General features: G+C 46.6%; 2 protein-coding genes across 9 annotated transcripts; one reads left to right on the top strand and one right to left on the bottom strand.

Moving 5' to 3' along the window:
- Positions 1-3905: 3905 nt before the first annotated feature.
- On the bottom strand, positions 3906-92725 carry SMIM35 (small integral membrane protein 35). Of its 4 annotated transcripts, XM_054525171.1 has the most exons (9): positions 92672-92725; positions 91858-91946; positions 82829-82938; positions 81880-81962; positions 81370-81430; positions 80414-80543; positions 5873-5989; positions 4885-4918; positions 3906-4077 (listed from the first exon to the last, which is right to left on the bottom strand). In XM_054525171.1, exons 6-9 carry the CDS (start codon positions 80418-80420, stop codon positions 3990-3992), a joined length of 246 nt encoding a protein of 81 aa, XP_054381146.1. In that variant the 5' UTR covers positions 80421-80543; positions 81370-81430; positions 81880-81962; positions 82829-82938; positions 91858-91946; positions 92672-92725; the 3' UTR covers positions 3906-3989. The 4 variants fall into 4 exon arrangements, 1 of the variants encoding a protein (XP_054381146.1); XR_008511425.1 differs by lacking the exons at positions 3906-4077; positions 4885-4918; positions 5873-5989; positions 92672-92725 and adding an exon at positions 78908-79775 and having other exon boundaries at positions 91858-91983; XR_008511427.2 differs by lacking the exons at positions 3906-4077; positions 4885-4918; positions 5873-5989; positions 92672-92725 and adding an exon at positions 78987-79556 and having other exon boundaries at positions 91858-91983.
- TMPRSS4 (transmembrane serine protease 4) lies at positions 92508-112060 on the top strand. Of its 5 annotated transcripts, none has more exons than XM_054525170.2 (12): positions 92508-92598; positions 96594-96746; positions 98186-98315; positions 101296-101382; positions 102363-102403; positions 105332-105491; positions 106861-107027; positions 108417-108515; positions 108725-108867; positions 110898-111047; positions 111296-111382; positions 111495-111629. In XM_054525170.2, exons 1-11 carry the CDS (start codon positions 92517-92519, stop codon positions 111332-111334), a joined length of 1251 nt encoding a protein of 416 aa, XP_054381145.1. In that variant the 5' UTR covers positions 92508-92516; the 3' UTR covers positions 111335-111382; positions 111495-111629. The 5 variants fall into 5 exon arrangements, with proteins under 5 accessions (XP_054381145.1, XP_054381144.1, XP_054381141.1 ...); XM_054525169.2 differs by lacking the exon at positions 92508-92598 and adding an exon at positions 92812-93588 and having other exon boundaries at positions 101248-101382; XM_054525166.2 differs by lacking the exon at positions 92508-92598 and adding an exon at positions 92812-93068 and having other exon boundaries at positions 101248-101382.
- Positions 112061-125100: the final 13040 nt, after the last annotated feature.

The following is a 125100-nucleotide window of genomic DNA, read 5'->3' on the forward strand; positions in this document are numbered from 1 at the left end:
CTTGGAAAAATAGTCCAATCTTTTGATTTCCAGATGCTGAAACAGATGTCCAGAGAGGTGGAGTAAGTAGTCCATGACCACACAGCACATCAGGGCAGGGTCAGAACCAGACCTTATACTGCATTCAGTTCTCATCCTTATGCCCTGATGTCAGCTACATCCGTGAGGGTGCAGACTCTGCTCAGCTCTGGTGCAGCCCAGTAGCCAGCTGTGGAACTTGGGTAAAGCATGCTGCTTTTCTGACCCAAGTGCCCCCATATGTAAAACGGGACCAAGAATAATCCCTGTGTCTCAAGCTTGACATAAGGCTCAAAACGCAGTACCATGCAAGAAAAGGCTTTGTGTTCTGTGGACTGTGGACTGTGCAAACAGTCTCTGCTCCTCCTTTTGATCACTAAGCAGTTTTTAAAAAGATAATAATGATCCTCCCATCTGCTCCTACTTTGAGTTTCTCAGACTCTTGAAGCAGAGACAGGGGCATCATAGACACTGGCCTCCTGGCTCCTGGCACCTGGCCACCTCCAATGCCACTGGCATGGGACGAGATCATTAAGACTTCACGGAGAACTTAGAGGAGAGAAAAGCTCCCTCTTCGCCTCCCAGCCTAGTCATGATTTTGATCAATTTTCTGGGACAAAGCAGCCTTCTGTGGCTACATTGGGTGTCTCTTCTCTACTCGGCAAGTAGTTACTGACCTCCAGCACGCTCCAGTTTTAGGAGTTACTGAAGACCTATGGGACATAACTTTGTTGGCAGAGGGCTCAGCCTGGTTGAGGAACAGCACAAATGGAGGAAATGTGGCCACCTGCAATTCAGATCAAAATGGGTGGTATCAAGTCTCGAGCCCTGAGCAAAGTCACAGCAAAGATGGACTTGAGCCATCTCACAGAGACTAGATATGGCCGGGAGGGGAGGGGCTGCGGGGACAAGAGGGCACCCAGGCTGGAGAATAGCCCCAGAGAAGGCACCAAAGGGTGGCAGGGGAACCGGGACCAGCCAGCCCTTGGGCCCCCAGCCCCCGTGACTCCCTCTGGGCTCTTAGGGCCAGTGGAAAGAAGAACCGTAAAAAGGTAGCGGGAAGGTGTTGGGAGAGGCCCTGGCACAGCCATGGTCTGGGTCCCAGCCAGTGCCTGGCTCAGCCAAACCTGTGGCTAGGTTTCCAGGCATCTGCTCCTGAATTGTTTCTAAACAAGCTGGAATCTGCCCTTTAAAGCCCTCAACAGAAACATGCAGAGTCCAGGGGTAAGGCCCAGGCCCCAAGGGTGAAGAAAGCTGTGCTCGCCAGTAGCCTGCGGAAGTAAGGAAAAGAGGGGGAGGCTGAGGGGACAGAGGGTGCGTCAGAGGGCCCTAAAAGAGGAAGTCACCCAGTATCAGTTCTGCTCCCGAGGATGGGAAATACCCTCCATGCTCCCAGCCCCGGGCAGCTGTCCCCGTCTCCTCACTTGAAGCCACAGACCTGGGGCCAGGGCCACCTGGGTCCTGGGTCCCATCCTCCCTTTCAAGATTCCCCAAGGCTACTGAGTTCTGAGCACTTCCAGGGGCCTAGGGTGGCCAGGCATGGACTGCAGACCCAGGATCCCTGCTAGGCAGGGTGCAGGTACAGAGTTTTATTGGGGCCGGGCCAGGTGCAGCAGCTCACACCTATAATCTCAGCACTTTGGGAGGCCGAGGCGGGTGGATCTCTTGAGGTTAGGAGTTCGGGACCAGCCTGGCCAACATAGTGAAATCCCATCTGTACTAAAAATATAAAAGTTAGTCGGGCATGATGGCGCACACCTGTAACCCCAGCTACTTGGGAGGCTGAGGCAGGAGGATCCTTTGAACCTGGGAGACGGAGGTTGCAGTGAGCCAAGATCCCGCCACTGCACTCCAGCCTGGGCAACAGGGCAAGACTCCATCTCAAAAAAAGAAAGAAAGAAAGTTTTACTGGGGCCCAAACCTCAGGGGTTAGGAAAGAGGCCCCAGTCCTCAGAACTGGAATCCAAGGAAGAAAGCCGAAGACAACCCATCTCCCCTCCCTGCTATTCCAAGAGGCCTTCAAGGAAGGGAGGGGTCTCAGAATCTTTAAGGGGCCTTCCTGACTCCCACTTACTCAGGGGCAGAAGACTCAGTTGAAGACCTCCAAATCCAGAGACTTGGTAATTAAGTCAAAGCCTGCCTGTGCTGGGAGAATGGCCTCCAGACCCTGGCAGAAAATGGGGTAAGGGCTGGTGAGGCTCCCCACCTTCCTTCCTCTACAATCTGCTAGAACCCAAAACGAGAAATGAGGCTTCCGGAAAGGGAGCATAGGAAGAGAAATCACACAGCTTCCCTCCTCCCACTTGCTGCACTGGGCTCCTGCATCTGTTGCTGGGCTGCTAGCAGAGGGGCTGGCAGCGGGCTGTTCTAACTGCAGGTTTCAGCAGTGACAGGCTCCCTTCTCTTGCCCTACTCCATCCACAGGAGACCCGAGGACTCTGCCTCTCTAGTTTGAACAAGTCTGCACTAAGCACCTTCTAAGCTGACGTCCTGTGCACACTCCGCCTCCAGTCCAGCAGGGCACAGACCGGAGAAAGGAGTGATGACTCACAAGGGGAACTGCCCTGCTGTCCACCAAACTACGGTGGATTCCTGGTTTCCCTGGTGCATTATCTGGTTTGTTCAGCCTCGCCTGGGTTCCTCTTCACACTCCCACCATTTCTGGCCCACTTTTGCCACAGGACAGGCTTTGCACAAGAAATGCAGAACACTGTAAGGTAGCACTCACCCACTCCCCCGTGCCCATCCCATCACAGGAGCCTAGGCGACAAGAACATGTTTCTAGACTGTTCTCAGCACTGCACATCAAAATTGGGAGTTGGCCATGTTTGGGAGGCACTGAGCCTTGAGCAGTAAGAGAACAGGCCCAGATTGGGGATGGGGCAGGGGGAGGGTTGAAAGTGCTGGAACCAAGTACAGAGCGGGGCAGGGCAGAGTCGAGGCCCAGCTCAGGCTTCAGGGAAGTTGGCCTCAGGTGGGAATGTTAAAACCATGTCTGGAATCATCTCTATATAACTTTGCCTGTTCAAGCCGTTACTGGCTTTCCGGCACCTGGTCAACACTACAAGGGGAGGTAACTGGAGATACCACATAAAGAAGCTCCCCACTGGTGTCTGGAGGCCTCGCCCACACTGGACTGCACTGGGCAGGGCTCGTTCTCCAGGACATCTGTGACTCCTCCTACAGGCTCAGGGGCTTCCCGGGATCCAGCTTCCTCCTGAGGAATGGTGGCCTCTTTTAGTTCTGAGAGAAAGCCACTGCTGCCCAGCCAGACTCCATCCCCAGAGGCCTGACTCCCCAGGACTCCCATACCATAGGCTGGTGGCGCATCCAGAGGAGACCCCCTCATTCTTCACAATGAGGGGCCAGGCCAGGCCTTGAAGATCCAAGGGGATGAGGGCAGTCCAGGGGAGCCTGGGAGGGGTAAGAACTGCCCGAGGGAGAAATGGTTTGGATGGGAAAAAGCAACTGAGATGTGGGGAAGGGATGGGCTTGAAGACAGGCAAGGGAAGGTGTGGCCAAAGGGTTGGCGGGCCATGAAGCAGGGGAGGCTCCTGGGCTCAGAAAGCTCAGAACTGAAGTGCTAGAGTGATGCTTCTTGGAGATACTGGCCATCTGGAAATTTCATCTTAGAGCAAGAGCTGAGATAAAAAGCTGTGCTCTAGAAGCTTCCACCTTGAATAGAAACAGAACCTTCCCAGGAATGAAAGGCTGGGCATGGATTGGGTGGACAGGAGGAAACAGGGCAGGCCCAGTGTCAGAAGTGGGTGGGTGAAAACGTGACCCAAGCCTGAGATCGGCACCAGAAGACAGGGTATGAACCAGATAATCTCTTTGGGTTCCAAGTGGTCCTTGGTGCGAAGCTTGGGTGACTGGACCCTCTTAGGACCTTACTTGGACATCAGGCTCACTCAGCAGCTCTCCCAACTCCAATTCACCTCCCCAGGGCTTCACAAGTTGCTGTCTCTGCGTCAGACTAGCCCGTTGGAGCCACCATCTGTGCTGCTGATGTGACCACTGATGGTGAAGGGTGGACCCATCTCCAGATCCTTCAGGTTCCTGAAAAAGATGATCCAATCAGGCTACTGGAACTGATAACCTAGCCTCTCCCTGCGTCCGCATCTCCCTTGACTCCAGGGCACCAACTCACTGACTTGTCTTCTAGAAAAGGAAGTGGGCCACTTACCATAATCATCTCTCAGGGCCAAAGGAGGTACAGCTCTGCCTGTGGCAAGTAGATGAGATGACCAACGCCAAGAGGACTTCTGGCTCGCACTCCCTGAATCCCTGATTTTCTGATATGCTCTTCTTTTTGATACCATCTTGTGCATGAGATTACATTATTTGTAATCAGACCTGTCTCCAGCAGAGACATGAAATGCTTGAAGACAGAGACTATGCCCAGTCATCTTTGTACTCTTTGAAACTAATACCGCAGTAGTGGTGGTTATGATAGCATCTTTCTGAATAAATGATAATGAAGGAAAGAAGGAAGGAAGGGAGGAAGGAAGGAAGGAAGGAAAGGAAAGGAAAGGAAGGAAGAAAGGAAGGCAAGCTCTGCCTGCTTGGCGGAGAGATGGATGGATGGATGGATGGATGGATGGATAGATGGATAGATGTTCCCTGCCTAAGGGTGAGTGTTAAGGAGATCATTGTCATCAGGGTTTCACATAGTCCTGTCTGTGTTCAAGTTTTAATTCATGGGACTTTTCTAAATGGATTCTCTTGCCCTTCTTTTATTTTCTTAGGGGCATGAACAGAAGACAGGAAAGGGAACCAGTCAGTTCTTACTCTATCTTTGATTCTTTTTCCATTATATCTACCCCCAGCCCCCACCTCACCCAGCTATTCCCTGAATTTACTCACCGAATTTGATACAAGTTGAAGACAAAATTAGGCCCTAGGAAGACAATCCAAAAAGAGAGGGTTTAGCACCTCCAGGGGAAGCAGTCCATCACCCTTCTAAGAACGTCTGGTGCTCCCTTACCCCTGTCTGAAGGAGGAGGGTGGCTGCGCTGGACCTCAGGATGGTGTGGGAGCATCCCAGCCTCCTTCAGGGCCCCCCATTAAGGGTCCTGATTATCCTGGGATGAAGGCAGTCCTAGTCTGGACCCCAAAAGAACCAGACCTGGGCTTGAATTCAGACTCCACCTCATTCTAACTCCACGACTTTAGCCTCATGTCCCCATCTATTAAAATGAAGGCTATAATAATGTCTTCCTCATGTGGAATTTTAAAGAAAATCATATTAGACAAAAGTGCATTGGCACATAGTAGGTGCTCAACAAATATCCATGGACTCTGTTAAAGTTAACTGCAGATCTAAGAAATAGTTTCTACCCCTTGGCATTCCAGCACACCCTTCCAGTTTTCCCAGAGTCCAGTGAAAAGTGCAGCTATGTCTCAGAGTTGAGAACACCACAGTGAATTCCGGGAGACTCCCAGTGAAGCTGATACCTCCACAAGCTTAGGAGGGGGCCCCAAGACCCACAGGCAGGGGCAGAGACACACAAGGAGCCTGTTGGAGCTTGGCCTGTCTAGCCCATTGATCTTGGTCTTGGGGGCCCACACAGACCCCCTGGCATGGACTCCTATGGGCTCTGAGGGAGGAGGAAGCTGGCTGCTTGCTGGGGTGGGAGGAGCCCCCATTCCCTCGATAAAAGTACCATTGCCCCACCTCACCACCTCAACTGCTCAGCCACCCACTCAAGTCTTCAACCACTGCAACCACCACAGGAAATATTTTTGCATCCCACGATGCTGAAGAGTTTGCAGCCCTGCCAGGCATTGCCAACTGCTATGGGAGAGGAGGAGCTGGGCAGAACTGGGGCGACAGGGCCCAGTGCACACTCACCCTCCCAGCAGTACCCGCGCTGGTACCACTTGGCCAGGCTGTAGCCGAGGATGGACACGAGCAGCAGCAACAGCCCCACACCAAGGATCAGGCCCAAGGTGCTGATGGAGTCCTCACCTGCAGAGACATGCAGCTGTGCACCCTCCCACAGCCCCCTGCACCGACCCACCTGCACCATGTTCCAAAGTTCTCCTCCCTTCCCACTGCCTACCAACATAACTGTCCCCTGGGAGCCTTGCTCTGAGCCCAGTGATTCAGCCCAGCTATACTAAGATGAAAATGTCTAACACCTGAATTTTTAGAGTGAGCCTATCTGGTATTTGGAGCTTGTTCATCCAAAGGAATAGTCCTCTGATAGTAGAGATTGTTTGAGGTCTTTTTGAAGCCACAGGCATATTCTACCTGGAAAAAGCTCTGCCTGTGTTGGGGAGAGCCTGGGAGGTCCAGCCTCAGCATGAGCCAGGTGGTCAGGGGCCACCTGGAGGGTCCAAGAACACAGACCGGGGAGCCTCAGTCCCCCCACCCCTTTGCAAAGCCCATGCACCCAGTGGCAGCAGGGTGTTAACCCTTGGGCTCTGTTTGCTGCCTGTACTTACCACTTCTTCCCTTTTTGTGGTATGAGCTCTTAGCTAAATTTATATTTTATTTGTAAAGCCAAACCAAGAAAGAGAGAGAGAGAGGTTGGAAACCTGCAGGGCGATGAGATAGGCCACGGTAGAAGCAGAAAGGACAACCAGGTTCTGAGGAAGAGGCTGACGGGGGGCCACCCTAGGGACAACCTACCTCTGCTGGGGCAGGGAATCAGGAAGACTGGCCCCACTCCTGCCCGATAAGGTGCCAGGAGTGTGGAAGAATGGAATGATTCCCCATTTGGCGTCCTGAGGCTCCAGGGATATTGCCAAGAGGCCAGGAGGTGCAGTGGTTGAGCTCAGACTTTAGATGCAGGCTAGCATCTGAAGCCTAGATCCACTATTTGCAGACTGTGAGACCCTGACACACACAAGTCCCTTTACCTTGCTGAACTTCAACTGCTCTGATGGAAAATAAGACTAATATTAAATACACATAGATTTGTTGTGACAACTAAAAGAGATACCATATGTAGAGAGCACTTAGGAGAGGATCTGACATATACTAAATGCTCAATAGATGTAAATTATATCATTATTGTTGTTGTTGTCATTAGTATTATTGAATGGTGCAACTGTATTTTTTAAGTATTTAACAATTCTCCCATTAAAAATGGTATGCCCATGCTACGCCCCTTGGTCCTTCCTCTCACTAGCAGCCAGGTTATTCTCTACTCAGTGAAGAGAATGTGACAGCCAAATGCAGAGGGAAGGGGTCGCTCCTTTCAGTTTTAAGTTACAAAAACCCAGGCCCTTAGAGAAAGGGAAAGAATTCACAGCATAGACAAGAAGTGAGCCAGAACAAGAATTACCCTCCTCATCATACTAGGAAAAAATCTCCAGCCCAGAGAGATGAAAGGAATAAAGAAAAAGGCCAGGTTACAAAGATGCCGATGGGTCCCAGAGAGAGCAACCTTGTTCCCTGCTCCAAAGTCGAGCCCCGGGAAGGCAATAGAATTCCCAGATGGACTTGTGGGATCCAAGAGTTGGGCTGAGCTCCAAGACAGCAAGAGCCCAGATAAGAATAGTTGCATATGGGTGCCTTGCCAAATGGAGCCTCACACAACCTTGAAGAGTTGCTGTCATGGCATGAGAGTAACCAAATGATTCCTGTATCCACAAGAGAGGCAGGGAAGTCATAGAGAGCCCCTCCAGTGAAGGGAGACAGGCAATAAACAAAATAAAGAAATTAATTATATAGCATATTACAGGGTGGTAAATGCTAGAGAAAAAAATTAAGCAGAAAGAAAGCATTGTGAAGGGAGAGAGCAGTTTTAAATAAAGTGGTCAAGGAAGGTCTTATGACAAATGTGACAATTGAAGAGGAAAGACCTAAAAGAGGTGTATTAGTTTATTCTCACACTACTAATAAAAACGTACCTGAGACTGGGTAATTTATAAAGGAAAGAGGTTTAATTGACTCACAGTTCAGCATGGCTGGGGAGGCCTCAGGAAACTTACAGTCAGGGTGGAAGGGGAAGCAAACATGTCCTTCTTCACATGACGGCAGGAAGGAGAAGAGTGCCAAGCAAAAGCAGGGAAAGTCCCTTATTAAACCACCAAATCTCATGAGAACTCACTCACTATCAGGAGAACAGCATGAGGGTACCCACCCCCACGATTAAATTACCTCCCACAAGGTCCCTCCCACAACACATGGGGATTATAGGAACTACAATTCAAGATGAGATCTGGGTGAAGACACAGCCAAACCATATCAGGAGGTGAGAGAAGAAACAAGCCTTAGAGGTATCCAGAGTGAAAATGTCTAGGCAGAGGGAGCAGTAGGCACAAATGAGGCAGGAGCATGCCTAGCAGGTTCCAGAAGCATCCAGGAGCCCAGGGTCATGAGCAGGAAGGCAGCAGGAGAGGAGGTACCAGGAGCCAAATAATGTAGTGCTCTGAAGACAATGAGGGGAGCTTAGCTTTTCCTCTGAGTGAGATGGGGAGTCACTTGAGGACTTGGAGAAGAGAAAGGACATGACCCAATGTTTTAAAAGGATGTCTCTGGCTGGCTACTGTGTTAAGAATTGACGAAGCAGGGAATGATGCTAGAGAAGGGGGACCAGTCAGGAGGCTACTGCAATATCCAAGCAAGAGGCAGTAATTGGAGGAAAGGATTGCAAGGAACTAAGAAGCCAAGGTCAAAGAAGATCATCTCTGTGGATGACAGAGAGAGGGACAGTGACCCAGGGGCTCAAATCTTCAAGAACTAAGGGTTAGTGACTCACAGGTGGACGGACAGATGACAACACAGCGTCATAGTGATACTGGTGGTGTTTGTGGAAGCTGGGGTTTGAAGGGTTTCACCAAAGAAAAGTCTGTCCAAAAGTAGGAAATACCAGTAGGAAAGCACCAGCAGGGAAATCACAGGCCTTCCAGAGACCCCAAGGTGAGGGAAGGAGATGCTATGTCTCCGTTGTTACTTTTTTGTCTCCTCTACACAGTGCCTTCTGACTTAGGCAGCTTGCAGAAACAATTACTCTATTTTACCTCTTGATCTTTCTGGGATGCTCCTTTACCTAATATTCTTTAGTCTTCTTTTTAATACTTTTAAATTTTTATTATAAAATATTTCATGCATACAAGAAGTACATAAAATAGCATGAAGAACAGCCATGTGCCTACTAGTAATTTTTCAAAGAATTCTAAAATGCTGCCATTCTTACTTATAAAGTAGCTCAATTTCAGAGTAGTCCTCTCCTATCTCTCCCTCCAGGTAAATACCCTCCCAAATTTGGTGTTTATCTCTCCTATACACCTTTTTTATACCATTGCTTCATATTTTTAACAAATTCTATATATCTATGTAGATATAGAGATATATAGCATCGTTTTACATGCTTTCAAACTTTATGAAAATTATATTAGGACCACTTCCACTTCTGGCCATGGTGGAATAATAGGGACCAGGTTTACTCTCCTACTTTAATAACTAGAAAACCAACAAACCATCAAAAACAATGGGCAAAGGTAGTACAGAATAGTGATCCCTGAAGGAAGGAAGTAAAATGAAGAGCTCTCTAGGATTGCCTGGTTTATTGCCTGGGTGAGTTCCCCGAGTTCCAGCACAGGAGGAAAAACCCAGAAAGAGCCCAGCAGTCAAATTGAGGAGTCAGAATTTAAGTTCAGGGAAGCCCAGGAAGCTAGAATTTACGGACAAAATACCAGAGAGAAGGGAGCTGGACAGAGACAAGGACTCTCAGAGATCTGCAAAGGGGTCCCCCAAAGTCTTTGGCTGTGGCTTGCCTCTTAAGTTTGCTTATAGTGTCTTTTTTGAGCAGAATTTTAACTAATATTTTAATCAAATTTATCTATTTGTGCTTTTTAAAAATCTTATTTAAGACATCCATCTCTACTCCAAGACATACTCCTTAATTCTTTTCTAAAAGTTTTAGTGTTTTGTTTTTTACAGTTTAGGACTTTAATCAACCTGGAATTCATTTTTGTATACATTATCTCCATAATTTTTATATGGAAATAATTTTCCATCCTTTTCCCCTTCATTGCTGCTGCTTTCATATATCAAGTTATACAGATGTGCCTGCTTCTTTTTCTGGGCTTTCAACTGTCTTCTATTGGTCTACGTGTCTGTCACTGGACATTAGACATGTAATGACAAACCCTGCTACATTATCTTAATTATTATGGCCTCATAATAAATCTTGGCTGGGCATGGTGTCTCACGCCTGTAATCCCAGCACTTTGGGAGGCCAAGGTTGTCAGATCAGCTGAGGTCAGGAATTCAAGACGACCAGCCTGGTCAACATGGCGAAACCCTGTCTCTACTAAAAATACAAAAATTAGCCAGATGTGGTAATGGGCAAATGTAATCCCAGTTACTTGGGAGGCTAAGGCAGGAGAATCACTTGAACTCAGGCAGCAGAGGTTGCAGTGAGCCAAGATCGCACTAGTGCACTCCAGCCTGGGCGAGAAAGCAAGACTCCATCATAAATAACTAACTAAATAAATACATAAATAAATCTTGATAGCTGGTAAAATAAACGTTCCACTCTATCCTCCCTCATAAGCATGTTAGTTATTCTGAGTACTTTGCTCTTTCTTGTGAATTTGGGAATTCGTTTTTCAAGGTCAGTGAAAATCTCTATTAGAATTTGATTGAGGTAACAGTAAATGTATAGGTTTATTTGGATAAAACTTACATATTTGAGATACTGAACCTTCAAACTTACAAGTATGGCAAATGTTTTCATTTATTTTGGGTCATTTTTATAGACTATCATATGTTTTATAATTTGTCCCTTAAAAGTTTGGTACTCTTCTTGCTAGATTTATTCCTCAGTACTTTATAATGTTGTTGTAAGTGTGAACGGGAGCTTGTTTTGTGTACATTGGTTTTCCATGTAATAGTGTTGCTGAATTCTCTTATTCTAATCATTTTCTTCTGGTTTCCCTTGGATATGTAGACTATTATATTGTCCACAAATAAAGGCCGTTTGCTTTCTTACTTTCTGTTCTTATATGTCTCAATTTATTTTTCTTGTCTAATTGTATTGGTTAGAACTTCCAGTACAATGTACCTTGATATATGTATTTGATGCTCTAAATTTACCCCTAAACCTCACTTTAGCTTCATTTTATGAGACTTGATATGTAATATTTTTACCTTTGTCTGATCTAAATGTCTTGTAATTTCCACTGGGATATCTTCTTTAACCCTTGAGGTATTTGGCAGTGCCTTTTTAGTTTCCAAATTCACAGGGTAAGTTTTGTTTTTTTTTTTTACTATTTATTAAGATGGCCATGAGTTATAGAATTATGGCTGGTATAAGAAAAGAGTAACAGTTAATTTAATTTTAATACTAGCTCAATGTTTTCATCTAACTCATGAAGTCAAAGTAAAGCTTTTAGAAGCTTACTCTGTAGGAGGTAAAACATCGGAAATTATTGTGAATGTTACTGAAAATTCAGTTTAAAAGTTTGACATTAACAATAAAATTGTTTTTTCTTTTTACTTACTTTTGTCACCCTAAACTTCAGTCTTAGATATTTTTTTCTGGACCTGTCTTCTAGCTGACTAATTCTTTCTTCAACTGTGTCTAATTGGCTATTAATCATCCTTAGTGTTTTAATTTGTCACGGTGTTTTTCATTTCCATAATTTTAACTTAATTCTTTTTATAATTTCCAATTATTTATTAAATTTTTCCATTATATCTAATTTTATATCATCTGCTATACATCTTTCCTATAGTTTTTATTCATTATTCTAGGGTTTATAAAATGTACCTTTAACTTATCACAGTCACATATAAAAGGGAAAATAAAGATATACCATATAAAAACTAATCAAAGGAAAGCTGAAGTGGCTCTATTGATATCAGACAAAAACGATTTTAAAACAAGAAATATTACCAAGGATAAAGAAGGACATTTCATAATGATAAGAAGGACAATTCATCAAGAGGACATTTCATTATATAGCTTTAAAATATAAAAAGAAAAAATGAATAGAACTGAAAGACAAACTTTAAAAATTCATAATTATTATTAGAGAATTCAACTCTTCTCTCTCAGCAATTGATAGAACAGGAAATCAGGTAAGGATAAAGAGGACACAAACAACACTGCCAGCTAACTTGACCTTCTAGACATTTACAGAACACTACATCCAACATCTGTGGAATACACATTGTTCTCAAGTATATATGGAGCATTCATCAAGACAGATCATATGCTAAACCATAAAACAATAAGTTTTTTTTTTTTTTTTGGAGATGGAGATGGAGTCTTACTCTGTCGCCAGGCTGGAGTGCAGTGGCACAATCTTGGCTCACGACAACCTCCACCTCCCTGGTTCAAGTGAGGTTCAAGTGATTCTCCTGCCTCAGCCTCCCAAGTAGCTGGGACTACAGGTGCCTGCCACCATGCCCAGATAATTTTTGTAATTTTAGTAGAGACGGGGTTTCACCATGTTGGCCAGGATGGTCTTGATCTCTTGACCTCATGATCCACCTGCCTTGGCCTCCCAAAGTGCTGGGATTACAGGCGTGAGCCACTGTGCCTGGCTCAACAATAAGTCTTAGTAAGTAAATCTCAATAAATTTTTAAAAGTTAAAATAGTATACAATATGTTCCCTGACCACAGAATTATATTGGAAAATAAAAACAAAAAGATATCTGGAAAACATCCCAATATTTGGAAATTAAACAACACACTTCTAAAAACATCCTGGGTAAAAGAGATATCACAAGGGAAATTAGAAAATACTTAGATCTGAATGATATTGAAAACACAACATATCAAAAATGTAAGTTGAGGAGACAGTCCAAGGCAGCTAAAGTTCACAAGACAGAGGAAAGAGCTGCATTGGGTAAAGAATCCAGCGATGTGCAGAGGGACCCCCTCAAGTATTCAATAAGTAATGAGTGCCTGTGTGTAAAGGAGCTACCAGAGGCCAGAGAATCATCCGAAAGCATTGGTGGGAAACAGTGTCTAGCATTCAAATAGGGCTAGAAGCAGTGCCTATTCCCATAAACCAGACTAGAAAAACTCGTAATTCACAAGGTATTGGATAGGGAACTCAGGAAGTTCTTGCCTTAGTGGTGAAGATGATTAGCCTTAGACTGTTCAGCCTAAGGCTAATTATTTCCACCACTCTGGGTCTTGGTTTTATGATTTGTCTACTGCTCTGAACCCATCTAACAAATCATAAAACCAAGACCCAAAAAGGTCAAACTGCTTCCAACTAACTTTACTGCTTTCCAGTATATTTATAGGCAAACAAAAATATCTAGGACTCAGCAAAGTAAAATTCACAATATCCTCATTCAGTCAAATATTACCAGGAACTCAGAGAGGCAGAGCAAAATGACCCATAATGAACAGAACAATCAACAGAGCACAGGCCTTGGAATCCTGCAGCCTGAGTCTGAATCCTATTCACTCATCAGTCTGAGGCCTTCAGCAAGTTATTTAACCACCAACAGCCTCAATTTCATGTGTGTGTGAAAAAGAGGGAGAGGGAGAAAGAGAGATTCAATAAGTCTCAAAGTATAAAAGACCCCAATTTTTTAAGACCCAAATTATTTCCAGGGATGAAAACTACAACATCTGAGATGAAAATTACATTGAAGGGAATTAACAGCAGACTAGGCATTACAGAAGAAAAAAGTAGTGCACTTGAAGGCATAGCAATAGGAACTATCCAAGATGAGACATAGAGGGGAAAAAAAAGTAATAAAACAAATGAAAAAGCTGGGCATGGTGGCTCACGCCTGTAATCCCAGCACTTTGGGAGGCCAAGGTGGATGGATCACTTGAGGTCAGGAGTTCCAGACCAGCCTGGCCAAAATGGTGAAACACCATCTCTACCAAAAATATAAAAAAATTAGCCAGGTGTGCTGGCGTGTGCCTGTAATAAGCAACTGGGGAGGCTGAGGAAGGAGAATGCTTGAACCTGGGTGGTGCAGGTTGCACTGCACTTCAGCCTGGGTGATAGAATGAGATGCTGTCTCCAAAAAAAAAAAAAAAAAAAAAAAAAAAAGATAAAGAAAAAATATTAGTGAGGTGCAGGACAACTTCACACCACATAATACATGTGTAATTAGATTCCCTGAAGGAGAAAACGAGGGAAAACAGAAAAAAAAAATTTGATGAGATATGGCCAACAATTTTCCAATTTTGAAAAACCTGTCAAGTTATTTGTTCAAACAAGACATTTCTTTTCCTATGAGGAATTCTGGTGCCCATGGTTGATATTGTAACTCTTTTCTTATTACATCAAGGAAGGCCTAAACTATCCTTAGGAAGAAATAGACTACATTTCCTTTCAACCGACCCTCCATAAGAATCATTCTTTTTAACTAAACCGTATGTATATGTTGGAAAATATACAGGTCAAGGGTACAGTGTCTGGTAAGGTCCTGAGCTACATGTTCACTGTATTGCTTATAACGGGTGAGGCCAGTTTCGTTTTGTTTTGTTTTGTTTTGTTTTTGGCAGAGTCTCGCTCTGTTATCCAGGCTGGAGTGCAGTGGTGTGATCTCGGCTCACTGCAACCTCAACCTCCCAGGTTTAAGCAATTCTCCTGTGTCAGCCTCCCAAGTAGCTGGGATTACAGGTGCCTGCCACCATGCCTGGCTAATTTTTGTATTTTTGGTAGAGGTGGGGTTTCACCATGTTGACCAGGCTGGTGTCGAACTCCTGACCTCAGGTGATCTGCCCACCTCGGCCTCTCAAAGTGCTGGGATTACAGGCATGAGCCACCGCGCCCAGCCTCAACTTTTATTTTAGATTCAGGGAGTAGATGTACAGGTTTGTTAAATGAGTATATTGAATGATGCTGAGGTTTGGGATACAAATGATCCCACTACCCAGGTAGTGAGCATTACTATTACCAATAGTTCTTCAACTCTTGCTCCTCTCCCTCTCTCCCCCATCTAGTGGTCCCCAGTGTCTATTTTTCCCTGTCCATATGTACCCAGTGTTAGGCTTTCACTTGTAAGGGAAAACATGGTAGTTGGTTTTCTGTTCTGGTGTTAATCTGCGTAGGATATTTTCCAATGATTAGTGATGTTGAGCATTTTTTCGTGTTTGTTGGCCACTTGTATGTCTTCTTTCGAGAAGTGTCTGTTCGTGTCCTTTGCCCACTTTTTAATGACCTCTAGCTTCATCAATCTTGCCGCAAAGGAGAAGATTTTGTTCTTTCTTATGGCTGTGTAGTATCTCATGGTGTATATGTACCACATTTTCTCCATCCACTCCACTGTTGATGGGCACCTAGGTTGATTCTAAGTCTTTGCTGTTGTGAATAGTGCTGCAATGAACATATGAGTGCATGTGACTTTTTGGTAGAACTGCTTATTTTCTTTTGGGTATATACCCGGTAATAAGATTGTGGAATCAAATTGTAGTTCTGTTTTGAGTTCCTTGAAAAATCTCCAAACTGCTTTCCACAGTGACTGAACTTTACATTTCACACTTACATTTTAATTTACATTTCGACCAACAGTGTATAAACATTCCCTTTCCTCTGCAGCCTTGCCAACATCTGTTATTTTTTGACTTCTTAATAGTAGCTTTTCTTGCTGGCATGAGATGGTATCTCATTGTGGTTTTGATTTGCATTTTTCCAATGATTAGTGATGTTGAGCATTTTTTCATGTTTGTTGGCCACTTGCATGTCTTCTTTCGAGAAGTGTCTGTTCGTGTCCTTTGCCCACTTTTTAATGGGGTTATTTGGTCTTTGCTTGTCAAATTGCCCAAGTTCCTTATAGATTCTAGATATTAGACCCTTGTTGGATGCATAGTTTGTGAATATTTTCTCCCATTCTATAGGCTGTCTGTTTGTTCTGTTGATAGTTTCTTTCGATGTGCAGAAGCCCTTTAGTTTAATTAGGTCTCATTTGTCAGTTTTTTATTTTTGTCATAACTGCTTTTGGGAACTTACTCATAAATTCTTTACCAAGGCCAATGTCCAGAATGGTATTTTCTAGCTTTTCTTCTAGGATTTTTACAGTTTTAGGTCTTACATTTAAGTCTTTAATTCATCTTGAGTTAACTTTTTTATATGGTGAAAGTTAGGGGTCCAGTTTCAATCTTCTACATAGGGTTAGCCAGCTATCCCAGCACCATTTTTTGAATAGACTCCTTTCCCCATTCTTATTATTGTAGCCTTTGTCAAAGATCCAGTGGTTGTAGGTGTGCAGTTTTATATCTGGGTTCTCTATTCTGTTCCATTGGTCTGATGTGTCTCGTTGTATCAGTACCATGCTGTTTTGGTTACTGTAGCCTTGTAGTATAGTTCGAAGTTGGGTAATGTGATGCCTGTGGTAAAGCCAAATATTTTAGAACTAAACATAGAAAATGAATAAGTTGGGGATGAGGGAGTATTTCCTCAATAGAAATGGAGAAGCCTGAACCTTTTTCTCTCCTGGGCAATGCCTATACTGAGGTGGGCCAATCTTCAGGCACAGCCAGAGTTTTTCTCAGAAATAGGTCTAGGATATCTCTACTATATGAATAATTAAAGATGATTTCTTTGTGATTAATATATTCCAAACAGATGTGTTATCTTGGGGTTCCCACTAGAACATCTGGCTTTAGAAAAATCACTCTTGGTGATCTTGCCAGAATTTCTTGCTTGATTAATTAATATAGTCTAATTACTGGCCAAAATAATTGGGACATCAGATGGGCACATGAATCCTTACCTAGGATTTTACAGAGGGAAATAATGTATCTACCAACTCTGCATTCATTAAGATGCAGGTCTTAGGCTGGGTGTGGTGGCTCATGCCTGTAATGAGCCAAAGTGCTGGTGGCCTCAGCACTTTGGGAGACTGAGGCAGGAGAATTGCTTAAGCCCAGGAATTTGAGACCAGCGTGAGCAACATAGTGAGACCCTGTTTCTTTTTCAAAAAAATAAAAATATAAAATGCAGGTCTTATATAAGTCTCAGTAGCCAAGAATCTATGGTAAACTGATATTCCTCTTCACAAAATCCAAATTTAAGAAAAGGTCAATAAAACCTTTGCCCCACAGATGTTGCTACAGGTGAAAATTCTCAGATGTTTCTCCAACAGGCTGTCAGCTATGTGAATTTTTTAAAAATCCACCACCACTTTTTTTTTTGCTTGGTAGTTTTTAGTTTTTTAGACTACATTATTATTGCCCATCATTTTGCAGTTAAGGAAACTGTAATTAGAGCTCCTAATAGTTAAGTAATCACTCAATTCACAGAGCTGTATATGCCAAAGCCACAGTGAGAACTCAGTTCTTTCTGGCACCAAAACCCATGTCCTTTCCATTATTCTTTATTGCTTAAAATTACTTGTTCTGTAAAACAATTAGACAGAAATAAACAAATTTTAAAAGGCATCTCCAGAACTATGCTATAACTTTTAGAGCAGCCTATGTGGAGCTTCTTTATGTTAGCAGTTACATAACCATATCAACTGATTCCTGAAGATGCCCCTCATCCAATCCACCCATTGCCATCAGCCTACGTAAGTACTCACACTTCCAACACCTGTGGCAGGGAGGCACACATCCACATTATCCAAAAGCAGTTTCAGACCGCAAAGGTGCTTGAGAGAATGAGGTTCTTCAAAACGGAGTCCTGTTTTGTGTCACTCACAGTAGTATTTGGCCTAGGGGGAGCCATTTCTCCCAGCCTCCACTGTTACCATTAAGATGCAAGTGTTGCATGTGGATCCATAACCATGTAGTCAAAGGCTCATAAAGAGTCAATATAATTGTGATTTTCTATTAGTCCTGATCCCAGAAAGCAGCATGGGGCTCTAGGGCAAGAGATGCATTCAAGATGACCCTTTACATCCCCTTTTCCTCCCTGCTTCACTGTCTCTCTGGAGTCATGCCAATTGGGCCAAGTTTACTGATGGGCAGGATCAACATATATTCAGAGGTCGTAAGTATGGCCCTTCTATTCCACTGCCTCCTTCCATATGACTGGAGCAGTAGGGAGCCAGTGTAGATACCATCGTCTCCCTGCATTTACACACAGGCATGCTCATTATGACAGTTTCCTGCTCCTGCGGACCAAAGTGTGGTGACACCCAGGATTTGGTGTTGGGCTAAGGAGGAGAAAAACATGCCCTAAGCCTCTTTTAGCCTTGGTCATTGCTCCAGTCAAGTTTACAAGACAGGCCTGTGGGGACTTGGGATATGAGTCCCATGATATGTTATTTTTTCTTTGATATTTATCTCCTGTTTCTTTATGTGTCTCTCCCTTAGAGATTTTGTGCAGTTGATGACAGGATTCCAGTATTCCTGGGTCTGGTCAAAATACTATCTTAATTCTATAAAAACCCCTTTTTAAAAAATTACAAATTGATTTTACAAATAAAACTATGCTTATTCATATATAAAATGTTGACATGGGAAACTTGGGTTTTCAGTTTGTAAAGAAGAAAATTGGCATAAAATTTACTTAGAATGATGAGGAAGAAAGAGGAGAAGGTGGAGAGGAAAAAAAGTCTAAAAACAAAGTAAGGTCAAGGGGTAAATTAGGACGTTGGGGAAGAAGACGGAAGAAGAGAAACTGAGGAGCAAAAGGAGGAGGAGGAAGAGAAAAAACAAGGAGGAACAAGAGGAGAAGTAGAAGCAGAAGAGGAGAAGAAAGAGGAGGAGGAAGAAGAAGAAAAAAGGTGGGGGAGAAGAAGGAGGAGGGGAAGGAGGACAGGAGGAGGAGGAAGGGAAAAATAAGAGGAAGAGGAGGAGGAGAAATTCGTGGCTATGTTGTTTAGGGTAAAAATAGTAATTTCACTTTTTGAAAATAGAATCAAGATACAGGAGAATAGTCTGTCATCAATGTCAGACAAACAGAATGTCTGGACTGAGTCACTCAAATAAAGGACATAGCAACCACACGCGTGAAGTATAGCATAAATAAATAAAACCAAATGCAAAAGAGGGACAAAGAATCTGACCTACAATAAAATGTTACTCAAGAGGCCAGGGCGGTGGCTTACACCTATAATCCCAGCACTTTGGGAGGCCGAGGCAGGCGGATTACTTGAGGTCAGGAATTCAAGACCAGCCTGGCCAATGAAACGCCGTCTCTACAAAAATACAAAAAGTAGCTAGGCATGGTGGCACACACATGTAGCCCCAGCTACTCAGGAGACTGAGGTGGGAGGTTAGCTTAATACTCAAGACCAAGATATAGTTTAGTTAAAGTGTTGTTCCAGTTAAGCTATTGTTTCTCAGTTTCAAATCCACTCTCTCTATTTGGCTTTGTGATGTTACAATGAGGACTCTGCAAAAGTTTCTTCTTGCCAGCTGGGGGAAGTTCTGCCAATAGGAGGCAATAGAGAGAGGCTACAAGGCTGGAGGATGAAGAGGGGACTTACCCCCTGTCTGCTTCTTATTGTCATATCACTGTCAGCATCACCCAGTGTTTCTTTTTCACCCCAGCAGTTTCTTCTAGTATCAGTTGGGTCTAGTTTGCAGTTTTTCCAAATTCATGGAACCAGTCTCGTTACACCCTACCTTCTGCCCCAGAAACACCAGCACCAGACTGCCAAAGCCCCCTTTCCCAGAGGTCTGAGGTCCTCCCCTAGCCTCTATGTTTTGATACTTCCAAATTCTTCCCTTTGTTTCCCCAGTCTTAATGCTAGCATCTGCCTCCTGCATTGCTATCTCCACATCACCAAGTGTTCTCTATCTGTCTTTTCAGTTACCTAGTTAACAGTTCTCTAGAATAAATTCTCTCTGGTAAAATGATTGTTGTGGCTTATGTTTCCTAACTGGACCCTGGTTATCCATGCAGAAATATAAAAATGTCTTGGGGAATGGGCAGGGGGATATAACTTTTTTTTTTTTTTTGAGACTGTATCTCACTCTATCACACAGGCTGGAGTGCAGTGGCATGATCTTGGCTCACTGCAACCTCTGTCTCCCAGATTCAGGTGATTCTCCCATCTCAGCCTCCTGAGTAGCTGAGATTACAGGCATGCATCACCTCACCCAGCTAATTTTTGTATTTTTAGTAGAGATGGGGTTTCGCCATGTTGGCCAGGCTGGTCTTGAACCCCTGACCTCAAGTGATCCACCCGCCTCAGCTCCCCAAAGTGTTGGGATTACAGGCGTGAGCCACCGCGCCTGACTTGCAACATAATTTATGTTGGGCACAGGCTTCTTCACAGAAACGTAATGCTGGGAGACAATGGAGCACAATCTACAAGGTTCTAAGAGAAAAAAAAGTAAATCGAAAAATATTTCAACAACCCAAGATGTTCAACTATAAAGATAAAAGACTGACATTTTCAAATATAAAAGAACTTAAAGAATAGAACATTTTCATGTTCTTCCTGGGCCCAGCCGCCATTGGTGGTGGAGTGGCACCATGGTGGTCCTGAGCAGTGTGAAGCGGGGTCCATGGAGAAGGGCTGCTCAGCACAAGATGCCTGATCCCAAAGGTGTCCATGAAGATGGGAAGCCTGGTGTGGGGAGTCAGGGCTGAGCAGGAAGAGGAGGCATAGGGAATGAGGTAGTCTAACCTGGAGCATCAGAGCCAAAGCAGGGTGAGGAAGGTTCTAGGTGGAGAATAGCCTGGTATGTGGAGTCAGAGCCTGAATGGGATGAGGAGGGCATCCATGGCAGTGTTGGGGGTTATGGCCCAGCAAGTGGAGTCAGAGCCCAATAGGGCAAAAAGAAAGGCCATGATGGAGCAGCCCAGCATAAGGTATCAGAGCCCAAGTAGAAGAAGACAGGCATTAGTGCTAGAGTGGACGTGGCAGCAGAGATTGGATATTGATTGATACTGATCAATCAATATCAGTATCAATGTTGATTTTATACAAAGGATTAATTAAGTAAGTATGTTACAACTAATGGAAGCCAGACTTCACACTGTTGGAAAAAAGAGTTACAAATACAAAAAGAGAGACACCTAGAATAAATCTTGTTGTGTTAGATTGGAATTGAAGTTATTGGTGTGAACTACAGTTTAATACACATATAAATAGACATAGAAATGGACATAGACCTGTATGGATGTATGTAGCTTTGTCCACTAAGAGGGCTTGAGGCAGCAATGTCCCTATATCAACAGACACATCTACCACTAAGATCTTGGCTTCTAAATGCCATTTTCCACTCAAAGGAACCAGGGTCCCTTGGAGAAATGGCTGATTTCAGTACCAGCAGGGAAAGTGAAAGATGAATTTGAATCATCTTTCTGTGCCAAAGCAACAACAGCAACAATCAGGAAGGTCCTAAACAACAATAGGGGCATGTCAAATGACATATAAGCTAGCTTCTATTGGACAAAGCAATGGCTGTTAGGTTTTGAAGGGAAGGCAAGAGTATCAAAATTTGATTTGATATTTGAGTATCAAAATAAGTGATGGTGGGAACAATCCACTGAATAAAATAGAAACCATGAGTCCAAAAGACATTAATTAATTAATTAATTAAAAGTTTACTGCACAATGGCATACTTAGTTTCAAATTCCTCTCCACAAATTACTTATTAATTACAAAGAGAAAAAATAATAACTTTACAGATGGGAAGCTTGGCAAACACCACCCTAATCAAGTGACCAGAGTGAGCTTCATCAGTAATGAGACAAACGGAAATGGCATACCACCTGAGGGGAGGCGAGGAGAAGAACCCAGCATTGGCCAGGCACGGTGGCCCATGCCAGTAATCCTAGTGCTTTGGGAGGCTGAGACAGGAGGATCACTTGAGGCCGGGAGTCCGAGACCAGCCTGGGCAACATGGTGAAACCCTGTCTCTAACAAAAAAATACAAAAAAAAAAAAATTAGCTGGGTGTGGTGGTGCGTGCCTGTGGTCCCAGCTACTTGGGAGGCTGAGGTGGGAGGATGGTTTGAGCCCAGGAGGCAGAGATTGCAGTGAGCCAAGATCACACCACTGTACTCCAGCCTGAGTATAAAGATCATTCAAGAGAAGATTGAGAAAATGCTCCAGACTGAAGCAGAATAAAAAGACGTGACAACTAAATGCAACTTGTGATTCTGAACTGGATCCTTTTGCTGTAAAAGCCACTATCAGGGCAACTGACAAAACTTGAGTAATGTGAGAATTAGATGGGAGTAGTGTATTGTTATTAATTTTCTGATTTTGATCACTGTGTCATAGTTATGTAGGGAAATGTCTGTAGGAAATACATTCTAGAGTAATATGAATAATTATATATGAAAAAGCAAAGTTTAAGTGGATATAGTAAAATTCTTTTAAAAGACTATATATTTCATGATATGCATTTTAATGTATATATACACCTTATTTTTCTGGACAGATGCAGAAGAAAAGTAATGTGATGATCTGGGAGAGGAACTGGGTGGTGGTAGGAAAGAGCTTTTGTTTTTCATTTTATATCTTCCTGCATAGTTTATTTTTTTACCAGGTACATGTATTACTCTAACAAAAACAAATACAGGAGGCCGGGCATGGTGGCTCACACTTGTAATCCCAGCCTTTGAGAGGCCGAGATGTGGGGATCACTTGCGGTCAGGAGGTTGAGACCAGCCTGGCCAACATGGTGAAACCCCGTCTCTACCAAAAAATACAAAAATTATCCAGGCGTGGTGGCAGGCACCTGTAGTCCCACCTACTCAGGAGGCTGAGGCACGAGAATCACTTGAACTCAGGAGGCGGAGGTTGCAGTGAGCCGAGATCATGCCACTGCACTTCAGCCTGGGCAACAGAATGAGGCTCTGTCTCAAAACAAAAAACAACAGCAAAAAAAGGAGTTTTCTGGAGAGTGAGATTATGTGTCATTTCTGTTTTTCTTATTTTTTTACATTCAAAAAACTAATACATAATAATGTTAGACATTTGCATGCACACGCATTGAAATTTTTATTTTTCTCTCTACAGTAAAGGCAAAAAGTGAATAAGGATCAGCTCTCATCAATTAAGTCAGGCTTTGAACAATTTTGGTAGTAGAAAGTCTTTACCTGGTGTTTTATTTAATTTAGGCTTTTTAATTTAAAGATCTGTATGAGGGATTGTTCTTGATTACCAATTAACAAGGATTCTAGAACACATAGACAGACTTCAAAGCAGTTTTGTCAGGACCATGTAGCTGAGAAAAGCCTCTTGTATATTAATTTAGGTCCATGTTTCGACGACTTTTTTCTCACCAAAACCTTACCCTGTGGAATACTTTTTAAAATCTACCCTTCCGTTTTGGTCAAAGTCCTTTGACAAGCATCAGACTTAGAGCCTTTGAACACAATCAGTTTAAATAGAATTTAAATTCGATAAATTCCTGTGTATTTTTTTTCCTATTTCTTTACAAACTGCCTTCTCTGTATAGTCAAGGGGCTTTTTCTGTTGTTATTGTTGTTGCTTTGGCTTCCAGAAAATGTCCCTGTAAAATCAAGAAAGTTTAGGGCAAAGCCTGCACTTACTCAAACATGGAATGGTGAACACAGATTTTGGGTTTCGGTGATCTCCTGATACCGAAAGAAAAGTGCCTCCCTCCCTCGGGGGCACTTCAAGATGACAGTTTCAAAAGGCACCTCAGGTGAAAGTGTAAATGAAATTTCAAAAGACTATCAGTCAGCAAGAAATCATTTATAGACTTCTACAATCCTTTGGCAATATAGAACAAAAGTTAAGTGTTTGGGTGCTTGTGCCAAACAGACGTGAACTTGAATCTCAGTTTTACCAGTTACTTACAATGTGTCCATGAGCAAGATACTTAATTTCTCCAAAACCCAGTTCATTTATCTATGAAATGGAAATAATAAAAGTACCCTAACACCTGGAATCACCATAGATTTATTTAAAATAGGCCAGGCGCGGTGGCTCACTCCTGTAATCCCAACACTTTGGGAGGCCGAGGCGGGCAGATCACTTGAGGTCAGGAGTTCAAGACCAGCCTGGCCAACATGGTGAAACCCCATCTCTACTAAAAATACAAAAATTAGCCCAGGCGTGATGACAAGCACCTGTAATCCCAGCTATTCAGGAGGCTGGGGTAGGAGAATCGCTTGAAACCAGTAGGTGGAGGTTGCAGTGATCTGAGATCGTGCCATTGCACTCCAGGCTAGGCGACAACAGCGAGACTCCATCTCAAAAAAAAAAAAAAAAAAAAGAAAGAAAAAAGAAATAAAATAAAATAATAAATGTCTACTACAAATAAAGCACTTAATAAATATTAGTTGTTGATTACTTTTTTAAAAAAATTGTCACTGTCTCAATTTATATTCCCAAACTCACCATTCCAATTATGGGTTACAATAGGCTTAGGGAGCTGAGCCCAGTGGCTCATGCCTGTAATCCCAGCACTTTGGGAGGCCGAGGCAGGCAGATTGCTTGAGCTCAGGAGTTCGAGACCAGCCTGGGCAACATGGCAAGACCCCCATCTCTACAAAAAATACAAAAATTAGCTGGGCGTGGTGGTTCACACCTGTAGTCCCAGCTATTTGGAGAATCGCCTGGGAGGCAGAGGTTGCAGTGAGCTAAGATTGTGCCACTGCACTCCAGCATGGGTGACAGAGGGAGATCCTGTCTCAAAACAAACAAACAAACAGGCTCAGTGTCCACAATGTGAAGGGTGAAAGTAGGAGGGAAATGGCTACTTTCTATATGCACCAAGCTATTCACCCAAGGAATGACAAGGGGGATGAGGAGCCAACCACCTTATTATAATACCAGCCCAGGATGGAACTCTCAGGGAAGCTCCCCTAGGAATATGTGTCCATTAGACTTGCCAGTTAGTAAGTCCAAATTGCGATTATGAATACAAGTGGTGAGGAGTTTCCTTCTGAACTTTTTTTTTTTTTTTTTGAGAAAGAGTTTCACTCTGTCACCCAGGCTGGAGTGCAGTGGCACAATCTCAGCTCACTGCAACCTCCAACTCCTGGGTTCAAGCAATTCTGGTGCCTCCGCCTCCTGAGTAGCTGGGACCACAGGCACCTGCCATCGCACACAGCTAATTTTTGTATTTTTAGTAGAGACAGAGTTTCACCATGTTGACCAGGCTGTTTTTGAACTCCTGACCACAAGTGATCCACCCGCCTCAGCCTCCCGAAGTGTCCGTCTGAAATTTAAACAACTTTTCCACCAGTTCCACATTAGCTCTAAGTAGAGCCCCAGGACTTTCTCCCTGCCCACCTCCCATGCCAGCCCTTGAATTCTGTGCCCCAAAGAGTATTAATTTCCACACTCAACAAGGATTTATGGAGTTCTTACTATGTGCCAGGCCCTGTACTAGACACTGGGCATAGAGTGGTCAAGGCACATAGGAGCCCTGCCTTCATGGAGCTCATGTTCTATGAGGAGGTATGTCCAACAGATCAGCACCCTAATAATCAGTTGCTCAAAAACTTATGTTCTATGAAAAAGTACAGGGGGTCTAGGTGCCATCAGAACAGAGGGACCTGCGCGGGTGGGGCATGCCTGCCCCCTACCAGTCTCTAGGGCCTGGCCAGGCTCTCCCCAAGCAGTCTGCCCTCCTCAGGGGTGGAGGAGTCTCTGGGCCCCAGGAGGATTCCCTCCTGGAGACTCACACAGTGCTCCCTGCTCATATGTTGTCACAGCCCAGAAATGACTGAAACCAGGCATTCTCCTGGACCTCAGCGTCGGGGAGCCTCCAGACAGGTGCTAAGTGTGGAGCCGTGGGGTGGTTAGTGCTTTATGCCAGCACTTCTGGAACTTCTGGATGGATATAGGGACTATCATTAGTATCCTAATATGTGGTGGGTTTTTGTTTGTTTGTTTGTTTGTTAGACAGAGTCACGTCTCGCTCTGTTGCCCAGGCTGGAGTGCAGTGGCATAGTCTTGGCTCACTACAACCTCCACCTCCTGGGCTCCCGCGATTCTTCTGTCTCAGCCTCCCAAGTTGCTGGGATTACAGGCACCTGCCACCACGCCTGGCTAATTTTTGTATTTTAGTAGAGATGGGGTTTCACCATGTTGGCCTGGCTGGTCTCAAATTCCTGACCTCAACTGATCCACCCGCCTCGGCCTCCCAAAGTGCTGGGATTACAGGCATGAGCCACCATGGTGGGCCAATACGTGGTGATTTTTAAAAAACCATAAAATTGATTCACAGTCCACTGACCCTTACAGATCTAGATATACCCTTACCAGAGAGAGAACTCTGATGAGGAAATGCTGGTAAATTACCATTTTTCTAATTGCTGGTGAGTCTGACACTTGGTGAGTTTTCAGCCAGTTTGTTAAACTTTTAATTAAGTTTTGTTTATAATAAAAATATAAATGGATTTGAAAGTTTCTATTTTTTTAAGTTACCCTTGTTTTTCAAAGGTATTTTCTAAACACATATTTAATGGACTATTTAACTGAATTTAAGGAATTCACACATGACAGCTGACAGGTCTTCATGCAGACTGATTGGTAACGTGCTGCCAGCACAGGGCTGGGTGATGCATACACCCTAAGCTGGGGGTGCCTGGGGAGAAGGGTGCTCCTTGGAGTGCGCCTCCAGCTGCAGGGCAGTGAGGTGCCACTTGTGTGAGCCATCAGGGAAGCAGCTGGCCATGGAGGCAGAGGGTAGCAGGAGCATCACGGGGCCTTTCCATCTGGGCTGGTTCTCTGCGATGGTGGTGTCATGCTCGCCTCTGCTCCTTTTTTGTTTGTTTGTTTGTTTGTTTTGCAATTGCAAGATTTAATAGAGTGAAAACAGAGCTCCCATACAAAGGGAGGGGACCCAAAGAGGGTAGCCATTGCCTGCTCGAATGCTTGGGTTTATATCCCGATCATTGTCCCTCCCGCTGTGTTCTCAGGCAATAGAGGATTGGCTATTTCTTTACCTCCTGTTTTTGCCTAATTAGCATTTTAGTGAGCTCTCCTTACTGGTTGGATGTGAGCTAAGTTGCAAGCCCCATGTGTAAAGGTGGATGTGGTCACCTTCCCAGCTAGGCTTAGGGATTCTTAGTTGGCCTTGGAAATCCAGCTAGTCCTGTCCCTCAGTTCCCCCTCTCAACAGGAAAACCCAAGTGCTGTTGGGGAGGTTGGCTGATGACCACTCTAACTGCTTCCTGCTGAATTGGGGCGTAGTAGGGCTTGTGCAGTTGAGATTTCCTCAGGAGGGTGCCTTCGATGTCATTAACATCAGAGCATGGGCTAGCAGGCCGATCCAGGGGTCCATGAACTGCATCTGGGTCTCCATTTGAAGAACCATTTGTAGCTTTATAGCTTTGATACTGGAAGAGACAAACTTAACAAGGACGTAAAAGATACAGGGTCCAACGAGGAGTAACAATATTATAGCTGCTAGAGGTCCTAAGAAGGGGAGAATCCAAGGCATCCATTGGCTGAGGGGACCCCAGAGTCTGGTGTTTTGAAGCTCCTATGGCCTACGTTGTATTCAATCTCGAATTTTTTTAACTTTCTCAGTGACGATTCCGGATTGATTAACATAATAACAGCATTTTTCCCCTAAAAATAAACAAGTTCCCCCTCTTTTGGCGGTTAGCAAGTTTAAAGCTCTTCAGTTTTGAAGGCCTACTGCTGCTAAGGAGTTAAGTTGATCTTGCAAGGTGACCAGGGAGTCGGCGACCCGTTCCATGTCACCATTTAGTTCTTGAGATGGTTTGTAGTAGAACTGAGTAGAGGTTGTAATACCGTCAATGCCAGTACCTAGTCCGCCTAGTACTCCTGCTCCAATAACAAAAGGAAGAATGGGTACTCTTTTGTTGTCGCCTCCGCTCCTTTCGTCTAGAAAGAAGCTGCTGACCCTGACAGCACACCTAGGCACACTGAGTGGCTGCATTGGTGCTGTTACTTTTTTAAAGCTTTCTGTCCAGACTTCAACTCTGGTTTCTTTTCAGAGTTGTGGAGGACTGATGACTTCCTCAACACCCTTGCCGTGGGGCTGAGGGTGATGGTTATGTCCATTTCTTATGTATTAAAAGGCCTCAGTGATTCAAATATTTTCCCACTGCTCAGACCTGTAGGGCAGCTTCTAACATGCTTTTTTCAAGGGGAGAGGAGCAGTGACAAGTCATGTGTCAGAAATGGATTTGAGAATGCTCTGAATGACCCCTGGAGGCCGAGGGGGCAGGCTTTGGGCATGAACTGAACTCCAGACCCCTCTTTGTGTTGGTCAGTGTCGTCCTGCTTATAAACTATAAGACACGTTTTCTTTTGTGTTTGTTTTCATTTTTGTTCTTTTGCAACACTCACACCTTTGACAGTCTTTGGGAAAGAATAATACCCACGTAAAGAATTTGTCACATCCAGTGTAGCACTGTTCTTTAATAATGGCATAACAATTCCAGGAAGTTTTTCTCTTTTATATTTAAAATGTTACTTTTCTATATGATGTGCAAACAAGTTTGCCATAACTTTTCTTAAACTTTTTAGTGCCATTTCTAGTATATTCCTGTAAATGTCAGTTACTGGAAACGAGTCCAGTGTAAGTAGTTTTAGCTTGTTTATTGCAATGTTGGCCTCAACACAACAGAATAAAAATGGTAGAAAGCACTCCGATGTTTCTGGTAATCATGGACCCTTCTCCTGGGGCATTTGTTTTATTTTCATAACAGAAAGCAAACAAACAAACAAAAAAAACAGGGGACCTGAACTACTCTGAGAGGTGAGGAAAGCCTTTCCTGAATCTGACATTTAAGCAAGACCTGAAAGATGATAGGAACCAGAAAAGAAAACAATAATAACATTTTAGGCAAAGCAAACAACATGTGCAAAAGGCTCAACACAGGGTAGAGCGTGACACTTACACAATAAAAATTTGAAAGATTCATGTGTGGCTGGAGTACATGCAAGGATGCAAGGTGTGGAGTGAGGAGAGGGGGTGGAGCAGAGAGTGGAGCACAGACAGAAAGGGGCATGAGAAGAAGCAGGAGAGATAAACAGGGTCTTATCATCCATTTTAGGGATTTGGGGCTTTATAATAAGAAAAATGGAAGACCACTCAAGTATTGAAGCAGTATAACGTCATGACCAAATGTGCCCTTTCTAAAACAACTCTGGCTGCCGTGTGTAGAATAAATTAGAGCAGAGCAGAAATGAAGGGAGGAAGACCAACTGGGAGGCAAGAGAAGGTGGTGACTTAACCTTGAGGAATTACTGTCTCTGCCATGGAATACGTGGAATAAGTACCAAATACCCAGTTATCTCAACAAGTAGCTTTGGTGGGAGACATATAACATTAAGGCTTATATTCAGTTAATTAGGAAACTGGATCAGACCAACACAGAATTTTATTGCCCTGGCCCAGGAGTTCTGTAATGGCCTCTTTAAGGCTGTACAAGAATAGAGGAGCTAGTGGCCTGGCATGGTGGCTCACTCCTGTAATCCCAGAACTTTGGAAGGCTGAGGTGGGTAGATCATTTGAGCCCAGGAGTTCAAGACCAGCCTGGGAAACGTGGCAAAACTCCATCTCTACAAAATATACAAAAATTAGCCGGGTGTGGTGGTGCACACATGTCGCCCCAGCTACTCGGGAGGCTGAGGCGGGAGGATTACTCGAGCAGGGTCAAAGATGCAGTGAGCTATGATCACACCACTGCACTCCAGCCTCGGTGACAGAGTGAGACCCTGTCTCAAAATAATAATAATAATGGCAGAAAACTTATCAAATTTATTGAGAAACAATAACCTGGCCAGGCGTAGTGGCTCACATCTGTAATCCCAGCAATTTGGGAGGCCAAGGCGGGACTCAAAAAAGGAGTTTGAGACCAGCCTGGCCAACACGGTGAAACCCCATCTCTACTAAAAATACAAAAATTAGCCTGGTGTGGTGGCACATGCCTGTAGTCCCAGCTACTAGGGAGGCTGAGGTGGTAGGATCGCTTGAACCAGGGAGATGGAGGTTGCAGTGAGCTGAGATTGCACCACTGTACTCCCGCCTGGGTAACAAAGCAAGACCTTGTCTCAAAAAAAAAAAAAAAAAAAAAAATCAGCCGGGATTACATGGTGCACACCTGTAATCCCAGCTACTTGGAAAGCTGAGGCATGAGAATCGCCTAAACCCAGGAGGCAGAGTTTGCAGTGAGCCGAGATCATGCCACTGCACTCCAGCCTGGGCAATAGGGCAAGACTCTGTCTTAGAAAAAAATAAGTAAATAAACTCCACATCCAGAAGCTAAATGATCTCCAAGTAAGAAAAACTAAAAGAGATTTGCAAACAGACACTTAATAGTAAAAAATGCTGAAAGTAAAAGACAAGGAGAATACCTTGAAAGCAGCAAGAGAAAAACAATGCATTGGGAACTAGCCAGGGAAATAGTCAAGAAAAAGAAATAGAACTTATCCAGACTGGAAAGGAAGAAATGAAAATATCTCTATTCACAGATAACACAGTCTTATATATGGAAAATCCTCCTCCTTGAAGTCTGGGTATTTGATAAAACATTTTTTTTTTTAAAAAAAGAAAATCTTAAGGAATCCACAGACAAATGTATAAACAGAATGTGGTATATCCATATAACAGAATGTTCAGTCATATAAAGAAATGAAGTACTGATACATGCTACTTGAATGAACCTCAAAAACATTATGCTAAGTGAAAAAAGCCAGTCACAGAGGTCCACATATTATATGAGTCTATTTATATGAACTATCCAGAAAATCTATAGAGGAAAATCTATAGAGAAAGAAAGTAGAGGCTGGGCGCAGTGGCTCACACCTGTAATTCCAGCACTTTGGGAGGCCGAGGCCGGCTGATCATGAGGTCAGGAGTTCAAGACCATCCTGGCTAACACGGTGAAAGCCTGTCTCTACTAAAAATACAAAAAATTAGCCGGGCGTGGTGGCGGGCGCCTGTAGTCCCAGCTACTCGGGAGGCTGAGGCAGGAGAATCGCTTGAACCCGGGAGGCAGACTGAGCCAAGATCGCACCACTGCATTCCAGCCTGGGCGACAGAGTGCGACTCTGTCTCAAAAAAAAAAAGGAAAAGAAAAAGAAAGTAGATTATGGGGGGCCAGGGGAGGTAGGGAGAAAAGGAGGGGGTTATCTTAGCTAAAGGGTATGGGTTTTTTTTAGGTGATGAAAATGTTCTAAAATTGACTGTAATGGTGGCTGCAGATATGCATGAATATATTAAAAACATTAAATTATATACTTCTAATGGGTGAATTGCATGTTACGTGAATTATATCTAAACAAAGCTGTTAAAAAAGCGATAAAATGCCAACCTATATTTATCTCTGTCTAAATGATTCCCTGGAGAGAAGGAGTTCCTAAACCCTTAAACTTGAAGAAGTGCATTGAAATGCATTTTCTCTAATCCAGGTTTCCTGCAGATATGTAACACTCAAAACCCATGCAAAAAGCAGAGGTATCAAGATCCTTACACTTAGGTAAGAATCTACCTTAATTGTACTTATCTATCCATCTACTCACATTCCAGAAACCAAATCTTAGTCACTGAGAAGTCTGGCAGAATTGAAAAAAAAAAAAAAATGCAGCCATGAGAACATGCCAAGCAGCATGAAGGTAATGGTGGCATTATGCACCTTAGTATTTACCAAGCCATTTGGACGAACTGACCTAAAGCCAGGAGATCTTGCAAATGGTCATCCCACCGCCCATCTAAATCATGATTTCTCTCCAGATGCCCCTCCAACTCCCATTTAAAGTTCCTTCTAGGACGGGCGCAGTGATTCATGCCTGTAATCCCAACATTTTGGGAAGCTGAGGGCGGGCGGATCACTTGAGGTCAGTGAAACCCCGTCTCTACTAAAAATACAAAAATTAGCCAGGCGTGGTGGCGGGCACCTGTAATTCCAGCTACTCTGGAGGCTGAGGCAGAAGAGTTGCTTGAACCCATGAGGCAGAGGTTGCAGTGAGCCAAGATTGCATCACTGTACTTTAGCCTGGGCAAGAGTGAGACTCCATCTCCAAAAAAAAAAAAAAAAAAAAAAAAGTTCATTCTACCAAAAAAAAAAAATCCTAGTTTGATCACTTAGAAGAAACCTCCAGCAGGTGATTGGACCTCTCTAGCTTTTAGATCATACTGACAAGGAACTTTAAAACAAAACAAAACAAAACAAAAAATGAACAAGCAAGCAGCACAACCCCCTGCAAGATTAGCAACACATCAAACAAAATCAGAAGGAAGTTCTAAAACTCAAAACCTAAGTACAACAGACCCTAGTGGGAGGCCCTAGCCTTTACTATTAGGATCAACGGTGGAGGCAAATGTGGAGATGATATTGCCCAAGGTCCAGGTTTGGCAAGAAAAATGGAACATTTTCATCTCCATCTGCTTCTAGGCCCCCTCACCCTCAATACATCGGGTTTTATGCAGCCTACACTTTTCTCCAGCTGGAATCAAGAATTCCTCCTTCGTTGCTCATTTGTTACTCATCAATTCCACGTTTAAAGATCAGTTCAAGTTGCAGAAGAATAGATATCACATAATTCTAGTTACGGTATACACACATGCACACACACACACACACACGAGAGAGAGAGAGAAAGGCTCTCACCAAGTTGTGGTTCTCCCTATGATTAAGGCAAGTCAGGGCAGGTGTAAAGCAGGTGATGATAGGGTTTATGAAGAACTAGGGGAGTAGGGTAGGGAGTAGAAGTAAAAAGAGCCTTTCAAGTTTTGCCTTAGTATTAGCTTGAACCATATAAAATTGTCATTTTTAAAGGTCAAAAACAGGTATCATCAATTTCACATGATTTTCATCTTCTGCAATAGAAATATTCGTGTGATGAAGAATATTGCTGAAGAAAACAAACCAATCACATAACAACAATAAAAAATCAAGTATCTCCTGTTTGAAACTAGACCCACTGGTTTGTTTACTGCTCTCTAAACTTTACCCTCACTCTCTCTCTGATAATGTACAGCTCTGAATCTTTCAACCCAGTATAACGAATGAACAGACAGCAGATTTCAGGCAGATCTTTTTAACTCTTGACCATCGGGATATTTGCTTTAGCAGTGTGTGATGATGGAAAGAGACTTGGAGCCAGGCCATCTGGAAGCTAAAATATCATTACTCTGGGCAAGATTGAGTTTTAATCCTCTCTTATGTTGAAATGGGGATTAAAATATTAACTTCACAAGGTTAATGTGAAGATTAAGTGAGACATGTATGTGAAAGGAGAGTTATATGGTTCCTGACACATGGTAGATATTCAATAAGTTATTTTCCTTCACTTAGAGTGAAATTTTATAGAACAGCATAAGAGAGTTGGCAGCTCATCATTAATTTATCAGTAGCCTTTGTCCTCCTCTGGACAGAGACCAGTTAGGCACCAAGTTACGTGAGCCCATAGAGATCTCCACCTACTGATGACCAAAAGTCTGCCTTTGATCTCTAATGCAACAATGAGGTGGACAGAAACAGCCCCTGACAGATCACAATTTCCTATGACATAAAACAAGGCTCAGAGTCAGGCCCCTTTCTCTTTAAGTGATGATGCCACATTGGTCTGATACCACATTAGATTAGATGGATGTGTGATCTCCTTCCAAGCACACAGGAAGATTGGCATCAACCTTTGCACCGATGATAGGGTTTATGAAGAACCAGGAAGCCTCAAAAAACTGTAAGTCCTGGTGCCTGTATGTCAGAAATGCAGTCCTAACATCAGGTAGTTTCCTGCCTGCTCAGCCCTCAACCTCAACAGACCCCTGGATATCAAGAACCTTGCCTTAAGTCTGAGCCAAGTTGTCCCTCCAATTAAGGCAAGTCAGGGCAGGTGTAGAGCAGCTGTTCCCAAATTCTTCAGAGTTCCCTACGGATCTTTCAAAGAATGGAGTACCTGGGACCCACTCCAGACCTATCCAAGGAAACTCTCCAGAGGTGGGCCCAGGAATCTGTAATTTTCAATAAGCTCCCCAGGGGATTCTTTCACAGCCAGACTGACACCATTTGAGTCTGGAGGACAGAGGAACAGGTCCATCAAAGTCTATTCATATGAGAGTCGGTATAGGGAGTTTCCCAAAGTAATTAGTTCTGGTTATCTCACATTGAGGAGGAAGAAAGTGAGAGTCATACTGAATATACTTAAGTTTAGAGAGAAGGATGTTTAGATTTGAAAATGTATTGTTTTGAGTAAAGGAGTTTAAGATAAATAAACATTTTAAATTTCTTTGTAGAAGCCAGTCCCAAGAATATTTAGTTTTATTACTTCCCTAAGCAAGATAAAGTCAAGGAATAGAAGTGAGCTTCCCTTCTATTGACTGAGTTTTAGGAGTAAACCGGCTGCTGAGAGTCGGCCACCACCCCAAAGCGGTGACTTTGGGAGAAATGACACACACTTTGTCCTTGTGTCAGTGTCCCACATGTTGTGTGCATCTGCGAGGGTCTAAGGGGGTTAGCATATTGTGACATGTTTACACGTGGTCTGTGATGTGGATTTATTGGTGATCTCATCTGTTTTTAACTAAATTAACCAATTAACAAGGATTCTAGAATACATACACTTGTTGTGTGTCTGAAAACAGAGAGAAAGGGAGAGAGATGGAGACAGAGAAAATATCCAAAGAATGAGCCCTGGCCCCAGTCGGGGCTTTGAAGGTTGGCATTCTGGGGCATTCTTGACAGATGACAAGAGGACCTTCATAAGATTAGCACTTGGCTTTTCAGCGAAAACATATAGGTCACAGAGAGTGATGCGCAAAGAAAAAGAACTGTCAACCAAAAGTCCTACGTTTAGCAAAGCTATCTTTCAAAAATGAAGGCAAACTAAAGACTTTCCCAGATAAACAAATGCTGATGGAATTTGTTGCTAGCAGACCCACCTTACAAGAAATACCAAAGGATGCCCATCAGGCTAAAAGCAAATGATCTCATGTTAATTTGAATACATACACACAAAAAAACAAAGGCAACTAGTAACAATTTTTTTAATGTATAAGTGCATATTTCTATCCTCATAACTGATTTAAAAAGCAATCATACAAAATTATATATATATATAAAATACATAATGTAATGTTAGGCCTATAACATATAGAAATGTAATATTTTTGTTAATAATAGCACTAAGGGGTGGATGGGAGCAAAGTAGTATAAGCAAAGGACATGACTGTAGTTGATAAAGTAATAATTATAACAGTATATTGTTGAGTTTGTAACATTAATAGATGTGACATATGTATAACAAAAATATATTTCATAATATAATAATATACAATGTATACCATACATAACAATAATACACAAAAGAGAAGAGACTAGAGCTACATAGGAATACTATTTCTATACATCACTGGTATTAAGCTATCTGAAGTGACCTCTGGTAAGCTAAGATGTACATGGTAAATCCTAGAGTAACCACTTAAAAATAGTGAAAAAATCATTAAAACATTAAGCATCAAAATACATGAAGCAAAAACTGGCAGAAATGAAGGGAGAAATAGAAAACTCAACAATAATAAGTGAAAGCTTCAAAATTCCACTTTTAATATTGGATAGAATAACTCAATAGAAGATCAAGGAAATAGAAGATTTGAACAACACTACATACCAACTACACCTAAGAGACATCTGTAAAACACTCCACTCAACAACAAAATATGCATTCAAGTGTACATAAAACATCCCCTGGATAGACCATATGCCAAGCCATAAAACAAACCTCAATAAAATTTAAAGAATAAAAATAATACAAAGTATATTCCCTGACCACAATGAAATAAAATTAGAAATCAATAGCAAAATAAATGTGAATAATTCTACAAACACGTGGAAATTAGACAACACACTCCTAAGTACGACCTATAACCAATGGATCAAGGAATAAATCAAAAGGGGAATTTAAAAAACTTGGAGATGAATGAAAATAAAGACCCGGTACACCAAAACTTGTGGGGCGCAATGATCAGAGAAAAATTTATATTTGTAAATGCCTACTTTAGGAATGAAGGAAGATCTCACATCAATGGCCTAATCTTCCAGCTAATCTTCTAAGACGCTAGAAAAAGAAAGACAGGCCGGGTGCAGTGGCTCATGCCTGTAATCTCAGCACTTTGGGAGGCCGAACTGGGTGGATCACTTGAGGTTGGGAGTTCGAGACCAGCCTGGCCAACATGGTGAAACGCTGTCTCTACTAAAAATACAAAAATTAGCTGAGCATGGTGGCAGATGCCTGTAATCCTAGCTACTCGGGACGCTGAAGCAGGAGAATAGCTTGAACCTGGGAGGCGGAGGTTGCAGTGAGCCAAGATCGCGCCACTGCACTCCAGCCTGGGCAACAGAGTGAGACTCTGTCACAAATGAAAAAAAAAAAAAGAGAGAGAGAGAGAGAAAGAAAGACAAACTCAACTAGAGCAAGCAGAAGAAAGGAAATAATAAAGCTTAGAGTGGAAACTAATAAAATGGAAAATAAACAATAGAGAACATTAACAAACAAAAAATTGGCATAAGATCAACAAAACTGACAAACCTTTAGCTAAGTTAACCAAGAAAAAAAAAGACTCAAATTACTAGAATCAGAAATGAAAGAGGGGACATTGTTGTCAACGTTACAGAAACAAAAATAATAATAAAGAAATACAATGAACAGTTGTACACCAACAAAATAGATAACTTAGATGAAATAGACAGATTCCTAGAAACACACAAACCACCAAAACTGACTCAAGAAGAAACAGATGATCTGAATAAGTATAACAAATAAAGAGACTGAACTAGCAATAAAAAATAATACCCACAAGAAAAACCCAAGCCTAATTAGCTTTCCCACTGATTCTGCCAAACATTTAAAGAAGAATTAATATCAGTTATTCACAAACTCTTCCAAAAAATAGAAGAGGCTAAACACTTCCCAACTCATTTTATAAGGCAAATATTACCCTGATGTCAAAACCAGACAAGGACATCACAAGAAAAGAAAACCGGAGAAAAAATATCTCTTATGAATATGGACGCAAAAATCCTCAACAATTGGGAATGATTGTATGTGGAAAAAGAATAAAGAATCCTCAACAAAATACTAGCAAACCAATTCCAGCAGTATCTAAAAATAAGTATACATCATAACCAAGCTGGATTTCTCCCTCTAGCACAAGATTAGTTAAGCATCTGAAAATCAATTCTTGTAACACATCATACCAGTAGAATTTTTAAAATCACATGATGATCTCAATAGATGCAGAAGAAGCATTTGACAAAATCAAACACTCTTTCATGATAAAAACACTCAACAAACTAGGAACAGAAGAGAACTTCCTCAACCTGACAAAGAGCCTTTATGAGAAACCCACAGCAATCATACTAAATGGTAAAAGGCAGATGTTTTCTTCCTAGGATCAGTAACACAACAAAGATGTCTGGTCTCACCACTTCTGTTCAACATTGTACTGGAGGTTCTAGCCAGGGAAATAGTCAAGAAAAAGAAATAGAACTTATCCAGACTGGAAAGGAAGAAATGAAAATATCTCTATTCACAGATAACACAGTCTTATATATGGAAAATCCTCCTCCTTGAAGTCTGGGTATTTGATAAAACATTTTTTTTTAAAAAAAAAGAAAATCTTAAGGAATCCACAGACAAATGTATAAACAGAATGTGGTATATCCATATAACAGAATGTTCAGTCATATAAAGAAATGAAGTACTGATACATGCTACTTGAATGAACCTCAAAAACATTATGCTAAGTGAAAAAAGCCAGTCACAGAGGTCCACATATTATATGAGTCTATTTATATGAACTATCCAGAAAATCTATAGAGGAAAATCTATAGAGAAAGAAAGTAGAGGCTGGGCGCAGTGGCTCACACCTGTAATTCCAGCACTTTGGGAGGCCGAGGCCGGCTGATCATGAGGTCAGGAGTTCAAGACCATCCTGGCTAACACGGTGAAAGCCTGTCTCTACTAAAAATACAAAAAATTAGCCGGGCGTGGTGGCGGGCGCCTGTAGTCCCAGCTACTCGGGAGGCTGAGGCAGGAGAATCGCTTGAACCCGGGAGGCAGACTGAGCCAAGATCGCACCACTGCATTCCAGCCTGGGCGACAGAGTGCGACTCTGTCTCAAAAAAAAAAAGGAAAAGAAAAAGAAAGTAGATTATGGGGGGCCAGGGGAGGTAGGGAGAAAAGGAGGGGGTTATCTTAGCTAAAGGGTATGGGTTTTTTTTAGGTGATGAAAATGTTCTAAAATTGACTGTAATGGTGGCTGCAGATATGCATGAATATATTAAAAACATTAAATTATATACTTCTAATGGGTGAATTGCATGTTACGTGAATTATATCTAAACAAAGCTGTTAAAAAAGCGATAAAATGCCAACCTATATTTATCTCTGTCTAAATGATTCCCTGGAGAGAAGGAGTTCCTAAACCCTTAAACTTGAAGAAGTGCATTGAAATGCATTTTCTCTAATCCAGGTTTCCTGCAGATATGTAACACTCAAAACCCATGCAAAAAGCAGAGGTATCAAGATCCTTACACTTAGGTAAGAATCTACCTTAATTGTACTTATCTATCCATCTACTCACATTCCAGAAACCAAATCTTAGTCACTGAGAAGTCTGGCAGAATTGAAAAAAAAAAAAAATGCAGCCATGAGAACATGCCAAGCAGCATGAAGGTAATGGTGGCATTATGCACCTTAGTATTTACCAAGCCATTTGGACGAACTGACCTAAAGCCAGGAGATCTTGCAAATGGTCATCCCACCGCCCATCTAAATCATGATTTCTCTCCAGATGCCCCTCCAACTCCCATTTAAAGTTCCTTCTAGGACGGGCGCAGTGATTCATGCCTGTAATCCCAACATTTTGGGAGGCTGAGGGCGGGCGGATCACTTGAGGTCAGTGAAACCCCGTCTCTACTAAAAATACAAAAATTAGCCAGGCGTGGTGGCGGGCACCTGTAATTCCAGCTACTCTGGAGGCTGAGGCAGAAGAGTTGCTTGAACCCATGAGGCAGAGGTTGCAGTGAGCCAAGATTGCATCACTGTACTTTAGCCTGGGCAAGAGTGAGACTCCATCTCCAAAAAAAAAAAAAAAAAAAAAAAAGTTCATTCTACCAAAAAAAAAAAAAAAAAAAAATCCTAGTTTGATCACTTAGAAGAAACCTCCAGCAGGTGATTGGACCTCTCTAGCTTTTAGATCATACTGACAAGGAACTTTAAAACAAAACAAAACAAAACAAAAAATGAACAAGCAAGCAGCACAACCCCCTGCAAGATTAGCAACACATCAAACAAAATCAGAAGGAAGTTCTAAAACTCAAAACCTAAGTACAACAGACCCTAGTGGGAGGCCCTAGCCTTTACTATTAGGATCAACGGTGGAGGCAAATGTGGAGATGATATTGCCCAAGGTCCAGGTTTGGCAAGAAAAACGGAACATTTTCATCTCCATCTGCTTCTAGGCCCCCTCACCCTCAATACATCGGGTTTTATGCAGCCTACACTTTTCTCCAGCTGGAATCAAGAATTCCTCCTTCGTTGCTCATTTGTTACTCATCAATTCCACGTTTAAAGATCAGTTCAAGTTGCAGAAGAATAGATATCACATAATTCTAGTTACGGTATACACACATGCACACACACACACACACACGAGAGAGAGAGAGAAAGGCTCTCACCAAGTTGTGGTTCTCCCTATGATTAAGGCAAGTCAGGGCAGGTGTAAAGCAGGTGATGATAGGGTTTATGAAGAACTAGGGGAGTAGGGTAGGGAGTAGAAGTAAAAAGAGCCTTTCAAGTTTTGCCTTAGTATTAGCTTGAACCATATAAAATTGTCATTTTTAAAGGTCAAAAACAGGTATCATCAATTTCACATGATTTTCATCTTCTGCAATAGAAATATTCGTGTGATGAAGAATATTGCTGAAGAAAACAAACCAATCACATAACAACAATAAAAAATCAAGTATCTCCTGTTTGAAACTAGACCCACTGGTTTGTTTACTGCTCTCTAAACTTTACCCTCACTCTCTCTCTGATAATGTACAGCTCTGAATCTTTCAACCCAGTATAACGAATGAACAGACAGCAGATTTCAGGCAGATCTTTTTAACTCTTGACCATCGGGATATTTGCTTTAGCAGTGTGTGATGATGGAAAGAGACTTGGAGCCAGGCCATCTGGAAGCTAAAATATCATTACTCTGGGCAAGATTGAGTTTTAATCCTCTCTTATGTTGAAATGGGGATTAAAATATTAACTTCACAAGGTTAATGTGAAGATTAAGTGAGACATGTATGTGAAAGGAGAGTTATATGGTTCCTGACACATGGTAGATATTCAATAAGTTATTTTCCTTCACTTAGAGTGAAATTTTATAGAACAGCATAAGAGAGTTGGCAGCTCATCATTAATTTATCAGTAGCCTTTGTCCTCCTCTGGACAGAGACCAGTTAGGCACCAAGTTACGTGAGCCCATAGAGATCTCCACCTACTGATGACCAAAAGTCTGCCTTTGATCTCTAATGCAACAATGAGGTGGACAGAAACAGCCCCTGACAGATCACAATTTCCTATGACATAAAACAAGGCTCAGAGTCAAGCCCCTTTCTCTTTAAGTGATGATGCCACATTGGTCTGATACCACATTAGATTAGATGGATGTGTGATCTCCTTCCAAGCACACAGGAAGATTGGCATCAACCTTTGCACCGATGATAGGGTTTATGAAGAACCAGGAAGCCTCAAAAAACTGTAAGTCCTGGTGCCTGTATGTCAGAAATGCAGTCCTAACATCAGGTAGTTTCCTGCCTGCTCAGCCCTCAACCTCAACAGACTCCTGGATATCAAGAACCTTGCCTTAAGTCTGAGCCAAGTTGTCCCTCCAATTAAGGCAAGTCAGGGCAGGTGTAGAGCAGCTGTTCCCAAATTCTTCAGAGTTCCCTACGGATCTTTCAAAGAATGGAGTACCTGGGACCCACTCCAGACCTATCCAAGGAAACTCTCCAGAGGTGGGCCCAGGAATCTGTAATTTTCAATAAGCTCCCCAGGGGATTCTTTCACAGCCAGACTGACACCATTTGAGTCTGGAGGACAGAGGAACAGGTCCATCAAAGTCTATTCATATGAGAGTCGGTATAGGGAGTTTCCCAAAGTAATTAGTTCTGGTTATCTCACATTGAGGAGGAAGAAAGTGAGAGTCATACTGAATATACTTAAGTTTAGAGAGAAGGATGTTTAGATTTGAAAATGTATTGTTTTGAGTAAAGGAGTTTAAGATAAATAAACATTTTAAATTTCTTTGTAGAAGCCAGTCCCAAGAATACTTAGTTTTATTACTTCCCTAAGCAAGATAAAGTCAAGGAATAGAAGTGAGCTTCCCTTCTATTGACTGAGTTTTAGGAGTAAACCGGCTGCTGAGAGTCGGCCACCACCCCAAAGCGGTGACTTTGGGAGAAATGACACACACTTTGTCCTTGTGTCAGTGTCCCACATGTTGTGTGCATCTGCGAGGGTCTAAGGGGGTTAGCATATTGTGACATGTTTACACGTGGTCTGTGATGTGGATTTATTGGTGATCTCATCTGTCTTTAACTAAATTAACCAATTAACAAGGATTCTAGAATACATACACTTGTTGTGTGTCTGAAAACAGAGAGAAAGGGAGAGAGATGGAGACAGAGAAAATATCCAAAGAATGAGCCCTGGCCCCAGTCGGGGCTTTGGAGGTTGGCATTCTGGGGCATTCTTGACAGACGACACCCTGAAGCTCAGCTCTTCTGCCCTGGTTCTTCCTCAACAGAGTCTTGGTGGTGGCTCAGGACAGCCAAGATGTCATCTAGGAGCAGGCATGGGCAATACACCCACAGCCAGCCACAGCCATCTCAGAGGATCCCAGACCTTAGACTGTCCTGTCCAGAGACTGAGGGCTGGGAGAGATGGAGAAGACAGTGCTTGTGTTTGAAGGATTTAGTGGATGGAGAAGCCCCATGGACAGAGAAGCAAATAAGTTATTTCAGCAGCCAAAATGAGACTTTGAGTATAAGCTATGGCCACTCACCTTTGGGTGAGTCAAGGAAAAGCTCCCTTTACAGCAGTCTAAGCAAATGCCTTCTGTGGGCTGGGGATCTCTGTGACCCTCCACATTTGTTCCAGGGTACTGGCTTGAGTGCCTAAGCTTTGCTAGGCAAGGTCTGTGTCTTGGGAAGAAGGACACAGCTGCAGAGAGCAGCCCACAGCGTTTCAAGGGGCTTGTTGACAGTCTCTTAGGAGGTGTCTCTGGGGCTCAGATGGAACCTCGCCAAGGCCTCTCTCTGCATGCCTCCCCATCACTGCCCCCAGTGTGGGGGCACATCCATTGGTAAAATGGGAGGTGATCATATTGGTACCCAGGAGCCATTTATTGTTTTAATAGCTATGCATTTATTTTCACATTTTTAAGAAGAGACATAACTAGCATATCAAATCTTGATTTTGTGGATTTTATTTCTTAGGACAAGGTTAAAGGAAGTAATTAATTTAAAAAAGTGAGTCAGATTTAAGAAAAATATTAGGCCGGGCACGGTGGCTCACACTTGTAATCCCAGCACTTTGGGAAGCTGAGGCGGTCGGATCACCTGAGGTCAGGAGTTTGAGTCCAGCCTGGCCAATATGGCGAAACCCAGTCTCTACTAAAAATACAAAAAAAAATTAGCTGGGCTTGCTGGCGTGCTCCTGTAGTTCCAGCTACTCGGGAGGCTGAGACACGAGAATCACTTGAACCCAGGCAGCGGAAGTTGTAGCGAGCCGAGATTGCGCCACTGCACTCCAGCCTGGATGACAGAGCGAGACTCCATCTCAATAAGAAAGAAAGAAAGAGAGAGAGAGAGAGAGAAGGAAGGAAGGAAGGAAAGAAGGAAAGAAGGAAAGAAGGAAAGAAAGAAAGAAAGAAAGAAAGAAGAAAGAAAGAAAGAAAGAAAGAAAGAAAGAAAGAAAGAAAGAAAGAAAGAAAGAAAGAAAGAAAGAAAGAAAGAAAAAGATTAAGTAAATAATGGTACAGCTGGCTCAGGAATGACACAAAAGTCATAAAGTACGGGGAAAAAAAAACAACAGAAAACAAAAAACAAAAAACACGGCTCTAGATTAAACACATGAGTAATAGCCAAACAGCAGGCCATCCCGGAAGAGATGCAGGTGCTTTCTAGAAAGGACATGACCTAAAGGAGTGAAGTGTCACAGGTCCTGGGCCAGGATGGGGAAGGGGAAAACCTGCCCTTCAGCTTTCCTTCCTCCTGCAGCCTCATGCCTATGGCCCAGGCTGAAGAGCTGCAAAAAAAAAAAAAAAAAAAAAAAAAAGAGCAAGTGAAAACGATGATGATTTTGCCAATAATCATAATGTACTACTTTTGCAACCAAAAATATATTTTTTTAAGTAAGAGCGCTATTTCACTAAACTTCCCAGGGACGTTGCCAGCGTGAGCTTTAGCAGCAACATTGGGTGTGGGCAGGGGTCAGGGCTCTTTCCCAGGCCTCCACAGGGTAGCCACTGCCCTGGCACCAGGGACCACAGGAGACAATGCCACACAGAGCCAGAGAGGGGCAATGGCCCCTGCCAAGAGTGGCCGGGAGACTGGTCCAAACATTGAATTTGAGACACTGGCTGGGGACCCCAGAACCGTCTGTGAGTGATTTGAAGGGAAGCTGCAGTTCTCGCATGTTTGTTCCACCCTTAATTTTTTTTTTTTTTTGAGACAGAGCCTTGTTCTGTCACCGAGGCTGGAGTGCAGTGGCGAGATCTCTGCTCACTGCAACCTCCACCTCCCGGGTTCAAGCAATTCTCCTGCCTCAGCCTCCTGAGTAGCTGGGATTACAGGCACACACCACCACGCCTGGCTAATTTTTGTATTTTTGGTAGAGACGGGGTTTTGCCATGTTGGCCAGGCTGGTCTCGAACTCCTGACCTCAGGTGATCCACCCACCTCGGCCTCCCAAAGTGCTGGAATTACAAGCATGAGCCACCGCGCCTGGCCCATCCTTAATGTTTTTAATTTAATTTTTGCATGTGTGCTTTACAATGGTCATATATGTTTGAGTATAAATACAAATATACTTTATAAATACATAAATATCAGAGTGCATGCACAAAATTGTTTATTGATGGGAGGCATGATCTAAAGAGTCTGGCAAGGGTAAGTCCACGTTCCTCACTAACTACTCCTGCCTTGGATTGCTGTCAATGTGTCCACTGAGCAAACTGTGCCTCCCACACTAGATGCTGAGGGAGGATAGTCAGGGAGGTGTTGTGGAGACCTGTGCCACTGAGTTCAAACCACCTCATGCTGTAGTGGAGTCACTGGGGCCTAGAAGGTACCAAGGGGCCCAGGATCCTTGTGGGGAGCGGATATAGAGAGGCTCTTTGAAGTCTCTCAGTACTGGAATGAGCACAGGGCTTGCCTTCAGAGGAGCATGTGCTGGAGCCCCAGCCCTGGGACACACCAGTTGCACAATCTCAGGTGAGCCACTCTGACCTTCCAGGTTGTCTTCCATAAAATGAAGAGGCTGGTGAGTGATGTATACCTCGTGCTATTGCTGTGAGAGTCACATGAAGTAATGGAAGAGGAAAAGGGCTTTGGGGAATCATAGAACATCTTCCTTCACCCAGGCAGCATCCCAGGCACAGGTTGCCCCACAGGCCTCCTGGGCTCCTAGGTCTGCAAAGACGGGGGTGCCAGCTGGGGGAACCTAGGCCAAGGCCCCTGCCCAGACAAAGCCAGGCCTCTGCTCAAGTGGGCCAGAGTCATACACAGCCCAGGTGAGCTGGGCACTAGCACCCAGCCACTGACACCAACCATCAGCTGCCCCTGCCATCTGCAGACCCAAGGCAGCTTTGGCTCTCCGTTTATTCCCACCAGACCTTGGGCAAGAAGGTGGGGAGCAGAAACAACTGACACATACAAAGTGGCGGTCACCCATCCTGAGCACCCCCGCGGTCCTCCTGCCTCAAAGCCTCCATTTCACTCACTCTTCTAGCCCCAACCCTTGCTTCCTCACCGTAAGTGCCAGCCAATGCATGCATGTTGCACAAAATAGGATAAATCAGGGTGGCTTTGACTGGTTGCAAGTTCAGAGGCTTTGGGGTTTTGTAGATCTGCCCGAAGCATTGAAACACCTAAATACTTGGATGATTCCTCTCTCCTTTGTCACCTCTGCCACAGGGATGCATCTTGAATCCCAGACCCAGGACTTCCAAACCTTTGAGCATCCTTTGTAGAAAATGGCTCCAGTGACCTCCCCCAATCCATCCCCACCCCATCTGCAAAAGAGCTTCTCTGGGGGCAGGGAAGATGCTTTGATTCATTCCATTCTCCTACTTCTGATTCTCATCCTTTAGTAAAGCAGGAGAGACAGAAGGGATTGCTCTGGGCTTTTGTGAAGATGTGTGAGGGAGGTAGAGGCAGGCTCATGTTTGCCTGTATGCAGAGCCAAGAAAGGACCAGTGGATATCAGAGGCATTGTCTTTTATTCTAACTGGTGGCACAAGAAGCAGAGAAACTATCCTATCCAGTTTTGTACAGATGATGCTATGCCTTGTACTGTTCTCTGTGGATTTACAACAAAGGCTGACATCCTGAAACAGATGGGAGTTTCTCACACTCAGGCACACAGCTTGCTCACCCACCCCTGGGTCTCCCACAGGCCAGCTCACTGCCTGGCACACAGGAGCCATTCGTGGATGCTGAAGTGAGCCACGAGGACAAGGCCACGCCTGATTCGGCACTATCCTAGCACAGTCTAATGCAGGTGGATGCTCAGTTCTCTTTATTTGATTAAAGGCTACTGAAATTAGTGGCCACCTCTCTCCTCCCCATGCCCTGGATGAGACCCTCAAATTGAACACCCAGCAGATCTTGCAAATCAGAGCTGAGTCTCAGCAATCCATTGCACTGGTGATAGCCTGAAATTGAGGTTAAACCCAGGTGAGAGTTCTCCCAACAGCCCAAGAAGGGGGTAAGGGTGAGAACTCTCACTACAGTGCAGATAGTGTAACAAGGGCTGCCAGCTCCACCCCACCTGTGCACACTCTTACCATCAAAACACACCACAGGAAGGGGAGAATAACAAAGCCAGCCATGTCATCTGTGGTTTCACCTCTATGGTGACTCATTTTCCTGCGCTGGTGCCCCAGCAGGGCAATCTTAGTTTAGGTTGATACTAATACTAATACTAATACTAATACTAATACTAATACTAATACTAATACTAATACTAATACTCTTGGGTTGATTGTGAACAAGAGACATGGGTGACGCAGGGAGAGTGCTAGGTGTGAGGTCCCACCTGCCAGGTGTCTGAATCATGAACCTTCTGCAGAGGGAACAGTACTGCCTGCCTCCCTAGAACATGGTGCCGATGACATGAGAGGCATGAAAGTGCCTGGCAAAGAGCGGGAACTCTTCCACACTGTGCATTGTTTAAAGCGGGAATAAGAGTTGCTGGCCAGATTCAAAGGCAGCTCTTGAAACAATGCGGGTAGCAGGTGCTCTTTGCATAAACGCTATAGAAAAGGTCATCCCCACCCAAGTCCCCCAACAGCTGTGCAACTCTGCCTCCCTTTCCCCAGAGGAAACCTCAGACTCCGGTTTCCCGTGTCCGGCCTTCTATGGCTGCTCAGGACTCCAGGGGACAAAAGAAGGGCGAGAGGCAGGGGTGAGAGGGAAGTGGTTTGCTGCGAGCAGGGAGCTGCTGAGGGTGGGCTGGGGCCCTGCAGGGAAGCAGGGAGATTGTGGAAGATATGTCTCCCACGCAGAGGAGGATTTACCTGGAGGCCAATAAGCTAAGCCTCAAGGCGCTCACTTGTACGGACCCTTCCAAGCCCCTCTTCCTAAGTTTGTATTTATAATTTTGTATTCTTCATCTAAGAAAGCCTCAAAACTATGTAAGCTTCAGGCCCCCACAGAACCTGAGTCTGCTCTGGCTCCCACATAGAATGCTTCTCTCCTCTGAGATAAGCTCCTAGCTCTTCCCTAAGGTGATCGCCTAGGCCCCCTACCTTCCAGCCACATCCCACGACCCCCACCTGGGCATTTCCCTGTCCAGCCAACTTAGGCATTGGCTTATAACGTGCCCCTGCCTGCCTCTCCCAGAACCTCTCAGCCTGGGGCACTCCTGCTCACCCTCTGAGACCCACAGCAAATACTTCCAACAATAGGAAGCCTTCCCCCAGGTCCCAGACAGAATCAACACTTCATCCTGGGCACTGCCACCACGCTCACCATGTCCCTCTGTCATAGCACAAATACCCCGCAGGGGACTGCAGTGTTGAAGGTCCACCTCCCAGCCCAGGCTGTGGTTCCTCCAGGGTCCAGGCAGGCTTATCTGATTCTGTGTCTCCAAAGCCTACTAGCGCACAGCCGGGTCCGGTGGCTCACACCCGGAATCCCAGCACTTAGGGAGGCCATGACGGGTGCATTACCTGAGGTCAGGAGTTCAAGACCAGCCTGGCCAACATGGCGAAACCCCCATCTCAACTAAAAATACAAAATTTAGCCAGGCGTGTTGGCAGGGCGCCTGTAATCCCAGCTACTCGGGAGGCTGAGGCCAGAGAATCGCTTGAACCCAGGAGGCACAGGTTGCAGTGAGCCGAGATCATGCCATTGCACTCCAGCCTGGGTGACAGAGCAAGACTCTCTAAACACACACACACACACACACACACACACACACACACACACACACACACAAAGCTTACTAGCTCAGGGCTCCCAGGTACAGGGCAAATGTTCCTTGAATAAATGAATTAATTGATGGCCTCAGCCAGGGACAATGGCGGAATGATTGAAAAGGTCGGACTTCAGTCCTGGAGTCCCACCTGCGTGGCTCCCATGCTCCGGCCACCCTTCCTTAGAGTCCTTATTCAACTCCTCCAAGCAGCAGTCCTGAGAAACCATTCCTGCAACCTGAGCGCCCTCTGGTGGTTGAAATGGTGCCTTCCCCCAAGAACTAGAGGCAACAGGTGGGGCTTTCCTTGGACATGCAGCATAGCTCTTTAATTCCCTAAAGCAATGTGTTTACAAGGCTCTTATTCACTTGGAGGCTCAAGTCCTACAATTTCTGTTATTCTTTAGCCTGGAAGGAGCTTTGAGAACTCATCTCATTCAAGGTCCCAAAGACCTCCACCCCAGCCCCTGTTCCTCTGACAGTGATGTGGTCTCCACATCTGCCTACGAGGTCTCAGAGAGGAAAAAGAGGAGTTGGACAAAGACACAATCGCAAACACTGTAACCTCAAATGTTAAAATCCTGAAAGATCATAATCTCTAAAGTCTAAACCTCTAACATCTAAAATCCCAAAAATCACAATCACAGGACAGTTTTTTGTTGTTTTTTTCCTTCCTTTTTCACTATTTTAAATTTTCAGCATTATTTTTTACAATTCCCTATGCTAGGTATTTCATCTTTGCATCATTTGCAAGACTGGAGGTATAAGTTATACAGACTTTTAGAGAGTTCTAGTTTGTTTTATGTAGGGTTTGGGGGGTTTTTGGTTTTTTTGTTTGTTTTGTTTGTTCTTTTTGTTTGTTTGCTTGTTTGTTTTCAAATTTGGCTCCCTGAAGGTGCATTATCACAATGTCAACTCTGTATGGACGCATTGTGTATGTACAGAAAAACATTGAAATTTTCTCATTAGATAAAGAGATGTCCTTTCTGTACATCTGCCTTTGTGAAGTTACATTTTCTTGGAATCTCAGCTCCATGCAGCTTGGAATGCAGCTCCATGCATAGACAGCTGCATTTTTGGTGATGATCCATTGAAGTTTTTGATCAAACTCATCCAAAGACTTTGGTTGCTCATCCTGTTGTTTCAGATGACCAGTTATAAAGCTGGGTGCACACAAGTACCAACCGTGGTGACATGCATTTACGTCTTGCCCTTTTTGACCTATTTCTTTATGAACATGGTTCATCTGCTCATAACTCTTATACCCATGCAAGCGTCATTACCTGAGTGTTTATGCTTGCAAAAATATATATGCTCTCACTGCCTATTTTGTTGTGTAATGTACACTATAAAGTGTCCTGTTGTGTTTTTATATGTTTCCAATATAAATCCCCTTTTAAATGTAAATAAATGTGTTTTAATGAATGTTTTTATTATTTTTTCCAGAATTATATTTTCAGGATTTTTTTTTTTTTTTTTTTTTTGAGACAGAGCTTTTTTCTGTCACCCAGGCTGGAGTGCAGTGGCGCGATCTCTGCTCACTACAACCTCCACCTCCCGGGTTCAAGTGATTCTCCTACCTCAGGCTCCTGAGAAGCTGGGATTACAGGCACGCACCACCATGCCTGGTTAATTTTTGTATTTTTTGGTAGAGGCAGGATTTCACCAAGTTGATCGGGCTGGACTCAAATTCCTGACCTCAAGTGATACACTTGCCTCAGCCTCCCAAAGTGCTGGGATTACAGGTGTGAGCCACTGGGCCTGGCCTATTTTTTGGGATTTTGAACTTTCAGGATTTCAACAATCAGGATTGTGTCTTTTGGAATTATGATCAGCTCCAAAAAGGGAAGGCCGTCCCTGCCTCCTATGTCTCTGGTATGACATTCCTGTTTGTGGCTGCCAAGGCCAGTTTGGCAGCCTCTGAGTGGATCCCTCAAATTCCAGGGCCTCCAAGTTACGCTGGTTTTCTGCCAGGGCCAGGATGAACTATAGAGACCCCACCTTGCAGGAAGTCATGTGCTATTCCTGGTTTCCTAAGGACCCCACCAGCTGCTCCATTTCAACAGCCTTATTCACTCTATGCCACACCTGCCACCACCACCCTGGCCTTGCCACCTCCAACCAAGACACGCTTTGTTTGTGCTTTTTTGGCCTCTGCAGTGCTGAATTCATACCTGAATGTGACGTCTTTTGGTGGGGCATGTCTTCTGCTGTTGTCCCCCACTCCTTGTTAAATATGTCTAGTCATTTCCCTTAGTTTCCCCTGGCTCTTGAAGGACTCTGAGTCAGAGACTCTACTCTATGCAATTCATTCTCATCCTCCTCTTCACACCAGCTCACGTCTGCCTACAAAACACCACCTAATAGCTGCTTCTTCTAGGAAGTCCTCCTTGGTTATTGATTCGATAATCACATACTATTGTTTTCCTACATAGGCCAGGCATCTGGAAATGGGAGAAAGAACTGCAGACCTCTGGTGGAGAGAAAGAGGAGCTGAGATAGCACACAGTGACGGGTAATCTGTGCTACAAGAGGTAAACGTGGGGGCTTGGAGAGCACTGGGGGAGAGCCCAAAACCCAGATTTGAGGTTGATGCCAAGGAAGCATCCCTGGACTATGTGAGGTCTGTGATGAATTGTGAAGGATGGTCAGTAGTCAGTTGCCAAGCAGAGGAGGTGGTGAAGGAAGAAGAGGCTCTAGGCTGAAGGTGGAGAGGCAGGAGAGATCATGGTTCTCTGAAGGTTCCATGTGGCCAGGTAGTGGCCGATGATCAAGTGGTGGACGGGGCAGATCATGGAGGTCTTGCCGCTCGTCAAGGAGAGGCGGGATTCTATTGGCGCCTGAGAGGCTCACTTCGGCCAGGGTTGGGACGTGCTGGCAGTAGCAAGCCCAGGCTAAGGCAGCCCTCCAGGCAGCCAGAAGGGTCATCCTGGGGAGATGGTGGGAGCCTGACCCAGGGCAAGAGACAGGGGAGAGGTGGATAGGACATCGGGAAGGGAGGGTCAGCAGAACTGGGGATCAATTGGAGGTAGTAAGTTAGGGAGAGAGGGGAGGCCTGGTGACTCCTGGGTGTTGATTAGGCAACAGGGTGGATGGCAATGCCACTGATCAAAATGGTGACATGCAGGAAGGCAGTTCCATCGTCCTGTTGAGCTCAAGGTACCTGCCAGACCCCATGAGGAGATGTCCACGGGGCAATGGAGATCTCAGTTTAGAGCTCAGGAGGGTCTTCTGGACCAGAAAGCTGAATTTAGGAGATATCAGAACCCAGGTGATAGGTGCAACAGCAGAAGGGGATGAAATCCCCAGGAGGAGAATAAAAGCAAGAAAAAGAGAGGGCCACAGAGGAACCCCTCAGGAACACCGACATACAAAGTGGAGATGACAGAGAAGGTCCAGACAGAGAAGGACAATCACAAAGGCTCCAGGAAGACAGGCCAGTTCTGCAGAGAAGGCATGTGATGTCATTGAACACCATTTGCAGAAGTAACAACGGAGGTCATCAGTGGCCTCTGCAAACACAGTTCCAGTGAAATGAAGGGAGCAGAGGCCAGACCACCGAGGGGTGCAGAGTGGACAGAGGTGAAAGGAGGTGGTGAAGAAAGGAGAAAAATAGCCAGGCCACACATTTCCATGAGAACTGGAGATGACAAGGTTGGCCGCTCGCTCCCCAAGCTGAGTGGTGAGGGGAAGGAAGGAGGTCTGGCCATGGAACTAGAGCAGCCAGTAGCCTCAAGGGAGAGCGGTGCATTGGAAGAAGGGAGATGTGGGCATAGCTACCTGCTGGAGAAAGGGCAGCACTGAAGGCGCAGAAGGAACTGCCAACTGGTGCTCTCTCTTAAGAAGGAGGAATAGAGTTCGGAAGACTTTTTAAGGGATAGAGACAAACCTTCCTGGAAACTGAAGTGCACTCAGGAAGGGTTTGGGTGTAGCTATGTGTATGGGAGTGGGAAGGATAAGGAGAGGCAAGACATGAGGCATTCCTGTCTGAGGACCTCTGCTTCCTCTATGCAGTAGGAGGTCAGAGCGTCTGATGAGAGCATTGGGGGAGGGGAGGCATGATGGGGACCTTGAAGAGGACACTGAAACATGAACAGAGCCACTGTGGGGAGAGAACTGACCGTGGGCACCTAGGTGACACACTGCTGGGGGTGGGAGACTCCGCTGGGCGCTGGAGGCAGTGCTGTTGCTGTGGTCACCCCTCTGTGGCTGAAGGACTTTTCAGCACCCAGGTGCAGGGGTGGCGTGGGTGGATGGCTGGCCTGCCCCAGGGCTGCAGTGTTTGCTGGCCAGGTGTGGGAGAAGAACAAGGATGAAGGTATTATGTTTGCAAGTTAGTGGTATGTTGAGGGGATTCGCCTCAGGGGCTGAAAGCAAAGCCAGGAACGAGCTGATGAAGTGAGAGAAATCGGAGGGGTCGGGAGCTGGGATTCTTTATGAGGCAGACAGCAGGCAGAATGCAGGCACAAGGATGGGACGGCTGGAAGGATGGCAGCGCAGGACTGGAGGATGACTGGCTGGAGACTGAGCTTGATGAGGCCAAGAGGCAATTTTTGTGGAATGAAACACAAACAGACATTATTGTTCAAAGTAAACGATGACATTCATCTCCAGTTCATCCAAGCCTATAATTTGATACCTGGCTGCAGGGCAGGGTAACTGCAGGCAGGGGATTAAACTCTGTTGACCCTGTGACCTAGTTGACACAGGGTCATACTGACAGCTAATTAGTTGTCCTGCCTAATTAGAGCAAGTTTGGTAATTGTTTTAAAAATTTGTCTCAGGTCCCCATGGCCTGGGGGCTGGTCGCCCTGTTGTGGGACTGTTCTGCTGGGCCAGGAGAGCAGGGTCCCTGAAGCGGAGCATGCATTGGCTGCCACGCACCTCTCAGGACTTCCCTGCAGCCCCCACGGTAATTGGCTGTCTCCTCTTCCTGGGCTCACCCCTCCTTGCACTGAGCTGTCTCTCCTCCTATCCCAGTCTCAGTTTCAGTATTCACCCCAGGGCCAGGAGTGTGGGGAAGGGGATAGAGCTGCACATGGACCCAAGGCGGGAGGGGTGCAGGCCTGGGCAGGTGGGCAGCTTTGGACGAGGGACCAGCAAGCAGCTGCAGCCTGGGCACAGGAAGAAATGACGGGGCGAAGAATGGGGTGCGAAACCACAGGGTGAGAGGCACGTGCCAGGGACCAGGCTTGGAGTAGAAGCGCAACCAGAAATCCAGTTGTAAGCACAAGAGAAAAATCAGACCCTCAGGGAACTCAGGGCAGGTGCCTCTCTATCAAAGGAGGGGCAGTGCAGACTGGGAACCAAAAACCCAGGGCACCCATCTGGGTCCACCCAGGACCCGAGGGCTGCAGCGCAAAGCACATCCTGCCTCCAGGCCAAACTGCTCTGGGAGGTGACCAAGAGCCCAGCTCGGGGGGGCCTGGGGAAGGAATGGGGTGGGAGCTGTCCTGCAGAACAGGAAGCCGCAGCTTCAGAGCCTCTCCCCACCTTCCTATCCCTAAAGCAGCAAGTGCTTCTGAGGCTTTGCTGGTAACTACAGAGGAGCAGGAGAGAGGTCAAAAAGGACAAGAGGGGCAAGCGACAAATGCATCAGAAACGTCCCCTGAGCGCGGTGGCAGAGCTGGGGGAGGCCTCCCACCAGGCCAGGGTCTTGTCCAGAGACAGGGGCCTTCCCAGTTCCTCCACACTTGGGTTTGTCCCAGGCTGGCATCTGCACACAGCCTCAGTGTGAGTCACCAGGCACTGCTGGCACCTACCTCAACATTAGGGTCTGCAGAAGCCAGAGTGTGTGATTGAGAACATCTTCAAGCCCCCAGCCATCCTGTAGAGGAGTTATAACCTGGGGGGCGTGGGACTTCCTATTCACAGTAAATATCCCATGACACTGCTGTGATGTGAGAAGTCTCTAGAAGAGGCGAGGTCACGTGAAGAATGCTGTCACCTGTGATGCCCAGGCATGGGGGCAGGGGCAGTTCTCAGTCTGGGAGGGGGAGTGGTGCCCCTCACTCCTCACACAGGTGCTGAGAAGAGGGAAGAGGACCCAGGGTGGAGGCCACAGCCCTGCAGGGGTCTGGGCTCTGCCACTCACCGAGGGCTCACCTCTTACTTGGAACACGAGCAGCCTCATAGACACATCTCAGAGTGCAGAATGTGTGAAAGGTCTCTGCCAATTGTGAAGCATGACACACAAGTTGGCTGCTGTTGTTAAAAACCCAAGAGCACGCAACACACAACAAGGCCTCTGGGGCCCAGGAAAGCAACTAACTGATAGGCCTTGGGGTGCCCTGGGGTCCATCAGGGTCCTTCAGTCTCGGCAGGTCTTCCCACGTAGCTCTACCTCCATTCGTTTGCCGCCTCACCTGGAAAAGCAGCCTGGAATCCCAGAGCCCTGCCTCACTCTAAGCCCAGATGAAACCCCAAACTGCTATTACAAACCCCCATATCTGAGACACAGGGTGACGTGCTCAATCCTACTGGATAAACTTGTCTAGAATTCCGGCTCCCACGCTGGCCTAGGGATCAGAGGCCTCCCACTCCCTCCGTGACAGGGAAGATAAGTACCAAAGCAAGCTAGGAACCTACAGGCAGGGAATGATTAGCATTTTATCTCATAGCCTTGAGCCCGGGAGCGAGTGGAGGCTGCACTGCCCTGGCAGACACACCTGCAGACCCACGTGTGAGGGCCCAGGAGGAGAGAAGTCTGAGTGGGGTGCCAGGAGGCAGCCAGGGCTGTGCCCAAGCCCAGTCCCCTTATCACAGTTCCCGTGCTCTAGGGGTTCCCTCAAGCCATATCTACTCACATGCCTCTCCTCCAGGTCCCCCACACATGTGGCCTGCCTAGAGTCTCTGCCCAGAGCCCAGACCACTCCCCATCCCACCACCTCTCAGGTGAACGGGGATGGGGTAGGAGGCTGAGGTTTTTCTCCCCTGACAAGAGCCTCAGCCCCGCTTCCCATGCTGTGAGTGTGAGCACCCACTCCCACCTCCCCGCACACCTCTTGCAATTATAATAGCTCTTGGTGCTAATGAAAGTGCTGGGAAATACAAAATCAGGTGTATTGGCATTGGAAGGCATGAGTCAGGGTTTTGCTGCAGTGTGTTTCGATTCAGCCCTTTCTTCTCAGGCCGGCAGCGAGGGCAGGACAGGGGCCAGGCAGACCTGGGAAGCCTTAGTGGTGGAAACCCAGGGACGGCTGCCATGCTCACCTGGGAGACTGTCCTTGGCAGCCTTTCCCTTCTAGGCTTAGCATCCTGTGTTCCTCTGGGCCCCCCGGGGGTCTGGGAGAGCAACTGCAAATGGCTGTCTGGGACCTCCTTCTACAGAGTCCAGGGCATCCCTCTGGCTGTTCCCCTCCCCACCCCTTCCTCTAATTCCCTGCCAGGTCCAGGTTCCCTGGAATGCTGGTTCTAATCTGGCTTCCAAGTCTCTCTTAGCCAGCCAGACATGGGTCCTCCCATCACCCCTCCCACATGGCTGCCCTCATCCTTTGGATCCCCAGGCAGACACCCACCCTGGCCCCCTTTTAATTTTCCTTTTTTGATCTATAAGTAAGAGAGGGACAGAGAAAGCACTTCCACGCTGCCCCTCTCCAGCCCTCTGGCCTCACATCGCAGTGTCCTGGTTGCAGGTTGAGGAACTCCAGTGGGAGGCGTCCAGGCCAGCAGAGGATCCCAGAGGCACCGCTTCTGCTGAGTCACCCATTCTAGCATATGGTCGTGGCCCTGCTTGTTCCAAAACGGGACACTTTGCACTGCCACTCATGACAGACACATGACACCCACAGTGGGAGTGACTGAGAGGCTATAGACAGGCCAAGGCGCAAGCCCAGCATCATTTTCAACCCTGCCTCCTCCAAGAAGGGAGGTGGTTAAGACTCCAAGCTTCAGCTGCAGAGAGACCCAGCTTCAAACCCCAGATCTGAGAGTGTTTCCCTGTAGGTGAAATGGAGAAAATAATGCCCACCTCACAAGATTGAAAAGATTGGATGATCAATTCACAGAAGGCATTTAGCAAGTGCTCCCTCAATAAGTGGCATTTCTAGCTACTTTTATGCCAATGTATTACATTTTTTAAGTAGTAAATTATTTCAGGGACTGGAGTGGCAGGTCCCCAGCTGGAGCTACCTTCTTCTTGGCATTAGTGCTCCAGGGAAGCAGAATCAGTAACTAGGTTACCAGATGAACACAGTCAGATCAAAGGAAGTGGGAGGGGTGGGGGATACTTCACCTGAGCCCTGGGAAAACCTCACAGATCCCGCTGGCCTCCACAGAGGCAACCTCCGTTAAGCAGAACCTGCTCATGTTCCCCACAGCCCTTCCTGCGACCTGGGCTACTGGACACTGATTAGCTTGGATCTACGGGGCCCATTTCCTCTGCACCCAGGACCCCTCTTTGGTGACTCTTTCGCTAGATATGTGGGTGTCACTGACTAAGCCAGCATCAAGCCTCTGTCCCCATTATGAGCTGACTTCACAAAACCAACCCTCCCTGCTCAAGGGATTCGCACTTTTGCAGCCCACAGCAAAAGCATTGGCGTGTAAGTAACAATGCCACTCGCCACATGGGGCAGAACCCCACCAACTGCCTCGGTCCAAGCTTATTACAACTCAGCCTCCCCTTGGAATTGGAAGGTCCTTGACCTCCCATCAACTAAGCTTCCAATTTTGTTTCATCAAAAATGAAAGTGGGGCCAGGCGCAGTGGCTCATCCCTGTAATCCCATCCCTTTAGGAGGCCAAGGCAGGTGGATCACCTGAGGTCAGGAGTTCAAGACCAGCTTGGCCAACATGGTGAAATCCCGTCTCTACCAAAAATACAAAAATTAGCTGGGTGTGGTGGTGGGCGCCTGTAATCCCAGATACTTGGGAGGCCGAGGCAGGAGAATCACTTGAACCTGGGCGGTGGAGGTTGCAGTAAGCCGAGAGTGCACCATTGCACTCCAACCTGGGCAACAGAGTGAGACTCCATCTCAAAAACAAACAAAAAAAAGTGGGTCAAGAGAGGCACCCCCCGAGCTAATACATCAAGTCAGGCTTCCCTTCAGTTCTCAGGGGCCAAGACCACAGGCCAGCCCAGCTCCTCTCCAGACCCTGCTGGAAGGCTCCTTCCCGGCCAAAGCAAAGGTGACAGCTGCCTCTGATGCTTCCCAAAGCCCAGCTGGGCGTCAGCAATGGACACAGGTGGTTCACTTAGGCTCTGGCTTCTTCCATGTGCAACGGAGAACAGGGCATGTGGATGGGGAAAGAAGGAACCCAGGACAAGGGCTTCATCCCTCCCAACCCTCTCCCGGCCCTCCCTCCACACCCCTGCACCCTTGGCTTCTTTGTGTCTCTGAGTTTCTGCCTCTTCATTGACTTCCATCTGGTTTTCTGTTGTCTCTTTTATTTTCTCTGTCTCTTAATTCTATCAGAGACGTGTGAATCACAGCAATTCCAGCTTGAATAGGAGCTGGGTAAAATGAGGCTGAAACCTACTGGGCTGCATTCCCAGACGGTTAAGGTATCCTAAGTCACAGGATGAGATAGGAGGTCAACACATGATACAGGTCATAAAGACCTTGCTGATAAAACAGGTTGCAGTAAAGGAGCTGGCCAAAACCCACCAAGACCAAGATGGCGACGAGAGTGACCTCTTGTCGTCCTCACTGCTGCACTCCCACCAGCACCAAGACAGTTTACAAATGCCATGGCAATGTCAGGAAGGTATCTTGTATGGTCTAAAAAGGCGAGGCATGAATAATCCACCCCTTGTTTAGCGTATCATCAAGAAATAACCAGAAAAATGGGCAACCAGCAGCCCTCAGGGCTGCTCTGTCTATGCGTAGCCATTCTTTTATTCCTTTAGTTTCTTAATAAACTTGCTTTCCCTTTGCACCGCAGACTCGCCCTGAATTCTTTCTTTGGTGAGATCCAAGAACCCCCTCTTGGGGTCTGGATGGGGACCCCTTTCCTGTAACAGTTCCACTCTTCTTTCTGTTTCTTTCAGTTGATGATTTTCTGCTTACCTTTCTACTATTTGTTTACTGTCTCTCTCATCTCCATTTTTCTGTCTTTATTTCTAAATCTTCTTTACCCTCTTAAGGTTGAATCTTTTTGCCTATTGTGATAAATATATTTGGTCCTCGGCCCCATTTCCTGGCATACAACTCCTAAAGTCCTTAGAAACTCCAAAGGTTGTCTTTTTGTGTGCTAATGAGCTGACTGAGGCCTGACACCGCCTAGGTGGCTTCAGGTAGATCAGGGGCTGATCAGCAGAAAGCCCAAGGCAGGATTAGAGGGTTGGGTTTTAAGCCCCACCCCTAACCGTAGGGGAGGGGAGAGGGGCTGGAGGGTAAGTTGATCACCAATGGCCAGTGGCTTAATCAATCATGCTTACGTAATGAAGCCTCCATAAAAGCCTAAAAAAGGACAGATAGCTGAACAGGTGGAGGTTTCCAGAAGGGGACGCGACAAGGGAGGGCATGAAAGCCCTGTGTCCCTTACCCCATATCTCACCCTACGTATCTCTTCGTCTGTATCATTTGTAATATTCTTTATAGTAAACCTGTAAAGGTAAGTGTTCTCCTAAGTTCTCTGAGTCACTCCAGCAAATGAGGGAGTCGTGGGAACCCCAAATGAAGGCCAGTTGGGTAGAAGGTCCGGAGGCCTAGATTTGTAACTGGTGGGAAGGGAGTTGCGGTCTTGTGGCACTGAGCCCTCATCAACCATAGGATCTGTTGCTATCTGGTAGATAGTGTTGGAATTGAGTTGACTCGAAGTGTCAGCCAGTGTCTGCTGCAGAAATGATTGCTTACTGGTGAGTAGGGAGAACCCCCAGGCATTTGGTCACAGAAGTCTATTGCGTTGATGATTTTGGCGTGAGAACCAAGGGGAAAACTGAGTTTGAGTTTTTTCCTAACACACCAATCTACATCACTCTTCTTGTCTCTTGCAAAGAAAAACTTTTAAATGGGAGATCAGATAGGCACCAACCTGCCATTGATTTCATACACCTTGCTCCCCTTCCACATGGACCCCAAGGTCCCACCGGGGGTTCAGGTTGGTGGTTCTGGTTGTCATCCTCAGAGCCATCAGTAATACTAATGGGTTTTGTTTGTTTTGTTTTTAAGAGAAGAAATCTCCCTATGTTGCCCAGGCTGACTTCAAATTCCTGGGCTCCAGAGATCCTCTTGCCTCAGCCTCCTGAGTAGCTGGGACTACAGGCATGTGCCATCGTGCCCGGCTTTTGTTATTGTTGTTTGTCTGTTTTTTCAGGGGTGGAGATTTTGTGTTGTTTTTTTTTCATCACTATTATTATTATTATTATTGAGACAGGGTCTCGCTTTGTCGCCTAGGCTGGAGTGCAGTGGCAAGATCTTGGCTCACTGCAACCTCTCTACTTCCCTGATTCGAGCCATCCTCCTACTTCAGCCTCCCAAGTAGCTGGGACTACAGGCATGTGCCACCACGCCTGGCTAATTTTTGTAATTTTTAGTAGAGACAGGGTTTCGCTATATCACCCAAGCTGGTGTCAAATTCCTAGACTCAAGCGATATGCCCGCCTGGCGGAATTGTGCTGGGATTACAGGCGTGAGCCGCCATGCCCAGCCTTCATCACTAATATTAAATGCCAGCCTTCTCTGGGTCAAGCCCCCAGTGGGCTCTGAGTCAAGCACACCCTGCCCTGGAGTGGCCCAGATATCCCAACTCAGAAATGACCAGATAAGGCCAGAATGCATATTCCTGTCCTAAAGCGTGGCCCTGTAGAGCCCTTCTCCGTGGTCAAACACCCGTCCCTCCCCAGCCTAGGCAGCTGCACAGCACCCAAACCTGCCCTGCCCCACCCGCTTCTCCACTGCTTTTCACTTTGCTTATCTCAGCATCCGATTACAGCAAGGACACTCCCAGCCTAATCCGGCTTTCCCAATGCTTTGGCCTAGAGCACCGTGAAGAAGTAGCCTTGTCACGTTCACGATGGCTCACAGGAGGAGGAAGACAGGGTACCTGCATTTTGAGTGGTTTTGCAAAAGTGAAATATACAGAGTGATCATGAGGCAGGAGAATAGGGCCTGGAGGCAGGGAACCTAAGGCCAATTCATGCTGACTTCCTAGAACTAAATCAAAAGGAAAACCCCAACTTTCACACCGTGGCTGGCCAAGTTTTCTTTTGTGTAGGAGTATAACTTTGTAACTTCACTTTAGCCTCTGGTCACTTTCCACAGCTAATCAGACATTTGCATAGGGTGTAACTTTGTAACTTCACTTCAATCTCTGATTGGTCTCTCTCCACAACCAATCAGACTGACTGTGGTCCTCTACTTCATTTACATAGGGTGTACACTAAGTAATCAATGGGAAACATCTAGAGGGTATTTAAGCCCCAGAAAATTCTGTACCCAGTCCCTTGAGCCACTTGTTCAGCCCACTCCCACCATGTGGAGTGTGCTTTCGTTTTCATTAAATCTCTGCTTTTGTTGCTTCATTATTTTCTCGCTTTGTTTGTGCGTTTTGTCCAATTCTTTGTTCGAAGCACCAAGAATCGAGACACCCTCCACTGGTAACAATCAGGGTCTGATACCTGGGATGCAGCACCCAGTGACCAGGCTAGAATCAGGAGGTCTGGACAGAGGACACCATTACTGCCTGATTTACTCATCATGACCATGATCCAGCCCACTCGCTCACCCGGGCCCTGCTAGGGAAGAGGGGGCTGCAGCCCCAAACCAGCCACAGGACCCCCGGATGTGTGACCTCCACCCAGGGCTCTCCCTGGCACCTCTGACTCAACCTGTTCAGTCCCAGACTCGTCATCTTTCTCCCCAAACCCACCTCTGTTTGCCACCTTGGTAAGTGGTACTATTATTTGCCTAATCCCCCAGACACCTGGAAATACCCCGAGATTGGATCTCTTCACCCTTGTTTTCCAAATCTAGTCAGTCACCAAGTCCAACGTGCACGTGAATTGCTCTGCCCTCCCGGCTGCCCTACCCTGGGTTTGGGATCTCATCTCTCTCCTGGACCGCTGCATGAGTTCCCTACTATTCTCTCTACCCCAGGCTCTCCATCCACACAGCTACCAGAGTGATCTTTCAAAATAAAACAAAAACAAACAAGTCATCCTCCTGCTTAAACAACTCCTACTGGCTCCTTATTGCCTAGAACTGTGGTCTCCAAAGTTCTTTGATCTCTGTCAATAACAAAAGAATTTTAGCACACATCACTAATATATGTCTGTTTATTTATGTATAAATTATATTTACATACATTACCATCACTAGCCAATATCTGAAGGCATAATAAGCCCTGAGAGACAGAGTAGTACTAACATCAGGAGACTTGAGATTATATTTCAAATTATCTTAGCCGGGCATGGTGGCATGCCTGAGTCCCCGCTACTCAGGAGGCAAAAGGATCACTTGAACCCAGGAGATCAAGACTGCAGTGAATCGTGATCCTGCCACTGCACTCCAGCCTGGGTGACACAGTGAGACCTTGACTTAAAAAAAAATCAAAACATTATCTTGATAATTCTGGATTATTATTAATTTTTTTTTGCCAGCTTCTATCAAGTAAAATGAGATTGTTACAATTTTACACTCGAGATAGAAAGATAATGAGAGCCCATTCCGAGTAGGGGAGCAAGAGCCTGGCCATTTGCTTGTGCCTGCCTGCATTACTGGCCTTCTCTTAATCCCCGATATCTTTTCAGGAAATTTGCTAAATATCTTGTCCATTGTATGAGGATTAATTTAGTTAAAACCAGATGAGATCACCGAGAAATCCACTTCACAGACCACGTGTAAACATGTCACAATATGCTAACCCCCTCGGACCCTCGCAGATGCGCACGACATGTGGGCCATTGACACGGGGACCAAGTGCAGACACAAGGCCAACCTGTACATTAAATATTAGAAACGCACCAGGTGCGGTGGCATGTGCCTGTAGTCACAGCTACTTGGGAGGCTGAGGCAGGAGGATCACTTGAGTCCTCACTTGAGTTCTGGGCCTCAGTTTGCTATGCTCATCAGGTGTCCACACTAAGTTCAGCATCAATATGGTGACCTTCTAAGAGCAGGGGGCCACCTGGTTGCCTAAGGTAGGGTGAACTGGCCCAGGTGGGAAATGGAGCAGCTCAAAACTCCTGTGTTGATCAGCAGTAGGATCATGCCTGTGAATAGCCACTGCACTCCAGCCTGGGCAGCATAGCGAGACCCTGTCTCTTAAAAAAAATTGGCTGGGCGCAGTGACTCATGCCTGTAATCCCAGCACTTTGGGAGGCCAAGGCAGGCAGATCACCTGAGGTCAGGAGTTCAAGACCAGCCTGGCCAAGATGGTGAAACCCCATCTCTACTAAAAATACAAAAAATTAGCCCGGCGTGGTGGCGCACCTGTAGTTCAACTTCTCAGGAGGCTGAGGTGGGAGAATCGCTTGAACCTGGGAGTTGGAGGTTCCAGTGAGCCGAGATCACGCCATTGCACTCCAGCTTGGGCAATAGAAGTGAAACTCCATCTCAAAAAACAACAACAAAACAACAACAACAAACATATATATATATGAAAAGTTTAGTCGCTTTGTTTTTAGTTAAGAAATACACAGAAATAGAAGTTTATCTATTTTTTCTCTATCCCAGTGGTTTGTCTTGCATAATTTCTGGGTACAAGAACTCTAGTTTAGGGGCTTCCAGTACATAAGGTCTGTGTCCAAATTCCTTACTTGTGAACAGATCCTTCAAAAGAAAATGTCTATTGCAAGACTTTCTCATAACTGGAGCCATGTGTGATTCATCTCCCCGGCCCCAGCACCAAGCTGCCACAGAAAGGATGCTCAGTATCTGTGGGTCAGTCACCATTTCCCCAGCGCACACAGCCTCCTCTCTGGACTGGATGCTCTTCCTCCCATTGCATCCCTGGTTTTCCACCTGACAAAGTCCTGCTCCTCCCCGTAAGCTCAATCCAAATGCTCCCTCCTTGGGGAGGGAGCCGTCCGGCTCTGTGTGCTCTTTCCTCTTAGAGTTTGCCAACAGGATGACAGCACCATCTCTGTGTCGAGTCTCCCTCCCGGCCTGTGAAAGAGCTGAGGACAGCGCCTTATTCATCTTTGTGTCCTCAGTGTCCAGCACACTAGAGGTGCTCATAAACGTTGGATGAATGAGAGGCTTTTACAGAGACGGGGGTGAGGCCAAGAGACAGTCTGGGCCCAAGGATTTCAGTTTCAAGTACTTTCATTCTCATCCTGAACCCACCCCTCTGCAGGCAGCCTGGGGAATGAGCTGGGGTGAGGATGAAGGAGGGAGGCCGAGGGAGGGTGAGCCAGGATGGTACCCGCATGTGGAACCTCACAGCGCTGTTCCCTGCTGGCCTTTCAGGCTGCAGATGAAGTCTACTGGGAAAAGCGAGAAACGCTGGGTAGCGGAGTGACCTTCCACCACCTGGCGGCGCTGTGTCTGCATTCTCGGCCACCCCACAGAGGCCCAGGGGCATCCAGGAGCCATGATCTCTCCCCACGCATCACTCCGTGGCCAAAAGCACTCAGTCAAGCCAGAGGCACCAGCATTATCAATACATTCTCATCCGTGGGATTTGGCAAGGCCTAACCACGACGATCTAAAAGTATTCTCTCTTCCAACAGGGTCAACCCAAAGAACTCATTTGTTAATGGACCACCATTGACTCATCACCCTCATGGAAACGTGAATCAGCCCCAGGTCTTCCCCCCACCAGTCCTCTCGATTCTGCATCAGCAGCATCTGTGAATGCCAGCACCCCAGCATCCCACACTGCACCTGTGCTCTGGGTCTGCCTGCCAAGTACAGGCTGTGAGGTATTGGGCCACCCCCTCAGTTCCCTCATCTGTAAGATGGGAACATTAAGACTTTGTTTGCAAGGTTATTAGAGATCTTATATATATATGCACAACACAGAGTAGAATGTCAGTAAATAATATTCATCTTCCTTTTCTTCATCTTCATGCCAGTAGACCAGGCCTTAATTAAGATCTTCTCCATCTCTCGCCTGAACTATTGGCACTGTCTCTAACCCCCTCTCCCTTCCTCGCCCCCACACTACTGCCAGAATTATCTTCCTCTGTGGCAGGAGTTATGTTTTAAACCAAAGTCACTCTACCAACATTTACACACCTTTCGTTTGCCAGGCACTGTGCTGGTGCCACAGATATAAATAAAGGAGAGATCTCCCAGGGAGCTCAGTACAGGGGCTCCATATATGCTTTAGAGACTGTTTTAGTTAGAATACTGCCGTGATTTCACTGTGTGTCCCCAAAAGCATGTGTTGGAAACTTAATCTCCAATGCAACAGTGTTGGGAGGTAGGGCCTAAGGAGAGGGTATTAGGCCATAAGGGCACAGTGAATGGATTATTCTGTTATCTTGGGAGCTGGTTCCTTTTACAAGGATAGAAAGAAGTTCATACAAGGCCAGGCGCGGTGGCTCATGTCTGTAATCCCAACACTGTGGGAAGCCAAGGCGGCTGGATCACCTGAGGTCAGGAGTTCAAGACTAGCCTGGCTAACATGGCAAAACCCCATCTCTACTAAAAATACAAAATTAGTCAGGGGTGGTGGCAGGCACCTGTAATCCCAGCCACTCGGGAGGTTGAGGCAGGAGAATCACACAAACCGGGAAGGCGGAGGTTGCAGTGAGTCAAGATCATGCCATTCACCAAGGCAATACAGCTGGGAGGCAACAGAGCTAAGATTTAAAGCTATGCATGGAGGTCATTCCAAGTATATGTTGTTCATTATCCGGATACTGAGAAAAATAAATGAGATAAAGTAAATCTATACCATTTACTTTCTAGCCAGATTCTTTTTTTTCTTTTCTTTTCTTTTCTTTTTTTTTTTAGATGGAGTTTCACTCTTATTTCCCAGGCTGGAGTGCAATGGTGCGACCTCGGCTCACTGCAGCCTCCGCCTCCCGGGTTCAAGTGATTATCCTGCCTCAGGTTCTCCAGTAACTGGGATTACAGGCACCCACCACCACGCCCAGCTAATTTTTGTATTTTTAATAGAGACGGGGTTTCACCCTGTTGGCCAAGCTGGTCTCGAACTCCTGACCTCAGGTGATCCATCTGCCTCGGCCTCCCAAAGTGCCAGGATTACAGCCGTGAGCCACCGTGCCCAGCCTCTAGCCAGATTCTTATTAAAAACACTGTCAAAGCACTGTATGTTCATGTTCTGGAGTTATAGTGCATGTAGGATGGAAAGCAGTATGTCCCAGCTCCACTGTCCTTCCTGTGTCTTCTGACCCTTGTGCTGCCCCAGGGTGAAATTAAGAGTATCCTGGAGAGACAGATGAAAAGAAACGGGATGGACTCACAAATAATCTGAAATTTGTTCCTTGCCTAATTAAAGGGGAGAGGACTGAGTGAACAGGATGTTCACTGAGACTGCCGGCAAATTACACGGACAATGTGGAAACCGGAACCGAGGCAAACACAGGCAGGACTCTGGTGCTACAGGAACCTGAGTCCTTCCCAGAGGTCGCTGGTGGGCTGCAGAAGCCAGTGTAGGCCCCCTCCAGGATCTATGCAGGGCCCACATGCATATGCATGCGCTATGCATGGTCTAGGGCAAAAGGCCTAGGCATCCTGGGTTACACCGACCTGGATCTCAACCCTGCCTGAGCCTCAGTTTACTCCCTTGTGAAGTGGAGGTAATAGCAGCACCCACGTTATAGGGTGGCTGCAAAGACAAAATGAGACAATGAGACTTCTTTCCACAGGCATAAGAGCCTGGCACATGGGAGCGCACATTGTATGGTAGCTATTTCCTTACCATGTGTGGCTTATTTGAAGCAAATGTGTCCTGCCATTCTGTCAGGCTCATGCCTGTCTTCTCCTCACCCCCACCCTCAGCCTTAAGTCAGGCATGTGGAAGGGAACACCTGTTCATCCTGGCATGGCCCAGAGGAAGGTCAGCTCCCACCGAACAGAGGTGACTAGGGCTCAGGGTTGGGATCCAGGTTTGGGATTCTCAATTGCCTCGGTTCTTTGGTACAGATAATTGAGGCTCAATTCAACCGCCTGTGAGCCTAAATGATGTCTTAGGAGAAGGATTGCTAAGCAGTAGAAATCCTTTCTAGAAAGCTAGTGAATCAACAGGGAGCCTGCTTTGCATCCCCTCACAGTGAGCCGAGGTGCCCCCTGATGGCCTCTGTAAAAGAGACACTGGGTTCCCTCCACGCTGCATTCCAGAGCCGCTTGGTATGAGTGAGCCTGGGCTGTTGCCAGCTCATACCCACCCACTGCGCCCTTCTCTACCTAATTTCTTGGAAGAGATGTGAACAAATGAGCCAGTCACTGAAACTGATCTCAATTTACTTGGGCTCAAAGGGAAGAACCATAGGCTCTGCTGGCTGGAAGGAACCTCAGGGGTTCATCTATGTCAAGCTCCAGTCTCTGAATTCAGCTCACTTCAGAAATAACAGCCTCTACCCACTCCTGAGTGTGGGAAGAGACCTAGAACAGCATTGCTCAAACTTTAAGGTGAATTCAAATCACCTGGAGATCTTGGAATGCAGACTCTGACTGAATAAGAGCGGGGCATGCTGAGATTCTGCGCTTCTAACCAGCTTCCAGCACTGGTGGCATTGCTGGGTCCCTGGGCACACATACCTTGAGCAGGAAGGATCTACAGGGTTTGCTGCCCTCAGAAGCTGCTAGAAGGGAAGTGCAGTATATGGGCAGACTGAGCTCTTCAAGGCAGGAGATATTTTATTTTCCCCAACCACAGTGTCTAACCATATTGTCTGGTATCATCATAGAAAATACTTGCTGGCTGGCTGGCTGGCTGGCTGGATGGATGGATGGATGGCCAGGCACATATAGACAGATGAGTGGGTGACTGCTGATGCTGAGATCAAATGCACAATCAGAAACAACTGGCAGCCGGGCACCATGGCTCACACCTGTAATCCCAGCACTTTGGGAGGCCAAGGTGGGTGGATCACCTGAGGTCAGCAGTTCGAGATCAGCCTGGCCAACGCGGCAAAACCCCATCTCTACTAAAATATAAAAATTAGCCGGGTGTGGTGGCAGAGATCTGTAATCCCAGCTACTCCGGAGACTGAGGCAGGAGAATTGCTTGAGCCTGGGAGGCACAGGTTGCAGTGAGCCGAGATCATGCCATTGCAGTCCAGCCTGGGCGACAGAGCTAGACTCTGTCTTCAAAAAGAAACAACTGGCAATTGATATACCATCCTACAAATTACTGTAGCTAAGTAAAAATATCTAGGGGAAAAATGAAGGCAGAAAGAAAGAAGGAAATCAGTCAGGCAGGAAAAGAAGGAGGAAGGGAGCAGAGAGAACTGTAAAAATGAAAACAGGTTTCCAAACCCCCAAGTGTTCTCTTTTAATCTCTACTAGAATTTTTTTTTAAGTTTACTATGATGTTTGGATATCTCCTGTCTCCTTCAGTAGACTGTAGGGTGTATGTATTCAGAGCCTGTGTTTTATCTCCTAATCCACAGCGCCTAACACAAGAGGTAGTCCTAGCATGAGCTCCATAAACACACGTTTTTGTGAAATGAATGGGGATAACAGTGCCATTTACAACGTCTCTCTTAGGCACCAAACACTTCACATGGAAGTGAAGGTTTTGTGTTTTTTGTTTGTTTGTTTGTTTTTTGTTTTTTGTTTTTTGTTTTTGAGACGGAGTCTCGCTCTGTCACCCAGGTTGGAGTGCAGTGGCACAATCTTGGGTCACTGCAACCTCCACCTCCTGGGTTCAAGCAATTCTCCTGCCTCAACCTCCTGAGTAGCTGGGATTACAGGCGCCCTCCACCACACCCGGCTAATTTTTTTGGTATTTTTAGTAAAGTAGTTTGGTATTTTTAATAAGAGTTTTGCCATGTTGGCCAGGCTGGTCTCAAACTCCTGACCTCAAGTGATCCACCCGCCTTGACCTCCCAAAGTGCTGGGAATACAGGCATGAGCCACTGCGCCCAGCCAGGATTATCTCTTAATCTTCATAACAACCCTATGAGGTCAGTACTATTATTATCCCCACTTTACAGATGAAGAAGGTGGCGTGCAAGAGGATTAAATAAGATGCTCATGGTTACACAAATCATTAGTGGCTGAGATTAGGAGGCAGGACCCCAGGCCACTAGAGCTCATGCTCTTGACCAGGGAGGATTCAGGTTTTGAGAGGCCTGAAGCTTATGCATTTTGAGGGGCTTGGTTTTTTTCAAAAAGCAACAGACTCTTTAATGTGGTTTAAAATACATCCAGATCAAGTCCCTGGCTGTTGTGAATGCCGAAAAGAGACAAAAAAGCTGCCGGTGCAGCTTCAAACAAGTCTGAGCATCAGGCTGGCCCATAAGGAAAGCAGTTGCAGGGACAGGAGGCAGCCCCCTCCTCCAGGAAGGGCGAGAGGAGCAGCCGCGTGCCTGCCTGTCCCTGGGGTGACCGCCTCTGTGCTGTGCAAGGCGGGAGGGCTGTGGCAACAGGCCTTGGACCTCCCCCATGGACACCAGCGAGCTCCCCTGGCCTCTGGGTCAGCCCTCAGCAGCGCCGCCATGATGGGGTGGAGGAGGGTTAAATAACCATCTTTACAGAAATAGTATTCTCCTGCAGAACGTGTCTGAGCTCAGTCCACGGTCCAGAAACCTCATAGAAAACAAACAACAAAGTTTTTTAAAGTGCTGCTGACACCTCTCAGAATCTGGTGTGCATAGAGCTCTCAGCTGGACAAGACCTCCTGGTCCTAAAACTGAAGTCACCTGTATGGGACCAGCCTAGGTGAGGACGGCTCTGGCCTTCACTCACAGGGACAGGCCACCTCTTGAGGGGCTTTCTTGAAGAAAAAGCATATCAAAGAAATATTCGGCAAAATTTACAAAAACGTATGATTGTGTGAACATATTGCCGGGCCCTTTCCCAGAGCCCTGGAAAGAACCGTGCAAGTGAGGGGCTCTGAAGCTTCAGCTTCGGGAGTTTCATGATAACTCTGCCTTGAATCTTGACACACATGCTGGAAACAGATAAGGAAAGGGAAGAAGGAAGAGAAAAAAATGTCAAAAATGAAGAGGAAGAGATAAAAGAGAAGTAATGGGAGGGAAAGAAGGGAGGAAAAACAGGAGGAGAATCTAAAGAGATGGGTGGGCAAGAGAAAGAAGCAGGCAGGACGGGGCTGAGGGAGAGCTGAGGCTTCCTCTGGGAGAATGGGGGTTCTGGGCCGGGTGCGGTGGCTCACACCTGTAATCCCAGCACTTTAGGAAACCGAAGCGAGTGGATCGCTTGGGCTCAGGGGTTTCAGACTAGCCTGGCCAACATGGTGAAACCCTGCCTCTACAAAAAATACAAAAATAAGCCAGGTATAGTGGCTCACACCTGTAATCCCAGCTACTTGGGGGACTGAGGCGGGGGAATCCCTTGAGCTCAGGAGGTGAAGGTTACAGTGAGCTGAGATTGCACCACTGAACTCCAGCCTGGGCAACAGAGGGGGACCCTGTCTCAGAAAAAAAAAAAAAAAAAAAGAATGTGGGTTCTGGTCCAGCTGGTTTTCCCTGGCACCTGGGAGAGGTGGGCCTCTGTTGTCTCCAGGCCACTGTGCCTCCCTCTGTAAACCTTCACCCCCATCTGCAGGCATCACAGCCACCCTGCCCAGTCCTGCTTATGTGCCTTCTTCCCGGACCTCTCCACAAACTCCCAGACCCAAATGGGAGCAGAAGCCAGGAGGGCTGAGTCATCATCCCTCCAACCTGCCATGCCCAGCAGCCTTCATGCCCAGACAGCTGCCTCTTTCCTGGTTCATCACCTGAGCACCAGGTGAAGCAATGCAAACCTGTGGGCCAGATGTTTAGCCTGGCACATAGAGGAACCAAGACAACTGAAAACGTGGCTCCCAGTGGCCCACTGGCTTCTCACTGCCCTGCTGCTGGGGAGGTGCCTGCCTGGATCATCACAGCCCTGACCCTGAGGTCACCTGAGAACACAGGCTCTTGCCTCTGCCCAAGACTTCCAACTCTAAAGGCCACCAGTCAATAGTAAGGAAGGGCTGGGGCTGTCTGTGCTGGCTCCAGAGCCCAGCAGGCCAGCTTCAGATCTCTGCTGCTCAGAGACAAGTCCAAAGTCACACTGCATTCCTCAGCTGAGATTTGGCCAATAATCCATTACACTGATCCGGTATTCCTCCTGCTCAGACATCACTGGGGTCCTCCATGGGCCATATTAGCCCAAATCATGAACCTGGGGCTTTCAAACACTTGCGTTCCATTCAGCCTGTTGACAAGGCTGGCAGTGTGAAGCAGTAAGAGAACCAGGTTCCAGCCCCAACTCTGCCCAAAACTACTTCATGTCCATGAGCTATAGTTTCCTCAGCTGACAAATGGGAACAAAATATTGGGGTTGTTGTTGTTGGAGAATTAAAGGGCTGATACACAGAAGCACGTTATCAACAGAAGGACTAATACATGCACCTAACCCCAGCTGGTCTCCTGGGAGGGTCAGGTCTGAGAAATGGAAGGAGATCTGGATTCATATGGAACCAGACACTAATTCATTATGTGACTTTGGGTCACTGACTTTCCTCTCTGGAATTTAGTTTTGTCACCCACAGAATGGGGGAACAACCTGGACAATTATCCAAGTCCCTCCCAGCAAAATGTCTGTGGCTGTAAGGTTTCACCTTGCACATCCCCTGGCCAGGGGGGCAGCTCCAGCTATCAGGATGTGGCAGAACGTGAATCAGAAATGATCCTGTGGGGCCGGGTGCGGTGGCTTACGCCATAATCACAGCACTTTGAGAGGCCGAGGCAGGTGGATCAGTTGAAGCCAGGTGTTTGAGACCAGCCTGGCCAACATGGCAAAACCCCATCTCTACTAAAAATACAAATCAGCCAGGCGTGGTGGCGCACAACACCTGTAATCCCAGCAGCTACTTGGGAGGCTGAGGCAGGAGAATCACTTGAACCTGGGAGGTGGAGGTTGCAGTGAGCCAAGATCGCGCCACTGCACTCCAGCCTGGGCAACAGAGTGAGACTCTGTCTCAAAACAAAATAAAAATACAAAAACACAAAACTTAGCTGGGTGTGGTGGCAGGTGGCTGTAGTCCCAGCTACTCGAGAGGCTAGAGCATGAGAATTGCTCGAACCTAGGAGGTGGAGGTTGCAGTGAGCTGAGATTGCGCCCCTGCACTCCAGCCTGGGGGACAGAGAGAGAACCTGTATTAAAAAAAGAAAAAAAAAAAAGAAAGAAAGAAAGAAATAACCCTGTCGACGAGGAGACGTGGGCTGTAGCCAGAGCACCAATAGTGATTTTCATAATATTGAACAGCCGCTGAGGCAGGGGCAGGAAGCACTAGTACACTGGCTCTGTCAGGACAGCTTCACTTCTGGGATCCAGGGAAAGGGGGTACATCTTACCTCCCTAAGAGAAGAAACTCCCTCCTTCTCTGTGGACTTTCCAATCCTGTTGCTCCACACCTGGCAATGATCCCTTTGTACTGAGCTGCAAACTGTCGCCCAACCCACAGACCACTCCAACTTCCCACAACCCCAAACCAAAGCACCCACACAGTGAGAAGTTATGCACCTAGAAGGTAGGGGGAGGGGGGGCTGAAACTTCTGGCATCACCCTCAGCCAACACCCGGTTGGGTGGAAGTCATTCAGGCAGGAAGACTTTTGTGATATCTTAGGTGTGTCACCTGGGCCCATGAATGACTTCAGGTGTTGTTCCAGCCCTTAAGATAGGTGTCAGGTTACAAGATACATAATCATTCCAGTTTGGCAACTTCACCTGTAGGGCTGTTTTAATCAAGCTGCCCACAGTCCCCCAATCACTCCTGGAATACAGTGGAGAGAGGCAGCAGCTTGCTAAGCGGACAAGGATGCTGGGCCTGAGGGACCAAGGTCCGCCCTGCACTCGGGCCTCCTCCAGCCAGTGCTGACCAGGGACTTCTGACCTGCTGGCCAGCCAGGACCTGTGTGGGGAGGCCCTCCTTCTGCCTTGGGGTGACAATCTCAGCTCCAGGCTACAGGGAGACCAGGAGGATCACAGAGCCAGCATGGTGAGTGTGGGGGCCCTCTGCTCCCAAGACACGGGGAGGGTGGGTCTCCCCATATAAGGCCCTTCAAGCAGCCTGAGCGTTCATCAGCTGAGAATTCTGTGACACCTTCTAGGTTAAAAAAAGAGGCCACACCCAAATCCCCCCACACCCCAGCCCAGTACACGTCTCATACCCACCTGCCTTCCTCTCTTCCTCCATTGCCATGGTCCTTGGACCAGCTCACCTAAGAAGCTGAGCACAGAGCCAGGGCTGTCCTTCCTGACTATTCTTTCCTGAATCCTGCATGTTCTTTTGCCCAATGTCTCCAGGTCTGTTGGTTAGAGGTTGGCACTATTTTTCCAAGGCAGGGTGCTGTTTTGATGCCACGGTGGCCCTCTGCCACTCCCTGGGGAAACTGATTCCTTTTCTTTTTAAAGAAAAGTGTAGACCAAGTACGGTGGCTCACACCTGTAATCCCAGCACTTTGGGAGGCCAAGGCGGGCAGATCACTTGAGGTCAGGAGTTCGAGACCAGCCTGGCCAGTATGGTGAAACCTCGTCTGTACTAAAAATACAAAAAATTAGCCAGGCGTGGTGGCAGGTGCCTGTAATCCCAGCTACTTGGGAATCTGAGGCAGGAGAATCGCTTGAACTTGGGAGGCGGAGGTTGCAGTGAGCCAAGATTGTGCCATTGCACTCCGACCTGGGCAACAAGAGTGAAACTCCGTCTCAAAAAAAAAAAAAAAGAAAAGAAAACAGTGCAGAGATGCCTCCAAATAATCTAGGGTGTTTGTGGAGATCTTTTACTTGGTCTCTTTTCATGCCCTCACCCTCTCTCCTCCTTCTCCTCTGAGTACCTGGAGTGTCTTTGCTGTCTTGGGGCAAAGAGAATCAACCCCATCTTTCAAGGAGGACAGCTGCGGGGCAGGGAGAGGAAGAGATAATAACTGGGTCTGAGAAGGAACCCAGGGGTCTTCCTTCTCCAATCCTTGGCCAAGAGGCAGCAATTGCCCAGCCACAAAAGTGAAAGGGAAGGGAAGAGAGGAAAGGAGAAGCCACTGTCCAAGGGGGAAGGATGTGACCTGCAGGGGCCCCTTGAGTGATTGTCTCCTATTCCCAATCTGAGCACTTCCCACGACACTCTTCTGAAAATTCTGGCAGGAACAATTCCTAGTGCGGTTATAGCTGATGATCAGAAAGGGGAAGGGGCTTCCCTTTGAGCCAGGATCAAAGCACAAGCTTCCTGCTTTCCCATCCAAGGAGGCACCCCAAAGTTTGGCCTGTGTGCAGAGACGCTGTATCCCCTGGGGCTCCCAGGAGAGGAGAGCAGCTGTGGAGTCTACCTAGCTGTGAGCTGCTTCTGGGTGGCAGGCACTGAGGAGACCTGGTGTGTCTCTTGGAGGAGCAACAGAGAAGGGAATCATTTCTAGGGCAGGTCACTAACTGCAGAATCAGAAGGCTGAGGCCAGCTCCCTGATTATCTGTGCTGTCTTGAGGCATTCATCTTCCTGAGAGTCACCTTCTCCCCTGCCCATGGAAATGATATGACCCACAACAGCCCCACGCACACGCACAGGGGTCGCAGAGATTACACGGCTAATACATGTGAGTAGGTTCTGGAAACCATGAAGCCCTGCACAAATGTAAGGACTTAGGACTAAAGAGGAGTTTGTGCTAGGAAATGACAGCTGGGTAGTACACCCAACACAGACCCTTTGCCACCAGGGAAGGAGCTGGGCATTGCTGGAGGAACGGGGGAGGGTAGGTGGGCACACTGGTGGAGGGGTCGGGTCAGGCCTGGGGCCCCAAAGGCAAGGCAGCAGCATGGCCAATCTGCATGGTATGGTCAAGGAAGTTTCTAGCCCCGGAGCTAGCCATTATACTGCCTGTGCTTAATAACCCTGTCATTAAGCCTGTGCTTAATAACCCTAGACAGCCATAGCTCCCAGCCCTGAGGGGAGAATGGGATCTCCACGCCCAGGCTCAGCCCTCCCTTCCCTTCCATTCCCTACCTCCTTCCAGCCCCACAGGCCCCTCTCTGTGACAGTCAGGGTCCTTTGAGCTGCTGCGTCTTAATGAGGGCTCTCCCCAGAACCCATTAAGCTGGGTATTCCTAAGGAGAGCTGGAGCAGGGACTCAGGCCCAGGCAGAGGTCAGAGCCCAAGCCCTGTCCCCAAAGGAAATGCGTCCCATGCTAACTACTCCATAGCTGAGGCCTGGAGGGAAGTCAGGGACCCTGGGACTGCCTATACTGGCCTTGACTCATTACTGTTCCGGAGACCTAAACGCACCCTGAGCCACCAGACGTGGGTGTTGGCACCTGAGGTCAACCCCCTGACGCTTCCGGCTGCTCTGGAGGAAGCTGGTCCTCCCTCCCACCTCCTGTTTTCCGTGCCGGCCTGGTACAGACTCAAGGGGCTTGCCTGGGCTTGGCTGGGCTCAGAAATGTGGCAGTCAGGAGCCAGCCTGCGGGCAGCGGGGTGCTGGGAGCACTGCAGAGTCCACCCTGACGGGGTCACAGAATCCAGAAGCCCACTCGGCCCCGGCAGTGCCATGCTAGGCTTTGAGGTGGTAAACTGAGCTGGGCAGTGGGAAGGTCCTAAAGGGCAAGACAGGCAAGGAGGGGCTGCTTGCTTTGCCTGCTCTCCTGGATCCCTCGCCACCTGGGTGACGGGGCCTGGTGTCACTGTAACCACCCCCCCCCCAAAAGAAGCTCCAGCCAGACACCATTTAATCAGCCCCTTTCATTGGCCAGCCTCTAAATGGGGCTGGGGGTTGGGAGGACACGATACCTAGGTTTCACCCTGCAGGTGCTCAACACAGAGTGTGACAAGTATAACACTAGCAGTGGTTACAAGGTACCCCTGGAGCTGAAAAGGCAATAGATTCTCTCTAGGGAAGTCGGGAAATTGTCCTGGGAGGGAAACTATTTGCATTGGACTTTGAAGGATGAGCAGGCTCTCTCCAGGCAGGGAAAGCAGGAAGGAGCTCCAGACACAGGGGACTGCATGTGTGAACAGCAAGAAGGAGTGGTAATATAGGGACAAGAGGCTCTCATGCTGTGGCTGGAGCAAAGGCTCTGGCACTCCAGGCCATGGGAGCTGCACCTGCAGAGGTGGAAGCTGCATCCCCAGGCCCTGTCTGTCTCCCAGGGCGCTTCCCACCTGACACTGGGGGTCAAGCTCTGTGCCTGGGTGCTTCCCTGGAGAAGGGGTTTAGATGTCAGGGCTCCTGCGTGCCCCCAGGCCTCTCTCCTCCTCTCAGTCTTCCTTCAGTGCGGCTGAGAACCCAGCAGCCACCTCCCTGGTCCAGACCCATGCCAAAGCCCAAGAGATCTGAGGAGCTGAATGTAAGAAATGAGGAGAGACCAACTCAGGAGGGTCGTGGGTAGGGGGAGAGATGAGAAAAACAGACACAAAACAGGGCTGGGGAACTGCTGACAAGCTTCCCAAAGCCCCAGAAACGCCCCAGGGCAGCAGGAGACAAATGCTCTCAGGCCTGAAAATCTCCATGGCCTCAGACTTCCCAGGTGCCTCTTCGCCCTCAGCCTTCCTTCCTGCTCAGGTGAAAACATCAGCCTCAGTAAAATGCTTCAAGTTCCCAAGCAAGGATTCCCCGGGACAGTGAACTCCTCCAAACCTAAAGCGCAGTCATCTGCCACATTTTCTTATAAACCTGTTGCCACCAGAATGGGAGCTTCTTGAGGACAGGGTCTGTGTCTTTTCTGTTTTTAGCCGCAAACCTAGCACAGGGCATGCCACCCATGGCATGGACCGGGCACTTAGTAAATGTGAATGAATGAATGAGTGCATTGATGGATGACAGATAAATAATCAAAGACGGAATCCCCTATAACCAATTTCTGATTTATCTCACACTGAAAACAAGGCTCACCCCAAGTCCAATTGGAAAACATGCCAGATCTATCTGAGGGGTTACTGAAGTGTTTTTATCCCAGAGCGGGTGGGCGTGAGGGAGGCACAGGTCTGAGCCTGCCCGGAAACCTTGGTGATAGGGAAGGGGAAGAGTGGGGCAGAGCCAATGTGGCAATCCCCCTGTGACACGTCTAACGCCACCTCCCAGCCTGCCACTCTGACTAACCAGCATGTCGGCAGCTGAGAAATGTGTAAACAAGACGGAAAACCACAACAGTCCTCCCCTGCCTGTAGCCCCCAGAGCACCCTCCAGCTTCCTTGTGTAATCCACATGCAACCAGAAACTCTCGAAGGGTAGCAGATGAAAGGAACACTTGAGGAAGAGGGTGAGAGACATGATGGCCCCTGTCCAGGAGCAGGCACCTGTCCAGGGGTGGCAGTGGTGTCTCCTGTCTCAAAACGTCCTGTACATCAGTCTGGCTGGGCTTCGCCCGCTGGTGCGGTTGAGCCAACCAATGCTTTCAGCATATCCTGCTGTCTCAGTTTTTTCCTCTAAATCTGTATGCATTCATTCATTCATTCATTCATTCATTCATTCATTCAGCATGTGTTCCCTGAGCATCTACTATGTGCTAGGTACTGGCAAGATACCATGGAAGATTCAGAGAACATGCAAAATCTAGGCTTCAATTTTGTGCACTCCATAGATGGAACAGGAGCAGGGGAAACTGCTTTCCCACACCCCAGGCAGAGCCTGACACTCACTCACTCACTGATGTCCACAAGAAGCGGGTAACTATACAGCCAAGGTCAGCTGCCTAACCTTCATCCCATCTCCACCCTAACATCACCCACGATTACATCTCCAGTCCCCAGAGAGGAGGGTCCTGCCAGGCTGCCAGGAGAACCTATCTGGACACGTAGGAGTCACTGGTGGTCTTAAAGAGAATAATAGCTACAGCGGCATTATTGCATCTCTATCCAAATGCAACAAGGGTACCATGTTGGGCTTCGAGAAGCACTTTCACATCCAAAATCTCCTTTCAGTCTAATACAACTCTCTGAGACATTGTAATCCTCATTCTACAGATGAAGAAATTGAGGCTCAGCCAGGTGTGGTGGCTCATGCCTGTAATCCCAGCACTTTGGGAGGCCTAGGTGGGCGGATCACCTGAGGTCAGAAGTTCAAGACCAGCCTGGCCAACATGGTAAAACCCCATCTCTACTAAAGATATAAACATTAGCTGAGCGCAGTGGCTCACGCCTGTAATCCCAGCAACTCGGGAAGCTGAGGCACGAGAATCGCTTGAACCCAGGAGGCAGAGGTTGCAGTAAGCTGAGATCACACCACTGCACTCCAGCCTGGGCAATAGAGTGAGGCTCGGTCTCAGAAAAAAGAAAAGAAGGAAAGAAAGAAAGAAAGAAAGAGAGAAAGAAAGAGAGAGAGAGAGAGTGAGAGAGAGAGAGAGAAAGAAAGAAAGAAAGAAAGAGAAAGAAAGAAAGGAAGGAAGGAAGGAAGGAAGGAAGGAGAGAGAGAGAGAAAGAAGGAAAGAAAGAAAGAAAGAAAGAAAGAAAGAAAGAAAGAAAAAGAAAGAAAGAAAGAAGAAAGAAAGAAAGAAAGAAAAAAAGAAATTGAGGCTCAAAGAGATTCATGACTTGAAAAGTGTCGTTCAGCCAAGGGCAAAGGGAAAACCAGTGGCTATAATTAACTTAGACTTTCAAGAAGACTAAACTAAAGTTTCATACCCAATGCTGCTCAGGGAAAAAAACCCAAATTACCAGGAGACCATTAAGGATAGAAAATTGATTTAAAGAGAGAATATTATAAGTGGATCAGGCCTAGGACTAATCCTATCTGTGGGAGGAGACAAGAGAAATTTCAGGCTGAGAGTGAGCTCTTCAGAATCACAGACCCTAAGAAACAACCTTAGAGGTCTTCTCGGCGAGTGGGTTCCCCAAGCGTACTTTGACCTCAGAGCCTTTTGCTCCACTGAAATCAAATGCAGAACCTCCATATGGGACACAGAGGGAAAAACAGAGCTGCAGTGTTTGACAGGACTGTCCCCCACCCCCGCCACTTCTGCCCTGCCTCCCTCTCCTCTGCTGCGCCGCTGGGGGTCTTGGTCGAATCCCCAAGGGGTTCATGGTGAAACCCCATCTCTACTAAAAGTACAAAAAATTAGCTGGGCGTGGTGGCAGGTGCCTGTAATCCCAGCTATTCGGGAGGCTGAGGCAGGAGAATCACTTGAACCTGGGAGGTGGCGGTTGCAGTGAGCCGAGACAGCGCCACTGCACTCCAGCCTGGGCAACAGAGCGAGACTCCATCTCAAAAACAAAACAAAACAAACAAACAAGCAAACAATTATCGTACTCTTACCGTGCACCAGGCAACGTACTATATGCTATGCATATCTGGGGCTCCTTAGGAGGGAGACTTACTGCATCTCTCTTTCTCTCTCTCCCTCTTTTTCACACACACATGAAACTGAGGTTCTTGGTGGTTCAATAACTTGCCTAAAGCCTCAGGCCAATGAGCAAATAGGATTCAGACCCATGCTGCAGGATTCCACGGCCTGTGCTCTGTGCACTGTAAAACACAACCTCTCCTAGCAAATGAAATTTCAGCAAGGAAAAACTTCATGAAGCACTCGAGTTATGTAAGAGGGCAGAAAGGCAGTAAAGGAACTTCAGGTTATGCAACTGCAAAGTCAGAGACGCAGAGAAGACACTGAAGCACTATTAAAGCACTATTTATAGGATCCTGAGCTCAGAGTTCACAGGAAACAGATCTAGGAGTCACTGAAACCTGTGCCAGGAGATTGGCTGCAGCAGCCACACCAGCCCACCAAGGCTGGTTATCACTGGGGCCTCCAGAACAAACAAGAATCTTCAACCCTGCCCCTGTACAGAACCACAGCGCAGACCCTCCTTGAACATGTGTGGAGTTCTGCTCTCCATGCCTGTAGGGTAATTGGGGCAGAGGGCACTAATTTTCACTTACTAAACTCCTCTATGTTTCAAGCACCAAGCCAGGCACATCACATGTGTCATCAATAATTCTCACCAACAACCCTGTGAATTAAGGCATATGCTCCCCATTTTACAGATGAGAAAACTGAGACTCAGAAAAATTTATTAACTTGCTCAAGACTTCATGGCTGGGAAGAGGCAGAGCTGGATTCAGGCCAGTGTTCCTGCCTCAGAGTTCAGGAGGAGCAGGATCAAGGGACAACTCCCTTCTGATCAAGGGAGCTGAGACCCCTCAAACTGCAAAGACCAAACTAAGGGACTATGAGCAAGTCTGTAAAATCATGCAAAGACCAGATGGGGCTCCCGGGGGCTTGCAAAGGTGCTGAAAATGTGCATGGTGCTGAGCAGGTGGCGCACCTTACAGAACCTTTCTCCCCATCATCTTGTGAAGTCGCTTTTATTGTACCCACATTCCAAAGAAGGAAATTGGGTCCAGGAGCTGTTTAGTGACTTGCTCAAAAGTTGTTCTACAGATGGAGGAGTCAGATCTTCTTCTTCTTCTTTTTTTTTTTTTTTTTTTTTTTTTTTTTTTTTTGAGACAGAGTCTAACACTGTTGCCCTGGCTGGAGTACAGTGGCACGATCTCGGCTCACTGCAACCTCCGCCTCCCGGGTTCAAGCGATTCTCCTGCCTCAGCCTCCCGAGTAGCTGGGATTACAGGCGCCTGCCACCAAGCCCAGCTAATTTTTTGTATTTTTAGTAGAGATAGGGTTTCACTATGTTGGCCAGGCTGGTCTCAAACTCCTGGCTGGAGTCAGTCCCAGTCAGTTCCTTTTCCCTCCCTGCCATTTCCCTCCCCCTTAAAGTTTAAAGGACAACTCAGGACAAGCAAAAGTGAGTATGATTCTTGAAAGATGGTATAAACTCTGTCTTTGAACTTTTTAAAATTAACGTCAGACTGCTCCATGGATGGCAGCTCCTCAGTTCAGGTAAATTGCAAAGTTGAGAGAACCCCTCTAAGCTTTAATATCCATCAGCCTTTCCCAAAGGCAAACCCGTGAGGGTCCCTGTCAGGCTGAAAGGCTGAACTGTGTGGCAGGACCCCTGCTGGCCCTCTCGAGTCCACTCCAGCCATTGTCCAGGCATTGTCCTAAGGTGTGGAAAGATGGTGGCACCTTCCTTCCTATCAGACCCTTCCAGGAGGGGAAGGTGGGCTCGGATGGACCCACCACTCTGGAACAGAGGGAAAGCTGAGCAAAGTAGAATTGTTGAGAGTTCAGAAAGGTGGGAGAGAATGGGCTGCTTCCCCTAGGACAAAGAGAAGGATTGCAGAAGGATTCCTAAGCACTGCAGTAAACAGCAGCAACGCCTGGAAGCAAGGGCCCTCCAGTGGGAACCAGGTCTGTCTTCAGTTTAATTTAGCCCAATGGGCATGTACAAATACCTCACTCCTGCCCTTCACATTGTCTCTGGGGAAAGAGCAGAAGTGCTGTGCCTCAGTTTCTCCATTTGTGAAATAGGGATAGTTACATCATCCCTGCCTCCCCAGCCCTATCTGAACCTAAGAGCTATGTCCGAACACAAAAGCTGATTCTTAAATGATGGGAGCTGAACAGCAGGCTGGCAGGGGATAATGGCAGGCTGCCTGACTCCTCCCTTCTGCCCCAGGCCCTGCCCTGGAGCCATTATGCTGAGATGGGGGCTGAGGTGCTCGCTCAAATTGCCAATAGGTCAGCACCTATGTGGCTTAGAACAAGGCAAAATGGTTTCTAATGTAGCAGCCGAGGCTGAGGTTAGACCCAAAGGAAAAAGTGCTGCTCTAAGAACACCTCAACGCAAGGCAGTGTTTGTGAGGCTGCTCCCTGAATTTCCGCGCGAGAGCTTAGATGCCCAGCTGCATATGGCCTGGGCTGGTGGCCGACCTGCCTAGAGACAGAGTAACAGGTGCGATCCCAGGATACTTGGAAGCAGGCATGATCAGTCATCTCTGAGGACCTCCCATGCACTCTGGGCTGCTGCATCACCACCAGGCTCATCTCAGGAAACTCATTCCCTCCTCTCCTGCCCCATGATCTTCCAGCCCTCAGTGACCCTCTCTTCCCCTTACCTGTCATGGCTGAGACATCCAAGAAAGAGAGCCCTGTTGCCAGCGCAGCAAAGCCATCAAACTGCCTATTCCAGCTGCAAGTGGAGAGGACACAGCTGCTTGCCGTTGGTTTGGGGGAGGGATGCAGGTTCTGGGGTCAGAGAGCAGAGTGAGGCTCCCTCAGAGGAGCACTGTGGCCGGGCCCCACTCTGCAAGCTGACGGCAAGCACCTCTGGGTCTCTTGGCTTACCTGAGAACTTTCCCCACCCCCTCCCTTGGGTTTTCCCCACTGCTTGTTACTGGCCTCAGCAACCTAGCTGCCACCTGCCCGAGCCTCAAAGGACCTGTTTATCCCATCACCTAGCAACAGCAGCATCTCTGGCTCTAGGTTTTCCTATGAGACCAGGGGAAGCCAGGGCCTTGGACTCCAGGGAAGACTGAAGCTGTCGGCCCCTTTTATGTGCCCCTACTTTTCTGTCTTTGTCCACACTCCAGTCATTCCAGCTCTGCCCTTACTGACTTCTTTCCAGAGCAAGGCAATGCCAAGTCAGCATTGCAGAGAGGAAGAGAGAAATCAGGCCCCAGGGACAGGCTGCTTGGCAAGGGAAACAGACAGGAGCTGGCCGAGCTTTCTGTTTCTTTGGCCTCCTTGAGCTGCCGCCTCTTCTTCCCCTCCTTATTAGCCTGGTGGACTTGCCTGTTTCATTATGAGGTTATTGACTCTTTCATCCCATCTCTGAAGGGCAGTTCCCAGTTACCCAAAGGGATTTTGAGGTTCAGAGACATTGAGGAGTATGCCCAAAGCCACACAGCAAGTCAGAAGACAAGGCAAGATGAGAACTCATACTCTCCAGGCTGGTGGCTTCTCTGCAGCACACTTTGCGGCTTCTCTGCAGCCACTTAAGCTTCACTCCATTTAAAAACAAGAGCTGCCTTGTATCTGGGTTCATCCTCTCTGAGCTGGAAAGGAAGCTTACCTTAAGATGTCTGTTTGCTTTTTGGAGCTGAGCTAAGCCCAACCAGGAGGTTCCCCACGACCTAAAACAGTGGTAGAGGTGTGGAATAGGAATAAAGGAAGAAGAGGCAGGTGAGAAAGGTGGGAACTTAATGGAAGAAAGGGAAGAACGAATGCTAATATCAATAAAGCCCCTCTTAGGAACCAAGCCCTGTAATAGGCCCCTTTCCCAACATGCTCTTTGAGGTCTCTTGACCACATTCATGGATGATATGGCAGAGCCCAGGACTGAGCAAAGTCACTCTGCCTTCACACCAAGGAAGAGCTGGGGAGATGCTGGGGGCAATCTCTGCATGATGACTGCATGCTGGTTATATCCAAAAAGGCTGCATTGCAAGGGAGGAGTGATTCAAAAGGACCCAGCACCAGCTAATGACTGTTATCCAAATGAGTTCCTGAAACCATGGGGAAATGAAATCAACAGTCCACCAAGTCCAGAAACCCGGCCTGAAGGGCTAGATCTGTTCCTTACTTGCTCCGAAGCCATAGCAGCTGCCTCTTCTGTAAAATGGAGACAGTTTCTCAGGGTTGTTCCATGGATTATATAGGACAGCACTTATGAAAGAAAAACATCATAAATTATATAATACTACTCAACTGCAACAACTAATGGTTCTGCCTCCATATTTGGGTCTTGGATTAATGTCTTCCTGCTGCTGGTGACAAACCGAGAAGCAGGAAAAGAAGATTCTCTGAGTTGATCAGACAATGGCAGGTTTTCCAGCGATCGAACACCCACCCACTTCCACCTCCCCACCTCACCCCCTACCTGGGCCCTGGGGGCCTGGGCATTCTTGCCCTTCCACTGTACTGCAGACAGCAAGAGCTTCATTCCCGGATGAGCCCCAGGTCAGACACTGGCTGGGCTGGACCCATGAGTCAGGGCTCTGCGGCAGACTGAATCAACAGAGCAGACAGGCCTGGCCCAGCCAGTGGCCCAAACAGAAAGGGAAAGGCCAATGCCTTTGCTTGGTCTGGGCTGGGCTGGGGCTGCAACAGTTGTAGCCAGAAGCTGAGTTCAAGCTGGGGGTAAATAAATACATCTCCAGCAAAGCAGAAGGAAGCACATGTGTTGTTTGGTGACCTCTCAACTTCCTCCTTCCCTCTATTAACTCCAGGTTAAGACTATTCTATCCGACCTCTGTTTTCTCATCTGAAAATAAGGAAGTTGCCTTGTTTCAGCTTTGCATCTTCTGATCATGGCAGGGACCCACCATGGTGATGGGGTCTGGCTGGATCACTGAATTTTACCTGGTACCCACATCTCTCAGACCCATTCTCTCCTTTCCTTAGTTCAGGATTGTTGCTTCTGTGCTCAGAGGAGATGCAGCTGGCCATAAGTCCCTATTTCTATCCTGCTCAGGGATGTCATCGACATAGATGGCCCCCAGTTGACACTCACAGGCCTAAAATGCACCTACCTCTCTGCCCATCAGCCCCGGTACTTGTGACCTTCTGCAGCTCCTCTTCCAGAAGCGTTTATCTGTCCATCAGCTCTGATCTCTCTGTGTCACAGATGTTTGCCAAAGAGCTTCAAGAAAAGCCAAAGAATGAGCCACTCATGGGGAAACTCAGGCAGCACAACAGTAAGGGCAGAGCATGGTGAGGACATGAGTTTGACCTCCTCAAGCCACTCAGCATAGCCAGGTGATGGCTTTTTTATGTTTTCCTTGAGCCTTGGGTGCATAGCATTGGGGGAACTAGAATCCTTGCTTCGTGACTTTTTTCACTATTGGTTCATGCAGGGCCCATTTGTAACTTGCTAGTTAGTTGGTTTTAACAATGTAATAAGCCTCCATAAACCCACCATCCCCAACAAAAGCTGGACTTAATAGTAACCTACATCTAACCATGAGGTTCACACTCCTGCACACACATATCCATCCCCCTCCTGAGGTGGGTAGGGCAAGTGTCTTTCATTTATTAATTCAAAAAATATTGGCTGTACATATTTGATAGGCAGGGACTGTGCTACAAGCTCCCTGCCCAGGTGAGTTCTTCCCAAACCCCATATTCATCATTCCCTTGCTTCTCTATGGAAAAGATTCTGTGCTATAGGTAATCTTTTGGGACTTACATTTTCCCTTAATATTACATTCTAATATCATCCTTATTATTATTATTATTTTGAGATGGAGTCTTGCTCTGTCACCTAGGCTGGAGTGTAGTGGCACCATCTCGCTCACTGCAACCTCTGCCTCCCGGGTTCAAGGGATTCTCCTGCCTCAGCCTTCTGAGTAGCTGGGATTACAGGTGCCTGCCACCATGCCTGGCTAATTTTTGTATTTTTCCTAGAGACAGGGTTTCACCATGTTGGCCAGGCTGGTCTCGAACTCCTAATCTCATGATCCACCCGCTTCAGCCTCCCAAAGTTCTGGGATTACAGGTGTGAGCCACTGCACCTGGCTCCATCCATATTACTTTGTGTCACTATAGTTCATTTGTTTTGACTGCAGCCTACTACGTCATTGTGTGAATATACCACAGTCAGCTTTGTAAAGACTGACCTGAGACTGAGTCCTCAAACTGAGATATTTTCATTAATTCTTTCATTCAACAAATATTTTTTCAACACTCATTATGTACTGTGCATTGTAGGAGACATCAGGGATGCCACGGCTAACAAGATAGTCACAGTCCCTGTCATTCTAGCTTATGGTTTTGCTTTAGTTTATTTTTTCTTTCTCTCTTTTGGTTTCAAACAGGTATAGAATTTTTTCCCACAACTACTACTCAGTGAATAGCAATTGAAAACATATTAAGGGCCAGGCATGGTGGCTCACACCTGTAATCCCAGAACTTTGGGAGGCTGAGGTGGGCAGATCATTTGAGTCCAGGAGTTTGAGACCAGCCTGGGCAATACAGTGAGACCTCATCTCTACAAAAAAAATAAAAAATAGCTGGGCGTGGTGGTGCATACCTGTAGTCCCAGCTACTTGGGAGGCTGAGGTGGGAGGAGCACTTAAGCCCAGGAGGTGGAGGTTGCAGTGAGCTGAAATCACAACATTGCACTCCAGCCTGGGTGACAGAATGAGACTGTCTCTCTCTTTCTCTCTCTCTCTCTTTCACTCTGTCACACACGCACACACACACACAGAAAATCAGCCACTGTTCAGTTCGGTGATGAGGAATCCAAGGCCCCAGAAAGTGCAGAATATAAGCCTCCTTTGTGCCTCAGCTTCTAGCACAATTCCAGGTCCATCAAAGGAGTATAGTCAATATTTGTTAAATTAACAATAAACAAAAGAAACTTGCCCTACCTACCTCAATGAATGCAGGCATGCATGCACAGGTAGACTCAGTGGAAAAGAATGAATTGACAGGAAAGGGTCCACTTCCCTGCTCCACCAGCCACTCCTCTAGCCTCCCACAGCTCAGCAAGCACCTTCTCACCCACGTAACTAAAACCCAAGCACACGCAATCCACCGGCGAGGCCTATTGCCTATATCTTCCAAACACATATGGCGTCTTTTTACCACCAACCTCCTCTCTCTTTATGCCCTTGCCTTGCTCCAGCCATGCCCATCTATATTCAGTTCCTCCAGCCCCCCAAGCTTGTACCTTCCCACTTGGCTCCTTCTTGTCACCTCCTCTAGGGAGACCAGCAAGATCCTCCGTAACCATCCTGAGCCCCTCCCAAGAGCTCCCATTCTCAGTCTCCATCCAGGCGCTGTCTCCTCTCACCCTGGATTACTCTCTGCATAGCACCTACCCCTCTCTGATCTTTTCTGGTTTATCTGTTTACGGCCTGTCCTCCCCCTTCCCCTAGCCCTCCTCTCCACCAAGAAACAAGCTTCTCAGGGACAGACCCTTGGCTGTCTTGTTTGGGCACTATTTTCCCCATCTTGCTGGGATGATTTCTTGATCTGTCTCTGAATCCTCCTGGAGTAGTGCCTGGTACAATATAGGTGCTTTACAAACATTTGTTTAGTTTAATAATTAATTCTTTAGTGCTGCCTATCCTGGTTGGCAGACAATTGATATCGACTTGACTAGACAAGAGTTAGATGAAAGGACTTTGTAAACTGTTACATGCCTGTTGGGTGTGAATTACTGTTGATATTATCCTAACTTGACTCTAGCCACAACAATGCAGAGTCGCCCGATTGGGTCTCATCTTCAGCCTGGAAACAGTCTGCTCTATCCAGCCCTGGTGATGGTGGAGGGGTGATGGTGGAGGAGAGATGGCTGGGAATGAGCTACAATGCAGAGCTCAAAGTTCAGTCCAGTTCACAGTCATTTATTAAGTCTTTACTAGGTACTAGCCTGGTGCTAAACACCAAGGGTACAAAGGCAATGAGAAAGAGTGGCCAATTAAAAATAAAATGTTAACTTTAAAGAAGCAATCAAAAAGAAAGAAAAAAGGAAAGGAAACACTGACCACCCTACGAGAGAAGTCCTGTGATAAACACCTGTACCAAATGCTACAGAAGTGCAGAGGATGGTGTAACCACCCAAGGGGTTCACCTTGCCCACTGCCTAGACAAAACCGATTCATCAAGACAGGGGAATTGCAATAGAGAAAGAGTAATTCACGCAGAGCCAGCTGTGTGGGAGACTGGAGTTTTATTATTACTCAAATCAGTCTACCCGAGCATTCAGGGAGCAGAGTTTTTAAGGATAACTTGGCGGGTGGGGGGAAGCCAGTGAGCCAGGAATGCTGATTGGTCAGGGATGAAATCATATGGAGTTGGAGCTGTCTTCTTGCGCTCAGTCAGTTCCTGGGTGGGGGCCACCAGATCATATGAGCCAGTTTATTGATCTGGGTGGTGCCAGCTGATCCATCAAGTGCAGGGTCTGCAAAATATCTCAAGCACTGATCTTAGAAGCAGTTTGGGGAGGGTCGGAATATTGTAACCTCCAGCTGCATGACTCCTAAACCATAATTTCTAATCTTGTGGCTAACATTAGTCTAGTCCCCAGACAAGAAGGGGGTCTGCTCTGGGAAACAGCTGTTACCAACTTTGTTTAAACTATAAACTAAGTTTCTCCCAAAGTTAGTTCAGGCTACGCCCAGGAATGAACAAGAACAGCTTGGAGGTTAGAAGCAAGATGGAGTCGGTTAAGTTAGATCTCTTTCACTGTCTCAGTCATCATTTTGCAAAGGCAGTTTCAATGGGAGGGCAGAGGAAAGACAGTTCCCATGTGAGAGCCCAGCATTTCCCACCAGACAACTGATGTAGTCCTCACAGTAGTCTTTTGAAGCAGGTTTTATTGTCCCCACTCTACAGAGGGTAAGCCTGGAGCTCAGGAAGGTGAAGGTTCTTTCCTGAAAGCACACAGTTAACAGGAGGCCGGGCTTGTATTCTGACTCGACCCCTGCAGACTGCAGAACCAGGCCGTGTGCTACACCACAAGGCCGCCCATGGCCTAGTGTTACTCAAGGGCAAGGCCAGGCATGTCCCTTCATCAGACTACAGGCTCATTTGGGAGGGAAAGAAAGAGCTCCTTCCTATTGCTGTGTCTACCATGCTTAGCCGTGGAGCAGGCAACACCCAGGGACCCTCCCTCCATATCTAATCTGGGTCACCCACTCAGGGATTAAAAGAGGCCCTCTCACTCCCAGGAGGAACAGAAAAAATTTCCAGCCAGAAATGTACAAGGTCCTGTGACTCCTTCAACCACCACCAAGGCAGGTCATGACCTCAGCACAATAGGGCAGGCAAGTCCCTGGGTGGAGACCTAGACCACAGGGTTCAGAGGGCATAAATCCGGACAGCATCCTCCCTTTAACCTTTTCCTGGCAGAAAGGGTGTGCATGTATTTTGTATGTGAGCCTTTGTGTCAGTGGCTCCTCCATGTGACTCTATGTGGCTGTGTGCGTGCTGAGTGCACACGTGAAGTGGTGTAAGTAGAAATGCCTTTGTGTGTATTTGTGTACATGCATCGATGGTGGCCTAAGACCACTCTCTCAGAAATATCATAGTGTTGGTAGCATTTATGTAGTAAAGTACTCAAGTCTAAAGTCTACCACCCAGTGAATTTTTGCACATATAAACACCCATGTAACCAATGTCGAAAACAAGATCCAGAAGTTTTCCAAAGTTCCAGAAGACTCCACTGTGTTCCTTCCAATAACTAACTGCCCCCCCTCCCCAATGGTAACCACTCTTCTGACTTCTATCACTATAGATTAACCTTGCCTTCTAAACTTTATATAAGTGAAATCGTACTTTTTGTGACTATTTTCTTCCCTTCATCATTATGTCTATGGAATTCATCTATGTCATTGCACTTAGAATTAGTTTATTCTTGTCTATTGCTGAATTGTATTCTATTATATGAAAATACCAGTTTATCCACTCTACCAGTGACTGACGTTTGGGTTTTTCCAATGTTTAGCTGTTACAAATGAAGCAACTATAAACTTTCACGCACAGGTTTTTTTGCTAGACGTTTGTACTCGTTTCTCTTGGCTATATCCTGGAGCGGAATTGCTGGGCCATAGAATCATAAAATAGTTGTATGTTTAGCATTAGTGGATTCAGCCAAACCATTTTCCAAAGTATTTGTACCAATTTACACTCCCACCAACAAGGTCTGAGAGCTCTTGTTGCCCAATATCCTCATCAACACAGTATTGTCAGTCTTTTAAATTTTAGCCATTTAGTATTTATATAGAGATATTTTACTGTGGTTTGAATTCACATTTGCCTGATAAGTATGATATTAAGCATTGTTTGGTACTTACTGGCCCGTTGAGTATTCCCTTCTGTAAAATGTCTATTCAGAGTTTTTACAGAAATATAGTATCTGTAAACATAGACAAATTATTGACAAAAACAGATAGTAGAGCAGAATCACCTTGAGGAATTCAGCAATTTACATAAAAACCAGCAACCAGTTGCTTCCACAATTGCTAACCAGTTGCTACTAGTTAAGTAAGCTAACAAGTAAACTAATTGAAACAGATCAAACAGGTGCATGACTGAATGTTTCCTGTTGAACCAGGTATTTGGATAACACAGAGACCCCCAGTGTAGACTCAGGGAGAAGGGAATGTAGACAAGACCCAAGAACCTCCCGTAGGCTGCTAGCCCCAGCCCGAGAGGCTCCCTGCCTCAACTCACTGACTGTTTTTCCTTCAATTACAGGATCCTGACAGTGATCAACCTCTGAACAGCCTCGGTAAGTTCAGGTCCGGCTTTCATTTGTCCACCTTAGCCTCTGAGTTTCAGCTACCAAGCAGATCCTAAGCCACTCGCACCTGGCCCTCACCACCACCACCAAAGTGCTAAGTGCCATGGATGACATCCAGTCACCTGTCCATCCATCACTCAGCAAACATTCCAGGATTCATTCTAGAAGTAGGAGGCCTGGACTCTGGGGAAACAGGACCAACAAACCTAAAATCCCCAAAGCAATGATTCTCCAATTCATTCATTCAGTCACTCTTATCCTTTCAGTAAAACTGTAAGTACCTGCCATGTGCCAGGCCCTAGGCTGGATGCAGGGCTATAACACTAATTAAGACAGCTGAAGTCCCTGGTCTCGTGGAGTTCACAGTGGCCAGAGGCATTTTCATGAAAAATGGCAGTGCTCGCCTGATTTCCAAGGGAAGAAAACTAAGTTAATAAATAGAATGATCCCAAATTTAAGGAAGTACTTTTCTTCCAGTACATTTTCTTAAACCATTAATATCTACTCCTGATAGCCTGCTGGATCAGCAAAACAAATGAGCAAGGAACACGTTAATATGAACAGATCAGTAAGAAAATGGCCAATCCTGCTTGACAGGCTATCTATTTCCCAGTTGTGGGTCATGAGTTAATAATGACCACAAAGGAAGTAATCTTTAGCAAGTAAAGTGGTGCCTAGTTTATACTTTGGAATTTAATATAAGAGTAGGCCATGGTGTCCCCAAAGAACACCAGGGCGCCAACTGCTCCACCACCTGAGCAAGACTGAGAACTCTCAAACCAGAAAACAAGCTGAATTTGCTCAAGGACCAGGGAGTGAACGTGACTATGCAGAACTGGGGGTTGGTGAAGACTAGCAGTGAAGTCCATTTGGCTCAGAGAGAGAGGCCAAATTACACTGACTTTGAAAGATATAATCCAGATGTGGAAGTCTCTTGTAGGCCCTCGAGTAAGAAGTGACAGGATGAAAGCAAGCTTTTAGGAAGCTCTGTCTAGCTGCAGTGGGCCGGACAGGCTGGAGGGAGGAACAACAGCCGGCAAGGAGGCTGTTCATAGCTCACTGGGTTCGTTAACTTAAACTTGGTATGGAAGCTCTTTCCTTCCTGATGGGGGAAGCCGATGCTCCCTGAGAATGTCTGGTCTTGGACACAGGAACCCATGGCTCCCCATGGGTCACTCACTCTTGGAGAAAACAAACAAATCTCATGTTCCCAGAGGTAGATGCTCAATAAATAAATCATGCATGAATTCATGAACAAAATGTCATCATGGCCATGGCTACAGGAAAGAGGACAATTCTGAAGACTGGCTGCTGGAACCTTAAAAACAGTATCGGCAAACATTATTGATAAGCTACTTTGTGCCAGGTCATAGTTTACAGGCACTGCCATTCCAGTCCACATCCCCACTGCCTGGCCTCTGTGTCTGAAGTTAAAACTTTCTTTTGGGGAAACACAAAGTGTCCTAAGCTTTCCTTTGTTAACAGATTCATTAATACTAGCATTCGTCGGGCACCCATCTCTAACAAGATGCCATTCTCTGCTTTTAAAGAGCTGAGGAAAGAAATAGAACCAGACATGTGATTAGCCATCATTCAAGGCAGAATAAAATGTGACCTGTAAGAAAGGTAGAAGGGGCCGGGCATGGTGGCTCATGCCAGTAATCCTAGCACTTTGGGAGGCCAAGGTGGGTGGATCACTTGAGCCCAGGAGTATGAGACCTGTCTGGGTAACATGGCAAAACCCCATCTCTACAAAAAATACGAATGTTAACTGGGTGTTGTGGCACATGCCTGTAGTCCCAGCTACTTGGGAGGCTAAGGTAAAAAAGGATGGCTTGAGCCCAGGAGGTGGAGGTTGCAGTGAGCCAAGATCATGCCACTGCCACTGCACTCCAGCCTGGGCAGCAGATTCCATGAAATAGAGACAGAGAGAGGAGAGAGAGAGAGAGAGAGAGAGAGAGAGAGAGAGAGAGAAAGAAAGAAAAGAAAGAAAGAAGGAAAGAAAAGAAAGGAAAGGAAAGGAGGTAGTAAAAGGGATGTACTTAAGAGAGCAGAGCCAAGAACAATTCATCTGTTCATGTGACACATATTTGTTGAGCAATTGCTGTGGACCAAGCACTGTTCTAGGCACCAGGGATTCAGCAGTGAACAAAACAGACAAGTTCTGTCTTCAACGAGTCTTCATTTCATGGAGGGGTGGGAGGAAACAGAAAACATATAAAATATGTCAAATATAGCATCTGTTAGAGGTGATGCATGCTTTGGAAGACAAAAAAGCAAGAAAGGAGAATAGGAAAGGTTGGAAGGCTGCATTTTAAATAGAGAGATCCAGGAAGGCCTCACTGTGAAGGTGACAATGAAGAAAGACTGGGAGGAGGAGAGGGAGCCAGTCATGTGGAGGTGAGGGTAGGAGAGCCGGTCTGTTGCTTTCCAGGGATTCCAGAATTCTTGCCCCAGCTCCCCCAGGGAAGTCCCCACGGCACCTCCCAAGCTTATTTCCCACAAGGAGGGGGGTACTTAAAAGAATGTATCTCTGATACTTACTGATATTAACTTTGCCTATGTTTTCCCTTTCCCAGGTTCCTTGTCCTTGGATAACCATGTGCAATTGACAATGTAGTTATTATCACCTCTGTTCTAGGCAGTGATAAGCTCCTACCTGGTCTCCCTAACCCCAGACTCTTTTGTTCCAATCCACCTCCTCCCTGATGAAAGATCTATCTTTCTTTTTGTTTTTTGAGGTGGAGTCTTGCTCTTGTCACCCAGGCTGTAGTACAATGGCACAATCCCAGCTCACTGCAACCTCTGCCTCCTGGGTTCAAGCAATTCTCCTGCCTCAGCCTTCCAAGTAGCTGGGATTACAGGCATGCACCACCATGCCTGGCTAATTTTTGTGTGTTTAGTAGAGACAGGGTTTCACCATGTTGGCCAGGCTGGTCTTGAACGCCTGACCTCAGGTGATCCACCCACCTCGGCCTCCCAAAGTGCTGGGATTACAGGCGTGAACCACCACACCCGACCAGATCCATCTTTCTAAAATTAATTTGATCCTGTCTCTCCACTGTTCAAAAACTTTCAATGGCTCCTCACTGCCTTCAGGATAAAACCCAGGCTCCTTAGCATAATGTTCAAGAGTCTCCACAGCTGCCTTCACCCATCCTGCCTTCCAAGTTGCCTTTATTCCCCTGGTACCCCAGGCACACCAGGCAGCTTACAGGCCCCCTCCATGCCTCCGACTGAGCTGAGCCAGTGCCTCCCTCCCGACTTGCATTTAAGTGCCACCTGCTGAGGAGGCTTTCACCAACCTACCTTTGAAGATGTCTCTATTATAACATATATTTATCTTCCACCTGGCTGGACTGGCATCTGTGTCTGCCTCTTCTCCCAGATGGTAATCTCTTTAAAGACAAGGACCAGGCTGGGGACTTGCTGTTTGTGGGATTGAGGATGCATTGATTCACAAGTATTTATTAAACCTCTACTAAGCACACTCTGTGCTGGAGGCCCCTGCCTCCCTGAAGCTTAATGGTTAATCAAAAACTAAGTCAGGAGGTCAGGAAAAGGATAGATGGTGGCACAGTGAATGGGTACGTGCCCCAGGGGCTCAGGCCTCTCTCGGGCAGGCGAGGGTCAGACAAAACCCAGAAATGTACTAGGACAGGCGCAGGCAAGACATGGGGGAGGTGGCCTGGCCTGGGGGCTCCTTTGAGCGGCACTCATGAAACATAGGTGAGTCTGGATAAGTAAGAAGAGGCAGGGTAACCATGTGCTAATGAAGCTAAGCCTAGTCTGCAGGAATAACCCTCCAGCATTAACCAAAACTGTCCTCAAGGCATTCCTGTCACCGGCCAGAGGGCAGGAGGCTGTGGAGTTTGGCTCGGGGATCACTAAGTGCTGACTGCATGCTCTTCCCCTCTGCCTCCCATTTTCTTGCAGATGTCAAACCCCTGCGCAAACCCCGTACCCCCATGGAGACCTTCAGAAAGGTGGGGATCCCCATCATCATAGCATTACTGAGCCTGGCGAGTATCATCATTGTGGTTGTCCTCAGTAAGTGACAGCCCGTACCCGACTTTCACCCTCTAAGTAAATGACAGGGCCCAACCCCTACCCCCGCACTCACCCCCTGAATAAGTGACAGTCCCCCACCCCGGCCCTCACCCCCTCAGTAAGAGGCAGTCCCACCCCTGCCCTCACCCACTCAGTAAGTGGCAGCCCCGCCCCTCCCATTATCACCTCAGTAAGTGGCAGCCCCTACTTGTCCTTCACCCCCTCAGTAAGTGGCAGCCCCCACCCCCACAGTCAGGGGCAGGTGATCTGCATAAAGCTTTGCAGAAAAAATCGTTGGTATAATAAAAGGAATTTGAGGAGAAAAAAACAGAGAAAGAAAAAGAAAGAAGAGGAAAGAAAGAAAGAAAGAAAGACATGTATCCACCCCCTGCTTTGAAGAGAGCCTTCTTCTAAAAGTGAAAGGGGAGATGAACTCAGCCCCCATCTGTTCCAGATGGCTTCTATCCCAGGTGACTTCTTCTAGAGGGAGAGCACAGTGGCATATGTTCCTAACCCACGCAGGCAATTTGCAGGGCTGCCACGCCCTCTGCCCCCTCCTTCCCATCTTCTGCAGATTGCAAGCTGAGTGGCTCTGAGCAGTGGCTGGAAGAACAGGGAGAGTTTCTGCTTGTGAGGAGGGGAGAAAGAGGAGGCAGCAGGGAAGACCCCCCAGGTGGCTGGCACCTGGCCCACTTCAGCTTGGCTTTCACCACGGCCAGTACCTGAGGCCCAGTGTGGTCTTGAGCAGGCCTCTCTGCCTCAGGGCCCTTATCTGTGATAAAGAAGATTCAACTGAAGGAGCAGGGATGTGGGTCATTTTTGGCTCCCACATCCCGTGATGGAGTCATTGCCTTTGTTATCCACATGAGCACAGCAGGTTACTGACCACAACTTTTCACAGCAAGAAGTAGGGTACTGGGGACCAGACTAGGAATCAAGACACCCGAGACAGGGATCCTGGCTGTGCCACTTGCTGCTGCGTGACCTTGAGTAAGTCCTTCACTGCCTCGTACCCTCAGTCTCCTCACCTGTAAAATGTCCTTCCTCCCTCAGAGCGATATCATGAGCACCAGTGAGAGAACACATGTAAAGTACCAAGCTAAAAACCAAGTTTTGCAAAAGAGCGTGTCTTCACACAGCAGCAGACAAAATGTGACCCAGGACATGCATTTGCTAATTGGGGCAGGACTGCCTGTGCAGCCAGGGAATAGTTGGCCTTTCAGGAATCTGTGCTTGTAACTGTGGTGACATTTCCAGCAGTAGCAGCCAACTGCCTGGTTGGAGGACACTGAGAGAGACTCTGGTCCTCATTCTACACGAGCACTGAGGCTCGGAAAGGAGGAGTGGCAGTCAGGGCCAAAGCTGGGACAGAACCCCAGTCCCCTGATTGAACAGGTCCATTTCCATCTCATGGCGGTGGAAATGCAGAGCCACAACATAAACCCCACTAAAAGCCCTGGGAGCCCTGGATGGTGTGAGATGCAGATGACCCCAAACCCTTTCTCCTTGACCTTGGTTGCCCGCATGATGGAGGTTTGCAGTGACATCGGCAGACTTGCCATCCTGTTCTATTCAGGCTAATGTTAAAGCGAGCTTGCTTTCTGTAGGGATACACCCTGCCACAGTGGAGATAAAGGGGGCCAAAGTTATCCAGGGAAAGCCAGGCAGGCACTAAAGCATAATTTAGAGCTGGACACTCCCTGTCCCAGAAGGTTCTATGTGGCTTCCACATCCTGGGCCCCCAGATTCTGCAATCAGAGGTTGTTACCCAGTCCTCCATCCTGGGCCAGGCTCCCTCAACCTTATGGCTTCTGGAGTCTCAACTGGCAATGCATCTCAACTGGCAATGCTGTCTCCTGGATTTGTCCCAGGAGGCTGGGGTGACTCTGCCTTACCCTGGCTCCTGATCATAAACCAAACTCCGAAGAGCTACGTAATATCTAGCTCCTCCTTCTCCCTTGCTTCACTCAAGCCAGGAGCATCAGGGCCAGCAGATCACATCTCAAGTGTCCCCAGAGAGCTAGATGGGCCCTGGCTCTACACTGGAAGCACTGTGTGCCCTGGGAAAATAAAGCCTGACCTTCAATTCTCCATGTCCCTGTTTGTAATGTGAGTTAGTAATAACATCTCCCTCCCAAGACCGTTATCAGGATTACATGAGGAAATGTATGGAAAGCTCCTGACACAGTGACAAGCAGGGACCATTATTAGATTTAACGCCACTACTCTTAAGACCAGCCCAGGGTGATACTGGACCGGAGAGGGTCCCATCAGGCCAAGAGAGAATTCAGTTAGGAAGGAGGAGTTCCCTCCTGCCAGGGTGTTTGGCTGTGGGTCTTCACTAAGGAAAAGTTTGTTTGTTTGTCTGTCTGTTTGTTTGTTTGTTTGTTTGAGACAAGGTCTTGCTCTCTCTCCCAGGCTAGAGTGTAATCGTGTGATCACCTCACTGCAGCCTCAAACTTCTAGGCTCAAGCAATCCTCCTGCTTCAGTCTCCCAAGTAGCTGGGACCACAGGGGCACACCACCATGCCTGGCTAATTTTTTTTTTAATTTTTTGTAGAGATGAGGGTCTCACTATGTTGCCCAGACTGATCTTGAATTCCCGGGCTCAAATGATCCTCCTGCCTTGGCATCCCAAAGTGCTGGGATTACAGGTGTGAACTACCATGCATGGCCAGAAAAAGTGTTAAAATATCAGTTCCCTGAAGGATTAAACACACTCAACATCTTTCCATCATCCCAAGATGGCAAAAGAGCAACAGAATCTGAAAGCAGCAGGCAGAATCTAAAGATGGCAAGCAGAAACAAAACAAAACCAAAGACCAACCCCTTCACAGATCTTTCTCTTTTTTTCTTAATTTTAGTGATTTTTATTCATATATTTTAATTACTTTTTTCTTCAACTTTTATTCCAAGTTCTGGGGTACACGTGCAGGATGTGCAGGTTTGTTACGTAGGTAAGCGTGTGCCATGGCGGTTTGCTGCACTGATCAACCCTGCACTGAGGTATAAAGCCCGGCAACCATTAGCTATATTTCCTGATGCTCTCCCTCCTCCCGCCACCCCCGACAGGCCCCAGTGTGTGTTGATCCCCCTGCACGTGTCCATGTGTTCTTACCGTTTAACAGTTCTTTCACCCAGATAAAAGCACCCAACTCCAGAACTATACTTGATAGTTACGAGACATTTTCACAACTACCATCATACCACATGCTCTCAACAGCCCTGTGAGGCAGATATTATAGATATTATCATCCCATCATACAGATGAGGAAACTGAGAACTAAGAAGGGAAAGTGATCCATATAAAGTTGCACAGTAAGGCTGAGTGCGGTGGCTCACGTCTGTAATCCCAGCACTTTGGGAGGCCGAGGCGGGCAGATCACTTGAGGTCAGGAGTTCGAGAGCAGCCCGGCCAACATTGTGAAACCCCGTCTCTATTAAAAATACAAAAAATTAGCTGAGTGTGGTGGCACTTGCCTGTAATCCCAGCTACTTGGGAGGCTGAGGCAGGAGACTCACTTAAACTTGGGAGGCGGAGGCTGCAGTGAGCCAAGAGCCTGCCACTGCACTCCAGCCTGGATGACAGAGTGAGACTTGGTCTCAAAAAAAAAAAAAAAGTTAAGTTCCACAGTAGGTGTCAGAGCTAGGACTCAGAACTGGGTCTTCAGACTCCGGGTTCCTCCTCTTTTACCAGAACATACTGAGCCAGCACTGGGGCGTAAGAGGCAGGTACCAGCCTGTTTCTCCCACACACGACCTCTCTTGACTCCTCAGACATCTTGTGGGGATGGGGCCGGTGTTACTATCTCCACTTTACAGACAAGGAAGCTGAGGCTCAGGCCCAAGTCTATGTGCTACCAAGTAGCAGAACTGAGCCTGGAACTCACACATGCGTGTCTGAGAGCCCAGCACTATCGCCAGGAAAACCCAGCCTCTCCCTGCTCGAGCCTGACCCTCAGCCCTCTCTGCCCCTCCCTGCGCTTGCCTTCCAGTCAAGGTGATTCTGGATAAATACTACTTCCTCTGCGGGCAGCCTCTCCACTTCATCCCGAGGAAGCAGCTGTGTGACGGGGAGCTGGACTGTCCCTTGGGGGAGGACGAGGAGCACTGTGTCAAGAGCTTCCCCGAAGGGCCTGCAGTGGCAGGTGAGTGCAGGGTCTGAGTGACAAGAGAAGTGGGCCCAGCAGGAGGTCTGCTCAGTCCCCCATGGCCCACTGCATAGTATCTGTCCCCTACTTGTCACTTTTCATCCTTGTTGTATAAGGTTCTTTGTTTGTTTGTTTTTGTTTTTGTTTTGAGGCAGAGTGCTCTGTGGCCCAAGATGGAGTGCAGTGGCTTGGTCTCAGCCCACTGCAACCTCTGCCTCCCAGGTTCAAGTGATTCTCCTGCCTCAGCCTCATGAGTAGCTGGGATTACAGGTGCCAGCCACCACGCCTGTCTAATTTTTATATTTTTAGTAGAGACAGGGTTTTGCCATGTTGGTCAGGCTGATCTTGAACTCCTGACCTCAGGTGATCCACCTGCCTCAGCCTCCCAAATTGCTGGGATTACAGGCGTGAGCCACCATGCCCAGCTGTATAAGTTTCTTGAGAGCAGGACCGTGTCCTGTCTATCTTTAAATCCTAGTACTTAACACACAGCAAACAGTAACTATTTGATGAACAAATGTGAGCCAGAAAGGACAGGAAATTGTAACTGAGGCTGCCCCATGCGTGCTGCACCTGGGTGGATTTCAGGCAGAGGGCTAGACTGGGTGATCTTGGGGCGTTCCTCCTTTCTATGAAATTTGTTATTTCAAGGACACTAGAAAGAGACTTCTCAGCCACTTCGCCAGCTATTGGTCCTTCTATTCATTAGCGTTTGCTGAGACGGGCTATGTGACAGGACTGAGCCAGGTCCTTTCAATGGATAGGAGATGTTCTGCGCATAAAATCCATGTTCTCTCTTGGGCTGGGCTCTTCTACCTTCATCCCCCTGGTGCTTGGGCTCTGAAGAAAAAAAGATAAGTAGGAGATGAGTGATGGGGCTTCTGAGGGCAGGGCTGAGTGACTTTCTGTGTATTTACTCTTTCTTTATCAGAAGTCAAATGCCCACGGGCACCTGTCATCCTACTGCCAATAGGACTTCTCACTCAACCTTCCCCTCTGACCTTACTTGGAGAAGGACCTAGGTCCCTCTCTGAGCCATTTCTCCAGGCTGGGCAAGTTGTATGCACCATGGATGGGTATGTGGTCCACACAATTTAAACGAGTTGTATATGGTCACTGGGTAGGGTGACCACATAATTGATCATCAACACTGATACCTGTAAGAGCAAAAGGGGGCACTATTAACCATTGGGCCAGGGCAACAGGTCAAAATGGAGACTGACCCCGGGACGTCTGGTCACACTAGCTACTGTCAAAATGGGGCCCAAATAGACAAAGCCAAATGGAAGAAATTCCCTTGACGTTGAAAGTGTTGGGGCTCTGTGGCACCCCCAGTTCTAGGTTAGGGGAGCTTGGGCTGGTCTCATGATGAGTTCTGAGGGGGATGGGCCAGATGGGCCCCCCCTTCCATCTAACCCAGGTTCCTTTCCTCCCAGTCCGCCTCTCCAAAGACCGATCCACGCTGCAGGTGCTGGACCCGGCCACAGGGAACTGGTTCTCTGCCTGTTTCGACAACTTCACAGAAGCTCTGGCTGAGACAGCCTGTAGGCAGATGGGCTACAGCAGGTAACCAACCTGGGCCTATCTCCCTTTCCCCTCCTTCCTCTTTCCTCCTCTTCCTCCTTTCCTTCCTCCCTTCTTCTCTCTTTCCTAAAAAATACAGGCATTGGAAACGGGCAGAATGGCTTTTGAATCCCAGCATTTCACTTATAAGCAACATGAAGTTAAATTTCCTAAGCCTCAGGTTCCTCGGGAGTTAATTGGAGGAACTAATGCCAACCTCACAGGATAGTTTTGGAATGCCAGTGAGAGAATGTGTGCTGCCCTCCAACACACACACACACACACACACACACACACATACACTTCCAGCGTCTATGCAGTCCTCTCCTTTCCTTTACTCCTCAACCTTCACTCCTTTGTCCTGACTTTGCAAGAAACTGTTCCTGCCCAGTAATACAAAAGCTAAGTTAACTTATTCAAAGTTTTGTTGGTTAAGATTTAGCTTAAGTGAGCCTAGTTTCAGTGGGGCCCCATCTTCAGCAATCCCAGCTCTCTCTGCAAATTTCAAAACAGTTCCAAATCTGGAGTGGATGAAAAGGTGTAAGATGATAATAAGAGTAATTTGCATTTTATATATTTATATTCATTTGATTTTTGCAGAAAACCAAAAAGATAGTTATTATATCTATTTCATAAATAGGCTCAAACGAAGTAAGTAACTTGCTAGGGTAGTAGCTGGGAGGTAGAGAGCTAGAATTTGAGCCCAAGACCCCTAATTCTTTCGCATTAGGAGTTCCCATATTGTTTCTGTTTCTAGACTGAGTAATGCTTTATTCTCATGTAGGACATCATCTATAAGGGAAGGGGCTGATGAGATGGTTGATCACTCAGAGAGTTTAGCTGGAGAGGATGGAAAAGAACCCATACATTCAGTTGCAGATTGAGATAACCTATCTCTGGCAGGCCTCAAACTTCTTCAGGATTCTGAGAGACTGGACCCAGAGACTAGGCAAAAAAAAAAAAAAAAGAAAAAAAGAAAAAAAAACAACTACCAGGCAGACATCACCAACCAATCACAGAACTCTCTCCCATGGATCCATAATGCAGCCTCAAAGTCCTTTTTCAGTAAATGCTCCAGGCAGCCGTTACAAATCAATCAGAATTATTTGCCTCTCTCTTCTCTGCTCAGCATGCTTCTGCTGCTCTCTACTTTCCATAGGGGGCAACTTCCAGCACCCTCTAGAAAGCACACCCCACCATCTTCATTTCAAGGAGAGTGAGGAAGTCATGCCCGGCACCTGCTATTGTCCCCTCTTCCTGCCGCCACAGAGCCCAGCCTCGCTGTAGCCAGCCCTGCCTCCCCACTGTAGTCCAGTCAACTGCTGCATCAGCCGTACCTGGCACAGTAGGCTGAGGCTTGATTATGAAACCTGGGTGTCTCCAGGGGTTCTTAAGGTGATAGGCTCCTGGAATTTCTGTCCTTTTGGAGCTCAGTAAGGCACCAAACCACCTGACTCTTGTGCTTCACAAAATCAAAGTTCATCGGAATCATTCATTGGGATGGAATTGGTGAACAGAAGTTAACTTTCCTGGGAATGTCCATTTCCACCATATTCCGTCCTTCTAGGTCTCAGACTTCTCTGCTTTCTTTCCTCTCTCTAGATTGGAGGCCCTTCTTGTCCTAGAACCATAGGCATTTCAAGATGTGGGAGACCCTAGAGATCATCTAGTCCAAGCATCTTTTTTTTTTTTTTTTTTTGATAAAGTCTCACTCTGTCACCCAGGCTGGAATGCAATGGCACCATCTCTGCTTACTGCAACCTCCACCTCCCAGGTTCAGGCGATTCTTTCACCTCAGCCTCCCAAGTAGCCGGGACTACAGGCACGCACCATCATGCCCAGCTAATTTTTGTATTTTTGTAGAGACGGAGTTTCACCATGTTGGCAAGGCTGGTCTTGAACTCCTGACCTCAGGTGATCCACCCACCTTGGCCTCCCAAAGTGCTAGGATTACAGTCGTGAGCCACTGCACCCAGCCCCATGCATCTTTTTATAGAGGGGGAAACTGAGGCTTGGAGAGACCCAGAAAAAGAATGTGACCTGCCCAAGGCCACACATCAAACTAGTGCCAGAGCCAGGGACAGAACCTAGATCATGAGGACTCTTAAAATGGACTCTAGTCCTCCCAGGTCCGAGACTTGGGTCCTTCCAGGAAGTGCCAGCATTCCTGCCTGAGAATGTGCCAATCCACCAGTATCATGGATTGACCCAGCCCTCCATGGAGAGCTTCTACTAACATTACTAGCATAGTTAGGGATGGAAGGAAAAGATTTAGAAGAGGCAGATTCAGTAAAGGAACAATCAGAGAGATGGAATTAATCAGGGAAGGCTTCCCGGAGGAGGAAAAACTTCAACCCAAGGTTTGAAAGCAGCAAGCATGGATTACCAGGAGAAAGAGGGAGGGTGGTCCAGTTGAGAGAAACGTTTGTCTGGATTCATATGAAGAGAGATCCAGTTCTGTTCTATTAAATATCTCTAAGGGGACCAAAAACATACCCCCACTATCAAAATCAGACCAGATGCCTTGTTTGGAGAACCAAATACCCACATTCCAACTCCCTCCCAGGTGAGAAGGGAGCTAACCTGAGCCCCTATGCCTCTTTGTTTCCCTGCTGTGAACCAGAAGACATTGCTGGGATATTTGAAATAGGGACAGAGCTGGGAATTTGGAAAGGAGACCCCTAACATTTCTCCAGGGCTCTGGATTCTGGATTTGGAGTCCCCGCCCAAGAAAGCAAGTTACATCAGCAATGCACCGAGGGTTGAGTCCTGGGATGCCAAGGGTGTGTTCTTTATTGTATAGCAAAGCAGGCCCCATCTTCACTGACCAAGACCACCTCCACTCCCTGGCCACTCCCCACCAAGCGTTCTCTGCCACCCTCTCTCCTGAGAGTGGCGGCCAACTCTACCATCTTGTTCTAACCCCCTCCCCCAGCTCACAACTCTCTCTCCCTCTTGATGTGAGCAGCAAACCCACTTTCAGAGCTGTGGAGATTGGCCCAGACCAGGATCTGGATGTTGTTGAAATCACAGAAAACAGCCAGGAGCTTCACGTGCGGAATTCAAGTGGGTAAGTGAGGGGACACCTTCTGGCCTACAGAAGGCCCCCACATGGACGCTGCTCTTCAGGTTGCAACCAGCTCACCTGGAACCCCAAGCCGCCAGGGGAATGTAAGCAGACATCAGGAAGAACTCCTAGCCAGACAGATCATTCAATGCCAAGAGCTATAGACTCACATTTTGGAGAGGTTTTCTGTGTTGACTTGTTTTTAATACAATGGACAGATGGACAAAGTGTGTTGTCCTACTCAAAGCCAGAGGGATGGATAATGTGACCTTTCCATCAATCTGGATAGTAAATAGTTTTTGCTACTGCTGTAGGTTTTCTAATAAATTGCCCAATAGGCAAGATTCCAAAGTCACTTTGTCCTTCCCTACCGCTTACCCAGTCAGAGCTCCCTACCTTCTTGATGCTCCAGGGAAGAGGCTCCATGGCCCTTGTGGGTGGCCTGTTCCTGAGCCTCGCCACCCTGTGTTAGACCAGAGCATCCAGATGAAATCTGTCACACTGCGGCAAAGTGGCTCAGAGAGGAGGCTGGCTTCTTAGCATTCAGGGATGTTGCTGAGGGCCGCTTATTCACCGAAAGTAAATCTTGAAAAGGACAGGATTGGTAGCAGAATGATCCTTTGCCTAAAATTCCATCAAAATCTCCTTCTTCCATTTGGAAAGCCTGCAGTGCCACAGACTCTGTTCCGGGCTCTGCCCTCTTCCCTCTTGGGTCCCAGGAGCCCAGGCTGGGCTTTGAAGCAGGCAGGGCCCAGCGCACAGTAGGTACTCAGCAGTGGGGGTGTTGAATCCAATCAAACAGAAGTGTCAATGCAGGAAATGCAATGGATGTCAATGCAGTCTCCAAATGTTCCCCACTGTGCAGCTTCCACATTCCCGAGGTCTTGGGAGGGGACTTGAATTAACAGCATCGGGAGGCCTGAGTCCCTGCCTCCCAGCTGAGGAAGAAGCTTAAATCACAGGGCGCTGTGTCTGTCTTCCAGGCCCTGCCTCTCAGGCTCCCTGGTCTCCCTGCACTGTCTTGGTGAGTACCCCCGATCTCTGAGGGTTTGGGGCCTGGGCTGGCAATGAGCAAGGAGGAAGACCTTCATCTTCACTCCTAAATTTCTGGGACTCCAAGTTTCATTCTGCCTTGGTCTACAGCCCTTGGGCTTGTAGGTCAATGCCCCCTCAAGTTGTTGGTGGCCTTGGGCAGGTCACATTCTTTTTCTGGGTCTTTCCAGGCCTCAGTTTCCCCCTTCTACCATCTGTGCATGGCCCCACAACCTAAGTGGAGACCTGGTAAAGAGCATTAGGAAGACCAAAAAGGGCAGGACGGGGCCTCCACTGCCTCCCACCCCTGGTCAGGGCCCACATAGCCTTCTTTGTCACAATTAGCTCAGGTATGCAGGATCAGATTACCCACATTCATTATCTGAGCAACTAACTATTCATTGAACAGTTAGAATATGTCTCACTCTTGTCAGTTGCTGGCTAGAAGTAGAAAGTACCAGATGAGTGAAATAATTGGCCACTATCCTCGATAGCTTATGACTAAGTAAGAGAGAGATGCAAGACAACATGTGGAAAATGCCAAACTGAGTAGCAGTCACAGTTGACATGCTGCAGAGAGAGCTGGCCAGGGGTCAGAAGACCTGGGCACTAGTCCCGTTCACTGCCAGTGTGGCCTCGAGTCATTCACCTGACCTCCCTGAAGCTCGTTTTGCCAAGAAGTCGTTTAGTCCCACTGCCCATCAAGGATCTCTAGGGACCCTTCTAGCTCTAACAGAGGAGATCAGAAAAGAAAACGAGCAATGTGGCTCCGTTCATCCTACTAGCTTCATAGAGAACTGAGACTGGCCTGGAAGGATAGCCAGAAATCAGAACGACTAAGGGAAGAAGGTCACAACACTGCCTCTGCAATTTAGGAGTGTATATGCTTCTCTGCAGGATGTTGAGAGTTTCATTCATTATCGTGTGCCCCCCACCCCGACCCCACAATACCTAGTGTGTGGGATCTGACACATGGTGGCTGGTCAATGAATGAATGAATGAATGGTCACACCATCTGAGGTTCTGCACTGAGTAGCCCTGAAGGCATGAAGCAGCATAAGTGACAGGTCCTCCCTTGAGGGGCCTCTGTTTTACCAAGAAGCCAAGACCTAAGCTCAACAACACTGAAAGGGTGGCCAACACCCAGGACAGCCTGTGGGAATTCCAGAGAAAGGGAAATTCCCAGGGACTGGGGGCCTGGGCTAAACACTGAAAAATGAATCTGTAGGCTCAAGGAGGAAAAGGCCATGTCTGTCTGTCTTGCCCGCCACTCTCTCCCAGCACCCAGCACTGCCCCAAGACAGAGGGCACTTGACACAAATTGGTTAGATTAATGAATGATTTAGAGTTCAGTGGTCCCCAACCTTTTTGGCACCAGGGGCTGGTTGCATGGAAGACAATTTTTCCGCAAACCAAGAGGGGGATAGAGAGCATTAGATTCTCTCTTTTTTTTTTTTTTTTTTTGGAGACTGAGTCTCTCTCTTGTCACTCAGCCTGGAGTACAGTGTTGCGATCTCGGCTCCCTGCAACCTCCGCCTCCTGGATTCAAGTGATTCTCCTGCCTCAGCCCCCTAAATAGCTGGGATTACAGGCACCCATCACCAGCACAGCTGGGACTATAGGCATGTGCCACCATGCCTGGCTAATTTTTGTATTTTTAGTAGAGACGGCGTTTCACCGTGTTGGCCTGGCTGGTCTCGAACTCCTGACCTCAGGTGATCTGCCCGCCTGAGCCTCCCAAAATGCTGGGATTACAGGCATGAGCTGCCGCACCCAGCCTAGATTCTCATAAGGAACATACAGCATAGATCCCTCACATGTGCAGTTCACAATAAGGTTTGTGCTCCTACAAGAATCTAACGCCACCTCTGATCTGACAGGAGGTGAAGCTCAGGTGGTCATGCTCGCTTGCCCCTGCCATTCACTTCCTAATGTGCAGCCAGGTTCCTAACAGGCCACGGACCAGTACTGGTTTGAGGTCCAGCGGTTAGGGTTTGGGGATCCCTGATTTAGAGAACTAGGAGATGAGACAGCATTTCAATGGGAAGGGCATCTTTTTGGATCAAAAACAGAATGACTTTTTAGAGAACTACAAGCAGATCAATTTGGCTAGAGAGAGACTTTATATGAAACAGCAGGAGGCTGCCAGGAGGAGTGGAAACTCTACTTTGCCCTCAAGGGAGATCCCAAAGGGCTTTGCAGGAGCGGGCAAGGTGGCATGGAGAAAGCGGTGTTTGAAATCAGGTGGTGTTTGAAAAGCCCAGCCCTTCCCCTTAGAATGGCCCTTCTACCATCTGTGCATGGCTCCACAACCGTGGTGGTGGCTGCCAGAAGAATTGGAAAGGCAGAGCATGGGTGGAGAGGGGGGACCTGAGGGCTTTACGGGAATTCCGGGGGTGGTGAGGGTGTGAAAACCAGGTCAGTCTGTAGGAAGACAGGATGTCAGATTGAGAGACTCCCCTGGCTGGGGGAACAGACTTGGAGAAGGGGGAGTTTTGGATGGGACAGTCCACTTCCGAGTCAACAAAACAGCTTGTGGGTGTCTGTTTACTGTTACTCAGTGGGAGTGGCTGGGGATACGCCACTTGGGCAGGGCTTTCATAATTCTGCATCACTTGTGAAGGTCACAGATTCCCAGCACAATGGACACACCCATGTTCATAGTCTGAACTCCTAAACACATCTTAAACCAAAAAAAAAAAAAAAGAAAGAAAGAAAAAGGAGAGGAAGGTTTGAGGAAAGCCTATGGTCTAGGACACTCAATACCTCCCATGAATATCTCAAATTGGGCTGGTCGTCTCCCCACTCTGGCCCCAGCCATAAGGGCCCTGCTTAGAGCAGATGTTGGGTACTAAGGGGAGGCAGCCTCATCCCCAAGAGCCTGACTTCCTGCCTCCTCCCTGCTTCTGCCTGCGTCCAGCCTGTGGGGAGAGCCTGAAGACCCCCCGTGTGGTGGGCGGGGAGGAGGCCTCTGTGGATTCTTGGCCTTGGCAGGTCAGCATCCAGTATGACAAACAGCACGTCTGTGGAGGGAGCATCCTGGACCCCCACTGGATCCTCACGGCAGCCCACTGCTTCAGGTAAGAACCCAGCTGTAAGGAGGTCTCTGGGGACCAAGGCCAGTCAGGGACCAGAGAGCTTGGGGTCTTGTCTCCTGACACCCTCCTTCTCTTCACTCTCCCACTAGAGACGTTTGCCAGGGTGTGGTGGCCCCAATGAGACAATGGCCATGATGCCCTTTGTTAGGCTTTTGGGTGTCTGAGCAGAGGGTGCTGGTCACCAAGCATGGCCTCTTCCCGGTAGGACACCAGCAGATACCCAGAGTCCTCGCCCCACCCCCATATCATTCAAGCTACAAAAGCTCTTCCCACCTGCCTCAACTTCCAAGAACTCGCTCTCTTTTTGCTTGTTTCCAGGAAGTTGTTCCAGGGTCTAGAGTCATAGCCACGTCCTCATTATGTCTGGAAACTTTAAAAAAATTAAAGAGCATAGATTCCTTTCAGTCCACAGAGAAGCCTGGCCTTACCTCAGGGAAGGGCTACTCCCAGGCCCTCTTCGCTTTTTTTTTTTTTTTTTTTTTTTTTTTTGAGACAGAGTCTTGCTCTGTTGCTTAGGCTGGAGCACAGCAGCATGATCTTGGCTCACTGCAAACTCCACCTCCCGGGTTCAAGCAATTCTCCTGCCTCAGCTTCCCAAGTAGCTGGGACTATAGGCATGTGCCACCATGCCTGGCTACTTTTTGTATTTTTAGTAGAGAGAGGGTTTCACCATGTTGGCCAGGCTGATCTCTAACTCCTGACCTCAAGTGATCTGCCCACCTCAGCCTCCCAAAGTGCTGGGATTACAGGCATGAGCCACTGCGTCCGGCACCCCCTTTGCTTTTATTTATTCATTCATTCAATATCTAATGAGCACCAGGTACCAAGCACCAGATGATGCACCCAAGTGCATTAGACCCCACCGCTGCCTTGAAGGCACTCACATCTAAGCCAACGTTTTTTAATCACTTTTTTTTTTTTTTTTTGAGATTCTGGTGAGAGCTATAAATTCTTTCCTGGAAAAACATCCCTGCACACTAAGCTGTGCCTGGCATTGGGAAAAAGAAAGCACGTAATGTAACTGACAGCATGAGTAACACAATGAGAAAGGTTGGAGGAGAGAGCGCCAGGACCCCAGAACTCAGGCATTAGAGGAGCCCCTTCCCCAGCCCTCCTTGAGCTTTCGTTGGGCAGGTTTCACTGAGGAAAAAGGGTCAAATCCCCTTTTTGAATTTGGCTTCTTGTAAGTGCCAAAAGACTGCCCCTTCTCCACCATCCCTGCCTCACCATCATCTTTCCTCCCAAAGCAGTGACATCCTGCACCCCGATCCCTAGGGCCCCGGGGACCTAGCCTTTGGCAAAGCCTCCTCAGGCTTGGGTCAGGCCTGAACCCAGCTGTCTCTGCCCCCAGGAAACATACCGATGTGTTCAACTGGAAGGTGCAGGCCGGCTCAGACAAACTGGGCAGCTTCCCATCCCTGGCTGTGGCCAAGATCATCATCATTGAATTCAACCCCATGTACCCCAAAGACAATGACATCGCCCTCATGAAGCTGCAGTTCCCACTCACTTTCTCAGGTGAGAAGTGGGGCCCAAGGCCACTCAAGCCCCTTACATCAATTTTCACACCCACTCTACTATTAGCTCACTGACCGCCCTTGGCACATAATGTCTCCTCTCAAGACCTCAGCTTGCCCATTTGTCTCTAACTGAAACATCAGCCTAACATCACTGATGCCATGAGGCTTCCTCAAGCTGTCAGCTAACACCTCCACTCCATTCCCTGCCGGAGATTCTTCCAAGGCCTGTCTTCTCTATGTGGAGCCCCTCAAGTGAGAACTGGAGTTTCATCCAATCTTGGAGTTTTAGGAGACCTTTTAAAAAGATTATCGAGCTCATTCCCCACCACTGACCAATACCCAAGAGCCCACTCAGTATCCCTGCCAAGGAGTCATTGTGCCCCTGTTTGCTCTCCTCCAGGGGCAGGGAACCCATTACCTGTGAGGCAGCCCACAGAGTCTGTACAGCTCTGTTGAATGCCTTGTGCTTATAGTGAAATGTATTTAGATCAGCATTCCCAACTGTGGGGTCCACAAGACACTGGCCCCTTGGAGAAGAAAGGATTCCATTGTCAAATAAGTTTGGGAAACATTTTCATACTACAGCTCCCTTCTTGGAACACATTAGTTTATTAAAGATAGGAAGAGTTTTTAAACTAATCTGTTTTATTGCTTTTAACCTACATTTTCTAAATTTATTTGACACAGAATCCTTTGTTCATACTACTTCTAGTAGCATTCCATAGAACAAGTGTTCTAGAGACCCTGGTGTGACCCCTTTCGGAGAGCTTAACTGCCAGGCTCTCCTGAACCCTGGTGTGTGTTTCAAGATTTGTGCCTGGGAATTGTTTTAATCAGGTATGGTAAGGTGACAGATACAGACACAGCTATCTTTGAAAGAAGAGTTTATTATTTACAATTCCTGAGAGAAAGGGACATACCCCACCCCCCAACAAAGGGACACCTGGGGAAGCAGCTGGGTCCACCAGGAGGCAGGAGTGAGGGGAAGGCATGGCCCAGAGCCACCTGTGGCTTCCATGGGCAGGTCTGGCCAAGGTAGGCAAGATTGAGCATGCTTGGGATTGGATAGTATGGACAATTCCCTAGGCTGTAGATGTCAGCCTCTGGTTGTCTAGTATCTGTCCCTGGGGTGATTTAGGGCAGGGAAAATATTGGCTTGGTGTCTGAGAGTCAGATAAAGGAAGTGGTTGGGGATATGGGCTTTGGGTTGGCTGGTTTGCCTATTAAAAGCATGCTCAGAGCCAAGTTGTTTACTATCTGCAGGAATTAGCTAACCCAGTCTCTCCCAGACCAGCAAGATCCCCATAATCATAAAGCATCATAATTTACAGAAAATTAACACTTATGATGAATAAAAGATCTCCTTCTTCCTCTGTGCTCTTGGCAGGCGCAGTCAGGCCCATCTGTCTGCCCTTCTTTGATGAGGAGCTCACTCCAGCCACCCCACTCTGGATCATTGGATGGGGCTTTACGAAGCAGAATGGAGGTAAGTCCTGGGTGAGGACCACAGGGCAGGAGATGCCCTTGTGTGAGGGAGCAGCTTCCAGAAGTAATGGGAAGGAGGACCACCCTTCAGAGAAACCCATCCTGGAGGACCAAGCACCAAGGCGCCAGGCAGAAAGCAAAGTGGTTTGGCAATCCAGGGCTGGGGGATAGAAGGCAAGGATGGGAATGTGAGTGTTTTTACCCTCCCAGGGAAGATGTCTGACATACTGCTGCAGGCGTCAGTCCAGGTCATTGACAGCATACGGTGCAATGCAGACGATGCGTACCAGGGGGAAGTCACCGAGAAGATGATGTGTGCAGGCATCCCGGAAGGGGGTGTGGACACCTGCCAGGTGGGGTCTCCAAGAATCATGGGGATTTCTAAGAATAGGGTTTAGGTCCTAGAGAGATGAGAAAATCCAGAGGCTGCATGCCCCACAGGAAGCCTTGCATATCATGGGCACTCAATGTGTGATGATGGGAGGAAGAGAGGGAGGAAAGGAAAGGATACAGTCAGATAAAAGTGTACCAATAGATGAGTGGGTGGATGGATGGATGCAGACAAGCAGAGAGATTTCAAATGTCGCTTTCACATTCAAAGATGATGTTACTGGCTGGGCGTGGTGGCTCACGCTTGTAATCCCAGCACTTTGGGAGGCTGAGGCGGGCAGGTGATTTGAGGTCAGGAATTCAACACCAGCCTGGCCAACATGGTGAAACCCCATCTCTACTAAAAAGAATACAAAAATGAGCTGGGCATGGTAGCACGTGCCTGTAATCCCAGCTACTTGGGAGACTGAGACAGGAGAATTGCTTGAACCCAGGAGGCAGAGGTTGCAGTGAGCCGAAATTGTGCCACTGCACTCCAGCCTGGTGACCCAGCAAGACTCCATCTGAAAACAACAACAACAAAGATGACATTACTCATCCTCTCCACCCACCCTTCTCACTAGCTACAGAATGATTAGCCCCTTGAGGTCAGGAATCCCAGGTCTATTTTCTCTGTGACTGTCCCCAAGCTGCTGAACTACACTAAGAAAGAACTACTGCCTGCAGGATGCTGGAAGCTCACCTGTGTGTGCCCCTCACCCTGGCCTCATCGGCCATCAGGACTGCTTAGCAATCCCTGTAGACCTTCTTCCTCCCCCATACTTCCAGAGGATCTTCTGAACCATTTTCTTTTTTTATTTTTTCTTTTATGTTTTTTAATAGAGACAGAGTCACTATGTTGCCCAGTCTGGTCTCAAACTCCTGGGTTCAAGGGATTCTCCCACCTCAGCCTTCCAAAATGCTGGGATTACAGGCGTGAGCCATCGCGCTTGGCCTGAACAATTTTCATTAAAACCCCTACCCTATTCTCACCTCCATTTCCAGTCATTAAATTCCTTCATTTAAGAGGCATCTATTAGTCATCGCATGTGTGCCATGAACACGGTAGTCTTTGGAGACCCTTCAGGGAGCTCACAGTGGTTGGGGGAAAGGGGGGCATTAAACAGACATTTAAGCTATAGTTTTGGGTTCAGAGGGAGGAAGCCCCAGGGGCTAAAAGAGCTGATAAGGACTCCCAGATAAGTGCACTTTTCACTATCTGGCATTTTCTTGTTTTGTTATTTGCTTGTTCACCATCTCTCACCCTATTTGATCCTAAGCTTTCTGAGGGCAGGATCTTTGTTTTTTTCGTCAGTTGGATCCCAATTGCTTAGAACACTACCTGGCACAAAATAGGCACTCTATAAGTGATTAAATAAATTTTGGAACTACTAGGTTAAACAGTGATAACCAGGCATTTTTTTTTTTTTTTTTTTTTTGAGACTGAGTCTCACTCTGTTGCCTAGGCTAGAGTACAGTGGCTTGATCTTAGCTCACTGCAGCCTCTGCCTCTGGGTTCGAGTGATTCTCCACCTCAGCCTCCTGAGTAGCTGGGATTACAGGTGCCTGCCATTATGCCCAGCTAATTTTTGTATTTTTACTAGAGACGGGGTTTCACCATGTTGGCCAGGCTGGTCTCGAACTCCTGACCTCAAGTGATTCACCCGCCTCAGCCTCCCAAGGTGCTGGGATTACAGGTGTGAGCCACCGTGCCTGGCCAATAACCAGGCTTTTTTACGGCATCACTCAGAGCCTTTAATTTGCTAATGTGAGTTGTGAAATCTCTGAGAGAAGGCTAACAGCACGCTTGCAACTTACTTGCCCACAGACAAGCCCTTCTGCCAGAGAAGAGAAGAGCATTCCAGGGTGCTAATGAGCAAAGAGGGTGAGGGTGGAACATCAGAGAGCAGCAGGGAGTGCAGGGGAACAGACAGGCCAGTTCAGGGAGCGGGGAAGGAGAAGCCCCCCCGCCTCACCTACCCTCCCCAGCAGTCTCTGTTCTGGTCTCTCACAGGGTGACAGTGGTGGGCCCCTGATGTACCAATCTGACCAGTGGCAGGTGGTGGGCATCGTTAGCTGGGGCTATGGCTGCGGGGGCCCGAGCACCCCAGGAGTGTACACCAAGGTCTCAGCCTATCTCAACTGGATCTACAATGTCTGGAAGGTAAGGCACCTTTGCCCTACCCACTGTGCCTTCCCTCCAGTCCTCTACCTAGAAGATGCCATTCCATCCTTAGGTTTGATTTAAATGGCTCTGACAACTCTTTACATCCCAAATAACTTTCCCTCCAAGCAAGGGACAGCCTGAGATTGCACTATTGAGGCTGAAATTCCTTAGGTCAGAGATTTCTGATAAATGCAGATACCTTAGGGAATAGAACACACCAAGCCTTTCTTTCTCTTTTCTGACAGAATGAGACTATCAGATCCTTTCTAGAGAGAAGATTCTGATAAAGAAGAGAGTGGAAAGGCTCATGAGACCTCCTGGCCCTCTGCAGGGTAGGGAGAGAAGCAAAGTGCTTCAGAAAAAGAAGACTCATGTTACACATGTCACCACTTTGTCCAGTTTCAGATAATCTGACTTTCTCTTCATCGGTCTCTCTTATTCTAGGCTGAGCTGTAATGCTGCTGCCCCTTTGCAGTGCTGGGAGCCGCTTCCTTCCTGCCGTGCCCACCTGGGGATCCCCCAAAGTCAGACACAGAGCAAGAGTCCCCTTGGGTATACCCCTCTGCCCACAGCCTCAGCATTTCTTGGAGCAGCAAAGGGCCTCAATTCCTGTAAGAGACCCTCGCAGCCCAGAGGCGCCCAGAGGAAGTCAGCAGCCCTGGCTCAGCCACGCTTGGTGCTCCCAGCATCCCAGAGAGAGACACAGCCCACTGAACAAGCCAGCCTGCAGGCCAAGGTCTCAGGGGTATTGCTAAGCCAAGAAGGAACTTTCCTACACTACTGAATGGAAGCAGGCTGTCTTGTAAAAGCCCAGATCACTGTGGGCTGGAGAGGAGGAGGAAAGGGTCTGTGCCAGCCCTGTCCGTCTTCGTCCATCCCCAAGCCTACTAGAGCAAGAAATCAGTTGTAATATAAAAGGCACTGCCCTACTGTTGGTATGACTACTGTTACCTACTGTTGTTATTGTTATTACAGCTACGGCCACTATTATTAAAGAGCTGTGCAACATCTCTGGCATAGGCTAGCTGGAATGCTTGATAAGAACTGAGCTGGGACCATTGAACTTTCATTCTTTGGCTTGGGGAGAAAAAAAAAGTCCTGGGGAAGCAATTGAGTCTCAAAGTAGAGGCAGGGGAAAAAAGAGTTAGGGAGACCAGATCTGCTGAGTGGCAGCAAGAGTGAGCTGCAGATTAGAGAAGCCAGGGTGAGCAAGTTTGGTTCCCACACAGGGCCTTCTCCCTTTGCTTCTTTCCCTCCCTCCCTACCTGTGATAATCAGACAGGAGCCAGGGATAACCTATGACTTGGGAAGGAGATGAGTTAGGTAGTCAAGGGTGACATTCAATCAGGGATCCCCAAGTGGCTGGAAAGAAATGCTGGTCCTGTGTCCTAACTTCTTCCACCTGGAGAGCCCTCAGTGTGGCTTCTTACATTTAAAAAACAAAAAGGATCAGCTGCCAGGTATGAGGCAGTCCCCAAGCTAGGTTGTGAGGATGTAAGCATGAATAAGTCCCTGCACTCAAAATGGTCAAAGAATTAAGCCCCATGGACTTTTTTGGCAGCTGTATGAAAGCTTGGGTTTTCTGAGGACTCTCTTGCTATAGTTAAGTCAGATCCTAGATGAAATATACTTGTTCATACTGTACTAGGTTCTTAGGAAACAACAGAACTCCTCAAATGCAAAAAACAAAGAAAATAGAAACCCAGGAAACAAAACAAAATAAAAAAACCATCAGAACTGTGAGAGGAAACTAAGGTGATGATCTGGGAGCAATACACTAAAATCTTGGGTCAAGACCTATATGAAGGCTGGCAGCAGAGCTAAACCTAGACACACTGCAGACAAGGGAGATGAACCAGGGCTCCTACATGAAGCAGGGATAACTGATGGCAGTAAATGTGGTCTCAAATTGCAGATGGTCTGGAGGAAAATTTCCCAAATTTAGAGTCTCAGGATTCCCAAAGATCCTCCAAATATGAGCTCACAATCAAAGATCAGAGATGTTGAAAAATAAAAAACACCTAAAGTGGGCAGCATAAAAAACAGCCAATTTAGAACCCCAAAGGCTTCAGATGTCAGAATATTAGAGACTTATAATAATAAGCAATATTTATAGAGTATTTGTATGTGCCAGACACTATTGTTAGTGCTTCATCATATACTGATTCATTTAATACTCACAGAAATCTATGAGATGGGTATTATTCTTATCCTCACCCTATGGATTAAAAAAACTAATGCACAAAGAGGTTAAGCTCTTTGCCTGAGGTTATAGACTGTAAGTTGAACATGAGCACTTGGAATACTGAGTTCATGCTGTAAACTATCACACTATAGGGCCTCCAATATGATAATTTATAAAATATTTGAATAAAAAATGAATACTACTTCCACATTTTAAAATCATGTTTAACTGTGGTCAAATGCACATAACACAAGTTGCCATCTTAACCATTTTTAAGTGTATAGTTCAGTGGTGTTATGTACATTCACACTACTGTGCAGTCATCACCACCATCCATCCCCAGAACAGAAACTCAGTACCCATCAAACAATTCTCCATTTCCCCCTCCTCCCAATCTCTGGCAACCACGATTGTGCTTTCAGTCTCTGTGAACTGGATTACTCTGGGTACCTCATTTAATTGAAGTCATGCAGTATTGGTCTTTTTGTACTTGTTTTATTTCACTTCACATTGTGTCTTCAAGTTTCATCCATGTTGTAGCATGTGTCAGAATTTCCTCCCTTTTTAGACTGAATAATATTCTATTGTTTATACGAACATTCAGGTTACTTCTTTTGGCTATTGTGAGTTATGCTGCTGTGAACATGGGTGTACAAGTATCTCTTTGAGGCCCTGCTTTCAATTCGTTTAGATATATTCCCAGAAGTGGAATTGCTGGATCATATGGTAATTCTATTTTGAATTTTTTGAGGAACTGATATATTGCTTTCCATAGAGACTGCACTATTTTACATTCCCATCAACAGTTCGCAGGAGTTACTATTTCTCCATATCCCCCCTAACACTTGTTATTTTCTGTTAAAAATGGATATCTTAATAATCAAGCAAAAATAACAGGCAGATTTGAAAAAGAACCGAATACAGCTTTTAGAAATAAAAATATAATTATAAAAATAAAAAACTAAGTGGATGGGGTAAATAACAATTAAAACACCAATTAAGAGAGAACAAATGAACTGGAAGATAAATTGAAGAAGTGACTAGGCTTAACAGCAGACAGAGATAAAGAGATTAAAAATATGAAAACAAGGCCAGGAGCAATGAAGCCTAGAATGGTAAACTCTAACATATCCAGAGTCCCAGAAAGAGAGAATCAAGACAATGAGAGAGAGACAATATCCAAAGAGATAAGAGCTGAGAATGTTCCAGAACTGATGAAAGGTGTGCATCCACAGAACATATACCACCATAGTGTAGACGCATACAACCAAGGTGGAAAAAGAATAAATCCACACCTATGTACGTTATAATGAAACTGCAGAACACCAAAGACAAAAAGAAACTCCTTATAGCAGCAGAGAGAAAACCCAGACCGCCCACAGTACCACAAATCTACCACAATTAGACTGACAACAGGCTTTCCCACAGCAATAAAGGAGCTAGAAGTCAGTGGAAGTATATCTCCAGCATGCCAAAAGATAACAATCAATCAAGGATTGTGAGCCCTACAAAACTATCTTTCAAGAAAAAAGGCATTTTCAAGAAAACAAAAACAGACTTTACCATCAACAAACCTTCTCTAAAAGAATATATAAAGCCTTTACTTTAAGAAGAAGGAAAATGATCCTAAAAGGAAGAACCAAGAAGCAAGAAGCAATAATGAGGCAATTGTGAAAATGTAGGTAAGTCTAAACACACTCTGTCTACTCTATTATTATTATTATTATTATTATTTTGAGACTGAGTCTTGCCCTGTCACCCAGACTGGAGTGCAGTGGCAGGATCTTGGCTCACTGCTACCTCCACCTCCCAGGTTCAAGTGATTCTTCTGCCTCAGTCTCCTGAGTAGCTGGGATTACATGCACATGCCACCATATCCGGCTAGTTTTTGAATTTTCAGTAGAGATGGGGTTTCACTGTGTTGGCCAGGCTGGTCTCAAACTCCCAGCCTCAAGTGATCCACCCGTCTCGGTCTCCCAAAGTGCTGGGATTACAGGCGTGTCTACATATTACTAAAATAACAATAATATCTATTTTGTGGGTTAATTTTTTTAAAACAGATATTGAATTTATTGGTTGGCTATGAGTAGAAAAATACATCGGTAAAGAAAAAAGCCCCTGTATGTAAATATAATACTAGCTAGTTAAAATTTGACCAAGAAGTTTCCATTGTGGGTTAATTTTTAAAGGCCTAACTGAAATATGGAGTAACAACAGCATGCAGCATGTAATTTAAAGGGGATAGCTGGAGTTAAAATATTCTAAAGTTCTTAAATTGTTCAAAAGGAAGGTTAAATATTAATATTATGTTACATAAAATGTTTGTACTACGTTCTAGATGGTTAAAAGAGTAATCACCAAAAGAATGGAAATAAAAGTGTGTCACTTCCAAAACAATTGAAAGTAGCAATTGATGAACGAAAAACAAAAAACATCAAGCAAGTACAAAAGAGAAAGGACGGGAAGGAAGAGCACTAAGGAGGGAAAAGCACAGAAAAATGGAACAAATAGAATATACAAAGTAGGATGGTGAAAAAAGTACTAATAATCACAATAAATATTAAACTCACAAAATAATATACAGATAGGCAAATTGGATAAAAATGTAAGATCAAGCTATATGTTATTTGTAACAGACATACACAAAACTCCAGGTTACAGAAACATTAAAACTGAAAAAGTGGAGAAAGGTACAGAGAAAGGTATAGAGAGAAAGGTACAGAGGCATTTCATCAAATTTAAGCTGGCCTAGCTATATAATATTTTTCTAAATAAGGATTTAGGACAAAAAGACAAAACTGACTTTAGGATAAAGAGAGTCACTACATAATCATGAAAGTTTCAATTCGCCAGTAAGCTATAATAAGTGAAAACTTGCAAACAAAGAAAAGAAAATAGAAAAGAAAAAAACACCATCCTTTTGTCACCACTGGAGTTGGCAATCACACCAGCCTCTTACTCTAAAATGATATTTAAAGAGGAAAAATTAGCACTATTCTGCTTTGCCATAGAAATCTACTTCCAGGTAACAGGGTGGCTCCAGGTGGTGAGGGAAAGTATAGCTAATCAATATAGATGAATGATAGGAAGCCACTGTTGGCAATTTCTAATTAAATCATTGATTCAGGCAAGGATCATCAATGGATGCTATTGTCTGAATGCTTGGGTCCCCCAAAATTTGTATGTTAAATCCTAACCCCCAAGGTGATGGTAGTAAGAGGTGGGACTTTGGGGGCTGATTAGGTCAGAAGAGTGCCCTGCTCATGAATGGGATTAGTGCCCCTTATAAAAGAGGCTTGAAGGAGCCTTTTTGCCCCTTCTGTCATGTGAGGACATAGCAACAAGGTACTATCTATGGAAGCACAGAATGAGCCCTCACCAGACACCAAATCTGCTGGCACCTTGATCTTGAATCTCCCAGTCTCCAGAACTGTGAGCAATAAATTTCTGTTGTTTATAGATTACCCAGTCTAAGGTATTTTGTTAGAGCAGCATGAATGGACTAAGACCACGGAGAACTGCATAGTCACATAATACCCTCATATCATCCCACGGATCCCTTGCTAATCTCAATAAGAAACCTAACTTCAAAATGAAGGGATCAGGCTGTCATCACCTTACCCACTAACAGTGGAATCAGCGGATACTATGTTCCTCCCAACGTGGATATGAAGTACACCTTCATGTTGCATCATCTAAAGGCATCTTACCAAAAATGTTTAACATAAATCTTTTAGATCTAATTTCCAGTTTACAGGAAATACAAGAATTAGAGGAACAAAATACAAGAATTAGAGGAACAAATTAAATGACACCACTAAAAGACAAATCCAGAAGGTGGGACATTCCACCACAGGACATTCCCATCTCTTCAACAATCAATGTCATGTAATAACTGTTATGTCTTTTTTTTTTTTTTTTTTTTTTGAGACGGAGTCTTGCACTGTCACCCAGGCTGGAGTTCAGTGCAGTGGCACCATCTCGGCTCACTGCAAGCTCCTCCGCCTCCTGGGTTCACACCATTCTCCTGCCTCAGCCTCCTGAGTAGCTGGGACTACAGGCGCCCACCACCACACCTGGCTAATTTTTTTTATATCTTTAGTAGAGATGGGGTTTCACCTTGTTAGCCAGGATGGTCTTGATCTCCTGACCTTGTGATCCGCCCGCCTCAGCCTCCCAAAGTGCTGGGATTACAGGGGTAAGCCACCGTGCCTGGCCAGTTACTGTTATGTCTTAAGAGACATAACAATCAAATGTAAGGCATGGGCTTTGACCGGATCCTGAGTTGAACAAATTAGCAGCAAAAGGCATTTGGGCAAAGGGGTAATTGGGGAAATGTGAATTGATCTCAGTATTAGATGATAATACGGAATTGTTAATTTCATTGTGTGTGACAATGATATAGTTAAGTAAGAAAGATATTCTTAACTTTTAGAGATGCATACGGAAGTATTTGGGGTAAAATGATGCAAAGCTGTAATTAAAAATACTTCAGGAGAGGCCAGGCATGGTGGCTCACGCCTGTAATCCCAGCACTTTGGGAGGCCGAGCGGGGCAGATCACCAGGTCAAGAAATCAAGACAATCCTGGCCAACATGTTGAAACCCTGTCTCTACTAAAAATACAAATATTAGTTGGGTGTGGTGGCACGTGCCTGTAGTCCCACCTACTTGGGAGGCTGAGGCAGGAGAATGGCTTGAACCCAGGAGGCGGAGGTTGCAGTGAGCCGAGATGGCGCCGCTGCACTCCAGCCTGGCAACAGAGCGAGACTCCATCTCAACAAAAAACAAAACAAAACAAAACAAACAAACAAAAACACTTCAGGAGGAAAAAAAACAGTTGAAGCAGACATGGTAAAATGTCAATGAGTGTGAAATCTAGGGAATAGACTTTTATTATTCTTTTTACTTTTCTGTATATTTGAAAATTTTCTCAATTTTTTTTAAAACTTGTATAAACACAATATAAAATAGACTCGAAAGCTGATAGAACTATAAGGAGAAATTGACAAATCCACAGTCATATGAAGTGGAAGATTAAGCACACTTCTCTCAATTATTGATATGTCGAGCAGGTGAACAGTAAAGAATGGAAGATTAAACAATACCATTTACATGCCGATTAATAGACATATACACTCCATACTTAGCAAAAAAGCATTCTTCTCAAGCACTTTTGTGAAAATTGACTACATACTAGTCCAAGAAGTAGTCTCAACAAATTTCAAAAGTAACGTGAGCACCAGGCCTAGCTTTGCTCCCTTCAATTTCCGCTCAGCCTCACCAGCATCCCCCCTCTTCCCGCCTCTAGGCTTTAGTCACTAGCCTGCTTCCTTCTTCGAATGGGCCCAGCTCCGGCCCCTTCCATTGCCGCAGTTGTAAAGCTCTGGCCACTGCCACCACCTCCTCTCCTAACACCACCACTGGTCTTCCCCTGCCCTGGGCCGGGACCAGAGCTGGGCTTTGGGTTGGGTGGCCTTCGTTGCATGCACCACGGTAACAGCCACAGCAGCCCCAGCTCTCAGACTGGCTGACTGCACCCAGAGAGCTCGGACTTCCCCAGGGCTTCCAGGAAAGGCTGAGTAACAAAACATGGAAATGATTGTCTGTGGGGTAAATGTTGAATAATGGAAGATGGGAGACAGGAAGGAGCCAGCAGATAAATGGCTTATCCTTCTTCCCTAGGATAGGACTATTCAGAGAAGCTGTAGCTCCCCAGGGACAGGTCTTGTGATTCATCAACTGGCTGTACCACTGATGGAGCTATGGTCAGCTCAGCACACACATCACCTGATCACGTGTTTGCTTTCTCTCATTCCCTGCCTTACAGCCCCTGTCCCCCTTATGCCCATTTCCCTGGGACTGAACCCCCCAATAAAGTGTTAAGATATGAATTTAATGTAGAAAACTTAAGTTTTCTAAGAAACCTGGGCTAAGACTATCAAACAGATGTAGCTCTTTGATTATAATGTTATTAAGTTCTAAGGCAATAGCAAACAATAGTTTTGTTTGTTTGTTTGTTTGCTTGTTTTTTAATTGTTTTGTTGTTGTTTTTAGACACAGGATCTCACTCCATCACCCTGGCTGGAGTGCAGTGGCACAATCTCGGTTCACTGTAGTCTCAACCTCCTAGGCTCAAGCAATCCTCCTGCCTCAGCCTCCCAAGTAGCTGGGACTACAGGCACACACCACTATGCCCAGATAATTTTTTTTACTTTTTGTATAGATGAGGTCTCATTATGTGGCCCAGGCTGGTCTCCAACTCCAGTTGAAGTGAGCCACCACACCCAGCCCACGAACAATAATTTTTAAAATATAAAATACATACGTGCTTTTAAAAAAACTTCTAAATTATTCATAGGTCAAAGGAGAAATTATAAACAAAAATTTACCTAACTAGAATGATAATGAAAAAAATATATGTTATATACATATGCAGACACACACACACACACACACATATATATACACACATATGTACATTCATGGAATGTCTCATTGTGACATTTAGCAGCTAACCTTGAAATGCTTGTGCTCTTTCCTGATCTGGACTTGGACTGAGATGCACCTACCTTTGCACGTTACCCTCAGAGCACAAGTGATTCTGCTGGGGAGGTCAAGAGGGAACCAGGAAGTTATGACTTGACTAACATGGCAAATCCTCACTGTCTTTGGAAGGAAGGATGTGGGGAGGAGGTTGGTGGGTAGAGAAGATCCTCCGCTTTTTCACAAGGAAGGAAGAAGACTAAATCCTAGAGAGGTGAGGCCTGAACCAGAGCATGGGCCTGGCTCTCCCAACTGTGGCCCAGAGCTGCCTCCGCAAGAAGGTGCCCCCACCCTCACCTGCCAGCCATTACAGGACCGTGATGGAGGGTGAGTGCAAACCTCGGCCAGGTGCTGGAGCAGGAGGTAGGGCAAACTCCAGCCCCAGCCCATTCGTTTTTGGGGGAAAGCAAAGCGAAGACTTTTCATACAAAGTGGGAAAGCACTGCAATAGAGGCATGTGTCACCGCAGCAAACAGGCACATACTCATTCCAGGGAGGTGATTCCAGCTAGAGGGCTCAGCACGTACAAAGGAACAAGTACCAAGAAGCCCTATATCCAGAGAACAGGGAGAGTTTAGTGTGGGAGAGAAAAACAGAAAGGGAATTTGAAAGGAGCGATGTGGGAGCACACTGTAGTGAAGAGAAAAAAAATCTGGGCATTAGAGGCAGGTAGACTGACTCAAAATGGTGGGCCCGTGTGTGTGTGTGTGTGTGTTGATTACAAATGTATTGCATAGTTATAAAAATTCAAACAATACTAAAGGTTTAAAAACTTAGACCGGGCATGGTGGCACTTTGGGAGGCTGAGACAGGTGGATGGCCTAAGTGCAGGAGTTTGAGACCAGCCTAAGCAACATGGTGAAACCCCATCTCTACTAAAAATATGAAAATTAGCCTGGTGTGGTGGCATGTACCTGTAGTCCCAACTACTCAAGAGGCTGAGGTAGAAGGATCACTTGGACCCAGGAGATCAAGGCTGCAATGAGCCAAGCTTGCACCACTGCAGTCCAACCTGGGCAACAGAGCAAGACCTCATATCAAAAAAAAAAAAAAAAGAAGAAGAAGAAGATATCCAAGAGTCCATGGAGGCCGGAACAATAGGGCTTTCTGGGCTGCTATGAGGACTGAATAAGATAGACTCATTCCGAGCAAGAAAGAGTGATATCATCTCATTGTAATTTTTTTAAAGTGTAATTTACACACAGTAAAATTCATTTTTAGTGTAGAATTCTGCCAATTTTGACAAATGTACACAAGTAAGCAACTTCCACCATAGCTCCATCACCAACAAAAAGCCTCGCTTGCCCTTTATAGCCAACCCCTCCCCAACCTATAGCGCCTTACAACCACTGTTTTGTTTGCTGTCCCTATAGTTTGCTTTTTCCAGAATGTAATATAAATGGAACCATATAGTAAGTATCTTTTTTTTGTTTGTTTTTGAGGCTTTAGGCTTTCTTTTTTTTTTTTTTTGAGACCGAGTCCAGCCCAGGCTGGAGTGCAGTGGTACGATCTCAGCTTACTACACCCTCTGCTTCCTGATTTCAAGCAATTCTCACACCTCAGCCTCCCGAGTAGCTGGGATTACAGGTGCCTGCCACCATGCCCGGATAATTTTTGTATTTTTAGTAGAGATGGGGTTTCACCATGTTGGCCAGGCTGGTTTCAAACTGCTGACCTCAAGTGATCCACCCGCCTCAGCCTCCCAAAATGCTGGGATTACAGGCGTGAGCCACCAAGCCTGGACTTAGGCTTTCTTAATACTTCACTTTTTATTTTATTGTTAATTTTTATTTTATTTATTTATTTATGTTTTGGGAGAGACAGGGTCTCACTATGTTGCCCAGGCTGGTCTTGAACTCCTGGCCTCAAGGGATCCTCACACCTTAGCCTTCCAAAGCTGAAATTACAGGCATGAGCCACTGCAACTGACCCAACACCTAATATATTTTTTTAGAGCAGTTTTGGTTTCACAGCAAAACTGAGCAGAAGGTAAAGAGATTTCATATATACTCCGTGCCTCCACACTTGCAGGAGTCTCCCTCATTATCATCAACACGCCCACCAGAGTGGTACATGGGTCACAGATGATAACGCAGTTACCTTTCTGAGTCTGAATTATTTCACCTAGCTTACTGCATTTGAGATTCATCCAATGCTTTCGCTTAGCATACTGCATTTGAGAATCCCATAGTGCATGGGATTTTGTGGAATATTCCATTGTGTCATATGGCTAGACATAGTTTGTTTTATCTACTCACCAGTCAAAGGAGATTTAGGTTATTTATTCGTTGTGGCAATGGCAAAACCTCTAGAAGCAACTCTGTATGGGTTTTTCAGTGAACATAAATTTTCATGAATTTCTTCTGAAAAGAATGCAGTAACAAAAAATGCAATTACTTTCCCATCTGAAACAACTAAAACACTGGGGAAAAAAATGCACGAAATGGCTTTCAGACACAGGGCATCAGGCAGCACAGGTCAGTGATTTCTGAGAGAGGAGAAGCAAATGAGGGAGACCTCCAATTGCTATAGCACCAGGAAAGGGGACTTGGGCAGTCTGGCAACCTCCCAGAATCAAGGAGATGGAGTTAGGAGTCCTGTGGGATAGGGCTCACTGGGCAGCATCTCAGAGAAGAGACAGCTTCACAGAGACAGCGCTCCAGAGATCTGCAAAGGGTCCCCATGAGTCTTCAGCTGCTGATCCAGGCACACCTGAGGCTGAGAAAGAACCACTACAAAAGATTAGAGGAAGCAATCCCCGGAGCTCACGCAGGGCCAAGAGTAGTTCACATTGCAGCCAACTAAAATGGCAAAACTTCCTAATTCATGAGAGATGAGGAAGAGTATTCAAAAGGCATTGCCTTGGTAGTGGGGTGAGGTCAGCCCTGGATTAGAGGCTGCCCTATGTGAGCTCCAGGGATTTTCCTTCCTCATCCTTTCTAGAGGTTCCTTCCCTTGCCTTAGGTAGTTTCCTCACACATCTGCACTATCAGTGCTCAGCTGAAAACTTGGGGGGACCCTCCAAGGTTCTCTGGTTCTGCAAACTCTTACTATCCTAACCTCCCCCAGATTCTTGGCACCTTTCCACAACTCAGAGAGAATGCTAGGCTTAGCCTGGGGCCTCCTCCCCAGCCTTCCAGGCACTGCAGCCTAGAAACGATCTCCAGGCAGTAAACTGGAGCAATAGTAAAGCTCATCTCATGCGTTTCTCCCTCTCAGGAATGACAGTTCTCCACTGCCTGTTGTCCAGGGTCTGAAAACCATTGTATCATATGTGCTTTCCAATTTTTTAGTTGTTTGAGGTGCAAGGGTAAATGGTCCCTATGCCTCCATCTTGGCCAGAGCTAGAGATGACATCATCTAATCCTGTTTTAAAAGAACCACCCTGGAAATTAGATTAGAGAGGACCAAGGGCAAAAGCAGGAAGACCAGTGAGAAAGCTACTGCAATAATCCAGGGGAGAGCCAGGATGGCCTGGGCAAGGACCGTAGGGATGGTGGTAGCGAAAGGTAGTTGAGGTGATGATATATTTTGAACATAGAGCTAATGGGATTTGCTGACAAAAAGGTTTCAGGTTGGAGACAAAATAAGGAGTCACGGTAGACTCTAAAATTTTTGGCCTGATGACTGGATGAATGAGGAAACGTGGGGAGGAGCAGATTTGGGGTCAGATTGAGGTGAGATCATGAGTTTGGTTTTGGGCAGTTGACATAACCAAGTCTGTCAGGAAGCCAGGAAGGGCTGGTCACTCCCCTCCCAGCCCTTACCCACTCAGCTGACAGCCCCTCCTGACCAGGAACAGGAGGGTGTGAGCTCAGTGCTGGCCACACCTGGGTTTTCCTCCCGGAATGCTGGCTCAGCTTACAAACTACTTAACATTTACATGGCCTGCACTTTGTAGTTTTTAAAGTATTTCAGTCCAGGCATGGTGGCTCATGCCTGTAATCCCAGCAGTTTGGGAGGCCAAGGCGGGCAGATCACCTGAGGTCAGGAGTTCAAGACCAGCCTGGCCAACGTGGCAAAACCCCGTCTCTACTAAAAATAAAAAAAATTAGCTGGGCATAGTGGCACACGCCTGTAATCCCAGCTACTTGGGGGGCTGAGGCAGGAGAATTGCTTGAACCCAGGAGATGGAGGTTGCAGTGAGCTGAGATCGTGCCATTGTACTCCAGCCTGGGCAACAGAGCAAGACTCTGTCTCAAAAAAAAAAAAAAAAAATTTCACACCTGTTGATTCATTTAATCTCACAAGAGTACCATGCAGTAGATGTCATCATCCCCATTTTGCAGGTTAGGGAACTGAGGCTTGGAGAGATGAAGTGGCTTGCCCAAGGCCGTTTCACTGCTAGGTAACAGAGTGAGAACTTGAACCCAGATTCCTGGATTCTAAGTCCAGGATTGTTCTTTTCTATATCTGCTTCCATGCCGTGGAAGGGGACCCTACATCTTTCCTGTTAGCACTGCAGGTGGCTTTGTTTAAGCAACGAGCTATGAGAGATCATCTCCCCTCCTGCTGTGTGCGCTCTACTGCTACAGTGTGCACAGGTCCAGTTAGAATGCCAGTGGAAGGGCTGGCCATCTGCCTGAGGGAGTGGGAGGCCTGGAGCTCCTGAATTGGGAGGGTCTTCATCTTTCTCTGGCTTTAACCTTAAGTCTGCTCTCCAAATGACTTGATAACACCATAGGAACCAAAGATTGTAAAGCAAAGTCTCTCCATCTCTTGCCCTGCCCCCTCTGCAGATTTTCCTGCATTCATTTCCCCTTGACACCCTTTCCTCTGTCTTGGTGTCAGAGGTGTGACCTGACCTGTCTTAAGGCCAATCATTCTATCTGGCCACTGGATCCCATCCCCTTGGGTCCACCCAAATGACACTTTCTTTCCCCTCTCTCAACTACTCCAGGCTGTCTGGCTCCACTGTCTCTTCCTCAGGTGCATTTAACTTGTTTTTATTTCTTCCATCTTTAAAAGAAAACCATCTACCCTCCTTCCTACCAGGGCCAACGCTTGTCACAGCTAAGTTAACTGAAATCGTAACCTATGTACCAGGGCCATTTTCCACCTCCCACTGGCTCTTCCACATACTGGAATCAAGCTTCTGCCATCTCCCCCCATCTGGCTGACCCATTTCACTTTGCTGGGTTCACTGAGGTCACCAATGACCAAGGGGCAAGGATTGATCCTTAACTTAGCGATGGTCACCTTGTTCTTAACACTGTTTCTATATTGGCCTCAAAGACATCACTCTGCCTTGCCCTTGGGTGCTTCCTCATCAGTCCTCTTCTTGGCCTCCTTTTCCTCCAATTAGCCCCTGAATGTCAGA

Source organism: Pongo abelii, chromosome 9 (genome assembly GCF_028885655.2).
Source record: "Pongo abelii isolate AG06213 chromosome 9, NHGRI_mPonAbe1-v2.0_pri, whole genome shotgun sequence".
NCBI lineage: Eukaryota > Metazoa > Chordata > Mammalia > Primates > Hominidae > Pongo > Pongo abelii.

Excerpts from the sequence above, each read along its gene's own strand:
- SMIM35 (XM_054525171.1), bottom strand. Across the intron at positions 4,919-5,872 it reads GCGCGGGTACTGCTGGGAGG|GGCCTAATTTTGTCTTCAAC; the intron begins GTGAGTGTGCAC and ends TTGTCTTCCTAG. Across the intron at positions 4,078-4,884 it reads TTCAACTTGTATCAAATTCG|GAACCTGAAGGATCTGGAGA; the intron begins GTGAGTAAATTC and ends CATCTTTTTCAG.
- TMPRSS4 (XM_054525170.2), top strand. The coding sequence starts at position 92,517 with ATGGAGACCTTCAGAAAGGTGGGGATCCCCATCATCATAGCATTACTG. Across the intron at positions 92,599-96,593 it reads CATCATTGTGGTTGTCCTCA|TCAAGGTGATTCTGGATAAA; the intron begins GTAAGTGACAGC and ends CTTGCCTTCCAG. Across the intron at positions 108,868-110,897 it reads GGGGTGTGGACACCTGCCAG|GGTGACAGTGGTGGGCCCCT; the intron begins GTGGGGTCTCCA and ends GGTCTCTCACAG.